Genomic DNA, 144,179 nt, shown 5'->3' on the forward strand with positions numbered 1-144,179 from the left:
AAAACTCATTAATTACGCACTAAGGATTATAAAGACACTAAAAAACTCATATTTCACACATTTCCACCTAAATCTGAGTAAATATTTCCAAATCTCTTATTGAGGCGTTTTATTTTGCCAGTTTACGACATTGTTTATCCTTGCCACCCAATTCATATTCCATTGGTAGGTCATCGGCTGTAGAGCAAAGTTCAAAATTGCAAGTCGTCTATATTAGGGTTATCTTTGATTAAAGTCGTGTTAAATGCAGTACGTATAATAATTAAAGTACAGTATTTCGTTTTCTATAGGATTCAGTTAACAAATTAATTACTGGATTCCAAGTAAAAATAGAAGGAAGGAATATGTAAAATTACATATTCCATTAGTCCAATCAGTTTCTATTTAGTTAAAGTTAAAGCTATTTCGCGTTAATTATATGTTGTGTTAAATCCACTACGTTTCTTTAATACATATTTTTTTTTAATTCGAGTTATTTTTTGTAAGCACCTATTTTAAGAAAATTGTGATTATGTAATTTTTACAATAACACTTTTGAATATGTGTGGAATGATACTCAAATAATTTTATTGCACTTGTTATAAACTGCAAAAAAATAATTTCTCTAGATGCTGAAAATTATTTTTTTAACTACGGCATTAGGCGAATTGACAAAAATTGAATAGCGTCAATTTAATATAGCGTGTTGTTAATTTCACTTAATCGGATCTCAGTAAAAATTAGTTAAATAGTAGTTAAATTTAAATCACATTAGAGAAAACTTAACTCTTTATTGTTCTTATACGCGCATGATAAACTAAAAATTTACTAACTTAGGAGTAACAGAAACTCCGATGTGAGTAAATTCGTTAAATTTTGCTCTAATAGTTTGACTTATAAAATCCAATATCTCATATTAACAGAGTAAAAATTTCACTCAATCCTGTCTGAACAGAAATCGATACATTATTGAATGCAATATGAGTGAAATTTCACTATATTTTTTTACACCGAATTATTTTTGTTTAACCGAAAAAACATTATTTTTTAATGAATTATTAATTTTAAGAACATATTTACTTATGGCATAGATTTAGAGACTTATTTTTGTGTGTGAAATCCTTCAAAACACTACAAACTTTGTTTTTTGTTTGCCAACCCCTAAAAATGCGTGTCTTTGTTGGATTGTGTTTTTAAGAAGCATATTCATTACTTAAATCTTCTATATATATATATATATATANTAAGGGGGGAAAAAAATTGGAAAAGTTGACCGGAAAATTGTAAAGTGTTGGGAAAACTGAAAGTGCTTATTGAAATTTGGACAAGACAAGTCTGTCTGGTCTACTAATTTAATTAAAATAATGAAAGTAAACTAGAATAAGCAGTTTTTTAATGAATTTATATGATATAGTCTTGTTGGCAATACATTTTTAAATTTGAATGTATTAAATGGCGAATGCGCCAATGGTAGATCCTTTTCCAAATTTCTGCAGTACCTATTCCTTAGTCAAAATTAACAAAACAAAAAGTTCAAACTTTACTACGCTTTACAGAAATATAACGGCTTGAGGATTACGTGTTGACGATTTGTTTTTGGCTATGCAGGGTTACAAAATATCTGTCGCGTGAAATCTACTTTTTCATAGTCACCTAAGGTAATATAAAACTAATTTATTAAAAGTATTAAAGTTTTATTCCTAACAGTGTATCTGGTTTTTCATGTTACCATCTCCTTAAATACTAGCAGGCTGGCGGAACTACACGGAACAATTTTTTTAGGGTAGGGCACTGAAATGTCATTATTTGATAATTATTGCTTTTAGCAATGCTACGAACGTCTGATAGGGATGCTTCTTTATAGGGATGCATTTTCCAAAGAAAAACAAGTTACAGTTTTTTTATTGAAAAAATAATATACTTAGTATTATTATTCCACGCTCCTAATAGTAGTTGAATATCAGATTTGAAGAAAAAAAAATTGTAATTATTTTTCTACGCTTGTGGTGTATATCTAGAATGTCGAATAAAATCAAAAACTGTTGGCTAAAGTAACAAGAAAAAGTACTCAAGTCGATGTTTGAAACAGTCAAAAATGAAATACAATAACTATAAATAATGATTAACAATACAAATTTTCCATTGATGACATAACTATTTCAAAAACCAACAGATATTTTTTCTTCAATTTGGTACAAAGCTATTTTAGGGGACGTAGAATCACCTACGATGTTCTGTTTTTGATTTTATGATATTCTAGATGCCAAAAATATTTATATTTAACATTGTTTTAAATTTATCGAAGGAAAATAACTAGTAGATAATTTTTCATCAAATTTAATACACAATAGTCCGGTCAACATAGACATTTCAAATAACGAAAATTCCGACAGAGCTAAATTTTGGTGGAGACCTTGGGTACACCATTAGAAATAAAGTGTCAAAAGTACCCATCGATCACATGTGTGCTAAAAAAGTTATTCGGGGTCAAAGGTCAAAATTTGAGGTTTTTTAGATTTTTTTCGAAAACGGTAAGTTTTATCAAAAAAGTGTCCCTAACAAAAATTATAGATCTTAAAATTATTTACAAAAATGTTCCTTATACTTTTTTTCTAAGAATCACCATTCCTGAAATATCGCGATTCTAATACCTAGTTGAAGGAGTCACGTTCTACATGATATGCACACATTTCCACACCACCTGTGAGGTAGTGTACTTTGGCGCGTTTTTTTAACGTAGTTTCCCCGGTAGGCCTACTCCATGAACTGTTATGACGGAATTTTTAGGGACAATACTCTTTTAACTGCATGATGATTATTGAGATTGGTTATTGACTTTAACTGTAGTTCTGATTTCTTTTGATATTTTAATCTGATTCATACTCTTCAAAGTCGACTTCAACAGTCATGTCTTCCTCCATTACTTCTTCTTTCTCTTCTTCTTGCTGGATGATCATAAATTGTTCAAATGAAGATGTATCAGCTGTCTCTTCATCGAAATCACATGAATCTTCGTCTGTTGTATTCAATGGGACATTTGAGCAAGATTGGCTTTGGCAATTAGTACACGCTGGTGAACACTAGTAACCCTACTTTTCTACAGCCACATTTAGCACTACAACCTTTTTTACAATTGCAAAAAATAATGTTTAGGAGTTTTTCCGGAGCAGATGGCAGTAAAGTTTGAATCGGTTCCAAAGTATTATCTGTTAATATCCAACCCCAGTCTTCTGGGTTCAGTTGATTGCCTAGCCGTGTCTGAACTTGATAGTATACTCGATACAAGTGTTGATTAGCAGAAGCCGATGCTGGGGGAAGATAAGATAGTTGTACTTGTTTCTTGTTTCGTGTATTTTTTACAAAAGTTTTTACAATAGAGTAGCCAGATATTATTCAAGGCCATGCGGGTAGAAGGGAATGGCTAAGGGACTGAGTTTCTATTGAGTGTATATTCTCAGAATAGTATAATTTATACATATAAAAGACACAAATAGGCATTTTTACTTGTATTAAGTGCCTAACTATGTATATACGTGGCATATATGTGCATATCATGTAGAACGTGACTCCTTCAACTTTTAAAATCGCAATATCTCGGGAATGGTTATTCTTGGAAAAAAAGTATAAGGATCAATTTTGTAGATAATTTTAAGATCTATTTTTGACTGAGCTACATTTTTGATAAAACTTACCGTTTTCGAAAAAAATCCAAAAAACCTCAAATTTTGACTTTTGACCCCGAATAACTTTTTTAGCAAACATGGGATCGATGGGAACTTTTGACACTTTATTTCTAATGGTGTACCTAAGATCTCCACCAAAATTTAGCTCTGTCGGAATTTTCGTTATTTGACCACTATTTTTATGACTAATTTGACCGGACTACAACTATTTTAGAGAAATTTGAGGAAAAAATTGGTCTAACATGTTTCTTATTAAAATTAAAAATATTAAAATTCACCCATATAAAAAAAGTCCAGGCCAGACGTTTGTGGCAATGTGGAACAAACAGTTGTCAAACGATGATCTTTCAGGATCCTACTCATAAATAATAGTTCCGTTTGATTCCCTCAGACTACTTTTATTTAAGGATGTGTTAAACACGGAAAACTAAACACATTGCAATTCATTAAAGCAAATATATTTTTTTTAAAAAACCAAACAGCTAATTTGGAAATAATTACATATATGATTATTCACATCTCTTACAAAAAGTTTGTTTCGCTATTGTTTCAATGTGGAAATAACTCACTGAATAAAATCAGTAATATATATTTCCAGTGTGGTGTCGATCAAAGCCTAAATTTAGCGTCCCCGTATGCAAATAAGTTCTCGAAATTCAGTTTAAATTGATTAACCCATATAGGCTTTGGGAAGTAAATTACAACATAAGCAATTTCCAAACCAGTTAGTCTCTCGTCCAATCCCGTCTTAATCTTCACGTTCATAACCAAATCTCTAGATATCGTAGCTCAGGTGAGGTAGATTCATATAAACTAGTTTCATATTCGGATTATACAGAGTGTAGGAAATCTACTTTTGGTTGTATAGGTATTCACTTCTGTTTTTAAAGGCATAAGTAAAATATACTTTCAGAGAATATGGATCAGGACAGCACAAGACATGAGAGTGGCAGTAGTTAAGGAGATGATATAAATAAAAATAATAACAAACATAATTACATAACAATACATATTACATAATTAAAGCAACATAATCTTGAATTGTAACGTTATAAAATGAATACTTTTGGAAGATACCTATATTCAATTAAATAAAGACGCCTCTATTTTCTAGTTCTACATGAAAGAGAAAAACATTGGAGGGATGTTTCAGAATAATAATACCTACCTACGATTTTTCTTAACTGGTCCAATTTTAAATTTGTTTCCAATTGTACAGACATTTTTTTAACAGTATATAAAACTCGTAGCAATAGGTAATTTTATACATAACAGAGACATAAACAATTAAGAATATTTATTATCTTATTCTCTAACTTACAATTAGTTAAAATGTACCTGTCACGGAATGATTAAAGGAGTAACATCTTAAAAACCTATTTCACTCGAAATTAAATTGAGGAAAAATTTTAGAAAACGCCAAAATCTATTCGAAGATAATAATAATATCTCTTCACCTCATTCTATCATTCTTCTCGCAAGGATAAGCCCAGAAGTGGAAAACTTGTGTGGAAGAGGGAACAGCATACTATTATCGAGTAGGCGACATTTGCGCCCAGGCACGAATTACGTTGGTAAGCCTTAACCATCACTTACTGCAAAAATTGGAGAAACCTGGTCAATTACGAACTTTGTTCCATGCTATCCCACTGGCATGGAGCGGGTCTAATTATCCTTCTAATCTACGGTCTTCCAGTCGCGCGGATCGAACTCGCGATAGTGGCAACATCGATTCTAGTACTGACGCCTTAAACCGTTCGGCCAATAATCTTTATGGTACATAAAAGATGAGGTGGATGAAGTAAGGAACACTTTGTATGTCGAAAAGAAGTGTTCTACAACCTATATTTGTTAATATGATTTTTTTTATTTAGAGGTATTATATCCGCAGCTGAAGTTGGTTGTGTACAATTCAGGGTACCCTGTATAGATCCAAACCGTTTTATTTTGATCCTCACCAAAAAAATTTTTCAATTTTAAGAATATTCTGCATGTTTTTAAAATTCTGAAATTTGCTGAATATACAGGCTGTTACAAATTCGCTTCTCACTACAGGGATCTCGGAAACGGTAAGAGGTACGAAGTAGCTTAAATGGGGGCAAAGTTGTGTAATCAGTGAACCAACATTATGCCTCTAAAAAATCACGGCTAACATGATTAGTTTTCGAAATATTTGAATAAAACCAAAATTTTTAAAATCCATTTTTGTTTCATTTCGGCCTTGTTTGAGGTGTTATTGAAAAAAGAAGAACACTTTCTCATGGCCTCTATCGAATGGCATAATCAATTTATATATGTAACGTTTCATCTCTCCAGGACCATCATCAACTTCATTTTTTTAAATACGACCATAGAAATTTTATTACATTTTTTGCAAGTCTTCATGATCCCCAATACTGTACTGCTTCAGCCCAAACCAGATTCAGACGTTTTGTCTCTAAAAATTCATCTTCAGTGTATTCGTTCCAAATCTAAATTTTTTATTTAGATTTCTTTGTTTATTGAATTATCGTACACTGTAAGTGTCGTTAGACCCTGTGAAATCCATCTAGTTATTTAAACTATTACCAACACGCGTTACAATAACATATTTATTTTTATTAACTATTACCATCACTTGGTCATACATAACTCAATAAGTTGTTGCGTCAAAATTAAAACATTATTACAATTTTAATTTTATTATGACAAATTAATTCTTAAAAATGCATATGAACAACCAAAACTCCAACTGAATAGTATTCTTCAAAAAATTTCAATAATTCAATTTGGAACGAATACACTGAAGATGAATTTTTCGAGACAAAACGTCTGAATCTGGTTCAGGCTAAGGCAGTACAGTATTGGAGGTCATGAAGGCTTGCAAAAAATGTAATACAATTTCTAAGATCGTATTTAAAAAAATGAAGTTGATGATGGTCCTGGAGAGACGAAACGTTACATATAAAAATTGATTATGGCATTCGATAGAGTTTAAAAAGTGGCCATGAGAAAGTGTTCTTCTTTTTTCAATATCACCTCAAACAAGGCTGAAACGAAACAAAAACGAATTTCCAAAATTTCAGTTTTTTCAAATATTTCGAAACCTAATCATGTTAGCCTTGATATTTTAGAAGCATAATGTTGGTCCCCTGATTACGCCCCCATTTGAGCTAGTTTGTATCTCTTACCGTTTTCAAGATCCCTGTAGTGAGAAGCGAATTTGTAACAGCCTGTAGAAACCTAAAAAGTTCAATAGTTCAATAATTTCAAATAGTTAAATAATTTCAAATAGTACAATATTTTCAAATAGTTCAATAATTTCAAATAGTCAAATTTCAATAATTCACTAATTCAAATACCTAGTCGAATATTTCAAATTTCAAATAGTCAAATAGTTCAATAATTTTAAAATGTTCAATAATTTTTAAATAAAGAGAGAATGTATAATATAATAAATAATGAAACAAAACTTTTTTGATTTTAAACTTTTATTCAGTTGTTTAATATAACGTATACAGACAAATTAATTCATAATGTCCACTATTTTAAAATAGCGTTGTTCTATAATAATATGGGATACAAAGTATTATAATAATAGCTTTTTACTATACCTCTTCTTTAACAAATCACTGTTACAAAACTATTACTTGTTTTGAGCAACCCTAGATAATACGGAACTGTTAACATTTATAAAAGCTTTACAAAATTATATTTTATTTAATATATCCATTTATTATAATGCAACAATTTTATTGTTATTCTTTATATTTTTAAATTCAAGTACCTGATTGGCCATCATCCGTAATGTATCCGAACTTGTGTAAATCTTCAAAGTATTTTTCCTCCGTCAGCAACTGCATATACCACGATCTGTTATCGAAATGGCCAGCATTCCCTCCATATTCAATAGGTAGAATATCAGGCGATACGAAGGCTTGGAGAGACGTCAGATCACTGCCATGTACAATTATCTAAAAGCAGAATTACGATAAGGAATAACTAAATGACGACAAACGTGGAAATCATCATTAAATTAGTTAATGTATTTTCTCCAAACATACAACCAAGTGACATACTAGTAGATTATACGCAAACTAATGAATACTAAATTCAATTTTGCGACAAGACTAGGCGCAGACTCTAAGATCTTTCCAGACGTTATCAAGTTTTATTTAGTTCATAATGGAATGTTAAATCCAGCGGCAAATATAAATAGGGTGTTAGTGAAGTCTACCGAAAATCCTTAAGGGTGAATTAGAGGGTAAAACTGAACGTAAAATTTGTGGCTATTCGCGCAAGCTTACGTAGGTAGTTTAATAGAAGACACATTGTTCAGAAGGAACAGGAGTAATTACAGTTTTACTTGTAGTGGCAAGCATTAAACTGTAACTTAAAATCCCTTGATAAATAAATGAATGAAGAAGCAATTCAATAGCAATAGAATATTGGGAATGATACTGGTAAACGTCACGAAAATCTGTAACCTAGAAATGCATTAATTCATTTTCGTTATTAAATAATAGTTCATTTTGAAAGAATATAACCCCAGAAAACATTGCAATGGTGACTGTTAATGAAGCTTTGCGACAAAAATGTCTTAGTTTCGATAAAATATATGTTATCGTCGGCAAAAGATGAAAAAATATTTAATCTTAATAAAAAGTCATTAAAGATTACACCGTAGATTTCAATCAATTTTCTTACGGGTATATTCAGAAAAAATAGTTCAATTTTGGTATGGACAATATTTTATCCTTTGTTAACAATAATTTGAAATCAACATTCAAACAAAAAAAACAATTAAAGCCAGTACAAATTTTTACATTTTAAATTTAAGGCAGCTGCAAATTTCAAGACAACTTCAACACATTTTTGGCTGGCATATTGTAAGCGTATTGCATATAGATTGGACTACAGTTTTAAGACTAAATTTGTTGTACCTATGTCAAAAGAAGTTTCTTTTGACATAGGTACAACTATATAAAAGTAGCTATATTAGAAGCGTGTAATCCTAGACAGAGGTCTGGTCATAAAACGCAGAAAGAAGAAATATAATGGAAATAAAACGTATCAAGAACTAAAAAATAAGCTTGTCAGACCCATCCTATTCATATTAACCAGAAGTTGTCTGCTATTGAGAAACGAAAGTGTTTTTTTTTCAAGTTTATTAAAAGTTTGAAAGTGCCGCGGAAAACTATTATTAAAACTTCATTTCAAAATTGCCTTATTAGAAATGTGGTTTTACATGGTACATGTTCTTCAATGGCCTTGAAGGAGCATTTTTCTGACCTGTGCTGCTGATATGATAAAATAAAACTTTGGCAGATAAGCGAAGCAATTTGCGATAGATAAGCGTAACACATATTTTGATCTTAAAATTTTTTGGAAGCTCTTCATCAATGCAAATTCGTCACAGACTTCAAAGGCCACTTCAAATAAATCTATCCAGGACTACTTAGCGAAACGGAAACATCGCTGAGAAAAGTGTGTGAATAGGGGAGGGCAGTACTTTGAAAGAGATAAAGTCCAATAATGTATAAAAGTAATAATAAAGNCATCAATGCAAATTCGTCACAGACTTCAAAGGCCACTTCAAATAAATCTATCCAGGACTACTTAGCGAAACGGAAACATCGCTGAGAAAAGTGTGTGAATAGGGGAGGGCAGTACTTTGAAAGAGATAAAGTCCAATAATGTATAAAAGTAATAATAAAGTTTGAAAAACAAAGTTCGGTTATTTTCTGAACAGATCTCGTATTTCGGCACATTTTTATAAAACCCTATCGATTGGTTTTCCTCAAATTGAGCTTCATTAATCGTAGATTATTTTGTTGTATAATAGGGCTATCATTGTATTGCTATTACTTTGGGGAAACTCCGTTTTCAATTTAGAGGTAATAAAATTAAGATTAAAAACGATTTTTTTAATAACTCCTTAATTTTCTAACATACTGAGATGAAAACGTTTATAAGATGTCAAAATCGAAACGTCAGCGGAAGAGTGGAGGTGATGGTGCACATCAATTTTATCTAAAACAGCACTTCTCAATCATAGGCACGCGTAAGGAATGACTGGGGGTAAGGCGGTATATCCCTCCCCACCATTCCTCCGCTTACACTTCGATTTTTTTTAAATTACTAAAAAAATACGGATAATCTACATATAATCGCGTGCAAAATTAAAGGCTTTAAATTTAACACACTGTAGCACAAAAACAGAGCACCCAGATTAAAAATGACAAAATAGAAGTCCCATTATTTTCACCCAAGTATCTGCCGTTAACAGCTTGACCTACTAATTTGTGACGCCCTGTAAAGTCGGCAGAACACTGTATTAAAAAGAAATTGTTGCCGAAAAGAAGTTTTATTTAAATAGAAATCGACCAGTCCCAGCATTTTTTCAACAAGTTAGTTGTTTAAAAATATTGAATGTATCCACTACTTTCAATATACAGCTTTTAATCCGGCTAAATAAAATTTGCATAAACCCTTACCCTCTTGCGGATTTTTTCCTTCAGGAAAGGCTTGAGAACGGCGACGACCGCGTCAAAATAGAAGGGCTCATTAACGATATGGAAGCCCTTGAACCTCAGCGGGAACGTCTCTTGTACCAGCTCAACCATTCTCTTGGCGTAATAAGGAGTGAAGAACTTCGCGTGCTGTAAACTAAGCCCTGCCATATCCAAGATAACAACGATCCCCGCTATCTGAGTTTCCGCTTCACGTACTATTTGCTCCAGCGCCAAAACGTTGACGCGAAAAACGTCGTCTATTGTTACCTTCGACGAATCGAAGTTATCTGGAAGAACACAATCAATTTTAGCCCACGTCGCATCTTATACGTTATCAGCGTTTCTCGTTCTCCATTATTCAGTCAGAATTTTATGACCGATATAACCACTTGCGTTTTCAGGAAGATACGTACAAAAGGTAAAATGTTTCACACATAAACCAATGTATTCACATTGTTCCGTAATGTATTTTGAATGAAATTCAGATAAGAATACCGAGTTTAAAATAGTAACGAATAAGTTTTGCAGCGCTTAAATAAATCGATTTTTGTTTTTTGAGATCTTTCTTATCAATTCTGATAAATTATATTTGATCTATGACCATTATCTCATCATTAAAATATCATTTTAATTAAAGGTGATATTATTAATAATATTTAAAAACCTTAACTGTTAACAATAATATTATCGGATACAGATATGACCAATGAAGAGCTGTGGTTCCAAGAAAATACGTTAGCATAAGAACAGGCAATTACCAACACATAATTTTGGATACAACACTAGATTTCTAAATTACTTACCACCGAAAATGAAAAAAAAAAACTAATTTTCAAAGATTAAATCGTACGTTAATGATGAAAAGAACAAATTCGTTAAAATTCAGGTAATTATTTTGTGGAAAAACGCTAGGACACGTCGATTAGTATTTTTAGTTGCGGATTTTTTGACATAAGAAAATTGTGAGTGTCTCAAGAAGAACATATGCAGTCATCATTAATTTTTTTTAATGGAACGCCCTGTATCTTATGCCATTTTTGTATTGTACGGTAAATTATGAACATACCATATCTCTAAAATTAACGGTTTTCGTAATAATAACGTTTGAAATGTGATAAATGGAAAAAAAATTGCTTAATGTCTAATCATAAAACATTATTTAAATAACCATTGCTCTATAATAAATGTTCAATGTTTTGTTCGTTTATATTTTTGTAGTCAGCGGATTGTTTCCCGTTGAACATTTTCAGTTACCCCTGCTGGAATAAGTCTTATTTTCGTATACCATGTTTCAGGTCATCAAGATTATTTGGTTTATTCGCGTAAACTTTAGATTTCAAATAACCCCAGAAGAAGAAATCTAAAGAGGTTGAATCCGGTGACCTTGGTGGCCACTCAATAGGACCTCTGCATTCAATCCATGTATTAGGGAAAGTTGAGTAAAGAAATTGTCGAACTGCAATAATTGCAAAATGAGGAGGTGCCCCATCGTGTTGGGACCATATGTCATTATGAGGAATATCTAGATCTTGTAGATTAGGAAACACAACAGTTAAAACGGCGAGTTCAAACTGAAAAAAGTCTAAGTAGCGTTCTTCATTTCAATTTTCTTAAAAAAAAAATAGGGTCCAGGAAATCGGATTTCAACAATACCTTCCCAAACATTTATTTTTTGACGATGCTGTGTGTGACAGACTTGTGTCCAACGAGGATTTTCAGTTGCCCAGTACCTGCAGTTTTGTTTGTTTACGTGTCCATTTAAAACAAAAGTAGCATCATCAGAAAAAATAATCTTTCGGGTGAAATATAAGTTTTGATTATTCATCTCAATTATCTGCCCACAAAACTGCGTTCTTTTATCATCTTCTAATAGTTCATGTAGCAGTTGAACCTTATAAGGATGGTATTTATTTTTTCGTAGTATTTGTGACAGATCCCGATGACAAATTACAATTCCTGGAGATTGTCCTAACGGCTACATGGGAATTATTTACAGTTTCTAGTAAAACGTCTAATTTAGAATCTTCTGATATTTCTGCTGGTCTTCCTTTAGGTAAATCTTTAACGTGGCCGTGCTCAGCAAATTTCAATTCAATTTTGCTGACAGTAGATCTAGTAATTGGAGGTCGATCAGGATGAATTACATTAAATAAATTACACACTTGTTGAGTACGCACTCTGTCTGTAAAACCAATCATCATAAGTACTTCAATACGTTCTTTCTCAGATAAATGCATTTTTAAAACGCAAAACTTACAAAATGACACTAGCAAACTAAACGCCGGTGACAGTTTGGTTATTGTCACAAAGTAGGTATTACATCAAAATGGTTTAGGGGTCAACGAATGAAAAACAATTAATACGAAGAAAACTGTTTTGATTAAGACAAAATTTGGCATACTAGGTTGTTTTTGTTGACTTTTAAAAAAATGTTCAAGGTTGTCCAATTTAAACATTTTATTTAATTGTGTGTATTTCAAAATATCAATTTTCAAACGTCATTATTACAAAAACCGCTGATTTTTAAGATATGGTATGTTATACAAAAAATATTCAGAATTTACCGTACAATTCAAAAATGGCATAAAAAACAGGGCGTTCCATTAAAAAAATCAATGATGACTGCATCTGTTCTTCTTGAGACACCCTGTATACAATTTTCTTATGTCAAAAAATCCGCAACTAAAAATACCAATGGACGTGTCTGAGCGTTTTTCCACAAAATAATTACCTGAATTTTAAACGAATTTGTTCCTTTCATCATGAACGCACTGTCATTAAATTTATTTAAAATAAAATTAAAAACTTATCTGCTACACACAACACGAAATATACCTAATAATATTGAATACTGTATACTGCGCTGCCCATTAGACTTTCTTTTAAGCTGTTAATAAAATATATTCGCAATTTAAAGTGAAAATTTTGCATTTTTGTAGTTTTCGTTAGGCTTGTAGATATCTTTTTATAATTTTATCTTTTAATAAATTTAATAAATGAATTAGGCCATTCCTAACTTTTTTCTGTGTACTCTACTGCTTAGCTGATTGTCACTAAAAAATTTATAAAAATAGGATATTAAATACAATGCATTCATGAAAATGCCGAACAAATGATTGGAGTAGAAATTCTGCAATTTTATTGCAGGTAGAAGGAGGCATAGTTGTGAAAAAATGCAATTTTTCTTGGTCAATATTACTTGTCCCACCTATAACTAAAATATTAATTCTACATTACAAGAAATATTAATTCTTTAATAGCTGTTGGTACTGTATTGCTTCGATATATGAAAAAAATAATATATTAAATTTTAATTTATACTCATGTCATCTAATTCAGTGGTTCATTAATTTACCGGTCGTTAGTTTAGAGTAAATTTCATACAAAGGCTTTGTTATAACTTAGTTAATTTATGATAGTATAACAGAGGTCCAGTACCTACTGTTCTGTTCAACAATGTTAATTAAAATGTGCACTAATTAAGCGGTAAACATAATTATAATCCGTGAACTTAGGAAGCCTAGAGCAACTGATTTTTTGACGTTCTGCATCATATTACATTGGTAAACAGTATCATTTGGGTGATTTGCATGGCAGTATACAGGGTGATTCATTAACAATGGGAAAGTCGAAAGCTGAAGATAGTACACGTGAAATGGTGACCATTGGCGCAAACATGCTTTATCCGAAAGTTGATAGTTTCCGAAATACAGGGTGTTGAAAGTTAAACTTTTAAATCGTTTTTTGCGATTATTCTGAAAATATGTTGGTTAGGAACTTGAAATTTTGCGAAACTATATTTTTTTAGGCGTCGAATAAGATGCGTGTTGCAATTTCAGCATTGCTCATAGAGGGCGACACTTATGACCAATTTTACCGAAAATTTAGTTAATAACTTTTTACCCTGTACATATAACATGAAACTTGATTCAAAACCTGAAAGAGCAATCATTTTTCCATTAATTATGTACTCTTGTTTCATTTCGGTATCTCGATCCGTTTTCGAGAAAAATCGATTTAACGAACACTATGTTTTGATAATACGAGAAATTAAAAGCGAAACAAACCAAGTGTTTCTTCGTGTTATTACAACAATTAACAATAAAACAAATAAAATACGTAATTATGATTTAAAGTAATTGTTCGAAGAATCCACCGTTGACACTGATACACTTTACACGTTTTCTGAGAGATCTTCGAGTTTGAAACAACATATTGGGATTGCGTCTGACTTCGTTGGCAGCGATTTGTATTCTTTGCCACAACTCTTCACACGAGCCAATAGATTCTTTGTAAACTATATCTTTCATTCGAGACCAAATAGAAAAATCAAGAGGATTGAAGTCCGGACTTCTGGATGGCCAAGCAAAAATGCTTACATGGCCAATCCAGCGATTTGGAAAAACTGCATCTAAATATGCACGCACTGGCCAAGAAAAATGCGGTGGAGCTCCGTCGTGCATGAACCACATGTCTCTTCTTAAATAAAGTGGAACTTCTTCAAGCCGTGGAAGCATTTTTACTTGGCCACCCAGAAGTCCGGACTTCAATCCTCTTCATTTTTCTATTTGGAAGAATCTATTGGTTCGTGTGAAGAGTTGTGGCAAAGAATACAAATCGCTGCCAACGAAGTCAAACGCAATCCCAATATGTTGTTTCAAACTCGAAGATCTCTCAGAAAACGTTGTGTAAAGTGTGTAAATGTCAACGGTGGATTCTTCGAACACTGACTTTAAATCATTATTACGAATTTCATTTGTTTTATTGTTAATTGTTGTAATAACACGAAGAAACACTTGGTTTGTTTCGCTTTTAATTTCTCGTATTATCAAAACATAGTGTTCGTTAAATCGATTTTTCTCGAAAACGGATCGAGATACCGAAATGAAACAAGAATACACAATTAATGGAAAAATGATTGCTCTTTCAGGTTTTGAATCAAGTTTCATGTTAGACATACAGGGTAAAAAGTTATTAACTAAATTTTCGGTAAAATTGGTCGTAAGTGGCGCCCTCTATGAGCAATGCTGAAATTACAACACGCATCTTATTCGTCGCCTAAAAAAACATAGTTTCACAAATTTTCAAGTTCCTAACCTACATATTTTCAGAATAATCGCAAAAAAACGATTTAAAATTTTAACTTTCAACACCCTGTGTTTCCGAAACTATAAACTTTCGGATAAGGCATGTTTGCGCCAATGGTCACCATTTCACGTGTAGTATCTTCAGCTTACGATTTTCCCATTGTTAATTAATCACCCTGTATATTTCTTCTATGATTAGTCGTGTATGAGTTTACTTACCTACTTTAATTATGTACACTCGTCTACCAAATTGGTCCCTTTGTAGAAGCATATTCTGAGCTTGAAGATCAAACATCGTAGTACATTCTGAGGGCAAGGGACAGCTGAATAGTTCTGGGCACTTAAGTCTCATCAGGAAATACCTCTGTATCTGGAATTTTTAAGAAATAGTACCCAATTATTCGAGAACATGTTAACATTTTGACGAAAATTTAAAACAAAAACAAGTCGGTGATACCAATACCAACTTTACTAATACCTTTGACAGATTCAACCACGACATCTTGTACATACAAACTGAATAAGTTTGTTGTGCCTGACTCACTATTGTAACGTTTTCAATCACATTTACAAAATATGTATCAATTTGTTTAATGCCGTGATTTTAAGTTTCATAACTTTCATAAAAAATCTAGCGTGCTTCAAGGTTCTACACTTGGACCCTTACTTTATGTTTTGTTTATTAACGACATTATGGCTGACTAACAAGTACACAATTTAATTTATACAGACCACCTTAAATTCTTGTAGGACATAACTACCATTATCGATTATTACAGGTTGCAAAATGTACTTGATGTTATTAGTCTATGGTCTCAAAATAATAATTTAACCTTAAATTCTTCTAAATGTGATATCGTTACAATCACTAGAAGGAAATATTCAGTCGTACTTAATTATAAATTATATAATATAACACTACATTAGTAGCATGGAGCCCAATTTATGTTCAACAAATTGCACCTATGGGAACAGTACCTACAGGTTTGTGAAATCACCGGTATACGAACTACTGCAGTTTTCTGTCAGAATATGCTACTTGACGGTTTCAATATTCATGTCCTTGTGAAAAGGGGATATGTTTCTCGTTATGTTTTTATATAATGTTTTTCATAATATTTGGACTGTCCAGGTGTTTTAAGTAACATTCGAATAAAAGTACCACACCTATCAGCTAGAAGCAATAACGTTTAGTCTATCCACAGCACGCAGTAAGCAGTCATGTATGCTTCATATTGTTTGTTAACTTTTTGCTTTGTTCTTTATATCTGTGTTATTTATGTGTAAGTTCCTCTCCTCAACTTTTTATATTTATTTCTTCTTTTTTTTTGTTATATATTATAATAGACTTAACATATTCTGATACTAGGCATCTCTTGTTGTAACTGTATTTTTTTTAATAAATTGAAATATTAGTCAGATAATAATAGGCAAAAAAATTAATATAAACCTTAGTTTGTTTTGCGATATGTGATATTCGAGGTGAGGAAACATTGTGTCCATTTAGCGAAAATGCAAATAAAAATAGAAATAACAATTTTCCAACGAGGAAAATATAGTTTCTTTAAGAAACGGTTATGTTTGCACTCTGATGATGAAGTTGTTTGTTATTTTTCTTTTTATTTCATTCGTGCTAATAACAATGTTAGCCTATGTTTACATATTTTTTATGTTTAATTTATATTCACTTGTTATTTTGTTTTTTTATCAACCTCGTTCAGATTTAGCTTTTTAACGTGTCAACATATTCAATAAAATTCATTGAAAAACTGTTGTTCTTGTTGTGAAACAAATAGAAAGTTCAATCTTTAATATTTAGTCTAAAAAAGAAAATACGAAAATTTTACGGAAGTTTTTCTCCCATAAATATCAAACATTTACCAAGTATATACAAATATTTTCAAAAGCGTAGAAGTACACATCTCTCTAAAAGGGCTGACCCCTCATGTCTACGTCACTGGCAATTGAAATGCTGAATTAGTAGCTACTATAAAAAAAAGTTTCTATGAACTATATTGATTATTTTTATCTTAAAGTTTGTGCACTTGCGGCTGTGTCTGTGCTGTCAAATAGGTAAATACATTTTTTACAATGATGCTGCCTATAATGTATATGTCATCAAGACTCAATTTTTTTATTGTATATTTCCAGTAACACTGTACGTGCATAAAGTGAATTTCTTACTAGTTCCATAAGCTTTTAATGTTGGTGAATGTGTCTATAATAATATGTAAGGCCTTTTATAAACTATTAAGTCAAGTTTAGTTATTTTACATGCAAACTTCTTAAACTAAAATGTCTTTAAGCACCTACAAAAAGCAACCTCAACTACAACTTTACTTACCATGTGAAAGGCCTTCTTGCTGTCAAACTTCCTGGCCCTGAGGAACCGCAACAAAAACTGATCACTGTCTGGCACAGACAAATTAGGATCATCTGAAATGCAAGAAGACGTTATACAACGAAATAAACCTTATTTATTTCCGTTACTTTTAACCATAAGCCGCAGGGCTTCGAGTTCTCGCTTATAAACCTCTGGAGACTCATTTAACTCTTTCTCGGCTCTCTCTGCTGCCATTCTGTATCCATAAAGAGGGCTCCGTTGGGAGTTTTACTCACAACGCTGGCCAGAGCCTGACGGAATGGCGAGTTTCGTGCCATGTTGTTCTCCATCTTCGCATTTCTGGATTGATAAGTTTTTATTGATTAAATAAATGTACTACGCCGATATTCAAAAACTGTTATACAAACTCTTTAATTATGCATAGAAAATTCAAGAGGTAGTGCCAGACTCTCACTTGAAAAGTTTTTAACATACAGGGTGTTAATTAAGTATGTACAATAAATTCAACAGACGATTATTTGAGTGATTTTTAGACGAAAAGTTCACATAAACATTGGTCGCAGATCCCTCATTTTCGAGATAAGGTGTTAAACTTTTGTAAAAAAATTGCTATTTCGTAAATATCTTAAATACCCAATTTTAGACTTAACAAATCTAATCAAGTTAGGGCTAAACTGGCCCCTTAACACTACAAATAACACTACCAAATTACAACAAAATTGGGTAAAGGGTGTTTAACATATTTACGAAATAGCAATTTTTTTTACAAAAGTTTAACACCTTGTATCTTGAAAATGAAGCATCTGCGGACCAATTTTTATATGAACTTTTTTCTTAAAATCACTCAAATAATCGTCTGTTGAATTTATTGTACATACTTAAGTAACACCCTGTATATTTCAGATCTGCATGATTATTGAATTGAATGTATCATTAATTTGCTCAATAAAACGATATTACAGATTTTTTGAATATATGTATCCACCAAGCTGGAACAGGAGATTTAAAATTTCATTTTAATCAAAACATGTCCACGAAGATAGGTCTCAAAATAGTAAAAAAGTTGATAAAAGGAATTTGAGATTTAGTGAATTGCAAAGGAAAATCAAGACTTGATAATTGTACCTAACAAATATATTTCAAACAAAAAAAAAACCTAAGTGAATGAATGAAATCCCATTAGACTATTCTGGCATTTAAAAAAGAAATTATGAATTTAACAGTCTTAAAATGCCATTTGTATAGGTATACAAAAGAATAAAAAAATACAGATAGAATCCAATCTACAATTTGATATGAAAAACTTTATATCCATATAATGGAGATAACAAACATCACTAGTAAAACTTAGTGGCAATGTGAGATACAGACGTTTTACTTAGGTATGCTACATTTATAGAACATGAAAAATATAGCTATCGATTGTAAGATTATGTAAAAAGAAATCAAGGGATCAATATTAAATATGTACACTGCATAGGTATGAAGAAAGCTTATTAATTTTAAGGTAGCAATTCTGTGCTCAGGTGTACTATATGTATCTAATGATAGACAGAGCGTTTCATTAAAAATGAGAGATAACTTAATGGGACTTTTCCAAGATTAAAATAGGATGAATCTGCAACGTGTCAAAATGAAAACAAAATTCAAGTTCTGGCAAATCCATCAAGCTAAAAATTTGATTAAATATATTTTTTCGTACGAGAATTTCGAAAATAATATTCACTTCTTTGCTCATTGACAGAGGGCGCTAGTTGGACATTACTGGTGGACCAATTATGACCTAAACATTTTCGTTCCTCACTTATCTACAATTTAGGCAAAAAAACAATGAAAAGTATGCCAATTATGAATAAAAATGGTAAATTAGTTAAAAGTAAAAAAAACTAATAATTTTCAAGATAAAAGCAATTTTTCATATTACTGCATGTTAAATAGGTAGACACACTAAATTGAATCACGCAGTCTGTTGCAAACAATTTTATTTAAGTTCTGGTATATGTATTCTAATGCTTAAAAAATATTTACTTATAACTCGACGGCCGAAATTATAGATAGTGATTCATCGCTAGCTCTTGGACTAGTAAGGAGGATGAGGCGTGCGGGGATCGAAAATACATAGGCGTGTATACGTAAAAGGCAACAAGATGTAGAAAATATGGACAAAATATAATAAAACATAACATCTATTATTTTTAGAGGTTTTATCTAGAAAACTTCAAATATTTTAGTAACATTTTGTTTTTAAATTTTAAGTGTTTTCTATAAAACGATGCCCTCTTGGGCATCGATAACCCACCACCACCCGGCTTACGCCGCCGCAAAATATTGTAATGTTTACTAATAATATATTTATTTAAGTAGGTACTTACATATTTTATAATAATTATCTCACGAATATTATCACTGTCACACTTTCACTTCACTGCCACATAATCACTTCACTATTAATATATTTAAATACTTACATATCACATTATTCACATTATATATTTCACATATCACTGTTGCTATCACTATCACTAGAATCATCTTCACCCAAATGAATAATGACTGGTTCTATGAACACTTCTACCGTTGTATCAAGATCCCACATACGTTGTTCCTCTTTCTGTGCATGTCCAATACACTTACACCATGTTTCAGCAGTGACGTGATTAATAGCATCCTGTAATAATAATTTCACGTCGTTTATTTTAAAGGTGGTGTTTTTTCGTGCGATTTCATTCTTTATTTGTGCCCAAACCAACTCAATTGGGTTTAATTCACAGTGGTATGGCGGTAAACGGAGTACACGAATTCCTCGATCTTTGGCCATCTCATCCACTACATACTTAATGTATTGACCTTTTTCTCTTTGGACAATTTTTAATAATTGTACTTTTAGCATGGTTTCTGTATATTCAATATTTTTCGATTGTAACCAGTCCATAATATTTCCTTTTCTCCATGCTGATGTCGGTAACATTTCAACTCTTCTACTATGATAAGGTGCGTTATCCATCACAACAACTGCTCCTGGCTCCAGATATGATAAAACATATTCAAACCATTTTTCAAACACGTCGCTGTTCATATCTTCATGATAATCTCCCGTTTTTCGTGACTCAAATACATGCAAACCATTTTCTAAAAATCCCGTATCGCTTCCAATATGTGTTATAATCAATCTTCGTCCTTTTCCAGAAGGTGCCTTTAATCCAGTAGAAAATCCATCTAAAAATGCTTGTCTCTTACTCTTAACATTACCATCCTGCCAAACTTTTGATACAGTATGACCTTCGTTTACCCATGTTTCATCCATGTAATATATCTTCTTACCAGATGCACGAAGTTCTCTTATTTTTTCTAAGTATTCTCTTCGCCATACCACAATTTCGTCTTTTTCAACGAGCATACTATTCCGATTCCGTTTCAAATATCGAAAATTCATGTCACGCATTATTCTTCTAAGAACCTTATCAGAGAAATTAGGAATATCCTCATCTTCAGCTATTGCAGCTTGAATTTTCTTTATCGTTGGTATTTCATTTCTAAAGAAAAATCCATGAATTTTCCTACGTATGGAGTATTTCACGTCAACGTCGACTTCTATTTTCTTCCTCCCTCGTGTTTCCACTTTTTTCTTCTTTGGATTCACTTCTACACTATTTTTTATGGCACGATAAACAGTAGCAACGGATACTTTTGTCAACGAACTACACATATCAACAGCTTCACTTACACTTGTATTAGAATTTCGCGACCGAATTCCTTTATACACGTTTTTTACCATTATTAATTCCGCATCGCATAGGTTAGGGCGTTTATGAGCAACAGACCGTTTGCTACAACCGGCACTTTGATCCATTTTAATTATTATTCCTACGTTTTAAAACGTCCCGATTGTATTTTTTTAATTTATAAATTTACTATAGTCACGGAATATGCAAACCCTCGCGCGCGCTTATAGTTTGACGTTTCTAACTACGGCTAACTCGAATTCTACGTACGTCCGTTTACACCCACTAAAAAGAGCATTTCCCTATCTGTAATAAGTGCGATAGACAGAGATAGGAAATAAATCGCGTTCAGTGTAACTCAGTCTATGACTGTTATAGATCCTATCGATGTGCAAAGAGAGCGGCACATCATTTAACATAAGCAAATAATATTGAACCGTTATAAAAATCATTTTAAGTATTATACACTTTACGGTAATAGTGTTTCTATATTATGTATGAATCACTATCTATATTTTCGGCCGTCGAGTATAGATATCTTAATTGACGTAACCTGCCACTATAATTTTTTTAACATCACGACAATTGTTAATGGTGCTTTTACTAATACGACAAAAAAAAATAGGATCGGGGCCTTGTATGTTCTGGAAACTAAATAGTATGTAACCTAAACCAAAACCACTGCAAAAGTGATTACCAATAAACCAGATTGAGTGAAATAGTTTAAAGCACGATGTTTTTTTGGGTTGTTCCGTTGTTTCTGGTCCCTGTCAGTTACAGGCTGTTAGAACCCCTAGGTGTGTCCTGACGTTAATTTCAGTTGTTGCTGTTGATTTTAAGGCAGCTGCGGTCGGAATCGTCCTTCAGACAATGATGGCCTCCTGAGACATTCCATAATGGTCTGTCTAACTGCAGTCAGTTATACAGAGTCTTTTTCGATGTTACTTTTATTTTTTGAAAAAACGTCATGACTAACTAGATATTTGGAAAAATCCGAATTCGACCAATTTCTTCAAATGCGTTCAGCTCCGTTGCTATTTATTAAAAAATAAATAAATTACAAAGTTTTAGGTTTTTGCAGTGTTAATAAGACAGCAACCTGAAACTTTGTAATTTAATTTTTTTTGTAAAATAAATAGCAACGGAGTTACACGCATCTCAAATTTTCCAATTATCGAGTCAGCCATGACGTTTTTTAGAAGTAACATTTAATAAGGATCATAAAACTGCACATCTTTCCTCATTTAAACTTTTTTGCATCTCTGCTACTTTCCCAGATCCCTACACTAAACATGGAAATAACTCACCCTGTATATACAATATGTCCACGGATTGAGTTTACATGAGGACAAATGGACCAAAAAGTGAAAGATACGGAAAAAATGCATTGTTGATAAAAGTTTTTGCTTGTTTAGAAAATACGAATCACCATGACGAACTTCAATTTTGTTGTACAGGGTGTGTCAAAAACACAAAAATGTTATTTTACGTAAAACATACCTTATTTTGCAAGATACGAAAAAAGGGATTCTTGATAAATGTTTTTACTTGAAAAATGAATAAGAGTCACGTGATCAAAAATTTAATTAAGTATTCTCTAGCACACCTCTAATCAGAGTACCTACTAATTCCTAAAATAATAATGACACTTAAAGGATATATTATATATTTTTAACTTAATTGTTGTTGTAATTATGTTCGTTTTATTTAAAAATTATACTTGAATAAGATGCATTTCAGTTTTGTACATTGTTCCCTGTATAAAAAATAACATTTTTGATGATGTGACTTTTATTCATGTTTCAAGCAAAAACTTTTATCAAGAATACCTTTTTTCGTATCTTGCAAAATAAGTTATGTTTACCCTTATGCAAAATAACATTTTTCTGTTTTGTATCCACCCTATACAATAGAATTGAAGTTTGTCATTGTGATTCGTATTTTCTAAACAAAAAAAACTAATCAAGAATGCCTTTTTTTTCGTATCTTGCAAAATAAGGTATGTTTACTCTTACATTTTTGTGTTTTTGAGCCACCCTGTACAACAAAGTTGAAGTTCGTTATGGTGATTGGTATTTTCTAAACAAGCAAAAACTTTTCCCAAAGATCCCAAAAAAGATCTTAGATCTCAAAAATATCTTAGATCTCTTTAAATGCTAGACAAATATCCTTATATTAAGTAACTTTTTTTTAAATTTAATACTTCATTGGCATCATCAGCCTCAGTTGAAAGAATGTTCTCGTTTGCTACTTTTATTAATGCCCCCAGGCGAAGTACACTTTCCGATAAAAATTTTGAAAATTTAGTTCTACTTAAGGCAAATTCATTATGTACATAAGAATAATGTGTAAATTTACTGATTGTTAGAAAATATTTTTTGAGTTGAGTTGATAATATTATTTTGTGTATGTATATAGTATACTATAGTAAATGTTAAATATTTGACTATAGTTTCATTTCAGTATCTAATGCAGTGACATTCCAACAATTGGTTAGGTACTTCCATTAAAAATTTATTTGCCAGCATGTGTTCTATTAAAATAAATATTTTGTCTAACATAAATTCCAATAACTAACAATGGCCCAATTTATTGAAACTTAAGATCTTATGTTTTCTAAATGATCTGAGAAGTTACCTACTTTTTTAATCTTAGATCTCCTCCAACGATCTAAGATATTTTTTGATCTTAGATCACATTTAATGAGCTAAAATACGGATCTTTGTAAAAAGATCTTTTATAAAAGTATCTTGTATCTGAGATCTTTCTAATGTCAAATGATCTTTTTTAAAATTATCTATAGATACTTTTCAAAAAAGATCTAATATCTTTGATCTAGATCCTTTTTATAAGGATCTTTTCCAGCTCTGCCCTCTTGTAAACTCAATCCGCGAACATACTGTATAGACCACGGTGTAATAACCAGAGAAACCATCGTATTTTAAACATCAGCACGAGCTGTGAAAATCTTAAAACCACCACATGAAATATATTCATTTCATTATAAATGTGAATGGGATAACTAAAATAATTAAAATAAAGCAGCAAAATTTCGATTTAAGTTGCCAAAACTGGACAGACCTACAAGTCATCTCTTTCAGTAATGAAATAACTTTTTTTGTAGTTTTTGTTTCGACTTGATAAAAAAATTAGTTTTAAATTTTAAATTAATTTGCACCTTATTTAAAATCTTTTAACAAATTAATGTTCCTGTTTAACGTATAATGAAAAAAATAAAATTACGTTTATCTATAAATGTATTCGATTTTCTGAAGCTCAACTAATTTATACCATTTTTACTCAAATTTAAGTAAACCCACTTTTTGTTTTTATAGCCGACTTAACCTACATATGAATAACTAAAAAAAAACTATCATAGGTACCTATTTCACCAGGACGTTGTAGTTAGCGCCCTCTACTGGTGAAGATAAAGATGACATTTTTAAAATTCTCTCCCTAGTTCAAGTTCATCATTTTTCAACTTGATTGAATATTGTTAAAATACGATTTTTTTCATTATAATTTTACAACCTATAAATTGAACGACATTTAATTAAGGCATGTTTAGCCCAGATGCCCTATTTTACCTCAGAATAAAGAACCACTTTAATTATTTTTTTAAACGTCTGTAAGTAAATCTATTAGGTTATATTTTTTAAGCATTACATTACATTTACATATCAATGGATTCTCATCAACTATATTTCTAAATTTTTCTAGTACTTACCTAGTTTTTGATTTATGAATATTGATGATGCTTCTTAAGGGTGTTAATAATAATAACTATGTAACTTTATATTACTTCACGTAGATACCTTACATATTTTTATATTTGTTACTTTTACAGAACTATTAGAGATATAAACAGATTCAGCAGCAATCAGAAAGAAATTGCATGTTGTCAGATGTGCTAAATGAATAAAATATTGAATAATACATTTAGATGAATTAGTAATATGAAGGTAACTGCACAGAATCGATAGAGGAAAAATTAGGATAACTTGATGAACAGAATAAGTATTTTATAAATTCGTCAGCTAAATTTGAACTCATGTTTTAAAAACCTTCTTACGGCTCTTTTACGGCATTTAAATTATCGACGTTAACTTAAATATTAAATAAAATAAACCCCAATCAATCGCATGCAAGTCAATACGGCCTCTAGTGATGCGCGCAAATTTCTACTCACCCAAAACAAGATTCCTCACACAAGATGCACTCTACTCATTTCCAGTAATTGTATATGATTTTTTAAAATAAATTTTTAGCTGGATATAAACACAAAGTTGAAGGTTAACGAAATATCGACTTTATCAGCCCTCGTGTCGATGGTGTAGCACATGCGTAAATGTAACTAGTGCCTAACTGGGTCCTAAACCACAGATTTAATATCAGGATATTTATTTATAAATTTATATGTCGTCTGATTGACCTGAAATGGTTTCCATGTCCCAAAACGATATTGATTGGTCATTGTTTGGAGCAAGTTCCACAGGGGATGAAACATGTAATTGAATTGATTACCAAATCTAAAAATAAAAGGGTTCAGTTTGAAACAAATTACTGAATAATATTATATACCTATTAGAAAAATGTGACATGCTTTGTAAATATTTCAGTTTTTATATTCATCTCTAGCTCTAACTGAAATACCGACAACTTAAAATTACAAAATATCATTTCAAAATTCAATAAAGTATTGTGTTAAATATAAATAAAAGTATTTAGAGCAATACATTTTGAATACTTAGGAAAAGGTAGGGCAAAGTGATAATATTTAGCAGTTTTGTCACTTCAGAAGTACCTGCTAAATTGTGTTTACAACATTTTTTAATACAATATTATTTTTTATATAAAACCGTTTTTCCGTAAATCGTCAGAGTAAATATAAGCAGGTTATCCGGTAATGAATAGGCCACTCTTGAAGGGATCAAGTTACCTTAATATAATTTGCTTCCTAAAAAAATTATGACTCTTAAAAAACATTCTTGTCTCAGTTTTTAAGATCTTTAAGATGCATCACTTTTAAATATATGTATTTCAATAAAATTTTTTATAGGGAGATTTTCGGGATAGTTAAATATGAATATGAGCTTATTGTTTGCCAAAAACATTGAAGTTGCTAAGAAGTCTTGTTTTCTGCCATATTTCTTTTGCTGGTAGAAATTTTAAGACAACGCAGATTTTTTTAAATGACACGTTATTTAGATACTTTAAAAAATATATACTTGCCAGTGTCTAAAATGTATGGCTGCAGAGAAAAAAAAAATTCAATTTTTACTGAACGCATAAATTAAGCTTCAATTTTTTGATAAATTTGCAACTAAATTCTATATTTTTTTTGTGATTTGGACCAATCTGCGTCTATGAAAAAGTCAGTATCTATTGACAATGAGATGTAGGCTTTTGAATGTGATACTGTAACGTTAAATTTACCAGGACCGTATCCCAGTACCTAGAAATTGACTTTTGAGTGGGGAAAATTGGTTTTAATTATATAAAATATTTAATCTAGTTGGTTTAAATCATATAAAATATTTAATTTAGTTTAATAATTATGAATGCAGTAAAAGATTAAAAATAATTTTTCTCTTCTCTTTGTTTTAGGTAAAAAATATGTTATATTCATATTATGCTATCTTAAAAGTGAAGAGTTGTCATAAGAAAGTTAAGCAAACATTTTTTTCTGTAGGCCTACAACATTTTATGGAAACAAAATTGTACTAAGGTGACTTGACCTAAATCGGTTTAGCCAAGAAATCTACCCTTGAGATATGCCCCATTCGTTTCTGGACATCCCTATTCACTTAGTTGGTTTTATTTTCTGCATTACCTACTCTTTTTCTGTCTATAAAATAAGAATACATTTAATTATTTTTTTAATTTAAAAGTAGGTATATCAACAGACTTTTTACCCAAATTTACACTGTGCTCTCTAGTATGTTTCTAAGTCATAATAAGAAAGTTGTAAATAATGTATTAGTGTATGAATCAATCAAGGAACATATTTACCATATAACACCTAGCAAAAAACTAATCCTTTTTATCTTGATACGTTTTTTATTTTATAAACAATAATTGAATCGGAGAGTTCGAAAACCGTACAAGTCCAAAATTGGACATTTTAAATGAAGATAGATAGTCATGTTGTAGGTATAAAATATATTCCCTCGCCGAGTGAGAATGAAAATCATGCAAGATACTTAACCATTAACGGCAAGTATTTAGCAGGTCATAATCATATCAGAAGTGTCATATACATCATTGGATGTATTTAAATAATCAGTAGTGTAAGGTAAGGTATTAGGAAAATATATGACTATGTGTTTAGAGAGGGTATATAAATTTTCAGTCTTTTTGTTATACATTGGTCGCGTTCAGTCGTGGCCGCTGGGCGCAGGGGTGCTTCGATCGTAGTAATTTTGGCGTCGTTTGTATAGACTGGCCCGATAAGTCCACGGGTCAATGGGTAAGAAAATGGTGAACCTCTACATTTTGGCATTTTTATGAGACTGTATCGATGATTAATAAGTTTTTCATGGCACATAGGATAGGGAGAGAGTTTACGTGCAGGGCGCCAAATCAATATATGTACGATTTTCATAGTCAAAAGTAAAGCGAAAATTTTGTAATAATGATTTGGTAGGGTATTGTTGATATGCCGATAAGTGTGTAGTTGAGGCGACTGTGGTCTTTTTGGCGGTTTTCAGAGATTTTTTGTGATTATTGAAGTAGGTGGTGAAAATATGTACAGCTGTATTTAATATTGTTTTATCGTTTTCGCGCTAAAAGGCGATTTTCAATTTTTGGCAGATTTTTTTTTGCACTAGATACCTATCGCAAAATTTAAATATTTATACAGGCATTTTATTAAATATGTACATTAGAGTGGGTAAAAAAAATCGACTATTTTTTTTTACTTTATACTCTGAAAAATAGGTTGCTAGACACCTCTAAAAAATTCTCTCCAAATATGAACTCTTAATTTTAATAGGAAGGTCCTCCGCTTTACAGTTTTCCATTTTTTCCTCAGTATTAGAAAAAAATTCATATCTCTCTATCAACTGTTCGTTAAAAATATCTCTCCCCATATACCTGTAGGAAATTGAACGCTCTACAAAATAGGTCTCTTACAATTTTTTCGTAAACCTCACCGTTTAAAAGATATTAAAGGTTGAAGTTTGATTATTTTAAGACAAATTTCTCGTTTGCTTATGAATTTTATAACTCGTTAACAAAAAATCATTATGAAATGCGCAATTCATAGTTTTCTAGGAAATTAACTGCTCTACAAAAATGGTCTCTTATGATTAGTCAATTAAATAAAGCCTTTAAAAGATATTCATCGTCAAACTTCAATGCACGCCAATTTTAACAGTTTTTGATTAATAATTCGGAAAATTTCAATTTAGTTTATGAGTTTCAGGGAAATTTATACAAATTTCAGTTTCTCTGAACAGAGAAATGTTTAAACTATTTTTCTATATGTTTTTTAGTCGTAAGCATGTTTGGTTACATCGAAAAAAATATTTCTGATGGAGAGTCAATGATTCATTAAATCTTGAAAAAATTTTCGTTTTTGTTAGAAATTTGTTATGAAAAGTATTAATCTTAAAGAAAAAAAATTTTCAATTTGTTATTAAAAAGTTTTTTATTTAATTATCAAGTGTTATAAAATTTCAAACATTTTGGTTTTGTGCTGATTTTTTTTTAAACTTTTTTGTAATTTTAACCATTGAGTATGATAGCGAAGAATTTTTTTGACTGCATTAGGAGCTCCACTAGAAACTCAAATTTGTATAAATTACCCTGAAACTCCTAAATTGAAATTTTCCGAATTATTTAATCAAAAACTGTTAAAATTGGCGTGCATTGAAGTTTGGCGATGATTATCTTTTAAATGTTTTATTTAATCGACTAATCATAAGAGACCATTTTTTGTAGAGCAGTTAATTTTCTACAACACTATGAATTGCGCATTTCATAATGATTTTTTGTTTGGAGATAATTTTCTATAACCTATTTTTCAGAGTATAAAGTAAATAAAAAAATAATCGATTTTTTTTACCCACGCTAATGTACATGCCATAGTAAGTATTTGTATAAATAGATAAATAATTTCACTGTTGAGGTGTTTTACTTTATCCACGACATCACTGTTCATTTCTGATAGGTATGTCAAAAGTTTATTATTAGGTGGTGAATTCTGTACTTTTTATTTATTTTTCACTAAAAAGGAATCTTTTTAGATTTAAAACTTGTATTTGTGACGACAATTAATGGCAGTGTCAATAAAAAAATCCATAGTTTTCTCAAAAAACTGTAGCAAGTCATGAAATGCCAACTGAATCATCGCAATTGGTTTAGAAATTACATCTAATAGGCCAGTGAACACAGAGTGACCCAATAAAAACTCCCATAATCATTTTCTCTGGAACTATTTCCACATTTTATTAAAATTGTTTGTAACCTAAGTACATTAAAATATTTAAGTACCTAGTGAGTTAATTCTAAAAAAAAGTTTATACAGGGTGTTTCAAAAAGGTGTTGCCAAACTTGAGGGGGTTGTAAGTTGACAGCACAGACAGTGGTCATTGAGGCTGAGGTTTGGATCGAACTAAAGAACAACCTACTACAAGTCGTTTTAAACAATTATTATAAATTTATTATTTTTGCGTTACATTTAATAAAAATTACTTAAATATCGAACCCCTTTAGAGTCAACATAATAACATTACGTCTTTGGACAAAAATTGCTACAGGGCCAAAACTGCTCATTTCCGACTAGGGGTTTATATACAACATTTTTCTTCCGCAATGCCTTCTATATCCCCTTAAGTTTGGCAACACCATTTCGAAACGCCCTGTCCGGAAATGCTACGTTTCTGAAATACAGGGTGTTGAAATTAAAATTAAACAAAATCATTATTACAACAGCTGCTGAAAATGGCTACCTCCGACATTAACACAAGCTTTTGCCCTCCTCACCAAAGAATCCCGTACCCATTGGAAAATATACTTTTGAACATAATATTCTCAACAACTTCATTTAACGCCTAAGGGACTCAACAAATTGTATCTTTGCGGAAAGAACCCTGCACAAAACATATGGAAATTGAACAGCGGTCAATTTTTATGAAACTTCATATTTTGATAGCCCTCGTCATGCTGATCAAAAGTCTTAATGAGCACGAAGCCTTCCAACCCCCTAAAACCACCCCCAAAGATCAGGGTAATGAACTTGACAGATTATAGGTCAATTGGCTTACCGTCATATTTCACTACTGTAATCGAACCTACAGACACCTATACCATAACTAGGCTTAAGACTATCAATAGGCACCGAGCCCTACAACCCCCACCAACCCCCCAAGGGTCAGGGGGATGCACTTGACAGATTATCGGTCATTAAAACTACCGAAATATTTTATTATTGCAGTCAAATCTACAGCCAGGGTTTCACATCCCACAATCAGTAAAAAAATCTTATGGCAGGTTTTGGTACTTTTTGTGGGTTAAAGGGTATTAAACAATAAGATGGGTGAAGTATGCAATTCAAGATTGAACGGTTTCATAAGCCGTAAGCAGGGAAAAGTCATGTCAGGCTTCGATAAGAACTGGGGTTGGTCTGACCCCAACCGTAGGATTTGGGTTGGGGGTGGGTGGTTCAATTGTCGGGGGTTGGCATCAGAGAGTATAGAGTAGTGATCGTTAGATGGCTGTGAGATAGAATTCACGATTAAACAGTTATACAACCAGTAAGCAGGAAAAAGTCACATGACAGGCTTTGGTACTTGGTCGGGAGGGAGAAGGATGGGGGGTTAAGTGTTTTGGAGATAGTAGTCATAAGCCTAGTTAGTTACAGTTTGGGTGGCTGTAGGTTCGACTGCAGTAGTAAAATATTTTGGTAGTTTTATTGACCGATAATCTGTCAAGTGCATCCCCTCGATTTTTGGGGGTGGTTTTGGGGAGTTGGTGGAGGTTGTAGAGCTCGGTGCCCATTGATAGTCTTCAACCTAGTTATGGTATATGTATCTGTAGGTTCAACTACAGTAGTGAAATATTACGGCATGCCAATTGACTTGTAATCTGTCAAGTTCATTACCCTGATCTTTGGTGGTGGTATTGGGGAGTTGGAAGGGGCTGTAGCGCTTCATGCTCATTGAGACTTTTGATCAGAGGACTATCAAAATACGAAGTTTCATAGAAGTTGACTAGTGTTCAATTTCCATGTTTTGTACGGTGTTCTTTGCAAATTCCTCGAAAACGGTGGCTACTAGCGTTGTTAAGGAAGTGTATCTTTTTTGTTTAAAAAAGGAATATGGTTTAAAATCGCAGAAGTCTTCCGTCAAAGAAGTTGTGGCAAATTAAATTAATAATGACAGCGTACGTAGGCCCTCTATGTGCTGCACAAAAATTAATACCAAATTATGATTCCTCACCTCAATTACCCGTTACCAAATTTTGTGAGAAAAAGTTATTTAAGAAAATCGAAAATAAAATTTTATTTTCAACACCATGTATCTCAGAAACGAAGTATTTCCGGACGAAGGTTTATATAAACCTTTTTTCTTAGAATTAACTCAGGAATAACTCACTTAAATATTTTAACGTACTTAGGTTACACCCTTCGGAAAACTTTAAAAAAGTGATTTTAAAAGAGAATAGTTTTTTTTACCCGATCAATATTTGCCCTTTTTACTAAATTTATTTAAATAATATACTTTTACAATAAAGTAAAAATATGAAAGATTATAATAAAATACACATTTGTAATAATTATATAATTTTTGGTTGACATTGATTTTTGTATTTATCTACGCAGCTTTCCGATACAGTTTTTTATTGGCAGATCAGGTTATCAAAACACAAAATATAAAAAATCAAATATATTAACTGTAAAACCATGAATCAAAATAAGTACATAATCAATATAAAAATTTATTATTTACAATTCAGGTGTCACTCTTAGAATGCGAGTAATCACTTAAACTACGAAAGGACGTTTTACCCGACTTACTGGAATGTTTCTGAGACTCATCTCTAACAGAAGATAAATCAGAATCCTCTGAAAATGCCACCCTTTTCCCAGACCTCTCTGTACTCTTACTACTGATTATCGGCGTGGAAGTCTTCTGATTACTTTTGTCGGCATTAGAGTTATTGGCTTGGATCGAAGACAGCTCCGAAAAGCTGGCGGGGCTTGCGTCCGACTTCAGAGTACTAGAAGAGATCCTGATTTGCTTCTTCAAATACTGCCTCAAGCTAACCTCGCTTCCACTTGAGCTGTTACTCAATATTTGTTTCTTTGCGCTGAGTTCCAGTGAACTAGAGCTGGACGTTAAAGCTAAGGCTTCCTTTGTTTTATGCAATGTCGGAATAGCCCATTCCATGCCGATACTCTTCAACATTGATTCGATTGTTTCCATGTCATCGCTCGAACTTGAAGATATTTTAATGGACTTCTTAGATGTGGACGAGTTGCTACTTGTTAAGATTATCGACGGATTGCTTCCATCTGATACGGGGGATGGTGGCGTTGTCTTACTTTTCTCAATAAGTTTTTCTTGAGTTGCCACAATTTCTGAACATGGGGCTCTACAACTATCGTCACACTTTTGTTTAGACGTCAAAGAAACTTTAGGCACTTGGACTGGCAAACTCCTGTTGGACTTCGACGAATGCTTACTTGATGTACTATTTCCTGTAATGGCAGACTCAGCGTCGGGCCGCATTACAAGTTCAAAATCTTTTCGAGGAGAAACATCCTGAGAAGTTCTAGAGTTATTTGCACTACCTATCTTGGTGGAAATTTGACTGTCCGCTTCAACGATCGTCGATAATTCATGAGGAACCAGCGAAATATTTCCATTAAATTTCTTTGCCACCGATAGGCCCCTAGAAGGAGGTGGACGTTTATGTGAAGAGGAACTTGAATCGACTTTGGAGGTTTCAGGTTGGACTTCTAATTTAGGAAGTTTAGGAATGTCAGATAGAAATGGGACGAATGATATATTATCTTTGGTGGTTTGATGAGGGACACTTGAAACTTCTGGAACATTTTGTTCCTTCTGTTGCATCAAATGCTGCAGTCTTGACCAAAGTTCTGTATTAGTCTTGTTTCCTTCATCAGTACTAGGTTTAGACGAACCTGCAATTAAAGTATAAAAAAATAGAAAAATTAAAATATCAAAATTCATCTAAAAACGTTTGACTTTTTTAATATTCAAAACAAAATTAATGGCAGTAAATTATAATTCTTGTATAGACGTAATTTTTCCTAAATAAAACAAAAACTTGAAATATTCAAAAAAATCTTGGGATAAGACAAAATTTATTGACATTTTTAACACAACTTTTTAATTTCTATATGCCTGAGAAGTATACAGGGTGATTAATTAATAATTGTACATATACTAATTGGATAATCATGGGCTGAAAATATGAAGAATTGACACATAACGTTTAGATAAAATATGGCTTATTGCGGAGTTATAGGGTGTTTTATTTGTAACAAAAGCCGGGACGTGTGGTAGTTTATTTGTTAATTCTCAGAACTCAGACAGTAAAATATTTCAATCAACACTAATTATTGAAAAGTTAAGGGTTTTTAAGTAGGTTTAGCGTCGCCATAAAGTCGTCGAGAGACTAGTGCCTTGTGTCATCGGGAATAATAAATTTGCAAAGCTGTCCTTCGGAGAAGACCTCATGAAATTTATCAATGACTTTGAACAAGTTCACTTAGACTGTCGGGGCCATGTGTTGAGCATCTGGTATCAACGTTTAGCCGATGGTGAAGGGAAAAAAATCGATATTTCTAATAACGTGCAAAATACATTCGAAAAGATGTAAGAACTCCAAGATACTCAAATAAATTGTTAGAATGTTGTGAGGAAAATAATAATGGATCAAATAGCTGGTTTTTAGGTGGATTTTCCACGCTAGAAGAATAGATTAAATCAGACTGACTAATCCGGTCCCGTGTTGTTATACGGAGTCATGAGAGGAAGGTGTATGGTTACTTGTAAGTTCAGTTTAGTCACAAAATTATTTATACAATTGTAAATTCAGTCAATTAGATAACTATTAACATAGTATAGTTATGCCAAAGCGTCCCGATATTCAAGGATCCCGGCAGTAATATAAGAACCGAAACTTCGATGTCGAGAAAGTATATCTTTTTTATGTAAAAATTGTCCACGGAATCTAAAAATGAATCTCAAATGATTATTAGGTCATTGGCGTAGAAGTTGGGGTAAAAAAATCCCGCTTGACTACCCATTCCTATGCCACTGACCTACAAAAATTAGTAAATTTTACAGAAAAAAATAACACCACACCATTTGAATCGATTTGTTATCAGTTTAGAAAGGATTTCATAAATAATATGATTTTAATAACCGACCAATACGGCCCTGTACAGTGAAAATAATGTGACACTTATGGTACGCACATAACGGGGACCCTCGCCTGGGACTATTGCTCCAATCAAAGCACGGTACCTTCAACCCTCACTACGACCCCCGCGCACGGATATAACGGCGCGCCGACCATCGCTCTGACCCTAGCATGGCCCCGTACGCCCCGATGTATGCATTTTCAAGTCAGTTAATTATGAACGAATAGCGGATTAACATGAATTTTACTTTAAATAATAACACGTCTTCTTCATTCGATGAAGACATTTTATTGGATTCAAGTGCTAAAACACTATGGTCGAGGGTCAGGAAAATACTAAACTAGGTTCTATGGTGCCAGGCCTTGGCTCAGACCTATGCGCGGAGCGAGGGGCGATGCTCCGATATGACCATCTTCGTTTATAACCATGTAGTTATTCTTTTTTCTGAGCGAAGCTAGGGTACCATGCTAGGGTCGGAGCGATGGTTGGCGCTCCGTTATGTTTGCCCACTTAGACCCTTGCCTTGTAAGGCAATTCTGAATTATTTATTGAGTTCTATTTGTGGTTAAAGTTTGATTCACTCGAACTGAAACACCCTGTATAATTCTTTGTCTATCTATAGTTTTTTCTTAAAATGAGGTTTTATAGAAAACTGTTAAAAAAACCTGACTCAAACTGTATATTTGATAATGTGCTACTTTTTACTTTACAGACAATAGAACTTGATTTTATCAAAATCGATATTGATAATCTACCACTGAGAAACTAACGACAAGGCTTAGGGCATACAATAGTATATTGTGCAATATGTGCGGTAAGTTGTCTATGGCCCACGAGAGCGGAATTGAGCACATGAACGAAGTGCTCATCCATTCAAGTGGGCAATAGACAACCACACGAATTGCACATATTATTTTTTATTACGAATGTGGTGAAATCTTAGGGTCCAGGGGTGAAGCCCTGTTGGAGTCTACAGATTTTTATTCAGCTTAGGTTGACATAAATAACTATCAACTGTGATTTAAATGTCACTTTTTAGAAATAATATTTTTATTACTCATGCGGGATAAGTCCTATCTTAGCCCTTTTCTTTTATTCATAATTTCGGAATCATAATGTGTTACGACCCGATGGAAACCAAACAGATTGCTAGATTTCAGATCGTAGCATTATGATTCTAAAATCATGAATAAAAGAAATGAGCTCTTTTCACTTGTTTTTTAGTTTGCTCTCTGCTTCCCTCACCACCACCACCCGTACGAATTTCTTGAATTTTTCACTTGCATAAATAACTTTAAACATGTTTTAAAGTAGGTTGCCAATGAAGAAAAGTATTGCAAACTTAGACCTGATAAGTACTTGGAATACCAAAGGTATTTTTCGAAAAATTAACCCGAATGTCCCAGTACATTTTGTGTAAATGACAGTTAACTTTGATCGGCATAACTACATAATTAATTGACCAATCGATCTGTTTTTTCGTTAAAGACGCGTCTTTCCAAGAACTTTTAAAACCTATTAACTAAACCTGCTTTAAAAAATATTTGACTTGGTTGAATATTCACAAAGTTATTCTAATTGTTTATAAGTACAAAAATTCGATCAATGTTTAAACAAGCGCTAGAGCTCTCCTAATATACAGATTCAAATTTTTCAAAAAGCGTTTGAAAGCTTGAGAGCCCTTCTATATGTCATTAAATTTTTAAGTATCTAAGGGCCTTGGTTTTTGCTGTGCAAAATTTTGAAAATTTGCAATTCTTTTTCAAAATTTGGATTGCAAAATTATTATGCAAAATCTATAGAACCGATTTTAATGAAATTTGGTGTGATGATTCTACATAACATGAAGTTTTCTTGAGCCAAGTATGAAGGTTCTGTACTCAATTTAAAGACCCCAAAAAAATTCCCTAAAAAGTAATATTTTTTAACTCCATTGTTGGCGATTTTTTCGATTTTTACAATAAATCATGATTCATTCGATTTGTAACTAGTGATATTTTGCAAAAAATTTAATTACAAACATTTTTTCCCTCTACCATTTTCGCCTAAAATCATCTTGAAAAGATACATAATTAAATAGGAAGAAAAATATGACATTTTTTGATTTTTTTTAACATATGCCAAAGCCCACGTTTTTTTTTTGTGCATAGAAAAATTTTCATTTCATAAGGACTTTTTGAAAGAGATTACTGTCTGGACTATAACTACATAAAAGAAATTCAATTTTTTTAGTGAGACATCTTCATTACCAAATAAATTTAAATTAAAAGGAAAAAACATACCTTCTCTTTCATTTTCTCCAACGTTCCCATCAGATGCTTTGTCATCTTTAGTCGAGGTGAATTTTCTCAACTTCTCTGCTAAATTGAAATCAATATCCAGTAGTCTCCTTTGCAATTCTTCATCATCCAAACTATTTACCGATGAATATTTACTGCTGCTATCATTAGACCCTGGCAAATCCAAATAAGCTGTCGAGTAATCTTTATCCAGTGTGCCTATTTTATCTGCTGTTTCCGCAGCTGGAGGATTCTGCAACATCTGGATCTTTTCTTCTCTAATCTGCTCAATCATAGATGCCAGCTGTGCTATTCGTCTGCTACACGAATCCGTGATTTCGGCATACTGCGCAAGTACGGAGTCTTTAGATTTAGCAGAAGACGAACTTGCATCTCGGTCTGTTGCCCCCTTCGAACTTTGATCGGCCTTGACACTTTTCGAAGAATGGTCATCACCTAAATTTGCGGTTTTTTCTTGTGTACGTTGGGGCTGTGATCCCTCGGAGGTACTAACGCTAGTATTGTAATGAACTGGACTCAAATCCGGGGAATAACTGAGATCGCGTTCCACGTCTTTCATATTGTAATTTTTTATTAAGTTGTGCAGCTGTGCTAAAGGATTATTCGATTCCATTTCAATCACGCTCTGGCTCGGTGTTTGTACACTGCTCGTTGAGACTGTTAAATTTTCTACGCTTCCTCTAGACATACTCAGTAATTTCTGAATAAAAGTAAGCAGTCGGGGATCTACAGCTCTCTGATCTATAGAAGTCTGAGATGGCGACACACTTAAAACAGAGGAAATATCTCTGAAATTGCCTTGTCGGGGTTTCTTCAGCAAGTTATATAGGGACTGCCTAATTTCATCACTGATGGTGGAGTGTGCTTGGGACGCTCCGACTTTTTGAAAATCTGGCGGACTGAAGTAAGAGGTGCTAGATGTTGAAATTGAATTTTTACTCAACTGTTCCTTCCAAGACTTTGATTTTGATTCGGTAGTCTCCACTTGACGTATTTTGTCTCTTTTTGGTTCAACCCGAGGTTCGACCAGTTTATGATCAGTGTTGTGTCTTTTTGTAACATCTTTTCTTGGTTTATCTTCTGTACTTTTCTGGGTTTCACTCAAAACTTTATTACTGACTGGTTTTTCATGTTTTGGTGAGCCTTTCAATTCGTCTGTACCGATACCAATAGATTTTGTTTCCAGTTTTTTATATTTTGGACTTTCTGCTTTTACTGCATCTTCAGAAACTTTAACATTTCTTTCTTTCGACTTTACAACTACCTCTGGCTCTTCATTGTCATTTATTTTTATTACAATTTGACACAACTCGTCCGTGCTCTCATTTTCTTTGTTGCAGTCACATGGAGTATGAAGTTTTGAGCAAATTGGTTTCTCCTTCGGTTTTTCCTTATCCACGGATAAAACCTGAGGTTTTGGCGCAACAGCATAAGTACCTGTTTTATCTTGATTAGAGTTTGAACTAGGCTTAGGGGTAGTTTGCGTACTCGTATTTTGTAACACCAAAACTTTCGTTATCGACTTTATTTTTTGTTTTTTTCTTGGAGATGGAGTTTTGGTGTCAGAATGATGACGCCCCTTATGCTTATCTTTCACCTTTTTTCCTTTTCCATGCTTCGATGAAGATGTGGAGGAACTTTCTGTGGTACTGTCAGTCGAAGTCTCTTTGTCATGTTCCTCTCTTCTTCTTTTCCTTTCAGACTTTTCGTCTCTTTTTCGAATCCTACCGCTGCTTCTGTCGTCACTGTCGCTAAAGGATTTTAAATCGCTTATCAACTCATTTATGCTGTCATTCGAAGGAAGCGACTTTATTTCATTGATCAGTTGTTCCTTTTGCAGCTTCAAGCTCCTTAAGAGTTGCTTCAATTTTGCTCGGCGGTCCTTTGGGTTTTGCACAGTAAAAGCTTGAACTATTTCTTGGACTTCTTCAATGGTGAACATTTTTGGTTCCTCCTGATCCACATCCCAATTACCTATGTTTAATGATTGTATAGGTTCATCGGTTGCTGGTCTTACGGTTTCCTTTTCATGAATTTTACTGGGCAATGTCACTACGGCCGGTTTTACATTCGGGAACAACTTATTAAAGGCGTTATCTAATTCATTTTGCTTTTTTCTGTCCCTTTCCTTGAGTCTTTCCTCAGACATGTGATATTCTTGTTTATCCTTAGCTATTTCACAGATACGCTCCTTTTTCTGAAGGAGAGGTAATTTTTTTAACATCTCTTCATAGTCTTTCTGAATCCTTTCCTTTTCCAATGCTTTTTGGCCTCTTATCTGTGCATCTCTATCTCGTTGTTTCATTTTTTGCTGCCATTCTTCTTCAGATATCACATCTGGAACTACTTCCAGACTGTCTCCGCTGATTTTCTCTACATGAGTATTGGAAGGAAACTGTTTCTCTTGAAAAAATCTATTTGGATGGTCGTAATACTTCACTTTATGAGAATCATATGTTTCTAAAGTATCTTTAGAGGGTCCTGTAGTTCTTTTGGTTTGACCATATTTTTCTTTCAATTTAACAGCTGGTTTATCGGGAATTTCACCTTCAGAACTTAATTCTTGAGGCAAAGATGTTTGTTTTGATTTTAGATCACCTTTGCTTAGTTTTATTTTACTGTTATCTTCCACATGTTGGTCTTTAAATTTACTACCACAAATTTTCGGACACTTATGCCCACAAATGCAATTAATTTCTACAGGAACGTTATTAATATTACGAGCATCGATTGCATCTCTCAGTTGGGTATTACTTTCTATAAATGGTGTCGGATGAGTTTTAGCAACGGTATCACAGTAATCTGGTTGAGATGCCATTAATTCCCTTCTTTTAATTCTGTCCGAAATTCTGGTGTCTAACGGTGGGCCCATGTTACTTGATTTTTGTCGGAATTCTTCAATTAATTTCCTTCTGTCATGTAGTTGCTTTGCTAGATTTGTAACTCCAGTTATTGTCACTTGTTCTTGATTTTTTGGTGATACCGAACGATGTGATTTCAATACTACAAATAAATTACATTTTAGTATTTCATTATATTGTTATATTAACTCTTTAATTAAAAAAAAAGAGTTTAATGAAACAGTTATTTTACTACTTCCATTATAAAAAATAAAAGCGAATAGGAGTCGTTATCCCAATAAAAGTATTGTAATATTAAAGAATTATGTATAGGGTATTCTATTTAATGCTTACTTACCAACTCAATATCTCGAAAATAAAAATATATTATGTATTTCGGTGACTATAACACAACACTTTTTATAGACTGATAAATTTTTGGTTTTTGAGATATTGGCTTGGAAAGTTTTAAATGGAACATTCTGTATATACCATTACAAATAAAACATGAATAAAATAAAATATGTATGTAATCTTTACCTGAATAATCTGTTTTATCAGATGGTTCCTTAGTACTATCAGTAGTATCGGTACAATCACAGGAATTAGTCGAAGGCTCTTCTTTCTCATTTACATTTGACAATTTCTCCTCTTCTGAATGATTTCCCACTTTAGTTACTGCTAATTCTGAACACTCTGAATCTGAACTTGGTATAGTTATATTTATATCAGCAATTGGTTTTTTTCTCTTTTTAGTTTTAACGTTGCACTCTGCGTCACAAGGTTTGTTCTTTTTAAGCCCAGATACCAATGATGCCCTAGTATTTTCTATGTCTCTAACAAACTTTTTCTGCTGGATTGGTATTGCTTTCTTAAGATTTTCCTTATTTTTCTGTATTTGTAACTCGGTTGCAGCTACTTGACCACGATGAGTAGCAATTTTGTCACTAAGTTTTTTTTGTTCGGTTAAAATTTCATTTTCATCTACAAAATCCATGGCTTCTTTATGTCCTGTTCCAAGTTCTTGTAATGCTTCTTCATATTGAGTTTGTAGTTCCAGAAGTTTTCTGTTTTGCCAGTTCTTTAGTTTCTCCTTACCCTCCTCTTCGATTTCGCGCATTTGTTTTTTCTTTTCCTTTCGTACTTTATTTCGAACATTTTCAGCTATATCTTTCGACTGCTGTCGAACTTGTTCTAATCTCATGAGACGTCTTTTCTCAAATTCTTTTTTAGCTTGGTATGAGTCAGAAGTAACCATTTTTCCTCGTTTTATACTAATTGGATTTCCAGTGACAGTCACATTAATAGACATTTTAAAAAAAAAGACAGTTATGTAAACATAACCTCCATTCTCACGAATCGGACTACAGATTATTAAATAAATAGTCCAGTGAATAATAGGCACCGTTTGTCCCCACAACGTTAAATTATCATAAATAATTTAGTATTATTCGATTCAATACATAAGCCACAAAATCCACAAAACCATTATATTTGACTTTTGACACTGACGACAACGACCATCCTTCAAAACAGGTTCAAATGTTCAAAATTTGAATTTCATAAATAAATCAAATACCTAAGGCTTTAGTCAAGGCCTAAGGTTAGTAAGTTTACTAAAGTTCAGTGATGCGACGACACATTTTGAGATACGAGTTTAAATTACAGAGAAGTAAGAAAACATTATTCGATTTGGTACGGCACACATGTTATACATGATAGGTACATGAATGTATGGCAGCTTTATTAATTTCAAATGTAGTGTCTCTAAATATTTTGGATGTACAGAAGAAAAATATTCACAAAACAGTTTACGTTTACGGGATTAATAACCGATGTAAATGTATATAGTTCGGCCATCTGTTATCAGATAATTCAACCAGATTTTCATTTGATAATGAGATCTACAATTTTTAACGACACATTTTTTATATGTAATAGTCATCGAGTAGTAATACATGTTGTAATACATTTATATTTACTGGATGTCTTTTTGAAAAAATTAAGTGAAGATCGTACTCGTACGCAGTGTCCCCAGTGTACTTTTTACAGTTTTATTTTCTATGATCTATCATGCTGATGTTAGATTATAGTAAATAGTCCTAGAGGGCACTGTAGTGAAAACTTAAAACTGGATATTCAGTTTAGCTTTCAGTTGGTCTGTCTTAAAAAAGAAAATACATCCGATACACATCTAAAATGATTAATGTGTACAATAAAAGGTCTATAGTTATAGTAAACAATGCGAAAACAATACCTACATATTATGCCATATACTAGGTACCTACGTATATTATAGGTAAGTACCTACATAGGTAAGTACTAAGCAAAGGGCAGTTACAGTATCTATATACATCACCAAATGAAATGTGTAACTAATCTGTAGGAGTATGTCAATTTTATTAATACGTAGGTATACTTATTTGAATTCGACATTTCTCCACATAAATGAAGCGGAAACTTGGGAGATAGATCTCATCGCTCCGTGGCTCGTTATCTTTATTTGTACGCTAGTACGTATTTTTGTTAAATTTTATAAATTATTTGCAAGTGTATTGTCCATAAGAAATATTAAAATTTCATGATAATTGTTTCTTTTCTTAAATACAAATTTAAGAATTAAAGTGAAATAATGAAAGATGTGTGTCAAATAAGAAGTAGGCAATCTTCTTATTTTGGCCTGTGATTTTATTTAATTAAAAATATTGGAAAAGAACTAAACTTCAAAATTATACAAGCCGGTTTTTCAATATGTCCTTCAATAAATATGTTGTTATTTATATGAAGTACCTAGGTATAACACGAAATGTTTTGTTATCATATTAATACAGAAAAATGAATGGGAGTTAAAAAAATTAACTGAAAATGGTATTATCAGGGCCGTTCCTGGCGGGGGTGCAGCACGTGCACTCGCACGGGGCGGCAGGAATTAGGGGGCGGCATTTCGTTCGTAAAACAGTATATAAATTTCATATAAAAGACCCCTTACAATACTTATATCGGTTTTAAATGAATACAGTTAAACGTGGCAACCTCGCCCCACAGCGCAGTTTAATTAATCGGAAAAATTCTTTGCGCGACTAATTTTTCTCAGGTAGGATGTTTTGAAATAAAATATACCTGTATTAACTCTGAAACCTTTAAGCGAAACTCCTTGGGAAAGTAGAATAAATTAGACCTTTAATTTTAAATTATAAGAACGTTTACAAAGGCCTTAATGAAATAATCGAAAACGAAAAAAAGTATTTCAAAACTAGAATTACAGCACAAGCATTAGTGGCATTAGTGGAGAAATTTATTTCATTTAAATTTATCTCATTGATAATTTGGAACGATTTTCTATCAGAAATTAACGTTCTTAGTAAAATGTCTCAAAATCCTAAAAATAATATTTTCGAATGTGTAACTGCCCCTAAAAAATTAATTAACTATATTAGTGAAAAAAGAACTGATGAAAGTTTTATTTTCATTTATAAAAGAAGCTGAATCAATAGAGGCAGAAGTTAATATTTTGCCCGAATTTCCTCTTGTACGTCAATTTAAAGTGCCATGACAAAAGACGAGCCCATTGTTGATCAAAAACAAAATTTTAAAGTACATTTTTATTTTAGTATATTAGATACCACGAACAATTCACTACAAGAAAGATTTTCTTTAATAGAAGAATCTAATAATTTATTTAAAAGTTTATACGAGAAAATCATGTTTGGATCTATATTCTTATTTACAACAAGGGAATGGGATGTGACATTGGGAATGGCGACTTCCTTCAACGAGATATCGATGGAAATGAGCTCTATAATGAAATTTTATGTTTTAAAGCCATTGTTACATCGCTTGAAGAATCCAAACCTTACTTTATATTAAATTATATAATCACCAATGAATTTACCTCTTGTTTTCCTAATTTAGCCGTAGCTCTAAGAATATTTCTTACATTACCCGTGACGGTCACCTCTGAGGAAAGGAATTTTAGTAAATTAAAACTCATTAAAAATTTCTTACCGTCTACTATGTCCCAAGAAAGATTGACAAACCTTGCCACTATTTCAATTGAACATAAAATTTGTCAAAACTTAGACATATCAAATATAATAGACGATTTTGCTTCTAAAAAAGCTCGTAGGGTTTTACTTTAATTTTATTTGTATATTTATTATATTATTAGATATTATATTATAGACTTATTTTATTTTTGTGATTTTTCGGTTGTTGTGTATTTATTTTTAAGTTTGTTTTTTATCGCATGTAAATAAATATGAATCTAAATACAATAAGGTTTTTATTTTTTTTTTAATAAATTTGTTTCATGAAAGGTTTCTTGTCAAATATCACAAAATGATGGGGTGTCGATTTTTGACGTGACTTACTCAAACTAGTATTTTTATTTCAAAATTTCATTCATCAGGGCCGCAATTAATTTTTTGCACGGGGCGGCAGAAGATCCAGGAACGGCACTGGGTATTATATGTATATCTTATATTTTGCATTATAGACAGATACTTTACAAATTTAACTACATACCTATGAGAATTAGTATTTATTTTTATATTGATGATGCTTCTGTTAAAGACGTTGCTGTCTACTACCTACACCAACCAAAATATTTTTTTGCATGGCAGCAGAGCCAAGGTTAATGTTAATGAGACTTTGCAGTCTATTTTTGACACCACATTCTGGCGGATGTAATAATGGGAGCATTTACAAACATATTTTCCTCAGTATTTTCTTAACAGTGTCATTGCTTTTGTGATGAGCTAGTTAGTCATTCGCAATATATATATTTTTATTAATAGTATTTATTTAACCAATTTTAACTGAGAGTAACTGAGATACTTACTTTATCTTGCAAAAGTATTTGTTCTTTTTACATAAGAATTTTAGAAACCCCCCTTACCCCAACTAAGCTAGCTTTTTAAAATGCGTACAACTAATCTGAAACAATGGATCTATACAGGGTGTCCCTAAATAAGTGTCGCAACGGAAAACTGTAAATTCCTCTTGAAAAAAGAAACATTTTTTTCCTCTTCCATTTTTCTCTCCGGGCTTTCGTTTTCGAGATACACGGTGTCAAAACTTTAAATTTTTTTAGTTTTTCGCCAATATCTTAGGAATCGTTTGAACTACAGGACTGAGCTTTTGTACACACATTACCACTATTAATAGCTACTTTTTCGCACCCTTCTCGAATTCATTGGACGTGCCAGTGGTGGAGATTTTAAGGTATCGTAAGGGTTTTTCCCCCCCTAAATTTTACGCCACTGGAAAAATTGACTTTTGACAGCAAATTCTAAAGCGCCAATGAATTTTACACAATAAGAGTTCTCTTGGTTCATTGCTCTAAAGTCAACCGTTTTCAAGAAAAATGACTTTTTATGAACAAAAGCAAACATTTTGCTAACGTTTCGATAATCTTTTGTAATTCAAAAAAAGTTAAAATCCTATCTGTTGTTAAATTTCGTTAAAATTGTTAATTATTACTACCTATTTTTTGAATTACAAAAGATTTTCGAAACGTTAGCAAAATGTTTGCTTTTGTTCATAAAAAGTCATTTTTCTTGAAAACGGTTGACTTTAGAGCAATGAACCAAGAGAACTCTTATTGTGTAAAATTCATTGGCGCTTTAGAATTTGCTGTCAAAGGTCAATTTTTCCAGTGGCGTAAAATTTAGGGGGGGAAAAACCATTACGATACCTTAAAATCTCCACCACTGGCACGTCCAATGAATTCGAGAAGGGTGCGAAAAAGTAGCTATTAATAGTGGTAATGTGTGTACAAAAGCTCAGTCCTTTAGTTCAAACGATTCCTAAGATATTGGCGAAAAACTAAATAAAATTTAAAGTTTTGACACCGTGTATCTCGAAAACGAAAGCCCGGAGAGAAAAATGGAAGAGGAAAATAATGTTTCTTTTTTCAAGAGGAATTTACAGTTTTCCGTTGCGACACTTATTTAGGAACACCCTGTATAAGTGTATAAGACCATAAGACCTAAGACTATGGTTATTTAGAAACTTTAATATTTTAAAGAAAATACATCCAATATGCAAAGTATAATGTGAATGTGTAAGGAATGGACAATACCACAGCTTTATTAAGCTGTAACAATCTTTTTAAAGTCTTCTTTACCTCACTTCGTCTTAGCTAACTTAGTCTTATTGTTAGTTAGTCTCAGAAGTAAGAAAATTATTTAGTAAAAAGAATACAATTAATGTTACGTAATCTGAGACTAATGACAAATGACTGTCTTTTAATTATATACTACAACCTTTAAAATGTTTTAACAAAAACTAGATAAAAAATAAATTTGTAATTAAAAAGCATAGGTATTTTGAAAGAAATGAAAAGAATAGCAATCATAACTACAATCTTGCTTTTATAAATATTGAATTTAATTAAATGTAATTTATAATTTTTAACATTGTCTTTTAGTAATGAATCTCGAGTCTCGAGACAATATTACTGATAAACTGATATACATATAAGTATCATTTCTCGATCTATAATTACTGATATGTTAAGATTAAATAAAATTTCACCAGCACCATTATTTTATTCTTTATTAAAAAATAAAATAAAATAAAATTTTGATACTTATCTCTTGAAAACCCGTGATGTTTTTGTAATACCCACAGAAAGAGGATCCAGTTTTCACCCTCCTTATTTGTACGTAGTAGAGGTCAATGACATATTACTAGCTATACGGACTAGGATAAATTCAACGTATACCTAAGTACACATCATGAGCTGTCAACATATTATGTCTATCAGCTAAAGAAGCACCCTTCTCTCCGCACCCTCTCTGTAAAAGCTATTTCCGAGAACGTAAACAAATACTTAATATATCACATTATTAAATGTATTAGGTATAAAGGTTTTTGAAATATGAAGTTAGCTGCTAGAAAATTTTAAATTTGTTCCTTGTGTTATTTTTTATTAGACAGTATCAAATTATTAACAGTACCTATTCAATTTATGGAAATATAGGGTTTTCGAAATTTAAGGTCTTATTAACTCACAAAAACTCAAAAGGTGCATTTAGTGCTTTAATCCATTTTAATTGAAATTTATGGTACTTAACTGTCACAATTTCACAAGAAAAAAAATCATCTAACGTAGGTACAAAACCAAATTATGAGTTGGTTGAGGGAGAAATAGTCACGTTTAAATAAAGCAATATAATTATCCAAGTCTATAAAATAAAAGGTTGTCTACAAATTGCTTGCATCCCTAAGTAATGAGTGACGTCATTACTATTATAAATCGAATAGCGTCAACGTTAGTTAGTCATTGTTCTTGTTTGTTAATAAATTTACTAAATTTCAGTTGTGATTCGAAGTTTTCAAAACATCTTCAGTAAAGAAAGATTAGATTGGAAGGCGCTGCTGAAAATTTGTTTTTAATTCTGCCAAAAAAAGAATTTGTAGTAAGGATTTTTATAACAATATTTCGAAGACATATGACATGCGACTAGCTGCAAACGAATTAAAATCAATGGGAATACATTTTTGTCATGTTCTATGCACTAAGTAAAGCAAATAAATCGTTTTTGAAATTTTCCTGTATCATTCTGAAATTGAACAACAAACCACACGAAATACCTATGTAGTTGTTTGTGGTAATTAGTGTATCTATTTTCTTATTGTGTAAGTATTACTCTAGTTAATAAATAATAATTAAGAGTACTTATTACAAAAATAGTGTTTTTTTTTTGTTTCAATTTAGTGCATCTTTCTTTTCCTTTCCAATTCAACATGTGTACATAATAATGTTAGTGCTCGAGAGTTAGAATGAGAGTTTTTACAATGAGATATGTAACTAATTTTGTAGACATTTTCTTGTTTCACACTCGATAAAAGCAAAATTGGGAGAACCACGCTACAAATATTTGCATCCACTGTTTTAATAATGAGTGTTTTGTCCTTAGAGAACGAACAAATATGATTATTTTAATTATTTGCTTTTTCTTAGGTATACCACATTATTTATACAAGAGATCTATAGGTTGAATTAGGTAATTATTATATTGCCAATTGTGCTTATGCGTGCACTTGATGAATTTCAAATTAAAAATTTATGTGTATTAAATATACCTGAATGTTGCAGGGGCGGATCCAGAGATCTATCACTTTGACAGGGGGGCGATATAGTTGATGTAGGAAAACTGAGAGACATAAAATTTTGAATCTTCATTCATTTATTTTACTAAAAAAAGGTTATGCAGTCAGCACGTTTTTAAATAGAAAATTTTTTATTTTTATTAATTTATTGTGTTTAATCTTTGATTTATTTTTTCGGACCATTTGGGATGCAGGCGATCGCCCCCATGCCCTCCCCCCCCCCCTCCGTATACACGGAATGTAGCTCCTTGTATAAAATGACCGCTTAGAATAGCTTCTTATTCATACTGGAAGTAGGTTATAAAGTTATAATTTAGTCGCATCTAAACCAAAATGTCCACTCATTATTTTGTAGCTGCATCGAAAACACTAGGTTCAGCCAACTATTTAATCACAGGTTGCAGTCCGAGTTCCTTTTTACATATTATAAACAATCTAAACTGTAAAAATGCTGCAACTGTAATGTTTAGAAATATCTACTCACGCAGGAATTATTAAAATCATTAATAATTTTTTAAATAACCAATATTAAGTTATGTGATGGAAATCAAATCAATACACCGATGAAGTATTCCCGTCTAAGAAATGATATAATATTCTCAAGATCAAAGTTTGTAGACAGCCTACTTCTCTAGTGATTTTGAGGATCCTCCAAAACAATTTTAAAGCAGAATGAACAAATTTTATATTCGCGGTATCATTCATCAGATATAATACTTTGATTCTGATTCCTGATTTTGATCTGCTCTTGATGCAGTGTACTTAGATTTCAGAGACACCCCTGTATATTTGATTCATTAAGAAATCTAAAAATTTGAAAGAACTCAAAATCACTTTTTAAAATTGATCACTTATTTTGTTTGACGAAAATTTTCCATCAGGTATAAATAGGAGCAAGCTCGACATTAAAGTCGTTTTCAAAGTTAAAAATATTGATTTTTATCTACCTTTTCCTCAATAATTTAATCGTATGTTTTAATTCGTGGCCTATCTAAAAAAAATCGTTTAGAGTTTATTTCAAGATTTACTCTAATCTCGGTCGTAGGTTGTAACAGTCTTCTAATTTTATACTTCTACGTTTTGTAAATTTTATCAATAACTAAAACCGGGTTTTCTGATGTTGAAAATAAATATTGAAATATCTGTAAAGTTGAGCATACCATACAGAGACAATATTTTTTTTTTTAGATATTACTAAATATTACTCGGAATATAAATTACAAAATTGAACATCACTAAGCGTTGAACTAAAACTTAACGGTCATTGACAACGAATTTGCAGTTGCAAGTTCTGTCACGGTTGAAAGAATGTGAACTTATCGAAATGAATCCGTATTTTTGGTTTTATTGGTCTTCCGCTGTGTACTTGTATAAATATTACGTCTCAGTAGAGATAATTTAAGAACAATCTAAAGAAAGAATGTGAACTTATCGAAATGAATCCGTATTTTTGATTTTATTGGTCTTCCTCTGTGTAGTTGTATAAATATTACATCTCAGTAGAAATAATTAAGAACAATCTAAAAAATAAATAAAATGGTGGAACAAATTTCCAGAAATAGAATTAATAAAAAAATATGGATTGAGATTAATGTGAAAAATTATATTTTAAAGTAAAAGTAACGATGAATAACAATTAATTTTGAACAGAAATTTGATATTTTGGAAATGGGAAACATTTGAAAGATGGAATAGTTTCCTCAAATATTTAATACTTTTCTTGATTTTAGACGACATTTAAACGGATTGAACAATTCTTTAAGTCAGTACGAGCTTGTATAATAAATATCCTATACAATTGATTAAAAGATACGACAGTACTTAAAGTATTCTTATTCTTGAGTCAGTTTAGACCATTGTTTGCTTTTTGCCGTTGGATAGGAAGACTTTTGTACAAAATTCCTAGGTTTAACCATATATTCTGGGTATTTCTGTAACCATAATTTCATCCCCTCTCCACCCCCTAAGAAAATTCCTGACTACACCCATGTTCTTATTTAAAAATGTGTTGTAAATTTTGTAGTATTAATTTGTGAGAAAAACATTAACTAATATTGGTTTGTTGATCTACCTACATAAGTGTAATTATTAATTAGGATAATAAAGGTGTATTTAACAATAATATTTAATCCTAAGCTTAATCCAATTGTTCAAGGATCCTTACAGTTTTCGAATATGATGTATGCATATATATTATTAAGGTTTTAAGTACTCTCTGATCTGACCTAATCTGTTTATTTGTTTTACACAACTATTAAGATTGGATTAAAATTGGTGTATATTGTAGTATAATCCTTTTTAGTAGTTCAAAAAAGACAAATATAATAATTTGTCGGAACTAAGATTGTTTACGAAAATTTAAACTTGAAGTACTTTGTAATAATTGTTTTCTTTGTTTGAACAGTTACTGTAAGATGGGGTGAGTTATTATGTAGGTAATTTTTTTTAATAATGCAGTTGGATATAAGTCTGCTGGAAATACGTTTTGGGTCAAAGTAAGTAAAACTCGCAAGTAATATAATGATAATATGGTTTATTAATCAATTGCATAGAGTTAAATTTCAAATGAAATGGAGATATGGTTCTCTAAAATATGATTTCTCAATATGTAATTTATGTCATCTCTAAAATATGCATCTTATCTACAACTATATGATAAAACTTAATACAACGAAGTCACTTAAATTTAAAATACATGTATATGAATACTCTGAAAAATATAATATGTCCTTAATCTATAATATAATATGTTGACGATAATATTTAAATATATAAACTTAAATGAAAGACTTAGAGGTAATGAAATGAGTAATTTTACACATAATAAATCTGATACGAGTTAAGTGCATGGCTTCTTATAAATGTAAGAAATATTTACAAATCTAACAAGACCGAGAACGATAAAGTACAAGCGATTGCAATGTATGTTTAATTCAGTATATTCGAATATCATATTAGACATCCATTGCACTAACACTCAGCCTATTCTATGGCAGGTATTTTAGATCAATCTCACGAATCTTTTACTATCTTAATTGCCCAGAGAGAACAAGCGCTAGAGCTCAAGAAATTTAGCCATCATTTGGTGGGAAACTCTAATGGTCTTCGTGAGTATACTTTGAAGCAAACTGGTAACTTACGGGAAATGTAAACGTATCTATATAAAAATTTAACTTTTACGGAATTGGTTTCAAAACGAAGGCTAATCTTCTTGCGCCCGCATATCGAAATCTAGTAGTTAAAAAGAATAATACAAAATATGGCTCAAAAATATACAACCAAAACAAATTAGTTGTGCATTTAAGGTAAGGTAGCGCGACGATCTACAGGATTTATGCACTTTGGCTTTGAGATCTTTCGTGTTACGGTCTGAAAACAAAAGTAACTTTTCATAAACTAATCTCATCTTAGGCAACAATTACAACAATACACAATAACGAACAAACACACCATGTATTAATTAACGTTATCCCTAATACTACGGATATATTTATAAATTAAAAAATGATTGCTTATACGGGATTTTACAATCCAAGTCAATTGTACTCAATATACGCGCTAAAAATATTATTTAATGGCTACTGTTTTGATCCGAGGCGAGACGACGACAAAAATTGGAAGTGAACTGCAAATAAGCTCAAGTGTAAAAAATAGAATTGCATTCTATGGAACTTTACAGCTTTCATTGAGAACCTGATCAATCTTTGAGAATGGCGTCGTCTTACTTCGGACAGTCAGTCGTAGCATTTCTTTGTAAACTTAATGTACTTTAATAAAAAAAATAAATATGTAATGCCAGTAGAAAAATATGTATTAAGTTTACAAGTGCCGTCTTTTAACAAAAAAGTAGCTCGTCATGCACGGTGCCCGATATTACGTTAAATGAAATGAAAAGTATACATCGAACTTTATTTGTCAAACACGAATTAATGATTTAATTGACCTTGTTATAGATACTTTATGAAAGTATATTTTTAGTTTTCTTTTTAGGTCTTTCATGTTCAGGTGATCGAATTTTGTAACGAATTTCTGTATTCATAAACATGAGGATCCAGTATAACAAAGAATAATGAAGCAGCGATATCAGCTGTTGTAGGGAAGATACATACCCTCCCCCAATAAATTTATGTAATTCCAACATTCTAGTATAACAGAGACCATTTTTATCAATACTCTATAGAGAACGAACAGAAATCCAGAAAAATCAATATAATTGCCACTAAGACAGGATCTATCGGGAATTTGAATATCAAGGACGGAAACGTCACAGGCTAGTGACTTTAAACAAGCATGGAACGCCATAAACCGCATTGGTTCATGAAATACCGCCCTGAAAATTTAATCTCCAGTTTCATGGTTTCTTTTGAGAAGATAATAGTTATGTTCTTGAAATCTCAAGAAGCCTAAACCTGCGACGTGGCAACCGGCCTGGAAATTATTTAGCCGACGTGGAATTACGCAATCCAAACGATAGGAGCGTAGGTGAGATATAACCTATAAATTTTGTCATTGCTACTCAATGCTCGCTGGCACAAATTATGGCTTTGTACCTACTGGCAGAAGGATAGGAATTAGAAAATTGAAAACTAAGAATGTATGTATATTCGTTGAAGTTTGTATTTTTAGATATCTACATCCATTGATTGGATGTTTTATCATTCCGAAAAAATTATCAAATGGGTACTCAACATGAGTAAAATATTTCCAACATTTGTAAAATGTTACTTATCCTAAATACGACGTTCAAATCAAATTTGAAGATAAATGGAATTATTTTGGCTTTGGTTTCTTCCAAGCTAGTGACTTGGCACCGTGCAAAGATTAAACAAACATTTTAGGCGGAATAGTATATACTGAGTATGTTTATTAGAACACAGATATAGCTCATCGATTTTGATTACATTATTGATCTCCGATCATAAAAAATATCGTATTGTACTTCTCATGTGGTGTGAGATCTGGGTAATTCGTACCCCTTTGTCCATAAAGAACACATATGGATCACTTGTCAGTGTCTATCGGCCGTCACTTAGGAACTACGGATCAGTCTCCGAACCGCGAGCAGGCTTTCTTCCACTTGCACTGGGTGCACCATTGCTCGCGGTGCTCCATCCCGTAGACCTTGCGGCACTTCTTGTTCTCCCCGCGGATCCTGCGGGGCGATACTGGCATCTTGGGGCTGTGGGGACGCGGCGATAGCTTGAGGATTTTGTGGGGGGATTGGGGGACAGTGGTGGGGCCCATCAGCAGGCTCTGGCGCATGTTTCCCACCAGTTGCCTTTGGTAGTCGGGGTCTTCGTGGAATGGTCTGGCCATGTCGCGATGGGACAGGGTTGGGGGAGGGCTGGTATAGCCCAGCTCGATTTCTGTGTAGTAGAACTCCTCTTCTGCATCCTCGCAAATTTGGTCCCTGAAACAGACATCGTTATTTAAATTTTTTGGTTTTTGCTAGTTTTAAATTTAATAGGCCTATCAACCATTTTATTAAACGAGTTTTTACTTATGTTTACTATTGACCGACTAAAATAAATGAGGGTTAAAAGGTTGTCAATATTTAATATGCATACATATACATATACATATACATATGAATGTCATAATTATATGTATACTTGGCCATCACCTCAAATGAACCTTAAAAAAATATACACGTGTAATATTAATTGCCGTATTGCATGATTTCCTTAGCTGAGAGGAGTTTTATAAATAGGGTTGACATTTAGGCCTCACTACCCACTTTGATAATGATAAACAACGACATCCCTAAAAATAATCATTCTATGGCGGTGACCCTTTTTATACGACCTTTTTAGCTATAAAAGAATATCGGTTCCAAATTGTATTCAATTTCATTCATATTATGTTTCACGTCATTGTGTAACCACCGTTAAAATATGATTAATTCCACATTAACTGGAAAATACAACATTGGTATACTTATTTAATTTTTTATACAGGGTGTTGCACCCCTGAGGCGATATACCCTCTTAAAGGAGGGGATTGAAATTCACATTTTAATTTTTTCTTTAACATGAGGAATGCTAGAGACGCGAAACTTGGTATGAGCTTCCTACTAATAAAGAGAGAACTTTTCAATATTTGTTCGATCATTGGCGTATTTTATAAAGGAGTGAGACAGCCAACACCATTGCAATATTTCATTAGAAATTTTTTATAAAGCAAATTATTTATTTAAAAATATTTATTGGGAAGACTGATTTATTGCACAACTTTTTTTACCTCTTGTAATTTTTCGATAAAACCGATAGTTTTCTAGTAAAAAAATTAGATGTGTCATCGTTCACTAAAGGGGTAATTGCGAAAATTTGTAAAAATAAAATAGGCGGATGTCATAATAAATAAATTGTTATTTATCATATTAATAAATTGACACTTTCTGTCAACCAATAATTAGTACCAATTGATTAATTTATTATCAGAATAATTATGGCAAATAATATTTATACCAATGACGAATATGTCGACATGTTCCAAGTGTTTTTCAACCCGTGCAAGAATTGAATGACCCTGATTTACCTAACTGCGTGGATTTTTGTGAATGTGAATTAATATTTCCAGGCATGACTTAAATTTCCTAATGAATATACTTTTCACCGATGAAGCAAATTTTCTTAGAGTGGGTGCAGTAAACCTTCATAATGTTCATTCATGGTCCGAAGAAATATTTGTTTCAAGACGTCAACATAATTTCAGTTTAAACGTTTGGATGGAAATTGTAGGAAACACTGTAGTAGGTCCTATTATTCTTCCACACAGACTTGGAGCGATCGAGTATCTTAGATTTTTGAACGAAAATCTTCCAACATTACTTGAGGATGTACCACTCGCTACACGTCAGGTGATGTTGTATATGCACGATGGGGTGCCTGCACATAGTACACTTGCCGTTGGAGAATGGTTAAATTTAAATTACCCGAATCGTTGGATTGGTCGTGGTCGTGATGCCCGTGTTTGTTGGCCTGCACGTTCACCTGACTTAACGCCTATGGATTTTTTATGGGGACACATAAAAAGTATTGTTTATGCGACTCCTGTTGCCTCCTTAGAAGAACTACGCTTAAGAATATTTCAGGCAGCAATAACCAAGAACTGTTTGTGCGAGTGCGTTATAACTTCAACAGACGTATTAAGGTTATGCTTGCAGCGAAATGGAAATTATTTCGAGAATATTCTTTAAATTTTATTTTGCATTTCGTGTTTTTCGTTTGCATTAAATTTTATTTCAGATATATAACTTTACCTAATACATGTCCCATAGTCATACATTATCAAACATTTTTCATTAATTAGTAACACATTATTCTTAATGTTATTATTAAATTACTAGCGTATTGACAGAAAGTGTCAATTGATTAATATGATAAATAATAATTTATTTGTTACGACATCCGCCTACTTTATTTTTACGAATTTTCGCAATCTAATTTTTTTACTAGATAACTATCGGTTTTACCATAAAATTACAAAAGGTAAAAAGGTTGCGCAATAAATCAGTCTTCCCAATAAATATATTTTAAATAAATAATTTGCTTCATATAAAAAATTTCTAATGAAATATTGCAATGGGGTTGACTGTTTCACTCCTTTATAAAATACGCCAATGNGGGGTGCCTGCACATAGTACACTTGCCGTTGGAGAATGGTTAAATTTAAATTACCCGAATCGTTGGATTGGTCGTGGTCGTGATGCCCGTGTTTGTTGGCCTGCACGTTCACCTGACTTAACGCCTATGGATTTTTTATGGGGACACATAAAAAGTATTGTTTATGCGACTCCTGTTGCCTCCTTAGAAGAACTACGCTTAAGAATATTTCAGGCAGCAATAACCAAGAACTGTTTGTGCTTGCAGCGAAATGGAAATTATTTCGAGAATATTCTTTAAATTTTATTTTGCATTTCTTGTTTTTCGTTTGCATTAAATTTTATTTCAGATATATAACTTTACCTAATACATGTCCCATAGTCATAAATTATCAAACATTTTTCATTAATTAGTAACACATTATTCTTAATGTTATTATTAAATTACTAGCTTATTGACAGAAAGTGTCAATTGATTATTAATATGATAAATAATAATTTATTTGTTATGACATCCGCCTACTTTATTTTTACGAATTTTCGCAATTACCCCTTTAGTAAACGATGGCGCATCTAATTTTTTTACTAGATAACTATCGGTTTTACCGAAAAATTGCAAAAGGTAAAAATGTTGCGCAATAAATCAGTCTTCCCAATAAATATATTTTAAATAAATAATTTGCTTCATATAAAAAATTTCTAATGAAATATTGCAATGGGGTTGACTGTTTCACTCCTTTATAAAATACGCCAATGATTGAACAAATATTGAAAAGTTGTCTGGTTATTAGTAGAATGCTTATACCGAGTTTCTTGTCTCTAGGATTCCTCATGTTAATGAAAAAAATTAAAATGTGAATTTCAATCCCCTCTTTTAAGAGAGTATATCGCCTCAGGGGTGCAACTTTCATATAAAGTATTTTTACTTCAATCCTCTTATTTTTGGCTCTTCATTCACTGGTACCATTTTTGCTACTTTATTTAAAAACACCCTGTATAAAGTAAGTATGTAGATACCAAAATACTGAAATACTTTTCTTTTGATTTAGTCACAGAAAGTAGTTAATGTTATGTAATTTCTATTAATACGTTTTTTTATCAAATACCACAACATACTGTTATGCAGAATAGTACTATCTGCACGCAATCTTTTTTATGAATAGGAGATAATTGCAATTAGCATTAATAATATACCGTATAAAGCGTGAAATTAATATCATAGAAATGAAGACAATGTATTATGCATAAATCAATCTAATGCTATAGGAGCTTACTTATGCCGACATTTTTGTATAAATAACGGTGACATTAGTATTTCTAACAATTGTGGTGGATTAAACTCGAGAAGTCCGCAAATGTATTTACATAACGAGTAACCAGTCGAAAATTTCACGTTGAACTGTGCAAAACCATAAACTAACGGGGTTTTCGTAGCCCCATGGCCAACGCCGAATATCTAGTGTGCGCAAACGGAATCGTTAACGGTCCAAGGCTAGCGAGTCAACCTTGAACAGTTCGCGTTCTCGTCATTAACATTAAACTTGAGATTTTTTGAGCGTTACCTCAATCCCGCGGTTGCAGGAAGTACTCTGCGTCTATTTTACTTTTCGTCACCTTGAATAGTCGAATTAATTTTATAGGTGTTATCGAAACTTACGCGGATTATATTGGCAAGCGAAACTGTTTGTTGTCAGGCCTTTGCAAACGTCACCGATGTGGCATGCAACGTGCAGCCTTGGGTTGTGGTACATTCACGCATTTAAATCAATACATATGAGTTACAACTATAACACAACGCGTGTACTTGGCGCGGCACGTGCTGTTTATGCAATTAAAACTATTTTGTGTTTGTGCGCCTAACTTCGAAACCTTGGAGCTTCATCTATTGTTGTAAGCTGGCGGCCATTCATTAAATTTCGCGAATACACCTCAACAACAACGCAATACCCACATTCGCGTGTTATTATAGCGGCTGACGCAACTAGGCGGGCCGAATTCCCATTTTATGAAAAAGTCGGGACGATATTGTTGATCGAATAAGTTGCTATCTCGAGATAAATACGGGCTCGTGTGGTGACGTAGCCTGTTTTGCAACTGGCACATTAGCTCATACCAAAATAAAATATTCTGGGATACTACGATTCGCTTTCATAGTAATTCAAAATAAACACAAATTCCTAACATATTATTGAGCTAGATTTTAACACGTGCGAATTTTATTTTAGTTCTTTAACTGCGGGAGACTATACAAATAAACGAAATACTCAAACTGAAATAGTAATCATGGTTTGAGACATTCTGATATGACCACGGTGCTGAGATTTTCACTCATGTTTGTTTTTTTTTTGTAAGTGAATTTTGAATTAAACTCGTGTTCTGCTTAACTAAGCGTGCGTTATTGCGAATATCATTCACGGATATAATAAAATCCCGCTGACATTGATATTTTATCAGAACTGTTCTATTTTCAGACAGTTTCCTGCAAAGGTCAGTTTAATTTTGAAAAGCGTCAATCTCATTTTTATTTTTGTAAAAATTTGGAAAAGCAATATTTGTATTCCAGATTATATTTCAGAAAAAGTTGATCAAACTTTGGAATTCGTCAACTCGATTTCATAAAAGAAATATTTCATTTCATGTGACGATAATTGTTATCTGAATTATATGAAGTCATATAATATTTAGAATCATTAATTTTAATGTTTGTTAGTTGTTACGAGTATAATTTTTAAATTCTAATTTGCCTTATATTACTTTCAATCAATAAGTACAGCTGTCAACCATAACAGATTGGCTTATAGGCTTATTGTATTACTGCGTGAAGAGGTTTGTTAGCTTTATCAGGTTTAAAAGCGTTTCTAAATTTCCGTTTTGAAAATTCTCTTGGTTGTTTGTTCCCAGAAGATTATCATTCTAAGGCGTTGGTATTTCACATTAGAAGATTATGTATGAAAATTGTTTCATCCTCTTTCCCTGACGTATTGACGTATATTTGTCAATATTTGTATATTGACGTAGATGTTTCGTCAAATCTCAGGAACCAGTTAGCAATTCCGTAACCTGCTTTGATTTGACTACTGCTTTATTACATTTCATCCAAAAGCAGGCTCAGGACTTTTTTGCTAGGATATTTGTTTCTTTATTATCCACTGTTTGTTCAGGCCCTGGAACCATGACATTGAAGGTATTTCTAGAGCAGTTTTGGGATGATCATGGATATTGCCAATGCCTTTACTACTGCTTTTTTATCGGAATAGATTTTTTTTTACTTTTATATGATGTTTTCCCGCAGATGAACCTTAATGAAAAGTAATTCAACTTGGAACAGTTGAATTGCCTCTAAACGATACAATTTTTTAAAGCCTAAGGTTGTCCCCAATATTCCTGCTAAAGATTAATTGTCAGTTGTGAATCAATTAATGTACCAGACCAGTGTTTTACACTTGTTTTTTTATCTTGTTATCCCAATGATTATACAGCCACACAAAAAAAATCCATAAACCAGAGGGTAGACCTCACTATACTTGGGTTTTTGGGGCCGCTGAAAACGAATATGATCATAAAAAATTATTTCAATTGCCCTTTTTCCCGCTAGCACTCTCTGAAGGGGGTTAAATTTTAAATTTTCGTACAAAATTAAGATGTATGCGTATTTCTATGTTTTTTGGGACGCTGAAACCGAAAATAATTACAAAAAATGAATTTAACCCCTCTCTTACCCGGTAGCATCCCTTTAAACTTTTGTACAAAATTAAGATGTTTATTTCCTTTTTGGGACGCTAAAATCGAATTATGATTTCTGTCCTAATCATAACCGTATTTATACGAGGGTGGTGTGAAAAGTTTCCGACCTGCACATGAAGATGGCAGCACTAAAAGCTAGTGAATTTCGTTGTTCATCTGTTGACAGCTACTCGCCAAAGTTTCAGCCATTTTGGACGCGCAGTTGTTATGTAACAATCGTTTGAGTCAGTTGATGTGAGTGTTTTTATGAAAATGGACAAAATCGAGTATCGAGCTGTCATTAAATATTTGTTTTTGAAAGGCAATACGCCTACGCAAATCAAAGATGAGTTGGATTCTGTGTATGGGGACTCTGCACCATCATTTACCACAGTGAAATTTTGGGCAGCTGAATTTAAACGTGGCCGTAAGAGCTTGGGAGACGATGAACGTTCGGGACGTCCAAAAACTGCAACTACCGACGAAAACATCGCCAAAGTTCACCAAATGGTGCTAGACGACCGCCGAATTAAAGTGAGAGAGATAGCAGAGGTTATGAACATGTCAAAAGAACGTGTTTGTCACATATTAAATCAACATTTAAACATGAGAAAGCTGTCCGCGCGTTGGGTGCCGCGTTTGCTCACGTTAGACCAAAAACGTGTTCGAATGAACATTTCCAACGCTCTGTTGGCGCAGTTTAGGCGCAATAAATCCGAGTTTTGGCGCCGATTAATTACTGTAGATGAAACTTGGATACACCATTATACGCCCGAAACAAAAATACAGTCCAAACAGTGGACTGCAAAGGGGGAACCGGCTCCAAAAAAAGCAAAAACTGTTTTTTCGGCTGGGAAAGTGATGGCGACTGTTTTTTGGGATAGTCATGGAGTTATTTTAATTGATTATCTTCAAAAAGGAAAAACCATTACAGGAGCATACTACGCATCATTACTTGACAAGCTAAAGGCAGAACTTGCGGAAAAACGGCCACATTTGCAGAAAAAGAAAATCCTGTTTCCAGGAATCCACGAATTACGGTTTGAACTGCTTGACCATCCGCCTTACTCACCAGATCTAGCCCCAAGCGACTTCTTTTGGTCCCTCATCTAAAAATTGCACTCGGAGGACAGAGATTTTCATCAAATGAAGAGGCAATCACCTTCGTGAACAATTATTTTGCAGAGAAAAACGCCGAGTACTATTTGCACGGGTTACAGAGATGGGAGCATCGCTGGGAGAAATGTGTAGAGTTACAAGGAAACTATGTTGAAAAATTAAAAAAAAATCTGAAAAAATGTGTTGTATCTTTGTTAGGTCGGAAACTTTTCAGACCACCCTCGTATTTGATATTTTGAACTTGACACCTTATTTTAGACAAGATATTTTAAGCAAGAGAGTTCGGTATCATAGAAAGAGCTAAATGCCGACTCGTGGGAGGCAAGGGGACTTAACTTTAATCAAGCACCCCGAATCATGAGAGGCAAGGGGACTCACGTTAATCAAGCACCCCGAACCGTGAGAGGCAAGGGGACTCACTTTAGTGAAGCACTTCGAACCATGAGAGGCAAGGGGACTCACTTTAATCAAGAACCTCGAACCGTTAGAGGTAAGGGGACTCACGTTAATTAAGCACCCCGAATCGTGAGAGGCAAGGGGACTCGCTTTAATGCAGCACCCCGAACCGTGAGATGCTAGGAGACTCACATTAATCAAGCACCCCGAATTGTTAGAGGCAAGGGGACTCACGTTAATCAAGCACCACAAAGGGAACAGAAACCTACTACGTCCACACCGTTGCTCCTGAGTTGCGCTAAAAGTAGAACCAAATCATAAATACATCTAAGGGCTGATATTTCTGATCAGTGAAGTATTGACCTTTACAACATAGGAGCTGGAGGTACTCTTAAATTTGTCTAATTAACAGGTAATTGCCTTTGGATCGTTGGAATTTTGAGCGTTGAGCCCATGAAAACTTTAGTTCTCCTCTTTTTTCCGAAAATGTTAGCGTAATTTACCGAGAGCCAACTTTCATATGGATCCTGCAAGTTCTTTTAAATGATTGTAAGGGAGTGTAAGGGAGTAATCGAGTAAGTGTATATTATTTTTTGTAGTCATTTTCGGTTTCAGCGTCCCAAAAAAACATAGAAATACGCATACATCTTAATTTTGTACAAAAATTTAAAATTTAACCTCCTTCAGAGGGTGATAAGGGGGTGCTATCGGGAAAACGGGCAATTGAAATAATTTTTTATGGTCATATTCGGTTTCAGCGACCCCCATGGTTCATGATTTTTTTTGTGCCTGTGTTTTTATATTATGCTAATGTGTCTTTGATTGTTGATCCAATTAAGTTTCAGCCTCTGTTGTTTTAAAGAGGTCTAAAGGTGGAAGATTGGGAACAGTTAAATTTAAAAACAAACAAAATATAATAATTATTTCCCATTCAGACCACCGTAATGTCTTTTTGTACCTTTGAAGAGTTCTGAAATACATATGACATTCAGAAATGCAAATAACTGAAATTCAGCACCAATTCTTAATTTAATTTTTTAGCATTTTTGGGGAAATACATGTGGCACATTGTGATATACAAATATTTATAATTGGTTGTATTAATCTTTAATTTTATGTTTAAAGTCCCTAACCCTGCAGACGACCCAGGTAGACAAATGTGGATTTGAACCAAACTGTCAAACCCAGCCGACAGCCACGAGGCGGGGGTGACCCAGGTAAAAGAACTGTCTGTACTTTTTACGGCCGGGTTGTCTGCCTTTGCGGGGGTATTTTAAAGGTCACGCGGGGGTTGAGAGCGGCGTCTGAAAAGCCGATACTCACTTCAGATGCTCGCTGCGAACGTGGGCCTCGATAGATTCACAGGTGTTGGTGATTTTCAGGCAGCTCGGCCATGTGCACTGGAACACTATGCGAGTCACACTCTGCAACAAAAATTATAGTTTTAAATGTGCCAGGTAGTTGGAACGCTGAAAAATTTATTTGGGTAAAATCGTACCTCCATATCTTATAGAGTAAAAAACGGTGTAACAAATTTAGGTGGTCGATAGCAAAAAGTATTTCAAAAACGGTAAATTTGATTTAAGAAAGCGTCGCTTCTGTTCAAGAAAAAAAATGTTAAAGGTGTGGACAAAAATTCTATTCATGTACAGGAACATATTATAATGTGCACAGGTCAATCACATGTGAGTGAGGTCATATTGGGACAAAATAAATAGAAAAGCAACTTATCTCACAAAATTGTGTGTTTTATTCTGAATTAATTGTTATTGCTCATAACCGGCAGCGAAAAGAATACATAATTTTTGATAATTCCCATTTTCTTTTTTATCACAGTACAATTTTTTTCTGAAATAATTAAATTTAAAACGCATTCAATTATTTCTCAATCTTATTCTGAAATAAATTTCCTAATTGACTTGAAGAAATGAAACAAGTGATTCTCCGTTTAAAAATATTTAAAAAGTTCGTATAACCCTATATCCTAAACGGTTCAGTTTTTGAGGTTAAACTTTTGAAAAATGTGACGCTTACGCGATGTCTCTGAAGATGTTCTAAAGTGAAGAACCTTAGGCTGGCGATTTTAACTAAGTAAAGGTAAAAGTTCGGCGAATTTGTGAACAATTATATCAACCAGATGAAGAAATATTTACCGGAAGACACAATAAAAAGGAAAAAAATTTCGACTATGCTGACTACTTTGGAAATTCAGTTGGTGCTTTTCACCTGTAATTATGTTACTTATCTACCTAGATGCTAGCCTAAATTTCATCGTACATAAAACTACTTTTTTACTACATTTTGACATTTTCTGAAATTCAAACTCTCAATCTAGGGACTCAATATAAGCGATTAAAATAAAATTTACGCTTTTAATTAAAAATTACCATTCTGAAATACTATTGGCTCTTACTGAAGCACACATTTAATGTTTACTTAAAGATCATATAGTCATATCAGACAAATTTTTCTATAGACTACCATTTCAACGCATTTTAAGGAAACTAGCATTTACTTTATTACTGCTGTTAACAAAACCTAGTTTTAAATATTTTTTTTGTAATAGACCCTTTTAATGTGACGTCACATATTTAGCCAACCCGCAACAAATTTTCATAGTTGAAATTGTACAGACCGAATCTGACCCTTGTGTACTAAAATGAACATCTTCAAATGAATTTATTTTTACAAAGTATTTAAGAACAACCAAGATGTGTTTGGTAAAATAGATACACTAATGTGCTTAAAACTTACAAAAAACGATATAAAAGGATATTCCTAAATTTAAATAAAGTAAAAATTTAGCATTGGCTGTGTTATCCCTATTGCGCATGCTCGGATAAAATAGCCTCATACGCAGGTAAGATCTTGTTGATATGTCATGGCTGTTACCATTAACGTATTTTCCCTTCTTTTGTTTGATCCTGGCATTTTCAAGTTCTACTAAGTATTTTTATTGTTTTTCTTGGTTTATTATAGACGTGCTCTTAACCAGTACCAAACTTTTCTTGAATGATCTCCTGTTGTGAGGCTACTTCACTTAACCGTAAACATTAATTTTAAACATAATAACTACAAAAGAATTAATAAATATAATGCACTTCTTTTAAGCAAAATACAGATTTACTTATTACTTTATTATAGTATTGGCTTTTGCATTAGAGAGAATTAAGCCTTCAACATTGTTCTTTCACAGAGAAAGTAGCTTACGCTAAATCTCGCAAGCTGTAAAAACAAATGTGTTATCCCTTTGACCCCAGTAATGTCATCATTTAGCAAACTGTTTATTGTTATAGATCATACGTAACTATTGGCTAAAAAACTGTTAGAGTTCATTGTTATTTGAAAAACTATCATTATGAAGGTGTTATAAAATAAAAAAGTGTATGTCATTTGAGGAAGAGGAAAGCTCTAATTCTGTAAGTAGGTATATTTATTAATTTTTTATATTTGGCGTGTTTAAAACAATTTCTACATTAGCATAAGTAACACGAACATTTTTATATTTTTTTATATCAAAATTATAAAAAATGTAATAAATATAAAATTTAAAGGCGACATGTAGTATGTCGCATGAAAGAGGAAAAACAAGCAATTATTTTGTGGCCAGTCTACTTCGATGATAATTATTTTTTGCGCCCGTGTAGGGGGTGCAGCAATTTACATACGATAGTTCCAAAATCTGTTTATATCAGGTGAAAAATATCAATTTTGCCATGAAATTTTATTAAAATAAGTTTTCTCTATCTCTTAAAATAAAAAAGTTAGACGACCCTAAACTTTCGGCACTTTTCCGGTTTTCTTTATAAATTCTCACAAAGTTGGCCATGGATCTCAAATTTCTTTTTAGGAGCATAAAGGCCTCAAAAAATGCAACAAAAAACATAAAGATTTTTGACGTGCGTCGTATATTAAAGCGAGATACATAGAAGGGGCCCTCTTACAGTAGACAGCCTGTATATTTATACTGAAATATCTTGAAAAAGTTTCATGTGAAACAGTATCAACAAAAAAATATCATGTAAGATACCTCTGCGAAAACTATTCCTAAATCATCATCAGATTATCACGTATCAGTTTTATTTTAATATCATTCTATTCTAGATACAATTTTAACACAATAAAATTGCATTAAAACTGCATTTTCGAGAGATGTATTCATTAACTTGTTTTCTTATTTTGAGAGTATTACCTTCAATTTGTATTAGAAAGGAGCAATGTAGAAAGTTGGCTTAAAGTGATCAGTTCTTTTAAAACAACGTCGAATTAACTCATTCGCAGTCTTTTTATCCTCTAATACCTCTTCCACAAACTGCTTTTTTATAATTGAAGTTAACCTTCTTAAATAAACTAAGGAAGGGGTAGTTTAAATTGATTTCCACCAACTTTTACACAATAAGTTTTGTTGTGGAAAACTGAACTGTATTGGGTCGGAAAATCAACATGAATTTCGGCCACACCTGTACGTTGTACGCGTTGTACATATAGCAAATATTCTATATATTTCGGTGAATATGAATATTTATTTTTCCGTTTTCAATTGGTAAATCAACAGAAACGACCTGGATATATCATTTAGCGATCTTTCCAATAAACTGGTTATTATTAGCATTATTTTAAGTAATGTATCCCGTAATTTAAAACCCTTTGTGCCTTCATAATTTAAAGAGCAAACAAATCTTACAACTTCTACTTCCAAACTGAACAGAAAACATACAATCCATCGAATATTTTGAGGTGTAAATAGATCCGCCTTGAACTTTTTAACAGGATTCGGTTGCTCAAATTTCTGGCGGTAAATAATCCGAATAATATCCTAGGAAATCTAATATCCCCGTTTTTAATACTTTTTAAAACGTGCGTGCGCGGTTCCGACGATTGAGGGGGGTAATTAGGGTGCCCATTTTCAAAATTACGACTGGCGTGAGTTGGAAACTCGTAATTAAAAGATTACATATCAGTGATATTTTATACTGTTTTTTTTTACTTCACGAGGCATGCCCTGTAATTATGTACCATTAAATTTTATGTTGACGTAACGAAATTTAGTTGAAAAAAATAAATAAATAAAATATTTAGTGTTCCGTCGTTATTGGGTAATAGTGACTTTCTCTGTCCTGCAGTAAGTTTCGGTAGCTGTTAATATATGACATAAAAAATATCTTATTCCAATTGCATGCAATCGTGATTTTTATTTTATTGCTTTTTACACCAGCACTTAAACAAGTTGTAGCAAGTAACAATTTTTGTTTTGTGATAAAAAGTTGAGATATTGCATTATATTAATAACATAAAATTCTTGTTTATAGTGCAGATAAATAAGAATAAGAACTTATAAACTTAAATTGCATTTCTGTAACACAGAGCTAAACTGTATTAACTCCATTTTTTACGAAAATGGGATTATTTGACAGCCTAACACAGTTTCTTATGCTCTTTCACGTGATAAACAGTAATAACTCCCACTCATTATATTTTCGAAGATAGATAGTGCTAAATAATAATAAGTCCCAACCTGTCTCCAAGCTAGACAATCGTATGTGTATTTAATATTAACCGTGTTTCATTTCCACAATATTAAGTTCCTTGTTACATCAATTTAGTCCGAGCCAAACAGGTGTATATGTGGAGTTAATATTCTATTAGTTTGACTTCAGAGTATTAACTCCACACATATCAAGATCATGTTGGTTTACTTTATTATAGTATTATATCCACATTCATCATGTGTAGACGTGTTTGTGTAGTGTTGTGATAACTGGTAAATTATTAGTTATTGAAAAAGTGACTGATGACATGTAAAGGCGACATTTCTGTTTAAAGAATAATAATTACATTTGTTTTTGTTTTTTCTATGCAGTTTATTAAGAATCAAATGTGTTGTTGGTTTATTTAAACTTTAGTTTTTTTACGAATATTATCTGATGTTTATATTTTTAAACATATTTATTGAATGTAGTTTATTTATTGTTTTGTTGTGTGTACTATTTCAATAAAAAAATTAAACTGGTAGTTTTTATCAGTATTATCCTCAGTATTATCGCACAACTAGTAAATATTATAATATAAAATCCCTAAATCATGTTTGTGCCAAATAGTGTTAACTCCATATTTTCGAAAAAAAAATACGAATAGAAAATTATTCTTTAAATTACAATAAATAATATTAAAATAGACGTATAACTTCACATCATATTAATTTTTTTTATCAAGGAGAAGTAAGAGTTCGAAGTCATGGAATGATAAGCAAAATTTAAATCTTTAAATTTCTCTCCTGTAAAATTTCATTTTTGGCACTTAATACAGTTTAGCTCTGAGGTACAGATTTGTAAATTTGGTCATGGTTGCAATTTAAATATACTAATTGTGAAAAAAAATTCTCACTTTATCATAACATTGCGATTATACCTACATATTCGTTTATCTACAAAATCAAGTCTGTAGTTTATGTGCCATCATTATTAGGTATTAGCATTGCGTAAATAGTAGTCTTTACTGAGTGACAGTATAAAGATTACCTCCATTACTATTAGGTATAATTATAAATTGTAGACGTATAGTATTGCATTGACGTGTTTTAAAAAATTATCCTGGCTGAATGATTACCTCAAACTTGCATTACGTATATGCTCTCTATTTACCTTTTGATTCACGTTTACGATTTCATCATGTAAAATTACCTTTTTTGGTACTTTGTATGTACATGTCGAAATGTTGATTACTGTCAGTAATTACCACACAACTCTAACCCCTTTGTTTGTAAGGATGCAGCGATGCCAAGGGTACGGCGTGGCAAGGACAAAGAAAATGCCCAATTTTGGTCCTTACGACCTAGTCCTTTGAAGCGATGCGAGGCTCTGCACGTGGCAGTGTCTATAAACATATCGATCCGGCCGCCATGTTGTAACGTCACAACCCACTTCGATCTAAACGGGGCACACACAGAGAGAGAGAGACAACACCAACACAAAGTCCTGCCCTTGCTCTCCTTGTCTGCGCCATTCCTTTGTTTTAGTTTAGGAGAAATTGTGACTTTTTCTTGGAATATCGAACTGCAGTACGTTGTTAGATCATGCATGGATTTAGAGTTCAGTGTCGTCGACGTTATTCTCGTACATTATTAACTGTTGCTGGAATAAAAGTTCTCGTTTATCCAATGTCCCTGTTCCTGATCTTCGTGATAATACACTAGTCATAAAAATAGTCGTAGAGAGAACAAAAAAGAAAAGGAAATTGAAGCCACAAGTTCCTAGTTTTCAAATTTGGTGTTTAAATTTTTTTAGCGTTAGCGGTTTTTGGGTACCTAAGCATAAGAAAACCAACGAAAAAAAAATTTCCAAATTTTTGCTTATCTTTAAAAAGGTCTATAGACGTCAATAAATCTTTTTTGGTAATTTCATAGCAAAGCTCTTAGATAATTTAATTTTCTTCAATTTGAGTGGTTCCGGAGCTCTGTATGATGATTTGTCGTTGAGTCGTCGAGGAATATTTGAATAACTTTTGCAAATAATGGAAAAACTGAGGATAAGTATTATGTAACTTTTTAACTTCAAAGTGTCCTAAAGCAACCCTGATAGTTTCAAAGCGCAGATTTTTTTCCAAGTACCCGGAATATTTAAATTTGTAATTTTTTCTGAAATTCAATGTAGTGAGTCATTTTTCACTTTTTATTAATTTTTTTTAAGTTGAAAATGGTTTTTTAGCAGTAATACATATTTGCTTCATCAAAAAAACGTTAACTATTGTAAATAAATTGACCATAGACCTTTTTAAAGACAAGTAAATATTTGGAAATTTTTTTTGGTAGTTTTCTTATGATTACTCAAAAGCGGCAGACGCTAAAAAAAATTTAGACTCCAAACCATCCTTTGTTTTGATTCTTTCTACGACCATTTCGCTCCAAGTTGCAGTTTTTTAAAAATCACCCAAAAATTTGAGATTTTTCCATAATCTCTTAATTTTTGTGACTGTCATCTGTATTTTATTTTCAAATTATACACATGGCACTTGTTAACTTTTCGCGTAAATAATAATCAACTAATTAGATGCATAATCGTAAATGGCACAATATTCTGATAATTACCACGAGACACATTGTATCTGTTCAAATATTGTCGTCATAGGAAGTGATATTTATTTGCAGAGTAATGATTGTGATGCAACTAGAGGTAAAATTTAACATTGACCCAAAAACTACGAAATACACTTTCGCCAGCATGCACGTATGTGTTGTTTATTTCTTTCCTAAAAAGAAAATGAACAGTTAGGAAATATGTTAAAGTGTTTATAAGGAACAAACGGTTTCTAAATAACCGTAAAAATGGTTCATCCAATGAACGCTAATTATAATAGATTGTTTAAAGTGGAACAAGTAGGAATGCGCCTAATATGTTTCTAATTTGTTTTAACAATGGAGTAGGGATTACGACTAGACTTTGCTTACTGATAATAACAATGAATAGATAATTAATGTTAAGTGATAGTCACGGAAAATATGATAATGATTTTGTAAACTTCGATATTGAAATGCAATGTAATTTACATAATTTATTATTTAAAAGTTGCCCTCCATGGACAATAAGGAATATAAAAACAGATAATAATAGTGTATAAGCTAATTACAGCCCAAAACCAAGATTAAACGCCAACGAGGTATTCGGGGGGCAGGTGTGCGATTAGACGAAATTAAACCTTACCCAAAAAGCGCTGTGGAGACGTCATATAAGTTCCCTGCAGCGTCAGCGAGTACAATGAACCTCAACAGGTAGAATACCAAACATGTGCCTTCATCGAGGGGTTGCAGCGAAGCATCCCTAATACTTATTCAAGCAGAGGGTCCCCCCGAGGTAAAAAAAGAACTATTTTAGTTTTCAGATTTGGTTTGTTTGGATTGGAATAATGCGAGAGACAGACGTCTACGAATACAGTTACAGTTGGGAGACGAACTTTGTAAGAATGCGTCTCTACCCTTGTTTAAACGATATAGGTACATACGTTTTAGCTTCTTAAATTTTTTTTTTGTTGTGTTGCTACATGCGTGTTAAATAGAACAGAAAAGATTGTTAGTTGTATCAAACGGACTGATAATATCAGTCACTTCCTGTTTGTAGAAGATATTTCCAATATTTTACCTCACGATTTCCAAAGCAGCATGCAAATAATCTTGTACGCACGCAAATATCTTTGTGGTACCTTTACGAAAACATGTTTTCGGTAAATAATGGTTATTAATTACATTTTTCACTTTATGTACTGATACAGACCACAATAACTCACATGACATACAAATATGTTTGTGTAGCGCATCATACATTAAGGTTTTCAAAAATATTGTGCCTACACTAATGGAAATCGTGAGAATTTATGTAAACTATTGTAGGTACATTACCTATTTGTAATGGTTTTATACAAAAAATATAATTGGAATAAACATACATAATACATTGTGTAGTATTACACGTTTGAGTGAATATATTTTTCATTAATTGTTACTTTTTTACGTTGTATTGTTCCATTTTAAAATGTTTTACTTCTATTTTTTATGTGTTTTTACCATATTTAATGTAAATATAAGAATAAAAGTGTGACATTGACTTGTTTTGGCTCAACCAATCAGATTAATTATATGATAATGCGGTGTGGTGTTACCATGTTCATGTGTGTAGAAAACTCAGCTAGCAGTCTAGCAGACCACACGATTAGATTAATTTGGGCGTAATAATGTGTGTAACATACCTAAATATGTTATTATAAATATATACCGTTGTAAGTCGTCGAAATTATGTAAATCTTCATTTAGTATGATTGAAGAGTGTGCGAAATATCAATATTAACCATGTTGAACTTTCACACTTTTCCACATAGACATCAGGATTGTAGCTTCCTATTTAATACCTATTATACTTATAGTTACATTATATTTTGTTTTAGTTTATTGCTTTCACAAGAAGTGGCCGCTATCCTGGAAATGGTTCAAGGATTGCATATCAAAATATGCCCTATTAGGAACTGGGAGAAAATCCAAATCAAAACAAAAAATCTTCACATCAATGAATAATCTAGATAAGATTTTTTTGCTCAGAAAATAAATGAAGAATGTTTTTGTGAAATTAGAAACCCATTTTATACAAGAAAATTATTCCTTATAGTTAGAGAGACTTAAGACTAATTCAAGCATCATCTAGTTTTCTTGAATATGAAAGTATGAAGTATGGAGTGTAAAATTACGTGCTAATGTAGCGTCATAATAACCAAAGATCTAGTCTGTAATTTTACAATTTTTATGAGTGTATATCTGTATTTGTTTGACTATGTTGTTATGGATTAGTGATAAATTCTACGTATTTCATTGCAGCTGCACCAAAACCGTCATTTTCTATTGGCGATTAATTATTATCTTTTGCTTTTAACCTTGACTAAAAAAATGAGGTAAATGCACTTTATAATTGCTGCAGGTAAAAAGTACAAAACGCTGCAGTCACTGGAAAAATAGAATTACACGTAGGCAAAAAAACTACATCCTGGAACTGGTTAGTCAGAGAGTTCAACGAAAAGACCATCCCCTCCCCCTCCGACAGGAGAACAATAAATCCAAGAGCTGATATACGAAAATAATTACTACCTACCGAGAACAACAACAGTACCGTCAATTAGAGAATTCACATGGAATTACCTGCGGAAAAACATCGCTACTGTAACCTCAGTTGGCAATCAAGTGACCGCGACGCACGTGGGGAGTTCGGTGTTCATTGCTTCCAGAGCGGCCCTATTGCGATGTAAACATTGTGGGGGCAATGCCCCGATGCACCCGGCACCCCACTCTAGCCCCTCGGAGAGATACACAACACTTCTTTGTGACTATGCGAGTGACGTCACGTCTTCACCACCGCCCGCTCGGTGCCGGTCGCTATATATATATGCGTATGCACTCTAATCAGATGCACCGCGACGTGGTCTGGAAGATTAAAGCTTATCCGATCACCTACCCGATAAGATCTCTGCTAAATGCGACATCGTAAGGTAAATATACGCGTATTTATTGAACCATTATTGCATAATACCCAGCTATTTATATCAAAGCATTTATCTTTACTGCAGGCGTCAAGTGTGACGCACGCCTTTGTACGTACCTACCCATCGGGCAGGTATTTTTAAAATTTAATGAACTGGTGTAGGAATTCTTAAAACGGATAACAGTCAGACGCAGAAGGAAGACTTACAAATATTGGTTTTACCGCTATTCCAGATTTAACCGACTGTTTTATTAGTGCTGCGTAGTTTATTCGGGGAAATTATGTATTTTAAACGCAGAAAATGTTACCGAGATACTGTCTGCCAAGTCGGATCATGTTCCATTTCAAAAAGGTATAATTAGAGTGGCCAGTGTTGTTTGTTAAGTCGATTTTTAAGAACGAAAATATTGACCTTGGCTATGAGTAATTTCCTATCCAAGTTGTGGTAGGTAACTTAAAACTAACCCAAACTCGTCAACATTTGGACTTAAAAGCAAGTAAAACTGTGTACTCATAAGCTAACAGTAAAATCCCTTATTTAAATATATGCTTTCATCGAAAAAGATGTAAAAACTTTAATGAACGTAAAAATATATAAATTTAACAAAAAATGTAAATGTCTGAAGTTACTCATCAGAACTGGATTGATGTAGCACCAAAATATCAACAGTGTTAAATTTATATCATTACAGTAAGTTACCATGTCAGTGGTTTTTCTTAAATGATTCTAACTTCAGGAGTATTTTGGAGTTGGCAGGATCGTGTTCGAGGTTCGAAAAGATAATTTTAGAGTGGAAAAGAGAAACGTTCCTAAAGTTGATCCATGTAAACGTATACGTAATTACTGAATTCATCTGTCTCTTTTTCTCAAATGTAAACATCAATAAAAATATTACGACAAACCCTGGTGTATCTCCAGCCCACATAAAATATTGTGTATAATTCCCGGCCAAATATAGTAACATACGGCGTAGTAAAAGTTAAAATAAATATTTATCAACAAACAGGTCAAGTATATTTAACACTTTATATCAAATTTGATCTGTGAGAAATTATTTAGTCTGCTGATTTCCAAGTACTATCGAGGTTAGTTTGTCCATCCACAAACGCAGTAGTAATACAAAAATAATCTCCTATTTCGTTGAAAAATTGTAGTGTTTCTCATACATTGTCATCGATAAGATTCCCAATAAACATCGAGTCATAATTATGTCATAATTAATGTTTAGCTTAGATATTGGCTAGATAGCTACTTCCTGAATTAAATCGTGGGAAATTTAGTATAGAACTAAGATATTTCTAAAATAGAATTGATCAACTTTTCCTTTATTGGTAACGGTAAACCAGCAATCACATAAAAATGCGAATACGCTTAATTTAGCCATTTTAGTTGGAAACAGTTGAGGTTATGTAAATAATTCCGACCGGCGTTATTCAACAGGTGGTTGCGGTACTGTCAGTTACACCTATACGTTCGCAAATCTAATTTCTATAAGACACCGGAAGGCAGGCATGTGTAACATGTCGATTCGCAGCAGTTATTGCGCAGTATTATTTGAAATTAAGTGATTTCTAAAAACAATCTTCGCTTTCACTGTACTGGATACCCGAAGGTCGCTGACTTTGTGGATTCATCCCAGCAAGCCCGGTGTGGGTTGATGACCTGGAATAGTAGGTTCTGATGGCCAAGGGTAACTCTGTTTTGTTTTGTTGGCGACCGTGTACGCGGAGTTGCGGGACTTATCATTTAGCGAGGCGATCTTCTGATAAAACTGATGATCCGGTTCCAATCCTCGTGTATTGACACGCGTACAGGTAGTGATAAGGTTGCGTTCAAGGATAATTAGCCGCTTTTAAAATTCGCTTGATTACATATTCATGCGATGACATTTTAGAAATACTACCAATATTAGGTTTCACCTTGGCGGATAGATCTTGTTTAAAAATAGATTTTTATTAGGCTTATAGACTGCTGTTGCTTGGTGCATCTGGTGAAGGTAAATTTATAGATGGACAATGAATTTACTAAAATAGGAAAGACGAAAATTCCTAAACTGTTTAAAACAATAAATTTAAATGTTATGTATTTATATTAATTTTGTTGATGAGATAAATGCATGGAGAAGGTTCGATTAATCTCCGTAATTATGGGAACTACAAATTTTATTTTATAACTAAATGGTTAATTCAAAAGTGACAAATTGAGTCATCAGCTGGTGCATTAGAAATTCAAATATGGAAATGGAATGTTCCTAATTAAAAGATCTTCAATAAAAAAACATTCCAAGTTACACAGCTCATTAATTTTGACCTTAGTTCTCTCCACGAGCGGCTGTAATCCAGGTAATTTGCCAAAATTCAGTCTAGCGCCTTATCTAAGACGTATCCGATACACATCCAACCGAATTACAATCGAATTCAGTACACAAACCATACCACTTGCCGTTTCCTCACATCCTCACTGATCCTTAGGCCCAATAAACACTTCTCAGAATTAATCGGGACGGTTGAATTCCCCCACAGCATTTCTAAAATCCCGTAAACAACATTGTTTGAGAACCGATAATCGACGCAGTAATTTTTGTGGACGTCTCGCAGTTTCCTAGGACGCTGGTGGGTAGGCAAGAAAGCTAAATCGCGCTCATGATATCTCATTGTCCTTGACGAGGCGACACGTGCCAATGTGAAACGCAGTTCTCCGTTTGAATGTTGGCGACTACTAGCGCTGTGGAACGCGAGCCGCGCAACTTGAAATTGCAAATTGGCTTGCCAAAAAAAATGCGGTGGCAAGTGCACGATTAATTGTGTTAGATAATAATGGAGGATTAGTCGGAATAATAATGATATTTAGGCAACTTGTATTCGTTGTTAAATGGTGCTATTTATGTTTCAGAAGCACGCACAGGAAGCAGTTGCGTAGGTGGGAAATAAATATACGATATTTTTAAATATAGTACGCTATTGTATCTAATAGCAGATATAAATCTAGTTGATAAATACTGACTGATTTGGGTTTTTCTTAAACTTTCATTCATTTTAAATGCACTTTTTAATATTGGTCAATTGCTATGTGGATCAAAATTGATTAATATAATTAAAATAATTATAAATTCATTTTAGTTTAGCACTGGTTTTGTGTCCATTTACTATTTTTCATATTCACAGAATACAATAACTGGAAGTTGATAGCAAATATATTTTATCTACTAAAGACTAGCAGACAATCGGAGCTCATAAAGAAACGGAAAGTTTGTTTAAAATTAATAAATCGTTTAATCGCTGTATTAATCTGTAAAAAGTGCTATAAAGCTCTGAAGCTGATTTCACAACTTCGCCAGAAACTTGCTGCTAAATAATTAACAGTACATCCCCTGCGTCGATGTTTGAACACCCTTATCGTACACTTGTAAGATTGCTTCTCGGTGCTTTGCTTGGTGGGACTCGAAACTGTCGAGAATCTTTTTATCCTCGAACCCTTCTGCTTGTGTCGTCATGATGGCTTAGATGACCTTCTTTGTAATTTCGAGGCTTCCTGTATACAGCTAGGGCGACTTGTCTTGAAAATTCGAAAGTTAGCAAAATTTTGTATTTTTCCAGTACCCTGAGCGGTCTTTAGGGGCTCAAGATAGGCCTCTGATGGCGATAGAGATGCGTTTATGTGTTGTCAATTTTATTGAAATTCGAAAGTGTAGTAAAAATTAACAGGATCGTTCCATTTGAAAGGTAGGCATCATTCGAGATGCCAAGGTTAGTATATGAAAAAACAAATTGTATTAAAAGTTGAAGTAACTCTATTTTATCTTAAAATTGATATTTCACGGGAATGAAATGATAGAGGAGACATAAAAACTTCAATCGTTCAATCATACCTTCGATACTGTTCAAGAGGCTGAATATACATACACTCACCGTCAAAAAAAACCTGCCACCCTAAAATATTTCATAAAAGCAACTAAATATTAATTAATGTAACTTAGAATTGATATTTGGTTGTAGAACCATTCATTATCGATTCAGGTTGCAACGAATAACTAAGAAATAAAATTATTTAAGACGAAATTAAATTTAGTTAAACCAATAAAAGAAACGAAACAAAAATACACTTTTTTCTTACGTCTAAAAAATTGTGGTAAATTTTTAATGGACCTCCTGGTTATTGTTAATAGCGTGTATAACTTCCTAGAACCTTAATTGCGGCATTCAACCGTCGTGATATTGAGTCAACCAAATTTCTTAAGCGTATTTGGGGAATTGCTTTATATTATTCTTGAAGGGCCAGTCTTAGCTCTTGAATAGTCTGTGGCATGAGTGGGCGACGACGAATAGCCCCATGAAGTTCATTCCAAAGATGTTCAATTGGGTTAAGGTCCGGACTGCATGTGGACCTATCAACTCTACGAATACCTACCTCGTTTAAGTATTCAGTTACGATTCGTGGAGTGTGTGGTTTGGCGTTGTCGTGCATTACAACGAAGCCATTTCCAATAAAATACGAAAATGGAATGTCAGCTTCTTGAAGAATATCTTCCACATATCTGCGGAAGTTTAAAGCTCCATTATCCACAAATATGAGGTCGGTACGTGCCTCCGTAGAAATGCCCACAACATAACAGTACCTCCTTTAAAAGATACTCGTTCAGAGATGGTGCAGTCTGAATATCGTTTATTTTGTCTTCCCCACACCCTTTCCCGACCATCAAGTGATCGCAGACAAGAACTTCACTCCATTGCCGAGGAATCCAGTTGCCACATGTAATCGTGCAAACAGAAGATGTGCCCTTCGATGCCTAAGTAGGAATTGTGGTCCTGTGGCCAGCCTTGGTGAAGATAAACTATTTTCTACAAGCCTTCTCCTAATAATCATCTCATATTACTTGAACCCCCCACGCTGTTAGAAGGCGATGCTGAAGTTGAACTGCTATTGACCTGCGATCCCTCAGTGTGTTGAAAACAACGAAACAATTTTCAAGCACCATTGTTACTCTTTTTCTTCTGGATGCTGGTCGTATCGTAACTCTGCCAGTCTCCAGATACCAATTCCACTCATCCTGAACGATAGTACCTACTAGATATTACCAATGAACGAGACACAACGCTGACTACGTCCATCTTCAGTCAATCCAACAACTTGAATAGCATCAGCAACACAGTTAACGGCATTGTTATCGAGTGAAAACTTTCGTTGAGTGTCGAACTTAATTCCAAAAACAATGTACAAAAGCCTACTTGCCTTTTAGAGAACATTAATTATAAGAAATGATGCATAGTCTGCTGTGTGATTTACGCGAGCATATTAATGTCGTTGAAAAAGGAATTTCGGCTTGTATAATTAAAATTAAGCTTACATAGATGTGGAACAATCATCTTAAAGCATTGATAATGAAAAAGAGCTAGCTTAGGTTACTAACTGGCTTATGAACTAAGAAGATAAGGGGACTTTTGTGAAATATTTTAGGGTGGTCGGTTTTTTTTGCCGGGAGTGTATTTGTAATATTTTCTAAAATTCCAATTTTTTAGCCTAATACCAGCAAGGTGACATACCCATAGTATATTGGACAAGGGACTTTTAAAAACTTCAGGAAAGGATATTCATAATGTCTAAGAAAGAGAAAAATATCGGATAGACTTTGCCCAATAGATCTCGTGTAATGACAGCAAAACTCTTTTTATAGTTCGTGTTTCCTAGGATGTGGATGGAGCTGCTTTGGAACACTCAAAAAAAAGATAAACAAAGAGGAAACGCACTTTTGGTGGAAATGCTTAAGCCAGGCGATACTAATCTGCGATATAGACCAAAGACGTTTTTTCTTTTCATGAAAAATTACGCCTTCTTACTGCTGTTCTTCATACAACATTAATACGTACCTATTATATTAACTTTGGACTCTTGAAAGACAATTTAGGAAAACACAGACTTAAGAATGATTACGAAGTTAAAGAAACTGGTTTCTTACAGAAGCACAACAAAAACATTGTTTTCTAATTTAATAAAAAAATTTACAATCGTGTGAGTTCTGTATTTGTAACTGAATTATTACTTAGCTGATATTTTTTGAAATGCCGCCTTGTAAATAACTCAACCGCTGTCTGTCCGTCCTCTGTCTTAGGCGTTACTTGGCAACAAGGCTTGGTGTGTATGCGACGCCATGCAAACTGTAACACGCTTTGGTCCGGGCCAACGCCTGCCATCGCAAACCTTGATGGAAGCACATAAATAGTTAAGACCTTGCCAGCCGCTTGTTTCGCCGGATCCGAGGCGTCATAGATCCGATGTTCGCCGGCCGGCGAGCTGCACCTAACCCGATCTGCCATGGGATTACGCAATGGCTATTATCAACCCGCGACTAGCAGCTACTGATGCTCACTCTTCGCGGCTATGGTTTCCATTCAAATTCCAACTATTTTCCACGGTCGCTTATATTTAGATGCAACGATGTGCTGCCAGTAGCCATCAATTCCAAAATTTGCCGAGTGGTTGTTTCTCAATTGTCCGCATTATTTTGAACTTCCATTGAAGGCGGGATTTGGGAGTGGTAAGTTGCAATATGTCTTATGAATGAACAACTGTTTCATATTCATCAATACTTTTTTAAAGCAAATGCCGAATTTAGTTCCATTTGGACGTACTGCACCCAATATCTTGAACGAATACATTGGAGAATACATCTTGAAATAATTAACTTGAATTTCATAACAATGACGAGAGTATCTTGTGTCTAGTTTATTTGCATATTTATTTACACGTTAAACTGTATTTTACTTGTCAGGCACTCAGGCAGACGTCAGTTTTAAAATAATGCTAATGAAGAATTACCGAAGCGTTGAACAGGCGCTTAAAACATAACACGACAATGTCTAATAAATATTTAACATTATTTCGGTTGTTATTTCCTATGTGCGTTTAAATTTAGATGCATTTTACTGCCAAACAGCAGCTATTTTCACAGACGAGTCTACCGAATTTATTATTGTTTACCGTCTTGCAATTGTTTTGGTTCCAACATTCATTGATAACCAATTTCAGCCACTATGGTAAATATTGAAATATTTGAATGTCACAATAGGATATTGCCAAGCACCATAAACGATTATTTCAAAATTAGTATTATTACTGGATACAGTGGGTATCATATTGTTTAAATTAATTTGGTGAATAATTTACATACAATAAAATCAGGAGTGACTCAAGGACGTGGCATTGGGACACACCTAAGTTTATCAGATTGCGTTGGAGGAAAATACGCAAGTTGTACCACATGATAACGCAATTTCGTATTAGCAACTGTGTAGTCATTAGTCATAACACAGTTTAAAAATTGAAATATTTTGGTAGATATCCTCATATGTTCGTATCAGACACCTCTGTTTTCTATTTGTGGTACTATCTTTAGTTGCTGATTAGTTTGTAGGTATTCTACAAATTGTCTGAATTTTATTCTTACATTTTATAGCTTCATTTTAAATAGATTGACATACAGTTAGTTACTTATGTACCAAGGGAGATACAGGGATGATTATGCTCGCAGGCGACAGATTGCAAGGGCATAATCATCCTAATATCTCCCGTGGTGCATACAACGTTTTATTTTTTACTTAGACATCTGATTTTATATTTATTTTAAGTTTAATAATTAAATCTAAATGAGAATGAAAACAGTTTTTTAATATATAAATGATGTATCCAAGATATATCTACGACACCCGCAAATTTGTAGATTGTGATACTTTGATGTTTGATTCTGAGGAGACATATTGAAAAGGCAGGATAGATAATATTCCAACGATAGTTGCTGCTAGAGCCAATAAAGCCAATGAAGAATTACTACCTAAGTAATCTAAATTACTTGGTAAAGAATATAAACGTATTGACACTTGGACAAGCAGAAATTAAGTGACAAGGGAAACTATATTAATGGGATATTTCCGTGAACTGGTGTGTATTACCTTTTATCATTTTAAAGTTTAAAGAAATATTTATAATATTTTTGATAATTTGTATTTTTTATAGTCAGAATCACTCAATCTTAACACATTGTGGATAAAGTGTTCAATGTTGGAGACCACATCGAATAGAAGATTATTTGAAACAAATATCGAAAGGATATATCCCAAAAAATCTAAGATATTGACAAGAGAGCATATTATTTATAGGAAATAATTTGCTATATTATTGCATGTGCTTAATAGGTTTTTATTATTGTGGGTTGTTCTAGTAATATGTGTTTTTGGAGGACTAAGGAGAGATGAATGAGTTGGTAAAGCTCTCGATAGATGATATAGATGACGAAGGAATCGTTATTGTAGTAAAAATTAAGGATACAAAAACTGAAGTACCAAAATCTTTTACTATTGAGGAAGAAAATGAAATGCACGCTCTCCAATTGTATGGAAAGTATATATCTTTGGAACCAAAAGAAATTAAAGAACGGCGGTTTTTTTCTGACATATCGAAATGGTCGATGTACTGCGCAACTAATAGGAAAAAATACCATCGGTAGCACACCGTCCAGGATAGTAAAATATATCGGCTACGCAGATGCTAAAATGTACACAGGTCATTGTTTGCGTCGTACATCGGCAACTTTTCTCGTAGATGCAGGTGCAGATTTGATAACATTGAAAAGACATAGAAAATAGAAGAGTGATACTGTAGAATCAGGATATGTAGAAGAGAGCATAATGCCCAAGAAAAAAGTATCTTGTTTAACAGCAGGAGTCGAAAGAACTAGTGATGACAATTTTTCTGAATTGACTGTGAGGGAAAATGAACAACATTTTTTATTTGATGGCAAAGAAAATTTAGGTAGTTTTTCTGGTGTTACTGTTAAAGGTTCCTTGCCAAATTGTACTTTCGTAAAAGACGGTTGTAAAAGATTGTTGTTATTAATTTAAAGCAAATTATTGTTATACATCAAATATTAATGTTAATAAACTTTGTACATTCATTAGTTAGTTCATTTATACAAGGCACATTTACTATTCTACCCTGACGGAAGAGAAAGGTACACAATAGGGTCAAAATGCGGACGATAATATTTAGGTCCGCTTATTTCGCCCTAGTGATATGACGTTATGTTCCTATTCCATTTCCTAGTAATAAACAAGCTACAGTGAAACATAAAGTATAATTCCGCCTAAAAGTTAGTTATCAGAGAGTACCAATAAAATTATTAGCAATGAAAAATACTTTTAACCAGGTCTTAATGAATATTTTCAGCGCATAGCAACAGTTTTGTTTAAGGCAAATGGACCATTTATTGCCAGTGGGAATTAAAAAGTAAAAGGTTCCAACAATAACAGAACGTTACCAAATATTTTCGGACCCGTCTGGCGTAATCAGAGTAAATTGAATTCGAATTATTAATTGCAGATTTTGTAGCCGTTATATAAAAAATTACCGAACCGCGACCGGCAACTTTTACGAAGTAAAATGCTATTTAAAATTCTTTTACTATTGATGCAACATTTACTGACCACTTTCACATTATGAGGAAGACGTGCCCAAGATTTATTGATTGTTGCGGAAAATAGAAATCTGTCATGGATAGTCCTCCATTAATTAAAATTCTAGCGTTAGTATTCCAGTCCTGGAGGCATATTTATTAGCATTTCCTTGACATATTCCAGCTAGGTACCCGAGCTGACTGTGGTCATGCCTAAGTAGCTCTTACATAAAGATTTAGAACCGTTTCAGTCGTGATATAGTAAAAATGTCTAAAAAGAAACGCCACGGACTTGTGAAATTATCCATTTTTTTATTTTCAACTTAACGACTCGCTAATAAACTGGCTTTTAAGCGTGTTGTAATTACATCTTTAAAGTAGGTTACCTTAAGTCTTGCCTTGCGCTTTTCACCGTTATTTAAAGCAAAAATAGATGTGCGTTCCTGTACAGCAAATTATAAACATATGTATGGATATGGTTACTGTTAGATACAAACTTGCAAATATTTCCTTGAACTAACTGATCTTGTAAAAAAAGTGGAGAAAGGTAAGTAATATTGAAAGAGCAACAGAATATACATGTTATTTCTTGTATTATATAAATTCCTACCTTCTTCTTGCGAGGTAAGTCATCCGGATAGTAATCCATCACTATGCCCTCGTCGGAAACCGAACTTGAAGAAAGAGGTGCGGACTGAGGTGAGTATGCTCTGGGTGGTGGTGATGGAGTTGATCTGTAGGAGGCAGAACTACTGCTGCTTCCTGGGGAGGTACTGGTGTATGAGAATGCTGAAAAATATTGAAATTAGTGTCTTAAAACCGATACTTCAATCTTATAATAACAAGATATAGTTTTAAGTAATAAAATGTATCATCGGACTGATATATGTATTCATTACGTAAACCATAACACGAATTTGAAAAGTAATATCGCTTCGATTTTTGAACATAAAAGTCAGAGTAACGGTAAACTAATATATAACTTTTTTATAGCTCTATAACGAAATTCTAAATTATTGGGGACTGAAATTAGTGTTTACAGACTAAGTTAATTTTTATTGGATCATATCGATGTATGCTCTGAATATATATTAGAATGATTATATTATTCGGTTTAAAGCAATAAAATTAAATTTGTTATTCAGATTAAGAAAGAATAATTTTCTTGAGACTTTGAATAACCACATATTATAAAACAAAGTTCTCCGCCGCGTCTGTCTGTCTGTCTGTCCGCGATAAACTCAAAAACTACTGCACCGATTTTCATGCTGTTTTCACCAATGGATAGAGTGGATCTCGAGGAAGGTTTTAGTATATAATTTGTTAAATTTTTGTATACATTAACGATATTTGTTGGAGGTGTCCGAAAAAAATAAGCCGTCTGGGAGCTTTCAACGAAAACGCTGCTTAAACCCTTTGAGATATAACAAAATAATGTATGGTGGAATTGTGTATCTTATATAGGTCTACAGAAAAGTCCGCGAATATCCATTTTAATACTTTAAAAAATGGGCAATTATAAAGCGGTAATTGGAAAGCTATTTACACAAATACCGTATTAATCCTTATCATTTTAAATACGTTAGTTGGCTTGAGCATTTCATGAAGATTATTTTTTCCATTTACACCATGCAAATTAAATGAATACCTTAGGAGATATAGCAAAATCAAAATAATGCCCAACGAAATTAATTTCGTGTCGCCGTGATTCGCCGACCGGGCCGCGCGGACGCCCCGTGACCCCGCGCCTCGCGTCCGAGCCGGGGGAGTCCGAAAGTTTATGTAGTGTATCAATGTATGGTGGAATTGTGTATCTTATATATGCCTACAGAAAAGTCCGCGATGACATGTGTCTATATGTTAAAGATAACATACTACCTATATCCATTTTAATACTTTAAAAAATTGGCAATTATAAAGCGGTAATGCAAAAGCTATTTACACAAATACGGTATTAATAAATAAGTTAGAGGCTTTAAGCATTTCATGCACATTATTTTATTCTTTTACACCATATAATTTAAATGAATATCTTAGGAGTAATCGCAAAAAAATTAAGGACGCGAGAATAAAATTCAAGCGCGTCGCTTTGCTTGATGTGATCGCTGACCCTCCCCCCGCACCGTCTTGCCTACTGTTTAGTTAATAAGCCGAACGATAACGCGCGCGTGATCCTTTAATAAACTGACTTGGAGCGAATGGAGGTGACGACTGACGACTGTGTTTTCTTTCTGGGTGTTGTTGGAAGGTTATAATTGCGTTCAATATTTTAAGGTCACATTTTTGTTTTGTATTTGTTGTCTTTAGGTAGTCGGAACATACATAGATACTTGCAAACATACTTTTATTTCATTGAGTTTTAATAATAATTTGTTTATCTTTTTTTTCTTATTGTGAATCATTTAAATCTTCATAGTCGCATTTTTGTTTTGTGTTTGTTTTCTTTACGTAGTTAGATACCTAACTACTAACTTATTAATTAAAATTGATAGTCCAGAACATAGGTACTTTAATTTAATTCGTTTTTTCACATTGTTGGTAGTTACCTACATTGTTTTAAATTTAAAGGTTTTGCATTTTTAGTTTTGAATTCATTTGTTGTCTTTAGATATATAGATATATCGTGAATTATTTTAAAATTAATATTAGGGTCGCATTAGATGAAAGATGATTGATTTTTTGTTTGTTACGATTTAACTCAAAAACTACTCAACCAATTTTACCGAAAGCTACATCTCCTCGGAGTAACATAGGCTATTTTATATTTGCCCGTGCGAAGCCGGGGCGGGTTGCTAGTTATTATATAAATATGTTCAGCAGTTTGTAAAATGTCGTTGATTTAAAATGTTTGTTGTTTTTTAGGTTAGTAGTGAGTAAATACATATATAGATTAAAGTTAGAGACCACAGAAGAGAAAAAAAAACTGTATCTGTAAGACTAATGATCCTTTTCCGTGCAGTTCTATTCCATTCCTCCATTTATATTGATCAATTAACACATGAAAAACTCTTGTAACAGTTTAACTAAATAAATTTCCTTAACCAACAAAACATGCTACTCATATCAATGTTTTATTTTATTCAGATCTGATCAATAGGAAGTACTACATACCAAGAAACAGGAAATGTACAAGTTATAAATGTATCTATGCAGATACTCGTTAATGAACGTATGCATATTAAATACTGCAGAGAAATAAAGAATATACGAATAATAAACTATTACCCACAACAGTATTATTCAACGTCCGTTTTAGGTCACCGCTATTGAATTTCCCCCCGAAAACGACACGTTTTCAGGACTAATTTACATGTTTCGCATACCCATTAGCGAATTAGACTACAATTAAAAATAAAATTTTCGGTAAACACGTAGGCGTAGCGTCAGTATATTTAACATTGAGAAGCAACCGGTATATTTGACTAGCCGAGCGACAAATTTAACAGTTTTTAACACATGGCAAAATATTTTTACCACATTGACATAAATTAGCACGAGCAAACCGCACAACTATACAGCAGTGGTTTGTTTTTGTTGTTTATTTTCTCCGTATATGTGCTAAAATACTGAGTTTCAGTTTACTGGCCCATTACAAAGCATGTATCTACGTAGGTAGTTAAGTACGACAATAACGTGCTTTTGACAAGCTTATCCGTGACGCAATGTGTTGGGAATAAGGAGTTTAAAGTGTTTGACCTAGATTTTTAAAATTGCCAGCGCTCGTAATAATGCCATTTTTACAACTAACATCTGGTTTAGATTTAATGTACGCGTTGATAAAACAATTAAGTAGGTTAGCGCCGATGTTCCTTGGTTCAAGAAAAATGTCTATGGCGAGTTCAATGGCTTGACCTAATAACTGATTCGCACATTCAATTTAATAGTGATGATTTAAACATTCAGTGACGTGAGGATTGATATATTGCACTATTGGAAAAAATTGAAGAAGCAAAAAATTTTCATGAAATGATTTTCAAAAGGCTGTATCAGTGAAAAACGGTCGTATGGAGATGAAGAAAAAACTTTAAGTCTCTAGTTTCAAGATCTTTACACAAACTATTTTCTTGAGGCACAGTTATCGGACAATGAAAAGAATTACAACTAGAAAAAGAATTCTCCACGGACACACGAACATTTTTTCAAAGTCAATCAATACAGAGGTCAGTTAGCTTATTTGTTCAGCTTCAATTTGATTTTTGGAAGGTCTCCGTGAGTCCATGGACTGTCCTAAAAAAAATTTTGGAATTTTTTTTTCGATGTATTTCTTTTGATTGCTCAATAACTGTAACTCAAAATCACTTTTCACTGAGAACCAGAGTTTCGAAAATCACTAAAAAAGTCATGAAAATTTTTTGTTCCTTAAATTTTTTCCTGTAGTGATATTAAAGCAAAAAAATGCTAAAGAGAGGTATCTAAGAAAAAAACTTTAGTGTGGATATGATAGATATTCTAATTGCATTATATTGGACATCGGACAAAAATTTTTTAACCTATTGGAATAGAATTCACATCAACAGATTTTTTTCCTACAGGATATAAAATTATTATAACCATCAACCAACATAACTGTGCTTTCATAAAAAATTAGATAAGGAAAACAACATAATAAAGACATCGATTCCAGCAGTTCCCATCCCATTCTTTTTATTCAAATGTTACCCATCGAGGATATCATGTAGTAGCAATTAGATTATTTCGATAGGATCGCCGATCCGCAGATGTATCATACGTATAGATTGTGGGAACCTGGAACTGGATGGGCAATAATTTTCTTGTCTCCTATTGTGATTTATGGACACTACATTAAAATATTGCATCTATCGGCTTGGGCAATGCCTATATCTCTCGTATAAAGGTGTTAACCTTCACCTCTTGACGCAATAAATATCTGTTATATTACACGCTATGCACTGCGAGATGTCTAATTAAGAATTGCTAATTACTGCAAAACCCATCCGAGATATTTATATTACAAAAAAAACGGGATTACAGTAGCTGTAACGCAATGGCTCCGCTAAAATACACCTATAAATAAGCAAACACCTAACAGTGTTACATAATAACGGATAATTCGCACGACACGTGTTTGACTTTGTTATAGCGTGCACGCGCCTGGCTGCAATGGTATGCTTTTGTTTTATCAATGTCGCAGCACCCTTTGTTGGTTCGACGTAGAAGCGTTATTTATTGATTCAGGCCAATCCGTTCTACATATACGTTCAGCCATTATGGACACAAAGAGTATGACCACACTGCTACCTAAATTGGGTAACAATGGTTTACTACTGACCACGAGTGACTAACAATGTGTTTCATGGCTCCTTTGTCTACAAGCAAATGACAACATGATGAGGAATCCTCAACTACGTTCCTTTGTTTTAACGAACATTACAGGTAAAAGATATTTGGAGAGATGTTAATTAAAAAACGTGGAGGCAAAATACTAAGGTTTTCTTTGAGGGAGTCTTGGTAAAGGAACATGGTCCTACCCTTTAATGATAATTAACAGTTGTTTATACTTGTTTTCTTCATTTCCTCGAAAATTCTGCTGAGTAAATTCATTCTGCATCTATAACTTCTCTTGGAGAGCTGTTCTGCGACAGTAAATGAAAATATGAAATCCTAATGATAAAACACATACGAGCAGGAACTATACAACAACAGGACGTAAACAGAGGCAACGCACTGACCGTTGAATCCATAAATAGACTGTTTTAATCAGCGTTTAATTTCGTGCTTCGGGCGCGTTTGGTTCTATACATGGCAAAGCAGGCGCCAAGCTGTTCCCACTTTCCGCTTCAGTGAAATGTGTTGACCCATCAACAAGCGCTCCGAAGTGTAAAAAATGGTGTCTCTTACATTTTACTACAACCGTAAAATGTATATGTACACATATACGGTAAGTGGTAATGTTGAAAACAAAAGAGAAGCCATCTTTACAGTGTTTTGTTTTATGTACATTGTGATCCTCCATAAATTTTACGTTTGTATTTAAAAGCCTAATATCTCTTGTGCCTCTCCATATTATCTCATTTTGACTTGCTGTGTCTCTGCAATGAAATCATTTTTTTAACATACAAATCATTTTCTCCGTGATGAAGTTTATCTTCGAAGGATTAAAAAGGAACATTAACAGTAGCTTCAAAGTATTAAGGGACATCAGCGGAAACCCTATTTTTGAAAAGATATCCCGATAACGTTTAACCGAACTGCTTCCTATCAGCTATCTCTCCCACTCTGTGGACGTAAAATAATAATAGCAGTAATGATGAAAACTGGGTCAACCACGCATAACTAATGAAGATACAACGAAAGTGATAAAATAAACACGTAATACACACCCAGATAAATATCCATGTCAGTCGTCAATTTCTTTCATTGGCGCTGGCAGCTATTGTGCAAATTTAGGACAGATAACATCTTGTTGAATGATAGCGTTAAAAAAGTTGTATACCTAGACACAATTTGCGTTTGTACCAGTTACCTTCAAATCCAGTGCCAATTTTAAATGCTTGCGGTGAATGGAGAAACAAACAATACGTCATCCGATAGCTAAACATAAAACTCATCACTCAGCAGCACGATAAAACATTTCTTTAATACACAAAGTAATGTACTGGATAGAATATGTAATACCATAATGAAATGTTTTTGTTTTCATAAGCATGTTTGTATGAGATAAATACATAATTAATTAATTAGACGCAAATTGCTTATCTCGGAAGTTTGATAATATAAAATCAAATAAATCATATATATATCAACTCAATTCTGCAATTAAAATTGGTACCATTAAACTAATTTTCAAGCAACTGATCGTGATCCAATTTTTGTACCGAACAACCAAAGTGAAAAGTGAGTTAAATTACTGTTCAAAGGGTGTTACTTTATTTTTGCCGAATGGACTTTTACCTGTTCTATTTTTTCAAAGTAGAACCTATACAGACTTCTATACAATCTTCTACAGCAGCAGTGACAATATGGATCTGCAATTCGTATACCTAATTCATTTAAAAAGCCTTGGTTTCAGTAGGTATGTTAGATCAAAATTTGTTGGAATTCATAGACGCAGTTAAAAAGAAAAAATTAATTGTCTGGTCCAACTCAAAGATTGTGTCATCGTTTTTTACATTACTATTCCTCCATTAATCAATTCCATACTTCTTGCCAAATGATATTAAGCATGAACCTTGAAATTTTTTGCATCGCAGTTACGCAACTAATTTATGCGAAGTAATCATCATTCGGAGCCTACTAGAAATCACTTAATTGAATCATAAGAAAGAAGGAACACTTACCATTGAGATTTGGAGAATGAGGCGAGCAGGAGAGACTCATTAAAACTAAGGCGGCGCTGCATTCGTCCATTTGACTGTCCTTTGGACTGTCATCTTGGCTGCTGCTAGGTCGCCTTTTTCGAGATCTATAACAAAGAAGTTAGTTTATTATTTTTACTAAAAGTGGCACTACATGGCTTTTAAGAACAACTTGATTACTGATCCATATTTATTTGCATCTACTTCAAATATGTTTATTTGTCGGTATTTGCTCACACTATTAATAATAAATTATAACTTATTATTTATAATTATTAACTAATCATAACAATTAGTTAAACTTTAAATAGTAATAGAAACTACTTTGTTATTTTTTACTTTATTATTATCGAGAGATAGTATATTACTTGAGGACGTAGGTACTTCGGCACGTGTCGCAAGTAAACAATTACAATTAAAATGAAGAAAGTATGTTGTTTACAAACCATAATTACGCCGGGCTATCTTACACGTGGATATGACAATTTATAGTGGCAACAAATTAGGTTTTTATAAACAATTCTCAACTGTTCAGTATGCGCGAAGGACAGCACTACTGCATTAGACGACGAATTTAAAGCACGCGGATTTTAACCTTTCCGAAATGTCTACCTCGATGAGATTTGCTGAGGTCTTACGAATTTCGTTGACCCGCGTTTCTGTTATTCGTGGAACCTAACGTTTGCGTGGCGAGGAATGGGTTTTAATCCTAATTTTAGTTTTTGCTTTGTAACGCAAGAGTGTATTTCAAACAATACACAAAGAGACACACCAGCAGATTAATCGAATTAAGATAAAATATTATTTTCCAATAATGTAATTAACTAATCCTAACAAATTGCTGTTTGCGATCTTGTTTAATACTCGAAAAAAAATAAAAGGTGTGCTTGTAATCCATTTTTCTTCATACAGAAACATAATCTTACTATTCTTACAGTTCAAACAGGTACAATATGTAGCAGCTTACTGGGATTGGGTGGGTGGTGGTCATCATCCTGAGAAACATTTGAGTAGTTCTATGAACTTTAATCTTAGGGGCAACGTATTGTTATAATTGATTAACATAAATAGGTTACGTTCATAGTATTAACTGCGTTTGTTACAATATGTATTTAATCAATTGTGAGATATTGTTTCCGTATGTATATGTTCCAAAGTATGTTATAAATTTATAAGAACTCTTTTATTTTAATTTGAAGGAATGTCTCTATTTATTTAGGTAAATATTATATTTTTAAATATAAGGAGGATAATTTTACTTTACATATTTTCTTTTAGTTCTTTTTTTATATTCCAAAAGCTTCAATTAACACCGAATGTATTTCTCTTGTTTTTCATAATGTTACCCCAAAAAATGTATTTTGAATTAAAAATACGACAGATGTGTTCCCTAACAAGATATAGTGTAAACTACCAATATTTTTTTAATTATGATTCATTTGCAATACTTATAAAATAAATAAAATATAGAAGGTGATCTACAGGGTGTTTTGAAAAAGATAACATAGATTCAGTGATTAATATAATCTCAAAAAATAAGATCTTTCTTTAATCTTCTTTTGTTTTTGATGTACAAGGTGCAAAAACAATTTTTAAATTTAAATTTTGACCGTAACTTCGAAAAAATCGAAAAAAGATGAAAAAAAAAATAAATTATTGTATTGAAATTTGGTATACGTAAGCTCTTAAAGATGTTAACTATGCCGATATTGTTAGTTTCTGACTATCTGCTAACGTTTTTGGGGTTAGGCTTTTTTACAATGTATGTGATAATACCTACTAATGATTATTATACATTATCATGTAAAATTTCATTTTCCATAAAAAAGATGGTACACTTGTTGAAATTGAAAGCACTGTTTTTAAGAAAAATGCCATAGAATGAATAATGTGTCCGGAAACAAATTGACCATAATTCAATTGTTGAAAATCTCAACCGATTTATATCAAGTTACCTTATTACAATTTTTCTTCTTAAACTTCTATGCATTCAATATCATTTCTTGTTGTCCATTAAAATTCATTTTAATATATTATATATGAATATACCTATATTTTATAGAAATATGGGTTCTATGATGGACATAGGCTTCTTTTATACTTAAAATATAGAGCTCTCTACTTTTTTTTAGGTATATGTAGAGTAAGCATTCATCTTCGTCTACCCCAAAAGCGCCATTATCCCAATTTTGTTGAAATATCATCAATCATATTTTTTACGTTCTGTCAGCCCCTGAGTTTATCTTTTTGAAAACATCTTGTATAATTTTCTCTTCGCTAATGACTTGTCGCCAGTGTCCTGTTCGAACTGAAAAATTTCGACTTTGAACTCGAAATTTTGTAAATTTCGAAATATAATGTTGGAACTCAAAATTTCATGTTCAAACTGGAAAGAATAACTGCAAAAAACCCATTTTTTCGCCCGTTTTTGCGTAGTGTGTAGCAAGAACGGGGAAGGTCGTCCAGAGGTCTCCGTGGGCTTAAATTGATCGTCATGAAAAATCTAGGTGAGCATAATTCGATTTTTCCAATATTTGTCCGACTTACCCCTACTTAGGGGGTGGAAACCACCCCTAAAACAAGAAACGTGAGAAAATGGTCGATTAATTCTTGGTGAAAATTGGCGGGAATTTGAATCGCAAGGAAGAGATCAGGGATGTTCTTCCAAATATGCTCAAGGTGAAAAACATCCCTCGCGTGGGTGTAAAGCCACCCCTATTGCCGAAAACCGGCGGCAAATGATGTTCCCTTCATGAATTGCCTTTTTTGTGCCACTCTCTCTTATAAATCCAAATGATATGAAATACATGCCCCCATAATTCGTTCTTCTGTCGGATTCTGATCAGTTACCCCTACTGAAGGGGTGGAAATCACCACTAAAACAAGAAAGCAGAAAAAATGATCACCAAAATCTGGGTAAAAATTGGCGGAATTCCACATGGCAAGGGTAACATCAAGAATGACCTCCTAAAAATGCTCAAGGTGAAAAACACCCCCCGCGTGGGGGTAAAACCACCCCTATTGTCGATAGCAGACGGGGAATGATATCCACTTCATGAAGTACTTTGTTTTCCCCACTACCCGATAAATGATACGAAAGACGAGCCCCATAATTCGATCTTTTGTTTTACCCCCACGCGGGGGGTGGGTTTATCATGAGCATTTTTAGAAGGACATTCCTGATTTTACCCTTGCCATGTGAAATTCCCCCAATTTTACCTAGAATTGATCGACCATTTTCTCACGTTTCTTGTTTTAGGGGTGGTTTCCACCCCTTAAGTAGGGGTAAGTCGAACAAATATTGGAAAAATCGAATTATGCTCACCTAGATTTTTCATGACGATCAATTTAAGCTCACGGAGACCTGTACAACCTTCCCCGTTCAATGCAAAAACGGGCGGATTTTGCGGTCACTCTTTCAAGTTTGAACTTGAAATTTCGTGTTTAAATTCGGAATTTCGTGTTCTAACTTGATATTTTTAGTAAAAAAAAATAAAAGCATATGGGTATTCCTACGCTTACGTAAATACTAGATGCAAAAACATTTTGTATAGATATAGAAATTCATTGTGAAAATACTTCATTGTTACATTCATTGTTCCATAAGGGTTTGATTCTGCACATTTTTGCTCATTTAGTCACATTTTGCCTTTCATAATAAAGTAGATCCCTATAGAGTCCAATTAAAGTGTGTCTTGATATATGTTGACTTAAGGAAAAGCACAGGAATTTAAGACCTATTATGAATTATTAACCAACCATTGTTTCTTGAAATTTGATTTGTTACTGTTCAAAATATTAATATCATTCGCATTTCAATTTAGAACTTTGACACAAATAGGCGTTTCTAGTCGAATATAATCATTCACCCATACCAAGAAGTACAGCTTGTAAAACGTTGGTTATCGTAGTTAATTAATTTCATTGTACGTCATAGAAGTCACTTGGGAGTGCATTCATTCTCACGGCATTGTGTTGGCCACGGTTTTGCAATAGAGTAGGTACGTGCGGGAGAAATTAGTATCGCGTACATTTTTGCTGGTTAAAAGTAAAAGGATCGGCGCGGTGTGAATAGATGAGAATGAAAGTAACGATAATCGAGGTCGCCACCGAAAAGGCGATTGTGGAAATGGTTTCACGTTTCCGGTCGAAAATCTTCCGGTAATTTTTTATGGCAGTTACACCACACGCCGCTGCATGTATGAAATTCCGCGCAATTACATTAGAGAAAACCTAAGTGTTTCACGCGATGGATTGTGTAGTATTCGTCGTCATTTCCTTCGACGAAATTGAAAGTACAATGCGGGGAAATATCGCTATCGGGCGGACAATGGTTTTGCCTTGTCATAACCGATAAAGCAACTCGTTATCATTGCCAATGTTACTACACTATGCACTTTTTGCGTCATGTTCAAACACTTGTAAAAGCAAGAAAATTGGTAAATTACGCTAAAAGGATTAGTCGAGAAATGAGTTTCATACGACATATTTTCACCCAACAAAAAATCTGATATAAGGAAGATAGTCAATGTTTTCAAAATTTAAAATCTACTTTTGCAGTGAGAAATTTAAGTTTCAATTTTGTCCCAGAGTAATAGTACTTAGTGAGTACTATGCAACGTACCTACATTTATTGTCCGAAGTTACTTATTTGTATTTTGTCATATATGAAAAAACTTTATGCGCTAAAAAGATCATTCAAGAATAAATTTTGAGTTTTACCTAACTAAAAATCTTACATTGGAAACAGGCAAACAAATAAAAAATTAAAAATGTACTATACATCACGTACCTACAGGATGACTCACTATATTTTGACCCCCCTTTAATTTTTTTGTTAAAAGAGATACAAAAATGTGAATTATAAACCAAACAAAATGGCCACGGATGACAACTTTGCTAATTTAGATGGACCACCTTGTATATTTTTAAATGTTTGGATAGAAAGTTACATGTCGAGCATAGTCATATAGGGTTTGTTGGGTCCATCTCTAACAATAAGCGAGATACTATTAAAAAACGAAAAGAAGGTTTTTTTATTAGGAAAGTGAGACATCTTGTAATTGTTAGGCCTCTTTCAGGCACTTCTGCGTTTTTTCCAATTACGTAAGGATTTATAGATTTAGTTACAATATATTTTGATATATCGGACATTGATACGGTTCAAAATGCATATATGTAGGTATTTTAACAAAATCTCCCTAATTAGGCCGTGAGAGGTCTAGTCAACAGATAGTAATGTCATGACAACATTGTTATTGATTGACTGTTTAACTTTACTCTATTTTGATTCCTATAATATTTCAATTTTCTACTTCTGTGTAGCCTATTTTAATTAAATAATAATACAAACAGTCAATCAGTAACAATGTTTTCATGATATTACCTGTCAATCTCCGATATATCAAAATATATTACAACTAAATCTGTAAATTCTTACCTACGTAATTGGAAAAAGGCAGCAATGCCTGAAAGAGGTCTAACAATTACAAAATGTCTTATTTTCTTAATAAAGAAAATCTTTTTTTCGTTTTTTAATAGTATCTCAGTTATTGTTAAAGATGGACCCAACAAACCCTATATGACTATGCTCGATAGGGAACGTTATATCGAAATATGTAAAAATATACAGGATGTTCCATTTAAATTAACAAAGTTAACATCCGCGGCCATTTTGTTTGGACTTCATTTGTTTTCTACTATAATTTTCAAAAAATTCATAAAATAATCGTCAATTTCACATTTTTTTATAACTCTAAAAACAAAAAAGTTAATGGGGGCTCAAAATATAGTGAATCACCCTGTACTTCAATAATTTAACGTTAATTGATCTACTTTCTTTGTCAGGACTGAGAATGACGTTTCGTTTTCAAGACTAATTAAAAACGTCATTTTTTAGTTTTGCAAACCAAAGCAGATTGATTTTCGAAACGAAACAATTTTTTGAAGTGCGCAGTGCACAAGGTCGTTCTTTAAAATTGCGAAAAAGTTAACAGCGAGCAGAGATGCATAATGACTACTGCTGACAGGAATGTATTTTTAAGAATGCAGTAAAAAAAGGAACAAAAGAAACAAAAAAGTTTTAAGTGAGCCAAGAATTTAAATAGAATCTTTAGTATTAAAAATTTTCGACTCTATAAAACGATACAATGAAAGTACCGTTATGGGTGCCAATTTTCAATCTTTTTTCGAGGCTCACAGACGATTAAAAATATCGGTGTAGGGAAGCCTTTGAATTACATTCTTCTTTTGTTTCTCCAAGTGTGAGAACAAAATAAAAACTGAAAATTTACCATACCCCTTTAAAGGAGAGTAACCAATACTAGACATTCATGGATATAGGTTTATATAAAAGCCCTTTTACCAAAAAATCGTTCCTTAAAGTTTTTCGTAATATTATAGAAGCACTATAACAGAAGTTTCATAAATGCTTACAAACCACGTGTTTGGAACAGTGACTGTATTTATTTATTTATTTCGGTAAAATTAAAGTTGATAAAAACAAAAGATCAAGATTACATTAAAACAAAACATTGGTTTTCATCGGTTGGTAATTTTTCACAAGATTTTATTTAACCAATCAGCGATCACATTATCTTAAGTGTATATGTAACGGTGTGTCAGTGTTCGTTGTAAACGAACCATTATAATTGGTGACGCTAAGATTTTTAGTTGACAGTACCTGCCGTGCGAGGTTAGTTGCCTAAGCTCGGCGGTAATGTCGCTTGTAATCATTTATGAAGGCTCTCTATAATGTGTATATTTTATTTGTCTGCTTCTTTCAGTAGAGATTTTTGGTTAGAGAAGACTAGCTTCTTAAAAATAACCCTTAACTGATCGTTTCATTATTTTTTTCACGAGGAAAAATAAATCAATAGAGAAAAAAAATAATTCTTCATTTTTTTATCATCAATCGTAGGAAAGTGATCACGTTCCTACAGCTGCAGGACTCAATCAACGAACAAGGACAAAACGTTGTGTCAAGTCCGTCAAGGCAATTACTAGTGATGCTATTTTGTGAGATAATCATACCATGAGACATCAATATAGTCCTCTTTACTAATGGAATTTTGACAACTTGAGAAGTCCCTTTTTCTTAGATAAGTTTTCTTTATAGGAAAATTAAAATGTTTTCTAATGGTATGTAATGAAATATTAAAAGTGAAATCGTGCCTAGCGAAAAAGGAGCATTAAGTAAAATCTATTTTTAATATCTAAGTACGACCTATAGAAAACAATCAACGTAGTTATTTTTTATCAATTCTATGCATTATAAGTCTATAAATGATAAAATTTAGAAAATAGACATTTTAATTATTTGAAATATCAGATATAGAAATACGCTCACTTTAACATAAAATTGGAACGTCACCGATTTATATTTGTGTGTATTTGAATCACGTTTACACAATGAAACGACCTCAGTTGAGAACACGTGTGTTTTCTGTGAAACACCTTAGAAACATCCCAACAATGAAGGACATTGTTGTACAACATAGACATAGAACAACAGAAGAATTTGATACGTATAAAACTACTGATTTGTGTCAAGAAAATTTTGAAGCAACCGCTTGCTGTGCTGATAATTAGTAAACAACTAAATAATGTTGCCTTCATCGCAGAGGTACGTGAGAAGAACGAATTTACCGAAATAGACAGACAGATAGATGGTTATAAAATTAACCACGCACTTTTGGAAATAGAACAAAATAAACAAACCCGTCATAAATATGACTGCCAACGCATAGTTCGTGTACATACGTTTCGGTACCTCATCGTATGACATCACACATATCTGTTTATATTACATAATATATGATCGTTGCTAATAAATCAATTTGTTGTTTTATTGTACGGCAATGTCACAGTCGGGTTGACAAATCAAACAGCTGAAAGTCGACGTAACTACACGCGTGCTCCAAAGGTCACAGGAACAATAAAGCGTGTAATTAGAATAATTAGAGTTTAGAATTCGTGCATTCGCGTGGGAGTGGCTAGATAAATCATATTAACGTTGCTTATTATATGTCGTACCCGTAATGGTATGAGGGAGCTGGCACGTCTATAGTATGAGAGGCAGTTCTTTTTCTGTCGCCAGCCATGTCAGCCAGACGAGCGAAGTCTGTGTCCTGGTCGGCCAATCGGGCAGATTTTCTCGATTCTAGCAAACGCACCTCCTCCAGTCTCTTTTGAACCTCAAATGGAGCCTGTAACAATAACAAAATCGTTAGGTATGCTTTATTACTAGTTATTATACGGGGTGTTTCAAAAAGTTAATACCAAGTATTTGAGACTAGCAAGGAAGGACGATGACATTTCGATTCTGTTTGACGTTATGGAAAAAATAAAATTGCAAATCTACTATTGGAAAGGTCGTGCTCTTTTGTAGGACGTGGATAAACCTATCTGTATTTTAGAACACTATCATAAAAAGGATGAAACAATGAATGTCGTACAAGTTCATTTTTTGAGGGTATGCTGAAGTCCGTTACATGAAATTATTATACACTACGCGCCTAAAGTATGGAATAAATTCAGTAAAAACTAAACAATTTTTTTTAGGAAAAATCCTCGAATAGGTCGATTTTTAATTTAAAAAATACATATTTTAGCATAAAAGGCGATTTTCAATCGTCATTTGTTTTCGAGTAATGACGTCATCGACATATTTTTTTAAATAGCAACCCCCTATTTTTTTTCCTGATTCTGAAAGACCGTTTCATTGTCCATCCGACAGTATTAAAATGTTGTCATCTTATATAGGAAAGTTTTCGAGTAAATGACGATAGAATGTTAGAAAACGTAAATTTTATTCATTAAAAAATAACATTTCCTATGTCAAGCAAATACAATTCATTAAATTTTCTACCTAAATTAAGTGTTCGAATTGCCACCCACCGACTTCTTTACAATACGCAAGTCTGTGTAGAAATTCTCCTTGCACATTATGAATTATTTCTGGGGTAACTCTGTGTATTTCATCTATAATACATTGCTGGAGTTCTTTTAAATTATGTGGTCTATTAATGTACACGTTGGACTTTAAGTAGCCCCATAAGAAATAGTCCAGGGGTGTAAGATCTGGGGATCTCGCGGGCCATTCTATCGGTCCTCGTCTGCCGATACACCTCCTAGGAAAACATTTGTCCAGAAAATCTCGAACAGGGCGCGCATAGTGCGGAGGTGCACCGTCTTGCTGAAACCATATGGTGTCATTAGGAATATCAAGGTCATTATCGTTAGGAAAAATTACTGCAAGCGCTGGACCAAGGTCATTTTGTAAAAACTCGAAATATCTTTCTCCTGTAAGGGTTCCTTCAAAGAAGAAAGGCCCTACTATTTTGTTGTCAACTATTCCAGCCCATACATTTAATTTCTGTGGGTGTTGGGTATGTGTCTCTGCCACCCAATGAGGATTTTCCCGACTCCAATACCTGCAAGTTTGACGGTTCACTGTACCATTGAGACAAAACGTGGCCTCGTCTGAAAAAGGTATTTGCCGGTGTAAATCTCTATTTACTTGACATAAATCCATCATAATTTCACAAAAGTGTAAGCGGCGGTCGGGATCGTCTTCATCGAGTTCCTGCACAAGTTGAATTTTGTAGGGATGATATTTTTCCTGCCTCAGGATACGTAGCACTGTGGTCTGACTAATTTCATTGTTTAATGCAACCAATCGTGAAGTATTATGAGGATTATCTACCATACTTATCAAAATGTTCTGTTTGTGATCTTCACTAACGCTAGGACGTCCAGGTTTTGGAATATCTACAACATTGCCAGTTTCTCTAAATTTAGATTCTATCTTAGAGACTGTTGATTGGCTGATACGGCGATCTGGATGTTTTTCATTAAATAAATCGCAAACTTCCTGCTGCGTTCTAGTCTTATCCGCGCATCCGATAAGAATTAAAATTTCAATTCTCAATACTTTAAATTCAACAATAATTTTTATATATCTTACAATACTTAGAAAGTCGGTATAACAGTGATGCTTTGTAAAGGTTTACACCTACGTGATCCATAAAAAACTTCAGGCATTTCGAAAAACTAAATTTAATAACGTTTTTGCTTTATTTAATTGATTTGGGTAACATTCAATCGTCATTTACTCCAAAACTTTCCTATGTGGCAACATTTTAATACTGTCGGATCAACAATGAAACGATCTTTCAGAATCAAGAAAAAAAATAGGGAGTTCTATTTAAAAAAATGGCGATGACGTCATTACTCGAACAAATGACGGTTGAAAATCGCCTTTTATGCTAAAATATGTATTTTTTAAATAAAAAATCGACCTGTTTGAGGATTTTTCCCAAAAAAAATATGTTTCGTTTTTACTGAATTTATTCCATACTTTAGGAGCGTACTGTATAGGTTGATATAGGTTAATCATAATGTGATTAATTTTAACCGTATTGATGGGAAGGTCTAATAATGACAGAAAATCGAAAAAAAATTATACTCGACGATTCAAAAAATAAGCAAATTACCCCGTAACTTCGCCTTGGAACAAACTTATAATTTGATTAGAGGAATTCCCTGTATATTTTTAAATATTCCCTTAAATCAGAAAGGTCACTTACTCTCACCTTAAACGGTGAGAGTAAGTGACCGAATTAATTTTGCCATACAAAACTAAATAAGTATTATTAAGAACTTGCGTGGCTATTTGGTTATTCTTTATAATACCCTGGTATTTCTATTGACTTGATAACGTACGAGTGACAAGTCATATTCCTTGATTTTGACTTAATTCGAGGATCAAACGTTCCAGATAACAGACGCAAAATTCATGGAAAATTACAAGTTCCTTTGTTTTCATTTGGAAATTAATAGTGTGCATTTATAAATACATTATCATATTTATCTGCATTTATTGTGAAGTGGAAAAAACTACTTTTTTATGTGCGTTTCGCTGTTTCTATATTGGCAAAGGTCAAATATCGTGGTCGCCAAGCAGACTGAGGCAACGCTATCTGTACACCGAACGAAACAACCTTTGAACAATAATAAAATTGCGTCAGATATAATTTTAGTTGGTACGCCAACAGTAATCGTCAAGTTATATACGGTTGCGGTAAATTACAAATGCACGGCGAAACCGGCGTTTCTCTTTCATCATCGGAGTGTTTCTGGGAGCCTTTAATCAACAAGTTGTTAGAAGTGCAGACGGAAAATTCCAAAGGCAAAGGTAATTTCGTATATACGGTTATGAAAAACTTAATGACATAGATCGTTAGAACCGAACGCAGTGAAAAACCACAACTACGAGCTGCATCTGGAGATAACCTCGAAACACAAATACCTTTTTATAAGCAGGTCTTTGCGTTTCATTAAACCGGTACGTTCCAGGATTTTATTTATAATTTAATTGGAACGTCGATGTTTTTATCTTCATTTTGTTTATCTATAAATACATCTAATCTATAGCCGGGCACTCGGCAAAAGCCCGGCCGGCATATCTAAATATGTCGCAAGAAAAGCAGAGGAGGCTTGAGTCAAGCATCGGTACAAACGAGCGTTGACGTCATGCCAAACAAAAGCCTATTATCTGGGCACTGATAGCGCGACTACGCACTTATTATTTCCAGCTGATAGAATTCGAGGTTGGCATGGAGTTCGCTTTCTTCGATATTGAAGGCTAATTTTAGTACAGACGTTTCGAGACAATTCAGAATATTGCCACCGTTGTACGTGACGACAATTTAAGTGCCTCATAAAATCAATTTCAATTATGCGAATGTCTAAATTATCACCTGCATTCTTTCTCCATACTCCAAATGCATTTAATTAAAACAATCAAATATTGAAAGCTAAATCAATTCAACGATTAGTTTAAATTTTTAAAACGGCACTAAACATTTTCTTAACGCCTCTGCTTATTTTTTATTGAGTGCTAAGCGGCAGCAATTCCAAGTGCTACTTGAACCTTTGCTATTAAGGCCAAATCCACTCAGATAAATGTTTTGTCCAACTTGGAACGAGCGTTAGAGGAAGAATGGAATGCGATATTAAAAAAATGTAAATGTAATTACTGGTATGGGTTGTGAAAGCAAGAGGGAAAGCCGCGAAAGTGTAATTGCCGCGTAGCTTCTCTAACAGGTGGATACATCTAATGGTAATTTGATTATTCAGGTGCAAAACACAGGAGGCATAAAAGTTTGTCTTAATCAAATTAATGATACGTTCGAAACGCGCAGTATGTTTTCAGCGTGGCCGGTAAGTGACAAATTTTGCAATGCAAAAATGCTGCTATTCGTGCGGAATTTATATGACACTGTGGTCACGTTTTGCATTTTATTTAATGTAGATCATATGTTAAATATAGAAAACGTAATGCACTATGTATAGAAAGTATTGTTTAAAGACAAAAAGGTCAAACTTTTGAAAAAGCTAGTATGGACACAATGAAATAAAACTATTACAGAAGATGGAAGAGGAGCAACTTATCTAATTTTATATCTGGTGTTTTATATAACCCGTTTAATACAAACTCATTATTTCACAGACAATTTAGAAGATTCAGTAGCTTTCGGTATGCTGATAATAACCGAACATTTTTAATTACGCTCTAATGGAGATATTTAGTGTTCTTCCTCTGTAACCACATGTTCTTGGATTGTTGATATCTCTTTTAGTTTTCGTGATATTGTTCTTTGAATGCAACGTGTTTAAGTGTTAGTGTCGATTTTTGAAATGTACCATTTTCTGGAACAACGATTCAACGTAACCTTTTGCGTGAAACTGAGGAAAACTCTCATGGAAACGTTTCACATTTTGCAACAAGCTTACGGAGATGATTCTCTGGGCCGCACGCAATGTTACGAATAGTTTTCGCGATTTATTTAAGTGGTCTGCAGTCAATTGAAGATGATCTGCGACCAGAAAGGTCTTTAACTTCAACTGATGACTCACGTTCAGAAAGTCAAAGATCTGGTACGTGCAAATCGCTGATTGCCTGTCAGAGAAACTACACAATTGGGTGATGCCATGAAATTTTGACTGAAAAATTGAAGATGCATCGAGTTGTAGCAAAGTTTGTTCCTCGTTTGATGACTGCACAACAGAAAGAAAATCGTTTGGACGTTTGTTGGCAACACCTTGAACAATCTAATAATGATGAAACATTCACTCAAAAGATCAAAACGGGAGACGAAGAAAGCTGGGTTTATGGCTACGAGATTGACACAAAAGTTCAATCATCACAAAGGAACTGCTCGCCCCAAGAACACAAGTCACTCAGTGATTCTCACTGTTTTTCTCGACTTTCATGGAATTAAGCATTCTGAATTCTTCATTAGATCACGCAAATATTAATTTGGTTAAATGTTCCAATTCAATATAAGGCGTTATTTTTTATCTATGCGAAAATCGCTAGGATTTGCTTGACGCTATAATATTTAACAACTTAAAACATCTATCTTCTGTAAAAATTGAAGAATTAGACATATCTAATCAATGCCGTAGGTACCGAATGTCAGATTATTTTTAATCGACCTAAATTTTTACCTACTTACCTACATAACTTATCGCGGTTTTAAATATTTTAATGACATTGGGTTTTATCAACACTTGCAGCGGTTGCCTCTTCATGTTTTATGTGAATAGTTTGACCCAAAAGTAAATAATTATATATATATATATANTGCTTTGTCTTTTAAATAGACCTTTGCTTTACATTTTGATTTGTTCTCTCATATCTGATTTCATTTCAATATATATATATATATATATATATTATATTACCTTTGGAAATAATATGTTAGAGTAGAAAGGCTTCTTAAATCATTAAATATTGTTTCTAATAATAATAATAATAATTTTTGGTGCCTTTTAAATTTATCAAATCTTGGTAGAGGATACTAGTGACATCTCAAACTATTACAATTTATAGTTTTAAATTTAGTTTAGTTCCAATGGAGTCTTATGTATAAAAAATATTCCTCAAATCCTAAAAAATATGCTTGCGTTTTTAGGTTTCAAGAGTAAGACAGTGTCGCGCTAAGCAATACAAAGTTTTTAACTAATGAAACCGGTATATGTCTGATGGTTCTACTCACGAATGATGTTAGCCATTTAGTAGATGTTGTGAGTATAATTCAACGCAGGTTGGGTATTTATTTTCCACAATATCGTTAGTTAAGTTAGTTAAAAATTTTATTTCCCCTAGTACAATAAGACCAACGTCTTATTTGCACAGTATCTGCAAATTAGCATATCTAACAGTTTGGCCGTGTTGAGCAAATTAAAGTTCATTGCGATCAATAATTATGCATTTAATAATAAACACAAAAGAAATATCTTAATCACCATGCTAAAGGACATATTTTTATGACTAAGCACAGTAATGTCAAGTTCAAAGACAGACAGACCTTTTAATAATATTCAGGCAATTGCACTAAGAATGCGGTCACCGTATATCAACCAGCAGGTAGCAAGATAAAAGAAATGTCAGATGTTTATATGATTGCGACTATTGACCAACGCCTAACTGGAACCAGTAGCGGCATTCTAGTACTTCATACTAAAGGAACCGTAACCTTGAATGCGGAATTAGGATAGGTAAAGAAACAAAAAAAAATCGCGAATGCTACGCTTGAATGATGTCACGGTGAAATATATGGCTAAAAACAGTTAAGGCGATGCTGCTAACGAGCCCGTTCAATTGGGTCAAAGCGCTAGCGAAAGAGGATTACCAGCCAACGGTTTCTTCGAGCTTGAGACGTCATTTCGCGATATCGTGTCCGAATTTCAAGCAGCAAGTGCGACCGTACACGTACGCCTTTTCCAGAATGTAATTACAGTAATTGGCATGGATACCATTCTCACTCTTTAATTGATAAGCGTTGTAATGGTTTACTTTTCGATTTTTCGCTCCAATTCAAATGGACAGAGTAAGTTGTATACAGGGTGATTTGAATCATAAGGATCATCATAGCCACTAAATAGGTAAATCAAAAACCAAACAGGAATTTTAAAGTAGTAGAAGACGGTAAGGTAAGTAAGAAGAAAACAAATTGTAGCAAGTACAGCATAGCATTATCATATTATCAAGTTTAATGTTCGTGCCCCTAAAATATTTGTTTTTTGAATTTTCAAAGTTTTTGAATAATGTTTTGGGTTCAATGAAGAAGGTCAAAGTAAATTGCAACAATTGGTGACAATGTTGGAAAGAGATTGGAATTTTTTATTGATAGATGGTGGTAGTTGGTGGCAGTTTTGAAGTATTCTAGAATTATATCGGCACTTATGAAAAAAAATGGAAATACAGAACTGGAAGCAGTTACTGATATTGGTTCCTAATATGTTGTCAAGTGGTAATTACGTAACGTTGCTCTTATTAATAAATCTACCAAGTCTATTTTACTAAGAAGCTTCTAAATTCCACAACTGATTCAGTCGTTAGATCTAAGGTTAAACTTCGTATCCACATAAAGTGAAACAGAAGTTTATCAATTTATGTATATGTTTTTAGAAGAACTTAGGATAGAGGGGCATCCCCATTGTCTCTTATTTCAAAACGTGCCTAAATGTTAAGAAATGAAGACTTATTTACTCATATAATAACTACAGCATTTAGATAATGAATTCGTACCATTTGTACTGATAAGTTTGTACTCAATTTACCAGAATTCCTCGAAAGGAGGAACAGTTTATGTACTGATAGGATAGACATTAGAATAATATTTACTTTTAACAAAAGGTCAGATATAAGTTATAGATGACAAAGAACTTGAACAAAATATTATCTTATTTGTATGCAGCTGAAAATTTAGAGAATATTAAATTTTTTGAGCGTTATCATTTCCTCGTAATGTTCTGCTTATGATTAAAACTAGTATGTATAATGCGATTTTTCCACAAAAGTTTTGTTTGTCGTGTTGAAATTACGTTACATAATATGTGTTTTGTCAACAATGATCCACCAGTTTATGAAAATTATAAGTTTATTCCATGATAATATAGGAGTGAGTTCAAGGCTTTTTTCCAGTTAATTTACATATCATTGCTCTTGTAAACATGTATAAATGAGGTATTACGTCTCTTTTTTTAATCTCCCCCTTTCCCTTTATTGGGGTTGGAAGCTGTGCATCTTGATAATACTCCAGTGAAATTAGAGTTTGAACGTGGAAAATTATTAGTAGGCATTTTATTGCAGTGTATGACGAGGAAGAGTATCCAAAGTGACGCTAAGTTAGCAAACTGCAGTTTTCAGGTATTATGATCTAATTCGACTGGAGTGTAAGTAATGTACGCTGACCGAAGAACTTGAAGAAGAATACTCTAGGCTTGTTATGCCTGCCATCGATCAATTTTACCACCCTGTATGTCCGAGTAAGTAGGTAGGGCAGACGCGTCACTATGTTGACTGCATAACGGTGTGTGTCAAATAGCACGGCGACGGCACACACACCGAATGTCGCACGGTCTGACGAAACCGCGTAGAAAAATGAAGAATTCGTGTCACCATCAACTAACGCAACATATCGAGGGTAAAACCGAACCGAGCGACTCTCGCTGCCTCTCCTACGCACCACATTACTAACCTTCGCCGTTGTGCAACGAACGGATTACATAAGGACATCTCCGACGCCAGCGGTCTCGTTGCAATATTTATAAACAAAATGCGCTCGCCATTGCCAATCGGAACTGTGTCGGAGCGCCGGCAAACAATTCCGGAGAGTTGCAGAGCGAACGCCGACGCCGCGGGGCCACTATGCAGTTTGCAGCACGTGTTGCCCAAATAAGTAGGTCACAGGTCGATACCGAATGGGGTCGTACACGCGTTGCCCCGGGTTTTTGGGACACTGCGCGTTCCATTTTACGGCGGCGGACGGCGGTGACTTGCCATTATTTCGGGATTAAATGGTTTCCAGAGCGCGAACGGGCGCCCGTCGGGCACTTTGGGTATCGGGATAAATATAGCAGATGCCGCGTGTAAAAAAAAATCGGGAGCTGCGAGAGACACATCTGGATTTATATTAAACACTACGTGCACGGCGAAATTGGGCCAAAACGGTTTCATTATTGGAAATATGAGAACTGATCAAGAACAAAAAAAGTAGCATGATTATACATTGTAAGGTCCTCTCTGATCGTTCTTTACGCCCGCCCTCGTAAATGGTTGGAAAAATGAAACAATATTTTCAACTTTGTTCAGAATGACTATAGTAGGATCGTATTCGATGCAAAGTAGAGAAGAAAATTGTCGGTCTTTGTAGGAACAAGGGTGCCAAGCGTGAACTGATCCCTTCGTCCCTTCATAATGTATAAAAAAAATATTCAATTTCTAAACCCCTTAAAAGCGTATTGCACTGGATCCCTTGACAGGCAATGATTTATTACTTTGCATCGAATATGATCCGACTATAGTTTGACTTTATAAAGTCGCAATTCCGATTTTAAAGCCGAAACTCTATTCTGAAGTTACCGAAAAAGGTTTTTTAAAAGTACACATTTATCATTCTGTATTTACAGAAAATGTTTCGCTTAAATGATGTTTCAGTTTGGTGTCATATTTTAGATATAACCTGTATACTTCATATTCTATTACTTATTTTCTCAGTTATAGAAAATGAATAAAAAATATTTATTTCGATGAAATCAGGAAAAAATCAGCTTCTTATCAGTCCAATTCCGTTTTACAAAATAAGTTTGTGTTATTTCTTCAAAATCACATTAGCCATGAAAATTACACTAAAAAAATTTCACTCAAATTTCGCTCAATTTTACTCAATTTCTGTCTACACCCAATTGAGTGAAATTTCACTATATTAGTATGAGTACAACTGAGTGAAACTATTTTCATCAGAAATGAGTGAGTTGTACTCAAATCCGAGTTACTGCCACTACCAATTGAGCAACTTTTGACTCTATTTTGAGTATATAAAACCAATTTAGAGTTGACTTTTTCGCTAACATGATTTAAATTACTATTATGAGTCATCTTTTACTCAGACTTGATTTTTAATTAATTAAATATTGAGTGCAAAAATAAATCATAAATGATTAATTAGGATATAGTGTTGAAATTAATTAACTTCGCGGGGCCTCCTCCTGTCCTGGCTGAGACCCGCCAGCTGAGATCCGTCCCCGTCGCTGGCTAAGGCCTGTTCTCCTGGCAATCACGCTTTTCTGGAGCATTTAATGGGCCCCTATCAACTGTGGTCGAGATTACAGAAGTAATATGTAAGTGGTGCTATCTTCACGGCGCCATTCAAATTACTCGAAATTAATATACATTTAAACTCAGTAATGAGGACATTTACTCTGATTTAGGTACAAGTGCACCAAATACGAGTTTACGTGAAGAATTTATTTAAGGAGTACCTATAGTTGAGTGAAAGTTTTAGTTTAAAAATAATCACAAATGAGTAAAATGATCAAAATGCCCAATATTGAGTGAAAATGTACTCAATAATTTCACTCAGTGGATACACTCCGAACCTTTATTGCTTTCACTCACACCAATTTTTTTGTAGTGTACGATGTTTATTGTCCGTAGAATTATCAATGAATTAATCCATGTTTTTACTAATGATTTTGAAGTTATTAAGGGAAGAAAAGTCGCTTTTAGATTTCTGTTCAGGATAATCGAGTAAACTCGGGAGATAACCGAATTTAAAGTCGTAATTTCGAGCTTGAAGTCGGAATCCTGAATTCAAACTCCCAACATTTGTCTTTATTTTCAATATTTTTGTTTTTTTAAAGAAATTGATCTCTTGCCTAAGGTTCTTTATAGTTGTACTTTCTTCTCTATTTATTGTCTGCCTATTTTTTCAGTGTAACATTTTAGATTTGGCAAAAATAGTCTAAAATAAATAACCCTTGATAGATCCTTTTGACGCTTGGAATTATTTAATTATTTTTTAAATCTCTTTCATATACAAAATACCTAATAAGAGAAAACGACTCTATTTAGAAACTTTTTTATATCTATCTATGAAATTTTAGAATTTACATTAGTTTTTGAGTAACGATAATTGCAATATTTAACAGATATCACAACAGACTAACACTACTAAAAAGAAAACGCCTGATATGGTTTCATTAATGTTATGTTCGTGACAAAATTTATTTTTCGACAGCTGTTTTTTAGGATAGTTTCTACCCCCGTATGCTTTTAACTAACTAACTAACTAACTTTAACTAACTAACTTTAACTAACTAACTTTATAACTAACTAACTAACTTTATAGGAGAAGCTTGGAATGAAATTTGGAATTTTATGTGTAACAACAATTTTACAACACGACTAATATTACCTGTTTTTGATTATGTGCTTACACTTTTTTAAATGTAGCTATATTTTGTTATTTTGTCTAGTAAATAATATAATAAGTCTTCCATATATCGCTAAAGACGACTTGATTTTTGCTTGATTTTTAAGCAAATATTTACGGGATTGATATGTGTAAAATATTCGTAAATAAGCAGAATTGCTTGACAACTTTTCGAAATCGAACCAAAAATAAGTGTCATAGTTTGTGACGTTTTTGACGAGACATCCAGTATAGTAGTTATATTTTATAAGTAATTTTATGCATTTTATTGCATTAACTATTTATCCTATAAAAGGGAATGCCCTGTTAATTCGTTGAATATTTTACTGAGATAAATAAAATATACAAAATTGAAAAAGGTTATAATTTTTTTTTTGTTTTCAGTAATTGCTGACACATCCTGAATATAGTCCATATTCCCTGTTGTGTAAAGATGCAGATTAAGAGAACGAGGTATTCGGCTAGTACAAAATTACAAATCACAGGGAGGTTGCAACAGAACTTTATATTTTTAGTGTACCAAGCAACTCGCCAATATTTATTATTCATAAATACTTGTTTTACAGTTGCTGAATATGTAAAATAAACATGTAAGTTTTCTGTTTAACCCAAATTCTCCAAGACGATAATAATTTTTTTTCAATTTCGAAATAAGCTTAATTGGCAAAGAGGAATTTAATAATTCAACCAACAACCTTCACCAGGCTTTCGCAATTTTATCCAAAGAATAATCATTTGGACCGTGATTCCATTTTGACATAAAATTTAATGATATCGACACACACGCCTTTGACAATCCCACTATGGAGATCCTTTGACCAATTTGAAGGTTATTTAATTTTTAATGTTAATTTTTGCAATTGAATTTAGCTTTGGGATCTAGTTTCATTGATGAAAAATTTGCTTAAAACTCTTGGTATGCAAATGATCGATTCAATTTTCAGTTACATGAAACTTGGTTTTTAGTAACAAGAATCTGATTTTTCAAATTCGATATTAGACTGTTACTCGAAACAAGCAATATCTCGCCCATTTTGGAAATTGCTAAAACTTCATTTGATGAGATTATTTATAAAAACTTGAAATAGAACATCCTATAAATAGAAATGTTGTTTTATATAGTCACCTTAAACTGAGACTAATTTTGGGCTGATAGGACGAATAAAACTGTTTACACAAAATTAATTTCGGGTTAATGTTTGCTATGTACCACGTATTTACTTAGGTTCGGGTCAGGTTTGCCCTTTAAAACATAATAGAGAGGTAATTCAAACTCTCAGACATTACTGCTGGTATCTAAATATGCATACACTGTTATCGATAAAAATTGTACTAGCATTTATTACACTTCAATTATTGTATCTGATAAGTAGCAATAGAACATTAAGAACCGAATATAAAAAACGTAATCGGCGATAATCTCTTTCGTGATTACTTTTTTGACTGTCATGTTGGTAGTGGAGAAATTCAGATAACGCTTACGTGCTTTGGCCTAGTGTCTAGTATCTAGCGTAAGGCAAACGGCGCGGCGCTTGGAAGTCTTGACACGATCAGTTAATGGGTATTCCACTTATTAATCAAAGCGATCGTGTTGTCCGCAATGGTAAACCAACCGTACATTTCAATTTCCGCTCATAAAGTACGTTTGCTGCCCTTCAGTGCCTTGTTTTTGAACTAGCGCTGATGGAAATCTCTTTGGTTTTAAATTTAATAATGTAGTCGCTGATAACGAGAATAAAAGTTTTGCATCACACAAATCTAGACGAGTATCCGAAAAAGGTCAGTACAGTTATCGAAGAAAACTAAATTTTGAAGAAATATTCAGTGGATGAACCTATAAAAACAGTTGACTACTTGTCCATCACACTTTTTCATCACAATTTAAGTTTAAAAAAATTAAAATAGATATTTTTAGCAAAGGCAGCTTAGGTATCAGATAGAGACAATGAATTTTCAGATCTTGTAGGGTTCTTTGCAAGGTCCTAACTTTGTTTCTTCTGATTATCAGATCTTTGAATCATTTTTGACGGATACTTTGAGAAGCTAAAGTGTTAAAATCGAATCACTAAATGTTTCCTAAATTGGATAAGTTTATTTGATTCTCTATTGTATTTAAAAAAAGAAATAGCGTCCTACGTTTTATTGTAACTTGCAAATAAAGAATGGACTAACAATAAGATATATTTGGCCCAATGATCTAATTTTGGTAGCATTTGTGCTCCTTCGTTTGTTGCGATATGATTGTGTTAATACAAAACCAAGATAAGCAATATCAAACACTTCCCAAAGTTTCCCGACCGAAAGAGACTTCCCCATATTTGAGTTCTGCGAATTCCCTCATAATTTCTGTTATGTCCTTCAGACTATCAAAATTTCTGCAGTCCAATTGTTCCCCTTAGTTTGTAAGTAATTGAAATCTAGAATTCCCTAACTAAATATCAAAATCTATCTCTTAAATGTAAAACATAATGGTTAACGACAATGATTAAAAGTTTATCGAATCAATTCCTGTGATATCTTTGGCAGTTCGCAGAGATGTGTTCATCACGCGATTCGCGTTTATTAAATAATAGCAACTGTGCGACATCACACTTCTCATCATAATATTTCTCAAGTAGGCGTGTGAAAATGCAAGTGAGATGAATAGATAGCAAGGCAAATATTTGTTAACCGCAACGAAGTACTTGTGCCACTTTAAAATGGGTTATGTATCCGCAGTGAATGTTGTTAGAGCAGGGTATTTCGCAACAATATATACACACAACCTGTCTTGAGGTCGATTATGTCGATACCTTTCTCTACTTCTGCATCGAATTAGCATTTATTATAATAAGATATATGCATAGGGACTGTATAGATTTTAGATTCAGAACTATAAACCGTAACCTGTTATTTAGGTTTTACCGGTTGCCGGCGAGTTAATGTTGGGAAATCCCAACTGTCTGCAAGATGGACGACAGAAGTTTACCATTTCCCAATTATTTTATGTTATGACCTAGTAGTTTTTTCTTCACGCGGATTACATTCTACTTTTAGGTAGGCAAACCGGAAGAATGATTATTAATTTGTGATTAGTGAGCTCAAATTTAAAAGTCATAAAAAGTGTTTTATAGACAGGAACTTTTGATCATTAGCAGCGACAGTATTATCTCTTTGAGCAGGTTATTTCTGCAATACAGCCTCAAGAAGATGATTAACTCTGAGAATAATAATTATGTACCTGGTAGATTTCCATTGTTCATTAAAGATATGATATATATAAAAAACGTGGTTATATCTTTTATTTATATAAACACATTTTTTGGACTCTTCAATAAAAATTTTAATTAAATTTAATTAACTAGCCATATCTAATAAGTACATAAAATATTAACGATTAATAACCTGCAGACCAATATAGCCTTTATTGTCTACTTTTTAATAGGTATTATTCCATTAGTATTATGGATACCATCCAATTACCTTCAGACTCACAATAATCATCTTGGTTAAAGTACCTAATTTTTGGCGCCAGGAAATAATTATTATTAAAGTGCACTTCTGCAGGTAGACGATTATAGTCAATTTATGGACATTTATTAACTGTATGTTCTAAATGTATGCTTAGTTTCTCTAAGAACAGCGGCAGCAATTCATTTTTGTTAAATCGTTAAATAACGCATAAATTCTACCTTTCTTTCTCAATTGAAGGTAATTTATGCAATATGTTTATGTTTGTAGAAAGCAATATGCCAATTAATAGTTGAAGATTTTCTCATTCTCAATGGAATAATAAAGTTTTACGACCTCTGAAATAAAATGCAATTGAAGGTTAAGGGTAATAAAAACCAACTGATTCTTTGTTATAGACTATTTATAACTCGTTTGTTGACCACTATGTTTCTCATAAATTTTTTGCATATCATATGATTACAAAAACAATATACATACATTTAATTACATCAGTGATCGTTACTTTTCCATTTCTTGAATCGTACTGATAGTGAGGAGCGGACACAGGTCAGTAGATGGTACTTTTCATGAACTTATGCTGGGAGAATAAAACTTCTAATCTAATCACATTTTATGCAAGCCAACAACAAGATAAAATTATAATCCTTTCGTATAATAAATCTTAATCAACATGACTGCTTTTCAATTGTAGCTAACTATCTGATTTATTGAAAATGATACTGGAACGGGGTTTGTTAGATTTATTTGTGATGTCCTTAGAGAATTTTGCATTTATTTTCTAGAGATATTCCACCCGTTTGACTTGCGGACCTCATAGGTGTGGCTGGAATTTCCTTGTCTTAGTGAATCCGTACACGCTGGTCCGTTATGTGGGTCACACTGTTCTGGTCACGGTTCTGTAAATATTCAAAGGTCCAAACGAAACTAAACTAACACCCATTAATTAATTAATGAATTAAATTGGCCATATGGTTTGACAGTCATCTTCAAGATCTTTATATAACTCTTTAAAATACATATTAATTAACACCTAGATCAACACGTAATGTCATTTCAGTCAATGTGAGCCTCAAAGGATATGTTGCTTCCTTATTTCCTTTTAGTACTGGTATTGAAGAAGCTAGGTGAATTGTCATTTTCATGTTTCTTGGAAGGTACCGGTAAATGCCTTTCTATCAATTCAAATAACTACTAATCGTTCGGAAAGTGTGCCGAATTCTAATTGTGTCGACGTAAATGTAACAATAGTACTCGAGTCAAGGTTACAGTACCAGTATTTTGCTGACTGCTTACGTTATCAACCCGATAATAATGGTTAGATTAATGTGTTACCAAGTATCAATTCGATACCGACATAATGTCTATCGGCGGCATTTCTGCGATTCTCAGTTGCCCAATTTGGAGGGTACCCTAAGTTCACAAGTAATAGGACAAGGATAACGCCGACTGACCTTTTTTTACAGCCTCAAATTGCATTTAACACGCGCCTCTACAAAGGTTAATTGTCCCGCTTGCTTTAATTAGATGCGACCTCCAAAACACTGACGCGAATTTAGCTTGCGATCCAGGATACACCCGCGGAAATGTTTTCCGATTGCCTGTTAGAATCGATATTCAAACGGTTTCTCGGCGACCTTTGCACGAGCCGCAGTGATTTCTAATGTTTGCGGTTGTCGTTATCGACAAACTGAAATGACAAACGAATAGAATTACCTACTCGTTTCTTTGTATTCCATACGGTTGCAGTTATATTAAACAAGCCTACCAAGTAACTACAAATAAAAGATAAACCTTACGTAAGATATAATTTGTTTATTCTTATTAACTGCGTCCGTATCTCACATAAAAATGCTAATAAAAACGTATCACACACAACGGCTAACAAAGGAAACAGGAGCTTTGATAACTTCAAATCGCCGTCAGTTTTAGTGCCAGAAAGTATCGCGAAAAAATCGACCGTGAACGGTGAAGCTTGTTTATTCTGGTGACGTCAGAAGGATGCATTTATTAACTTGGAGGGAGAAGTTCCGTACATGCGCGCTGCCGGCACGCTAACAACGAGAGTTCTTCCAGTTGACCAAGCCCAATGTTAGCGCCGAAACGAAGGTTTTCTTGGCACCATTTAAGCCGTTCCAATGCTATATTGTGCGTGTGGCAAAATAGAAATCCGTTGCCACACAAGGTCCTTCCCATTAGAAGATTCGAATCGTATGGTTCACCTCCAAATAGTTCTAAAGGATTTTGGAACCGGATTTCTGCGTATGATGGTCTTTTCAATGATAAAGAATAAGTTTAATAAAACGAGTATAATATAACTTCGCTTCTATTACGTGTGCTGATAATTAATAATAGAGATAAGACTTTTATAGACTAATTGTCTGATAAAGTTTTTACTGTTGTACAAAAATTCAGATTATCTTGAATCTTATAAAGAGAAAACATATGCGGTTATAAGGAATTCTAAATTTTTTCATGCAAACTAATTCTTTCACAGCTAAACGTTTTAGTTCTTGGATAGTGACATTTGAAATTCAATCCGACTTGATGTGGAAAATGATATGAATCTGTGTACTACGATATTATATAAGTACCTCTATTCCTGTGGGATGGATTCTGATGATGACTTCGTCAGTCTCTGCGTGATGTTTACAAACTTCTCCACAAACTTCGCGACCATTGTAAGTAACGAAACACTTTTGTCCAGCAACGAGTTCGACCCCCAACACCGATTGGAAGCCTGGGCCTATGAGATCGGTTTCGAAAAATTCGGCAGTTGTGCGGCCCAGATTCCCTTGTCTGGAGTCAAAACGTACGGTGTACCTCGTGTTCGGTGTGAGGTTGATGCAATTATTGTTTTCCATGTAATTAGCTGGGGTTTTGACCGCCTGGATGACGCCGGAATAAAACTTCCCATCCTCGCCAGGAGCACAAACCCGAGTCCCGATGATTGAACGCTTCGCCAGGCGTTTACCCGTCGACATATTGAAATAAATAAAACCCGAAAAAACTAACTAAAAACAACTACAACAATAGTTCAGGCGAATTCTTCATAAAACAACGTCATCGGTGAAGTATAGCCTCCTAACCAACAATTTCTGCACAGATTCCTGCTGATGATTGAAGCACTCTATAGATACATCAAGAACCAATACTATTATTTTGTTGTCGTAGGAAATGCACATACTCATAATAGATAAGTAGCCTGTGATACGAAGGCTGCGCCACTGTAAACAGTTGAACAACGACTGACTGTGCCGGCCGGCTCTAGAGTAAGAACAGCTGATTCGTACAACCTGACCGGTATCCCCGTCCTTGTCTAGCGGCGCTCCGAGAGAGAGAAACTCGCAAGCTCGTGGATCGGATTCCTCCGGAGCCCAACATAGCGGCCCGGACACAGCTGATGATAACAACAAAACCATGTGACTCCCGGGCAGCCTCCAGATTGGGCGACCGGTCTGACCTACATAGAGCTATTGGCTAACTCGTGGGGAGAGAAAGGTCACGCACAGTTTGCTCCAGGCTTGGGCCTTATTTTCCGGATATAGACTTGATATTTCTACTATCCACCCTGCGTCCGGTTAAAACGGACCAATTTTTTAAACAGGAAAAACCAATATGGAACGTTTCGTGCAAAGTAAATTTCTATGTTTAATTCGTGTTTTGCGCTAATTTATTAATTAATTTATTTATTTAATTATGCCTCATGTTGCATAATCAGGAAAATCAAAGCAATTTAATCGAAAACCAATGAAATACGAAAATTTGAAAGGATTACCACGTTTGTAAACATATTTACAAAAAAAAGTCATAGACGTAGAAGCATATCTGACGACTGAAAACTAAAATGCAGAATTACTAGTTTGACTTTGTAGTTACTATACAGGGTGTACCAGAAATAAGTGCCAAAATGTTAACCATATATTTAACACAACAAAAGCAACAATTTTTGCATAATATTGATTATTCAAAACATGTATGTATGCATGTTTGTCAAGTATTTTTTACTCATTAAAATCAGGGAGTATCTAAACAACGTATGCAAATGTTTTATGCAATGATTCACTATATTAAGGTTTTTCACTAGACGGCGGGTTTTTAACAGTTGTGATTGTGCATCGTATTTATACATTTTAAGTAACATGTTTTAGTAGAAATTCGTCGAAACATAATATTTTCATGACGGTACTCCTTGCAACAGGTGGTTTGCAATGGAGAAATGGTCTAGTTACATTCAAATCTAACCAGCTCAATAGCCAGATTTGAATCGGTGTGACTTGCATTTATAGTGCGGTACAGATAGTTTATTCAATGCCAGTTAATGAGGTTGAGGAACAATGAAAATTAATATATGAAAAATTACATGCAACAAGTTACATGCAAAATAAAAAATACATTTTCTAAATTATATTTCAAAAACTAGTAGGAACGTTTGTGGAAAAATATCGATAGAGGCGCATTTTTTGTAACTTGTAACCTTGCATATTAAACAGTTTACGATATCTCTAATATACCATATTTATGATAGTCATTAAATGGTACTAGCTGAATATTTGTTGGTCGCTAAATTTTTTTTACGGGAATTCGGTTCAGAATTTTAACTGCCCTTTCCCTCTTACAAAATTATGTCTACCTACGCCACTGTCTACAACAGTGTAAATAATTTAGAATGTGAAGTGCACAACTTGTTGTTTTACATTTCGCCTTTGAATCTTTATTTATAATCCTGTAAGCGATAGCAGTTGGGGACACCCCGTATAGGGACCAATGGAGCTGCATTGATGGATTGAATGCTGAGGCATCAGTTTATTTAAAATTATATAGTTTACATTTACGATGTAGAAGTTAGTGTTAGTCAGGCAGTCAGATAGTTCGTTCTCGAGTCTCAAGTGCTCTACTTGTCTATGCATTATTATTTTCTCACAATATACTGTTTTACGTTTCACCTGGGTAGTTTTTATTTTCTTATTTGAAAGAGTTTACAATCCTATTAACAAAATACTCATAAATAATACAGTAATTTTGATTACACAGTTGTTGGATAAACACAAATCAATTTATTAATTAAGATTTCCTAAATTTATTTATTTTCTTTAGTAATGTGGATGTTAAAAAATGATAAATTGTATACCTACTAAATATATTATCAACTAGCAAATTCATATACGAAACCGGCAAGTTAAAAAATGTATGTAAATGATATTACTACTCAGATTTTTACGATTGTTATTTGAGTGTTGCGAATATTATAAATCCTAATTGCATTCTAAAAATAACACTAAAAGTGGCCACTTTGCCAGGTTCGCTCCACGTGTGAGCTATAATATTTTTAACAGGTTAAAAAACACGTTCCAGCGGCTGATATGTGAACTATTTAGATATGGCCAGCTTAAATAATTAGGTTATTGGTAATAAATATCAATTCTATTAATTAAGAGAATGCTAGGCGATATTTTTATGTATCTTGTTAATTTACATAATCTCAACCAGTCAAATACGTTACGTACTTAGCAGTTTTATAGTTCGTCCATTTTTATTTCGAGTTGATGCTAAATTTTATACATCTATTTAAAATATGGAAATCAATCAGATAAAAAATGCAGCAGAAGCTGAGTGTTTTCGATATTTCTTTATGTATATTTTAGAGATATGTTTAAAAAAATTAGTAGTCAATGTAGATATACGTTATTTACAACTGCACTTTTAATTTTGAAGCTCAATTGATGATACAATGAAGCTACTACATACAATAACAGCAAAATTAAATTATTATAATTATTAAATTCTATTCAATTATGTGAGGTAGTCTCCCAGATCGCCAGATCTAACGCCCTTAGACTTTTTTCAGTGGGGACACTTAAAGTAGAAAATTTATGCAACACAACCGAATTCACTTGAGGAGCTCTGTCGGCGAGTTGTTGAAGAATGTCTTCAGATAACGCCCGAAATGTTTCGAAATGTTCGTTCGGAAGTGGACCAAAGATTTTATTAATATATGGAAACAAAGCAAAATTTAAAAACTCGTATGTCGTTTGAGCAGAATTGAAAAAACTTTAAAATGAAGTGTCACTCAACATAGAGTGCCATTTAAAGTTTAAGGGTATTTTACACCCCTACCTAAGAGGTAGCATCCACGACACCAAAACTTACGCCATCACGTATCCCCTTTGGAAAGAAAATCGACGTGTCTCAGGTTTTCTTTTATTCCGATATTTTCCAGATGAGAAGTTTTAATTGGCACACCCAGTATAATCAATGTAATTACATACTAATAGAACTGAAGTTGAAGAAGAATATTAATTAAACATATTATAAAGTTTGTTGTAACATATAATTTTGTAGTAACAAGTATATAATTTAATAAAATTAAAATTAAATAAATAAAATTTGTTTATAGACCAGGGCGCATCTGTCGAAATATCCCACTTCTTGGATATAAGAGGGGGCAAGCTATTTTTTTCTGGATTACCTTCGGTACAACTCGCATAATAAAAGTGTAGATCCCTAGATCTGGGCGAGGTCCGGAACATTTCCAAAATTGCAAAAATACCTATTTTATCTGTTTTAGTTTTAGTTTTTTACTTATATCTGGGAACCTATGCATTTTATAAGAATAATGAATATTGAAGAGGTTATATAGGTAATATTGAAGAATATTTAAAAAGTTGCAAAATAGCAATAATTGATGAAAAAAAAGCAAAATAATCAAGTTTTTTGGATAATCTTTTAAAAATATTTTAATAGCTCCGAGGGCATTCTAATTTTGGTAAAAAAAACTTTAGAGTATAATAAAACAACACTTCAAATTTCATTAAAATCGGTTCTATAGTTTTCACAAAATAATTTTTTGAAAAAAATTTTGAAAAAAAATTTCGAATTTTCAAAATGTTGCACAGCCTCAAATAAAGAATATAGATACTTAATTAGGACGGTAAATTTTTAAAGATAACACTTTTTTTATTTTTAAACAATTAGATTACATTTATCAATTTGCAATTTAGTTTTTTTCAAAAATTATAATTTTAAAGTACTCGGAAAAACGCTTCTTTAATAAAAAAAAAGTTAAACTCCGTTTATTGGTTCTCGAGAGATATGCGGTCAAAGTTTATTGGCATTTACCGTTAATTTATAAACAATTTAGCAATAATATTTGATCCAGTGGCTTCGTTTTCCAGAGTTCTAAGCTGGAAAAAATTTTCATATCCATAAGTTATCGCCAACATAGATAAGTCAGCGGAAAGCTGTCGTGCGCACGCGCGAAATGTGACTCAAAACATGAAAAGTGGGGGAGGGGGCTTTTGTTCCTAGACTGAATTCGGAAGTTCAAAATGCGAAGGTACGAAAAAAATTGCATTATCTCGGCTTCTAATGGATGAATCTTTTTTTTTAATCCGATGTCTCGCGAGCGAATTCGAATATCGTAACTGTCTAATTTGCACATATTTTGTTATAAACAAAGTTTATTATTTATGCATTAAATACACTGTATATTTTACCCTATGCTATTGCATTTTTTCAATGAATAAATTTGTTTACGTATATATTTCAACACTCTGAATATGAATGTATTTAGTTATAATTATTACAATTATTTAAATAATTTTTGTTTAAACAAAAAAAAATTATTTGGATATTAATTTTTTTGTTAAATACAGATAAAATTAAGAAAAAATAGTACCTTAAAATTATAATTTAAAAAAAAACTAAATTGCAAATTGGTAAATGTAATCTAATTGTTTAAAAATTACAAAAAAAAGTGTTAACTTTAAAAATTTACTGTGGCCGTCCTAATCAACCGATTTCAATTTTCCAAAAAACATTTGAAAGGCTCAGCAGTCTTTTCAATGTAAAAAAATTTTCAAGCGTCTAGATGATTTACTTGAGGCTGTGCAACATTCTGAAAATGCGAAAATTTCTTTTCAAAATTTTTTTCAAAAAATTATTTTGCGCAAACTATTGAACCGATTTTAATGAAATTTGATCTGTTGTTTTATCATACTCTAAAGTTTTTTTACCAAAATTAGAATGCCTTCGGAATATTAAAATATTATTCAAAAAACTTATTATTATTTTGCCTTGTTTTCATCAATTATTGCTATTTTGCAACATCGGTAATAAATTTAAACATTTTTAACTTCCAGTATATTGTGCAAAATTCAATTCTAAAACTTTTTTCCTCTTCAATATTCTTTCAAAATGCATAGGTTCCAAGATATAAGTAAAAAACTCAGATAAAATAGGTATTTTTTTTTAAAAAAACATTTTTGCAATTTTGGAAATGTTCCGGACTTCGCCCAGATCTAGGGATCTACACTTTTATTATGTGAGTTGTACTGAAGGTAATCCAGAAAAAAATTGCTTGCCCCCTCTCACATCCATCTCAAAACAGATCCGCCCTGGTCTATTAAGGGTATTTAGATAAACTACCCGGTCATATTTACAGGTAAACAATGGAAACCACGAATCTGATATGAAAAGCTATAAATAAACACCAGCGAAAAATTCTACTGTCGTTTTCCTCCAATAATTCTAACTGTAGTTTTCACTATAAGTACTATTTTTTATATTATTAGTGTGTGATGTGGTTTATTATTCATATTTGATGAATACAAAAATATATTAGGTATACTTTTTTTTTCTATCACCAGCTTCTGGATTATTCAGATAAGGAAAATTGTTTGCTTTTGTTACTTTACTTTTTATTGTTTTTTCATGTTCTAAACCACAGGAAGTGATATATGCATTTTATATCGAATCCAAATCCTTATCAATTATCTTAGTGCGATGTTCTACTTTTTAAATTTGTCAGCAGTTAATAGTCATATAATGCTTTCCAACTTTTTCCTTACCTGTATAAGGAAAATGGACTGTTGTGCAATGAAGATAATAGTAATAATATTTTTGATATGATTTTCTTTCTGATGAGAGTATATTTCAACTTGCAGGTCCTTATCTGTGCTATCTAGGGAGTATACAGTTTTGAAAATTATCTAGGTATTTTTTTTTAACTTATATTTGTAATTTATTATTTGTAACCCAAAATATTTTAATGAGTAAATGAAAGGAAATATTAGCCCACACTTATCTTATCAGTGTACTTACTGTAATTTATAGCTATACCGTCCAGTTTTGTTGCAGATGAATAATTTTTTACATAATTACGAGGTGTTTCAAACTGTTTGCATAATGTCCTAACTTAATATAAGTTATGTTAAGATATGTTTCCACGTTGTCCTGTCTTATTAACATAATTTTGTCAAGTCAGAGATAAATATGCGCGTTTAAAATATGTGAAAACGGAAATGGAACGGTTTCAGAAGGAACAACAACATTTAAATATATAATCGGTTGTTCAATATTTTCGTCCACATCTATTTTTGTCAGAATATCCGTACGAATTTATATACAGGGATGGCCAGAAGTACGGAATAAAATTCATATCTTTTGAAAGAGTTAATTTTTTTTTAAACGCCAAAACACGTTAACTGATTTTGATTTTTTCCCATCTTTCGGTTATATAATAATTAATTTTTCTTCAACCCCCTAACCCCCAGCCACCCCTATTTTTTTTCAAATGGAAACATAAGGCATGAGGGGGCTCGTTGAAAAGCTTATAGAAAACCGAATCCAGCCATACCAAATAAACAAGTTTTATTTTTTCAATAACAAGTTTTTTTTCATTTAGAAATTGAAACAACTAGATAATTTACAAAAATAAACTCAATGTCGCAAATGCTGAAAATGTCCTCCATTCACTATTTGGCATTCTCCAAGACGATAGTAAAAGCTGTCCACAGCATTCTGAATGACTTCAGCTGGTAAATTATGCATCTCCGCCCTAATCTTGTTCTTTAAATTCTCAATATTATCCGGTCTGTCCTGGTAGACTCTTTCTTTCAAATATCCCCAAAGAAAATAATCCAGGGGTGTTAAGTCGGGGGATCTTGGCGGCCATTCAACTGTACCCCGTCTACCAATCCAGCGATTTGGAAACATTTCATCTAAGTATCTTCGAACATCAATACCAAAATGTGGGGGAGCGCCATCTTGTTGGAACCAAATTCTTTCATTCGGTATATCTGGATCAATTTCATGAGGGAAAATCACAGCTAGAGCAGGTATCAGGTCAAATGTTAGGAAATCCAGGTAGCGTGCGGCAGTAAGATTTTCTTCAAAAAAGAATGGGCCCAAGATTCTGTTGTTGATGATACCTGCCCATACATTAACTTTTTGTGGATGCTGCGTATGCGATTCGCATGTCCAGTGTGGATTTTCCTGGGACCAAAAGCGATAGTTGTGCCTGTTAACCACTCCATTTAAATAAAACGTAGCTTCATCCGAAAAAAGTACGTCTCGTTGAAAACCATTATTGTCGTCACACCGTCTCATCATTTCCTCACAAAATTGTAATCGCCTATCATAATCGTCTTCCAAAAGCTCTTGGACAAGACATACCTTATAGGGGTGGTATTTCTCTTGTTTCAGAAACATTCGAATTGCAGTTCGAGAAGCATCGTGATTGCGGGCCAATGAAACAGTTGAAGTATGAGGATTTTCAACAAGTTCTAATGCAATGTCTAATTTCTTTTCTTCATTCAAAGCACGTGCCCGTCCAGTTTTGGGCAAAGTCTGTACTGTACCGTGTTCCTCAAATTTGTGAAATATTTTACTAACTGTCCCTTGCGAGATTTGGTTTTCGGGATATTTCGCATTAAATAAATCGCGCACTTCAGCCTGACTTCTTATTTTGTCTCCACATCCAAGCAATATCAAGATTTCGATGCGTTGCCTTTCCGACGATACCATTGCAATTCAGTAAATAACTTGATTTTGACACAATAGTAACGTTTCGAACTCCAATTTACAACTAAAGCGAAAAATTAACCAGAAAACCTGGCAAGTAAGTGATGCTAAAAAAATGCAACATAAAAAATATATCTTTTTTGCGTTAGCAGTGATAGGTACAGTTTCAAATTCTTTATTTTATTCTGTGCAAATTCATGGAGGATAACACTGACGATAATTAAATTTTATTTCACTTGTTAAGTAGGTGATTTAAACAACCCTAAAAACCTTGCTATTGAAAAAATAAAACTTGTTTATTTGGTATGGCTGGATTCGGTTTTCTATAAGCTTTTCAACGAGTCCCCTCATGCCTTATGTTTCCATTTAAAAAAAGTAGGGGTAGCTGGGGGTTAGGGGTTTGAAGAAAAATTAATTATTATATAACAAAAAGATAGGAAAAAATCAAAATCAGTTAACGTGTTTCGGAGTTTAAAAAAAAATGAACGCATTCAAAAGATATGAATTTTATTCGTACTTCTGGCCATCCCTGTATGATTGTAGCTCACAGAGTTCTAAGGTAAATAATATTGATTAGATAATATTTCTTTATTTAACGGAAATTAGTTTCCCCTTGTGGTTACAAATTCACCACAATGCACATGTAAGTAAGAAAACTCATCTAGGAGAATTACAAACAAGAAAAAAACAGTTAATAACATTTATGCCAGTGCTAAATTGTTCAAACTTACGACTTCAATGAAGTAAAGCATTTTTTTAGAAAGTAAAGAAGTAATTTATTCATAACTATAAGCATCGAACCATAACTACACATGCATATATTCTTTTTTAAATTTAATAATAATTGAAATTATTTCCTGTGTATCTGATTTAATAAAGTTGGTTTCCTCATAATTGCTTATAAGAATAAAGTTGAATTGAAGTTTACATTTTGAAATTAGCATCCCCTCATTGTGTTATTGGTGTTTTTATTGCATGTCTATTTAAGATATGTTTAGTAAATATTTTTTGTACTAATTTTAATGTGTGAGGTACTATAAAGTACCAAAATGTGTATTATTAAGTAACTTTTTCACATCATGATTAGCTGCATTAACTCAAGTTCACATTCAATATGCGTAGCAGAGAATTGAGTAAACCTGTTTTTGTTGACTGCATAAGATTTTGACCCTCAGTGCATACATGTTTATTCCATGCGGACTAAAAATAGCATTCAAACTAATTGTAAATATACCTGAAACTTGGAAAATAGGTATTGGCCAATTTTGTCAACATCATCACATGCTGAAATATGTGCTCCCACATCATCAACTTCCACAAAAAGAACGAATGTTATAATACATCAAACTAGGATATAGACAATTCTGAATACCTACTAGTAGTTATCGTTAACAGTCAAAAACACGAACATAAGATAATTTATTTAAAACAATGGCTACTATTTACTACAGCATGTCCTAAATCCAAATGGTCACCACAGTGTAAATAATTTGTGTTAGTGAGTACCTACACTAAGACTCCTGTGTGAATTGACTGAGTTGAACTATTGAGTATGTTTTCACTTACAATTAGTATTAATCATTGTGATAATTTTACTCATTTGCAACAATTTATGAACTTATGTGACACTCCAATTGTCATAGGAATGAATACGAGCGAACTTCAGATTTCGCCCATATTTCGAATCTGTCAACGAACCACCAAAACCATGGGTCTTTCATACCAAAGCACTAAAGGCAAGTGCCACAGCATGCCCAAGCAGCCCTCCAACCAAAAATTCGCGGATGTTTTGAAAACATGCCTGAAACTCCCCAACCGCGACGAAAGGTCTTCCACAACATGCCAGATGTTCAACACATTGTACGAAGATACCCAGACGTCCACCACACCCGTCAAATGGCCTAATTAAGAAAATCGCTGACCTTCTGAAAATTTTCACTCACCTTTTGAATTTCCTAACGTCGAGCCGCTAAGACGACACCAAGCCGTCCGGCGTAGCCACCCCGGTGACAGCGGACGATAACCGCAGCCTGCGCCGCGCCCCCTTTCAATCGCCGACGAAGGACGGAGGAAATAAAATTTTTGCCTCCCTTTTGAATTCTTGATTTCAGATCCTGAACACGGTTTTCTTCATCCCGTCATAAGGGTTACAAACCCATTGATGATGATCCGGGAGAAGCTGGCATATCTCAACAGCCGGAACCCGTCCAAGAGGCAGAAACTGAAACCAGGCCAAATACACAACCACGACATGGCCCCCAACGTGGAGCTATGTCATCATAAGAAAATGAAACCACGGCTAACTTTCCGCGACATGGCGCCTAACGTGGGGCTCTGTCGCCATATGAAACAAGTGCCAGCGTTCCGCGACACAATATAAGAACGATAAATATTCTAAATCGATGCATGTTTAGTAGATTGCTACCTAAATCTCAATTAATCCATTGATATTGTCGAGACAAGTTCAAAAAGATGGTTATATTAGGGTTATCTGTGGTAAAAGTACCCAGATTTTTTTTACCAGTTCGTCACATTGTTTATCCTACTCCACCCAATTGACATTCTATTGGCAGATCAAGTTCAAAATTGCAAGTTGTCTATAGTTAACTCTGGTGAAAATTATGTTGTGTAATGAATATAGTAAGTCCAGCATTTTGAACCCTAACTAAGATTCGGTTAAATAAATCAATTATTAGTTCACTTTTTTAATTATTGTGTCGTATTTCAACTACGCTGAGGTTTAATTTTTGATCTGCAGAGCCTTTATACAATGCCGAATGGCAATAATTTAAAAAGTAGGTACTACATGTAGACCAGGTTCCATTCCTATTTAATGAAGTCGACGTTCAATCACAGTCTTTGGTGGGTCCGTAGAGGTCCTGTAGCAAAGCCCGGTTTAAGTTTGAACAATTAACCTCTACGGATTGTATTCCTTCTTTAGATCGTCGCCGACTGGAGCTAATCATCGACTTGTAGTCTAACGCGGTATTTTAAATTTGTCTTGCGGTTTTCCAATTCGAATTCCATAAAAATTCGGAAAACTTTTCAGTTTCTGAAATTCGAAATTAAGGTGAATTTTTTATTCAGCACATCATCGGTAACTTCTCTGCCGACAGCTTGGGATCCGGAAATGTTGTCTGCTGCGGCTTTGATATTTGGACGCGGCTGTGAACTTTTTAAGAACTTCCGCGGAAATTTGAAATTCAATTGAAAATTTTAATTTCCGCACCGACCGCACCTTTTACTTCTTGTGAAAGATACGTTGGGTACTCTCAGACATATGTCTCAACTTTGGTCGGTTGGAGATGGCTTCATGGTTCCGATTGGAAAGTTGAGCGAAAATTTGAACATGTGTGAAATTTCTTAACTAATATGTCAAACAAATTGACAAAAACTTAAATAGGTGAGTGAATTTGAACATGTGTGAAATTTCTTAACTAATATGTCAAACAAATTGACAAAAACTTAAATAGGTGAGTTTATGGCGTCTCATTAAATTTACTAAAATCAAATCTGTGTAAAAATTAATTTAAAAAACTTGAATCAGAGAAAATTCTTAAATTGTTTTATATGCTCATAATTAAAGAAATCACTTATTGGGGAGTAATAATAACACCAATACAAGTAATCACAATGATGTGGAACCTGAAGACATTCTTTATTTTGTTCTTGCATTTTTTGACATTAACACGAAATCTTGACATCAAACGTGAATTTGAAAGTTTTCTTACAAAATGTACTTTTCTGTTCCAAAGAATACATATTTAGGTGTCCTGGTTAAGGAAAGTTTATTACATTTTGTATATATCACCACTTACAATAATATTAGTTTATACTATATCAAAATTGTATACCTATATATCCATTGCCCCTCATCTCCCGACCTTCAGTACTCGACCGCGTACGCTTTTATTTTTAAAATCCGGCTGAATAATTAAAATTGAACCACTTCCAACGCTTCCAGAAACTTTGCAAAAAAATGCAACCAAAAAATTTAAATTACAATGGTGCCAAAACTAATGATCCAACTACTCCTGCTTTGTGCATACTTAAAGTACCATATAATTCACAACTTTTGCGCACAGGGTCAGCTCTACTATTTAAAATATTGCCGAGTAATGAATCTGAAAAAAAAACGCAAAATTTTCCGATTTTTCCGGGTTTTCTTCGTTTCTAATTATCCAATCGGATCGATCAACCTTTCAGTTTATTTGTATTTCGATTCTCTACAAATTGTCTATTTATAACATTCAAATTGCTTCGTTAGTTTAGGTTTTACAAGCAAAAAACTTAAAAAGTGCGCTTTTTGTATAAAAAATGTTTATAAAAAATAAATTAATGGTGAATTGGAGTAGGAAACATATAAGCACTGTCTTTTACATGATACCATAGTCCGTTTGCCTAGCATTTTTGTCACAGAATCTATGATTTACTTCGAGGGTAGATTTCTTGAATGAAAATTGATTAAATCAAACTATCGTAGTTAAAAATTTGTTTTCTTAAATCGGGCATCAGGTGACTGATGACTCGAAAAACTGTACTTAAGAGAAACATTTTTTTAATTAAAGTTTTTTATAGTTTTACTCAATGAAAAAGTTAAACGTCACTCTTGTGGTGAAACACGCTGTATATATAATTATTATGTAAATTTTTATCGACTATTACTTTGATTATTGAATTCATTTCTAGGTTTCGATTGAAAGTCGTGATCTGTCGGTGGCGGCGATCAAGATAAATTGTAGGTATTAAAAGATCATTATATTAGAAGAGTTGCTTCAGTTAGTCCGATCAAGTAAATGCATTAAATAGTGAAAGTGTAACACTTGACGTTCCATTATTTCATTGCAAATAATGAAAGTAAAATCTGCCCGATGACTGGTCCATATTTTTTAATAAGGTGGAAGGAAGTATTATTACAACAGTATTAATTTTGTAAAATGTATTCCTGTTTCAAAGTAAGGTTTTTAAAGTTAACATTAACTTTCACTCGTAAAGATTGTGTCGCTGCTAACCAAAAATAAATAAATTGGTGAAATTAGAAATTTCCTGTATCAGTTTTATCGAAATCTTCTCGCTCAGCACAGAAATGAATAATGTGATTCTGATTTTCCTTCTTTACGTACTTTATGTAAATTGTAGAACGGTATATACATATACAAATTTCATAATTTTCGCCATAGGTCTGGTCAATTAAAATAAAAAAGCTAATTTTAAATTGCGTCGCGAAAGTTACTGGTATGAAATAAATACTTAGGTTTTTTTATTCAATATTAAGTGTAAGCAATAATTTGTCTAATTGCTAGAGGTAAACAAACATCGTATTTAAAAAAAATAACATTTACATTACTTTTAGCTAATTAAATTCAAAACAAGAGACAACGTGCGTATCATTTACTACTGCATACTTTAAATTATACGTGCTTATACGCTTCATACAATAAACTTTCCTTTTTTTGTGATTTTCAATGCAGAAGAGATTATCAAATTATCCATACAGGAACAAAAACCGCGTAATTTGAATATATAAATTAAATATTTTTCACGAAGTGACAAATTGGTTTTAAGATTAGGTTTAAGAGAATGCATTTCTTTGGAGCAAATGGGAAAAACCTATCCTTTCAAGAGTGCAAGAAAAAGCAGTAATGCGTAATTTCATAGGATAAATTGGTAGTTTAAGATATAAATCAGTGTCGTAGTATAATTGAATTACTTTTTTTAAGTTGATTTGTTTGTCGTTTACAAAAACTTTGAAAATCTTAATTTGGGGATTTTTCAGATTGTTTTCGATACTGATTAACTGCAGAAATATATATTCTCCACTGGTTCTATGGCGACTTTGGTTATTAATTATTATCAAAGTAGATCATGCTCCCCATATCATTTCTTCAAAATCAGGTTTAGAATACGCTTCTCATAACATACTTTTTTCATCTGTGGATTTTTACTTTAAGGTATGAGAAATTAAGACAAATTTATTTAAAAATGTGCTATTTAATATCTTCATATTGTTCAAATGACAAATCTTCCAAGCAAATTATATAGCAGTGTACAGGGTGTAAGAAGTTTGGCTTCAGCATGAGATAGAGTAATGATAAATGAACAAAAAAGTTGTATATAACAGGGGAGTAAGGTTAACAGTTTTCAAAATACAGCGAATATTAATATTGGGGAATTTCATCACAATGTGACAACAGCGCTTAACCTAACACTGGTGTATATCATGTGTGCACGCGACAGACTTGCCCTACGGAAAAAATGTAAACAACTATTATTGTGAAACGTTTAATAAATTTCAAGACAATTGTTTTCCAGTTTTTAAATAAATAAAATAAAATGTATCGATTTTGTAGTACGAAGATAGTGGTGTGCTTAAATTTTACCTCGAATTTTAGTAATTATGAGTCTCTTAAAACAGGAACTTAACTTTTAATCGAATTATGAATTCGAAAAATATATAATTAAAGTACCCAAAGATTCACGCCATCCAAATAATCATAGGTATTAAAAATACTTTAGATACGTACCAAAAAGCAAAATTCAGTAATTTTTAAATGCACAAGTACAAATCAAACTACAACATTGGGCCCTTTATTATTTTCAGTCTACACTGCGGACTTTTCTACATACCTATCTAGTTGCAAAATTCACCAGTATGCTGATGATACACAAGTATATTATTCATTTCCATATAGTAATATTAATATAGCCATTGATGAAATAAATTTAGATTTGCTTAAATTTTCACGACTATATACTGCTCATAAACTTATTTTGAACGAAGCGAAAACGGAATTGCTAATATTCGGAAAAAATAGGGAACTAGTAATACTGCATTCTGACTTTCGAATTTCTGTTAATGGTGAAGTAATTAAGCCCAAAGAAGAATGCAAAAACCTTGGGGTATATTTGGACGTTAATTTAAGATTTCAAGATATTTTTATCATTCTCGCCTCACTCGTTCGTCGCATTATTTTTTCCTACAATTGTTATAGTCGACCTTCAAATGACCTTGACAAAGTGGAGGTCAAGGACGAATCGAAGATCGTAATTGAATACCTTGATGTAAATCCCATCGATTCTGGAGGTCAACGTCTTATTCCGAGGCTGCTTCAAGGGTGACGAATCAATTAAACCCGTTGTGACCTTAATATTGACCTCAAGGTCAAAGTTGTGAACACATCCCGATGCAAAATTTTCTGCTGAATCCATTTTCAAGGTTAAAAATAGGGGGTCCCATTTAATATTCCGAAGTTGACCTTCAATTGACCTCCAAGGTGAGGTCAAGGTCAAATCCTAGGTAAGCATCTGGTTTCCCCCAGTGAACTGAACAACTTTTACCCTAGTCCATTTTTCGATTAGTGGCTTCTCTGACGAGATATTTACGTGTATCAATTAAAATGGGACACCCATATAGTTTGTAGGATATTGAGTTTCTGTAATTATTTAGAAATATGGCAATATTTAATTAAAAAGTATTTACACATTTCAACACTATACGTAATACCCTGTAATATCGATAAGACTGTTACCTGTGCAATGACAATTGCCTAGTTTAAACTAATAACACGTATATTGTGATACAGGTATATTGACTGGTTTGATAATCTTGCAAGATTTCGAAACTTGTATCTATCAGTTGTTGATCCTTAAATATAGGAAGTATTTTCAAACTAAAGGAAAATATTTATAATTTTTAAACGTCCTTGATTGAGCTGACTGGACGCCTGTTGCTAGTTGCTTCGAGTCTATGCACGTAGTCCTCTACAGCTTAAGAGTTGCGGAACAAGGAGTAGAGGTGTTGAAATGTGTACTCGTACATTATATACCTAATCGTGTGTCGGTGGCCCAGGGGCATGAAAAAATGTAACAGATAAATGCTGTAAATTTATTCCAATATCACGCTTTAGCGTCTCGAGTTCGGGTTGTGACATTTACAATTAGTTCAGCACCTAAGACGTAGCAATACTGCTATTCCGAAATTATTTTAATTTGGTAGACTGTCGCTCAGTCAGGTGTAGTCAGTGTTTTGAATGATCTTGCATAGTTTCAACATCTTCAATCCTTCTTACTGGAAGTAAAACAGTTTTTTTCCGTTTTTCTTTCGGTAGAGTTAGATAAGCAACATTACTGTACGTCACAGATAATAAAAATACTAAACATTTATATCTACTTCTATTTTAATATAGAATGTATGATTGTAGAGCCTAGAATATGAGACTAACTCATTTTTGATCATGACAATTCTATTTTGTAACAGTGTGCACTGAAATGGATTTGGCGCTCGACGTGGGGTATTAATATATATAATGTGGCATAATAAGGAAATATTGCTTATCCCGCAATGATTCGATAAACACAGTGTTTCACTTTTCTTTGCGCCGCTCTTGTATCTTGGTTATTTTAAATTGAAACTAAATTAACATTTTTTAATCTAAAATTTAGTAATATATACTAATTCATTGCCAGAATCGCTAGAAAACCTCTGCCAAATTTGAACCAAATATTTTTAAACTTGTTCTAGGTATGGGTATTCACACATTTAGTTTTTTACGTTTATTTTTTGTGCATTTATGCTCCTAATATTTTCACATTTATTGAAAACATTGAAAGCAATTAATGCATAACAAAAGAAGAAAAAATTAAACATTAAATAACTAAGTAATTATCTCCATAAACGTACTAAAATTATAACTGAAATGGAGAGAATTATTTAGTTATTTAATGACGTCAGTAATGAGAAGACCTACGCTAAACTTTTATTACCAACAAAAATTGCTCAAAAATTGAATACTGAAAAAACAAAAAGCTTATCTAACTTTAAAATTTTGAAGTAAACAATTACATAAATTTAAAAAATTAAATATTTATGCAAACATATCTTGAGTACGTTTAAAGAAATTTCATTATAATTTGGTAGAGAGAGAGAGACTTCTGGAGACCCCCAAATAAGAATATAGTATTTACTTTTAGACAAAAAAATCTCTAATATAGGGACTTGTTTTAATTTTTGAATCGGTGGCCTATGACTAAATAAATCAAATCTGCTTATATTAGAATAATCGCTTTGCAGGTAATTATTTCGTGTTAAAAATGTGAAAAATGAAAAGTGAAACTACAGTTATACATGTGACAAATAACTTAAAAGAACTGACTTTTACTATTCTTACAATTAGATTTTATCAATCACGACATTTGTTTTGCAACTTTCATTATAAAAAGATAATAATAAAAGTTTAGCTTAAGTAAATTCCTGTATTTTGGACTGTTGAAAAATGAAAGGATATTTAATAGTAGCCAAAAATAAATGGTTTTTATTTATTAATTTTTAAGTGTACGATAAAGTACCCAAATATCGTTTACTTTAGTACAATTTAACTAAAAAGTCAAAAAATAGATCTATAAAATAGTCATCAAAAAATGTAACCACGTCAGAATTGCAAGTTAATAAAGTTTACACGAAGTTAAATTTTTTTTTAACTGACATACAGAAAAATATTTGTAACTATCTAATTGTTAGTAGAAGCGTCATTTAAATGACCAAGATTCTATATCCTACACAACTTGAAAATCTTGGAATAAAGTTTATTTTGACTACAATAATATTCCGTTTACAGGAAATATTGAGATCCTCTACAATCGATGTCCATTGAAATTTTTACCGCAATACCCTAGATAAGATAATGAAGCGAAAACAATGTCATTGTTCTGTATTGGTTAATTATAACAGAAATCACAAAGTTTCAGATTATCGTCACAAAACAACTTTACACCATATTGCACTGTGGTCTAATGCAATGTAGAAACTCTGAATCATATTTACCCACTTGTCAAGAAGGCAATGTCAGTTAATGATGTGTCTAATCTGCTAACGAAAAGTTTAAATTGGCCATTCTACGTAGATACTGACTTTAATTAGGTTAAAAATCAAAAGCTGTTATTGCTTGTCATTTTGAATCGAACTACACTAAAAGGGTTTTGATTTTAAATTTTATTTGCTTATTATACTATACTATAATATTTACCTAAGTTGTTAAAATATGTTTTTAAGTATAAATAATAAAATTTCTATTAATGTCTAAATTAAACAATAATGTTTATTTTTCACTTAGACGATATAGCTTCTTTATTACTACGAAACGAAATAGGAAAACAACGTCATAGCACTCTAGGACGAAATAAGCGGACCTAAATATTATCGCCCGCATTTTGACCCTATTTTGTACCCTTCTTTTCCGCAAGGGTAGAATAGTAAATGTGCCTTGTATAAATGAAGCAGACAAATACAAGTATAAAGTTTATTAACGTTAATAATGAGAATCATTTACAACCGTCTTCAAAAAAGAAAGTACAATTTGAAAAGGAACCTTTAACAGTAACACCAGAAAAACTACTTACATTTTCTTTGCCGTCGAATAAATGTTGTTCGTTTTCCCTCACAATCAATTCAGACAAATTGTCATCACTAGTTCATTCGACGCCTGCGAGATATTTTGTTCTTAGACGTTATGCTATCTTCTACATAACGTGATGCTACAGTAACACTCTTCTATTTTCCACGTCTTTTCAATGTTATCTATCATATCTACCTGCATCTACGAGAAGAGTTGCCAATGCACGACGCAAACAATGACCTGTACATTTTAGCTTCTGTGAAGCCGAAATATTTTGCAATTCTGGACGGTATGCTACCGAAGGTATTTTTGCCTACTGGTTGCGCAGTACATCTACCATTCCGATATGTCAGAAAAAAATGCCGTTCTTTAATTTCTTTTGTGACAAAGATACATATATACTGTCGATACAATTGCATAGCGTGCATTTCATTTTCTTCCACAATAGTAACAGATTTTAGTACTCCAGTTTTTGTATCGTTAATTTTTACTAGATACAACAACGGTTTCTTTGTCATCTATATCATGTATCGAGAGTTTTACCAACTCATCTCTTCTTAATCCTCCAAAAACACACATCACTAGAACAACTTAACAAAAACAAAACCCTATTAAGCACATGTTATAATATAGCCAATTATTTCCTATATTACCTTTTCCAAAAGATATGTATGACTTGATGTTTCTCTAATAAATTTCAAAAAATCCTCTCTGGTCAATATCTTAGATTTTTTTGGAATATATCCTTTCTATACTCGCTTCATATAAGCCTTCAATCGATGATATTTACTTTTCTGCGCACTAATAAATAAATATCAAGACTAAATATAAAAAAAATTAACTAATATAATAAATTTGCCTAATATCTTGGATACATCGTTTATACATATAATGAAAAACTGTTTTCATTTTCATTTAGATTTAATTATTAAACTTAAAATAAATATAAAATAAGATGTCTAAGTAAAAAATAAAACGATTAATGCCTTTGTCTATTCATACTGAATAATTATAATTACTACTTTTTATGGCGAAGATTTTTCGTAAATGCAACCATGAACAAAAACAATTAAAACCGAATTAACTTGATTTACTTATCTATGCTTTTTGGCATAGATAATTGCAAATTGAGTATAATTTAGACATCAAACGTTTTTATGTTTTAACAACACATTGAAATTTCAAATTATTTTTTTCCTTAAATCATCTAATGTTACAATTCCTTTTATAGTCTTGCACTAAAAATCTTTTTAAACGATGCGTTTTCTTGAGTATTTATTAACGGTTTTATTACTGCTAGAATCAATGAGTAAATTTGCTGAAATATTAAGAAAATATATTTGCTGTGAAGTCGTTTTTAATAAAATTGGAACAAGAACAACTACTATAAGAGTTGTCTATACTATAGACAACTACTATAAGAAATAAAATTAGCAATAAGAAACTCCAAATGAGTTTGTTTGCAATTTGTCTTTTCTTTTTCTAACATTCATATAAGGGGAAAGTGGGCGATAGTTTTTGTATGCCTAAATGAATTTAGAAAGCAAGACCATATTTCGCAGGTTGTACCCTTTTACTATTGCCATGAAATCGAATCTGTTTTTCGCGGACTAGAACATAAGCGCGGAATATTTTTATATTTTTGACAAATAATTAATACTTGTTTTACGTCTGATCTATTTTAAAATAAATAACATGGCTGCCTGTGTCAATTTATTTATTGAAACTTCATTACACTTAAATACCGATTTAATCTCTTAAAGATAATTGAAGACATGAAGTACCTGTACTTTGTCTTAAATTCCTTCACAAATAAAGTATTAATGATATTACCAACAATTTCAAGTTATAAATTTGTGTAAACAGTATTTTGTATTTCATTTTAAATAGCTGGTCGATATAATAATAACAACGTAAAATAAAGATATCGCTTACAGCAATTCGTCTTGTCAGTAATAAATACTTAGTTTTTATCAATCAAATTTATCATCTGTGAGGTATTAATCTATTAAAAAATAATTGTTTATCATATCTCATGCATGAGTATTTATTAAATTGACACACTGGCATTGTTTATTAGAATTATTTTATTTCCAATTTGTTTACAATTTGAGATTGTAGTACTATCATTTTCGCTATGTAAATAAAGAGTCTTGTTTTTAGTACAGGTATTATTTAATACCTCCCTTATTAATAATAAAAATGTGTTAATTAAGAATTTAGGTTATATTAATAAACTGCATTTCCTCTATCTTTGTAATAACTTATTTGTGTCAATGTAGGTGCATATTTCTGCTTCATTATAAAACAAAGAGAACAAAGGACAAGACGTCCTTCCCCGATAACTGCAATAGACTGATTGCCAACTTATAATTTTAAAATAAATGGTTCATTATTACGCTCCAGATGAATAGCTTTCAGCTGAAAATTATTCATTGCGCGAATAATGACAAATGGTGAAATATTGTATAATAATAAATCAAATACCAGCCTGAACTGAGCGACTAACGGAGTTTAAAACCACGAGAATTTCCTAACGTCGTAAGGCATTTGATTGAAATAGATGTCATTAACGAATTCTCCGATGATTGCATTTATTGCGCTATGGAAAAGATTTTTACCAAATCCTGGAATAATTTTAAGAATTTGTTAGATACGGACACAATGATAAGTTTTCTGCAGCTTTGTAAATTCACATGTCACTTTATGTCGCTCCTCATGGTAGAATTTACTGAAATTTTATATATAAAATTGTCGGTCTTTCTAGAGAACAATTTTACTTTAATCTTCAATGCAGAATAAGAAGGATGAGAAAGCAACATTAACACAATGTTGTACCCAAATTCGCTAAAATGAAAATAAAAAATTATGTGTCAATATATTATTAACGCAAGACAACATACCTGACATACTGAAATTGTTAATTCCAAAAAATTTCTTGTATTTTTGTTTTTCTAATATCAGGCTTAACAAACGCCAAAACGTAAAAATAGCTGCTATTTCCACATTTAGATTTGTAACTCTTTTTTGTAGCCTCCTTGTAAACAAAATTAAATATAAAAAATACAAAACTTTCAAAAAAAATTACATTTTGAAACAACGGTGTCAATAGTATTAAAGGACTAGATTAATGTAAACTGTATTTTAAAGCTAATAGTATAGTAGTTGAAAAATCAATTGAAAATGTCTCTTTGAGGTTAATTATCTTTTGCATATCTAGATTTTCGAGATTAAAGAATAGGAAAAATCTTTATATTGGAGGAGTATTTCCGTTGGTTTACATAGATATTTTTGCAGAATACTAGAAAAATAAGCGGATATTATGGCTTAATCAAAGCTCTTTAGAAATCGCATCTTAACAACGTTTGTTTGAACAAACAAATATTCTTATGTCATCTATACACGATTTGCTTTGATGTCATCAATAGTTACAAAGCGGCAGTGATTTTAATTTCGGAAATAAGAAAAAATCGCAAGGAGCAAGGTTTGGACAGTAAGGAGGGTGATCGAGAACAGTAATCTGATTTTTCGCCCAAAACTGACGAATTGACAACGCTAGTGTTTGCAAGCGCATTGTCGCGGTGCAAGAACCATCTTACCATGTCTTGCCACAACTCTGATCTTTTTTTGGGGATTTTTTCACGCTATACCGTTGTAAAATGCCTTGATAGTGCACGGTTCACTGTTTCACCTTGAGGCAAGAATTCAAAATACACAATTCCATTTTGTCAAAAAAAACAGTGAGCATCACTTTGATACTGGATCGAGACTGATGTGCTTTCTTGGGAGTCGATATTTCTTGCCAAATTTTGCTGCAACTGGATGCATGTTCAATTTCTCAGTCGAAATTTCATGGCATGACACAACTGAGATGCTAACTTCTTCTGCAATTTCCCTGACACGCAATCGGCAATTTGGATGCACCAGATCTTCTACATTCTAAACGAAGGCCTTTCTGGTCGAGGATCATTTTTAATTGACTGACGACCACTTTTAAATCGCGAAAATCATTATAGTCTGTTTAGGAATGAAAGAGAGTAATAAAAGCTTTTATGTATGCAAATCGTAAATAAATGTAGTACTGGTGCTTATATTCAATATTTTTATATTATGTATTATCGGTATAGATGAGGTGTACTTTTAAAAAAACTTTGTGTGACCGGGTAGTACTAAATTGTAGCAGGTAGCTAAAATTTAATCCCCAACAATCCGTCTTTGTCTATGCCGCTTCAATTTCTCGGTCCATTTCTCTTATAAGTAAACAATATAAAAACAGCATTTCAAAACATGAGGCTACTTTAAGCATCATAACCGGGTTAAGAGGGTTTTTAGTAATTCAAATAAAATTATTCAATATTATTATCAAAATATTTATTTAAATTTAATGAATAGACTTTTATTCCACACAAAAATATATGTATTTTGAAAATTCAAATTATGGTGAGTAAATGTAGTGTTGTATAAATGTACAATAAAGAAAATAAAAAAGTAGGTATATTAAAATTCATCCTCTGAATATTCTGATGAATTATCTTCGTCTCCTAGATTGATAACGATAGGTTCCACAGTAACGTCAATTAAATTATCGAGTTCCCACATTTTCTCCTCTTCTTTTTGTACATGATGTATACATCTTTGCCAGTTATCTGCAGTTACTCGTTCCAAGGAATTTTTTAACAAAATTTTCACGTCACTTAATTTAAACGTCGTATTATTTCGCGCTACATCTCCTTTTACCTGCGCCCAGACTAATTCGATTGGGTTAAGTTCACAGTGATAAGGTGGTAACCGTAGTACCGTTATTTGGCGATTTGTTGCCATTTCATCGATAACATATTTTTTCTGATCTTTATTAAGATTGACAAGTGTCAAAAGTTCCTTTTTCACCATATTTGTTTCAAAAGAAATGTTTTTTCCGGATAACCATTGAATTATATCGGCTTTCCTCCAAGCAGTCGTAGGCGTCCGCTCGGTCTGCCGTGAATGGTAACTGGCATTATCCATGACAATTACAGACCCCGGAGGAATAAGATCCAACATCTGTGTAAAATACTCTTCGAAAACATCTGCGTTCATGTCTTCGTGATAGTCACCTGTATTTTTAGATTCAAATAAAAGTAAACCGCCATCTACAAAACCACTGGCACTACCTATATGTGTCACTATTAATCTTCGCCCTTTACCTGAAGGTGCCTTGAACCCTGTTGAAAGTCCATCCAAAAATGCTTGTCGAAAACTTTTTACATTTTTATCTTGCCATACTTTTGTTACAGTATATCCCTCGTTGACCCAAGTTTCGTCTAGATAATAAATATTCCTCCCTTCGTCACGGAATTTTCTAATTGATCTTAAGTAGGATCTTCGCCAACAAATAATTTCATCTTTATCGATAAGAACTGACTTCCTGTTCTGCTTTTCCCAGCAAAAATTCAACTCTCGTAAGACGGCCCATAATTTGCTTCTACTGATTTTTGGCAAATCGTTGTCCTCTGAAAGTTCACTTAAAATTTTGTTTAGCGTTGGTATTTCTTTTTTAAAATAAAATGAGTGTACTTTTCTGCGAATGACATTTTTGAAGAAATCATCTATAACGACTTTTGACCTCCCTGTAGATGATTTTGGGGGATTTACAGTATCTTGTTCATTTTTTGTTTCCTTTAAAAGTCTGTAGATAGTCGATTTTCCAATCCCTGTCATTTTTGTTAGCATTAGTGTTACCCGATAATTACCTGAAACGAAATATTACCACGCCCATGGCCGGTTCTTATCTCGGGGTTTTATTACTCTCTTTCATTTCCAAACAGACTATAGTAATATTCAGTACCATCCAGAGCAACATCTCCATTAGGAAAAAAGTTGATCAACTTTTGTTGAACGACGAAAGGTTGCCTGGCTGTCAACTTCTGCTTTCAAGTCGGCGCAATTCTACGAATGAATTATTCTTGTTTGTATAGCTGGGCAAAATGACTTCGTTTAAAAAGGGTTTTAAATGAAGTGATACATTAACCTTCAAGTTTCTAGATATTTATCAGCAGCATGAGTGCCTCTGGAATCAGACTCTTAATATTTACAAGAACAAAGATGCCAGAGAAACTGCGATTGAAGCAACAATTGTCGACATGGAATGCGAAGGCCTGAGTATTGACGATATAAAAAACAAAATAAAAACTGTACGAAATATGTACAAAAAGGAACTCAACTTAGTTTTGAAGTCTATGAAATCCAATGTAATATTCAAATAAAATACTCAAATCAAATCAATCATTGAAACAAAATATTTTTAATTTCCCATACACAAGTTTGCACTACTTTACTTGGAGCCATTTTGAAGCAACTGCCAATTTGGTCCGATTATGGTTTCAATCGCGTGAACGCAAATCGCATGCGATTTTTCTTGATCAACTAAAATCGCCTCGTGAGAACCTGTCATAAAAGTTTGTTTCAAAAGTTGAAACGTTTCCGTGATAGTTTTCTTCAGTTCAACGCAAAATTTTCTGTTGCATCTTTGTTCCCGAAAATCGTACATTTCAAAAATCGTCACTAACCCTTAAACAAATTGCACTCAAATAGCAATAACACGCCCAGTAAATGAGATATTGACCTAGTATTTCAAATTTACATTAAAGGTTCTTTTTTTGAAAGGGAAAGTGCATCTGTCTAAATAAATCTTTAGATCTTTTATCACATCAAATCATAAAACAATTAAAATTTTGTAATAGGGAGCATTAAAACTACACCTACTTATTAATTACTGAGAAATAATAAGGATTAATCAGTCTTAATTATATTAAAAATGGTGAGACTAAATTGAGACTGTATATCGCTTTTCTACATAAGTAGTATATTATACACTAGTATATGTATGTATGTATGTATGTCGGAGGGTGGTGGAATTGTCTTTCCACCGCGGCACTTAGGCCTTATTAGGCTCCTTGTACACCGTCCTTCATTACTCGAGTACTTTTCTTCAAACCATCCTATTTACTACACGGGTGGCCTGGTGGCAAAGTCTCGTACAGTTTATGTATGATAGCATGGTCTTGAGTTACAGATATTTTCTTTGCTCTGTTCTCATTACCATTTATCGGGGACCACACACATGCGGCAAATATTGGGAGACCCAGGTCTGGTAGGCTGCCACAGCCACGTCCCCGAGACTGCCTTAGGTCACCCATCCAAATTCCAGCCTGCGTCCATGATGCTTGCCTCGGCAGATCGAAATCCGCCGGCCAAGACACCCGGCTAGGCAGTCCCCTATACACTAGTATAATGTAATTCATTTCTATAAAAAAAAGATTTATATTCGCCCATTTGCGTACGCCTCCAAATTAAGGTTACACAAAAAAAGCGGATTTATTATTGCTTGGACAAAATCATTTTCAGGACATTAAAACAGTAGAATCAACAAATTGGCAAGGTGAGCCAGTCTTACTTTAATGTATTGTCAACTGGTGAAAAAAAAAACAATATTAAATAAGAGGATATACATAATGTTTGTTTCTGATTTGCATTGTCGACATATGAGATGGAATTCGATTTTGCTTACTGGATTTTTAAAATAAAGTAGGTAGGTATACCAAAATATTAAAAAAAATTTTTTGTATCATGTGGAACGTGCAAAATTTTTCGTTGCAACTTCAAATATTCTATTTATTTACGAGTATAAGTATCTACTTTTAGATAACAAAAAATGTATAATTAACTCTGAACAGGGTATCTATTGCGCTATGTCTGCCGTCACAAAGGAAACTATAGAGAGTAGGTACTTAAATATTTCTAATAGACAGTAATGTTGACAGTAACCAAGAATCACTAAAATTATGTATTTATCTAATGAAATATGATTCATGGATTATAAAAAACGTATTTATTTTTATATTCTGAGCGAGATTTATAATATTTTAGATAAAATAAAACTACAAAATACAGCAAACCGCCATGATATGTTGAACACCAATCAGAACGAATTACGTCACATCTATATAAATGTCATTTTGTGTCATTTGTACTTCAACAATATCCGCAGTATTTATCTTCGTTCAAATATTTTGTATTTCCCAACTATCAGTTGCTTAGTTTTGTGTTACCAAAACCATAATCAGGAAGCGTTTGGTACTTGAAAAGTTTCTAAATGAAGGAAAGAAAATAAAGCTCAACAACTGCGACTTAATAAAATATTAAAAAGATGTTTGTGATTTAAAGTTTATATATGCATAAATTGGTGCTGAAATACAAAGAACAGTCCTGCAACACATTTTTGAAAAAACTCGTATTGACTGATGAAGATGACATGAAAGTTAAAGAAAAGACTAGACCAACATCAAAGCTGTTTTTGACATGAGTTAAAATATGACAGAGTGACAGCCTCAGGAACGTTTGAATTTAGTCAGTGCAAAACCAATGATGCAACTCTGATCTCGTTAATAATGGGAGGAAAAATCTCAGACGCATCGGCCATGAAACGCGATAGAATGTTGGAGGATGAAGTGAGGAAAACTGTAAGTACCATTTTGGGGAAAAAATTTAAAAAATGTGGTACTTATAATGCTTTGCAAAAACTATCCCACGATAGCAGGATCGCCTGATGGTATCTGTGAAAACAGTATTATTGAAACTAAATGTATCAAGAATATGAAAACTTTTAAAAATTATGTGGAAAAAGGAAAACCGACCCAGAAGTTTTATGTGCAGATGGCTGCTACAAATGTATTTTAACAGAACTTCAAAAGGGCTATTTTGGTGTAGCTTATACAAATAAAATAGTAGAAATAATTAATGTTACACTTGATGACAACTGTGTATCAGATTTTCTTAATGTTTTATCTATTCATGGAAAGATTATGTGTATCCATTATTATACCAAAGTTCAATTTGAGGGTAAATAAAATGCATATATCTACTATTATGGTAACTTTGTATTTTTATTTAACTAATGAATCTTGCAACACAAAATATTAACATCTTATGTTCACAAATATAGATGTGACGTCACGTAGACGCCATGACACCGGCGACCGTCGTTTTTGTGTTAGTTTAGACTTAAAATTAAAATGTCAATATTTTTCTACTAAACCTTTTATTTTCTACAGAAATAAGATATTATTTGGAAATAGTAACTACTTCCGATTATCATAGAACAGTTTTTCAAAATCTGTCATCATGCCTATTCAGGATTACATACGTAGATATGCATTTATAAGAGAATTTTTTTATAAAATATGAATCATAAACTACGGAATGTCGGATATATAAAAAAGAAAATATTAAAATCAAATGTCGGAAAGAATGTGGTGTTTACAGTGAATGTGATAGGTGTCGAATAATTAACACAAAAACACAAGGTAGCAATTTTTATGTTTCATTTAATAACATCTCTTATTTCATATTTCATAAATGTATAAAATTAATTACATTGTAGATATCTGTTTTATACATAAAAACTGTTCGAGTCCGTAATTAATTTGCATTATTAACAGAATCCTGTAATTAAGAAACTTCTAACGCCAAAGTGTTTTATAATAACTACACTGCATAATTTAGAAACTAAATTTCTACTGACACACTTGTGAAATTCCAAGCATTATTGACAAGGTCCCGCGAGTTGTGTCTGCGGCGCATTCTCTTTGCCGCTGACGAAGGCAATACTTTCATCTACATAAGAATCGGTAACTGAAATTGCATTACGGTCCGTTTCGTAAACAATTACACAACCACTGACCTATTTATGTTGCTAAATAATTTTGCTTAATTAGCAAGGTATTATTATGTATCTGGTGTATTTGATTGGTACATCCCCGTAAAAATTGTCGCGATTTTGTGGAATACGACTTCCGGTGGTGTACCCGGTACTCGTCATTGCTTTTATAGACCTGGTGACCTTATTCCATGCTCAACCATTGTTATTTTAATCTATTTGTAGTAGGTACACGTTGAAAGCGTCATTTGTGCTTTGTCACTTTTGAACTATTTTACTGTTTAAAAATGGATTGTTGGAAATATAACGAGCGTTCAAATAAAAACGTGGTCGAAGTTGGCTCTGACACATTGGACGTAGGGAGTAGCTTATAGCGACCAACTTAACCTCATTTCTNCAAAATATTAAAAAAAATTTTTTGTATCATGTGGAACGTGCAAAATTTTTCGTTGCAACTTCAAATATTCTATTTATTTACGAGTATAAGTATCTACTTTTAGATAACAAAAAATGTATAATTAACTCTGAACAGGGTATCTATTGCGCTATGTCTGCCGTCACAAAGGAAACTATAGAGAGTAGGTACTTAAATATTTCTAATAGACAGTAATGATGACAGTAACCAAGAATCACTAAAATTATGTATTTATCTAATGAAATATGATTCATGGATTATAAAAAACGTATTTATTTTTATATTCTGAGCGAGATTTACAATATTTTTGATAAAATAAAACTACAAAATACAGCAAACCGCCATGATATGTTGAACACCAATCAGAGCGAATTACGTCACATCTATGTAAATGTCATTTTGTGTCATTTGTACTTCAACAATATCCGCAGTATTTATCTTCGTTTAAATATTTTGTGTTTCCCAACTATCAGTTGCTTAGTTTTGTGTTACCAAAACCGTAATCAGGAAACGTTTGGTACTTGAAAAGTTTCTAAAAGAAGGAAAGAAAATAAAGCTCAACAACTGCGACTTAATAAAATATTAAAAAGATGTTTGTGATTTAAAGTTTAGTTGGTGCTGAAATACAAAGAACAGTCCTGCACACATTTTTGAAAAAACTCGTATTAACTGATGAAGATAACATGCAAGTTAAAGAAAAGACTAGACCAACATCAAAGCTGTTTTTGACATGAGTTAAAATATGGCAGAGTGACACCTCAAGAGCATTTGAATTTAGTCGGTGCAAAACCAATGATGCAACTCTGATCTCGTTAATAATGGGAGGAAAAATCTCAGACGCATCGGCCATGAAACGCGATAGAATGTGAAGTGAGGAAAACTGTAAGTACCATTTTGGGGAAAAAAATTAAAAAATGTGGTATAATGCTTTGCAAAAACTATCCCACGATAGCAGTATCGCCTGATGGTATCTGTCAAAACAGTATTATTGAAATTAAATGTATCAAGAATATGAAGACTTTTAAAAATTATGTGCAAAAAAGGAAAACCGACCCAGAAGTTCTATGTGCAGATGGCTGCTACAAATGTATTTTAACAGAACTTCAAAAGGGCTATTTTGGTGTAGCTCATTGCAACTACAGTACAAGTAAAATAGTAGAAATAATTAATGTTACATTTGATGACAACTGTGTATCAGATTTTCTAAATGTTTTATATATTTATGGAAAGATTATGTGTATCCATTATTATACCAAAGTTCAATTTGAGGGCAAATAAAATGCATATATCTACTATTGTGGTAACTTTCTATTTTTATTTAACTAATGAATCTTGCAACACAAAATATTAGCATCTTATGTTCACAAATATAGATGTGACGTCACGTAGACGCCATGACGCCGGCGACCGTCGTTTTTGCGTAAGTTTAGACTTAAAATTAAAATGTCATTATTTTTCTACTAAACCTTTTATTTTCTACAAAAATAAGATATTATTTAGAAATAGTAACTACTTCCGAATATCATAGAACAGTTTTTCAAAATCTGTCATCATGCCTA

General features: G+C 33.0%; 3 protein-coding genes across 3 annotated transcripts; all 3 read right to left on the minus strand.

Moving 5' to 3' along the window:
• Positions 1-7,250: 7,250 nt before the first annotated feature.
• Positions 7,251-25,588, minus strand: LOC108904976 (alpha-tocopherol transfer protein-like). Its single transcript, XM_018707716.2, has 6 exons — positions 25,499-25,588; positions 17,734-17,926; positions 17,588-17,679; positions 15,463-15,613; positions 10,139-10,443; positions 7,251-7,615 (listed from the first exon to the last, which is right to left on the minus strand). The coding sequence occupies exons 2-6, from the start codon at positions 17,819-17,821 to the stop codon at positions 7,421-7,423; spliced, it is 831 nt and encodes a 276-aa protein (XP_018563232.2). The 5' UTR covers positions 17,822-17,926; positions 25,499-25,588; the 3' UTR covers positions 7,251-7,420.
• A 6,595-nt stretch (positions 25,589-32,183) lies between these two features.
• Positions 32,184-41,364, minus strand: LOC108904987 (serine-rich adhesin for platelets-like). Its single transcript, XM_018707736.1, has 3 exons — positions 40,389-41,364; positions 36,991-40,011; positions 32,184-33,460 (listed from the first exon to the last, which is right to left on the minus strand). The coding sequence occupies exons 1-3, from the start codon at positions 41,158-41,160 to the stop codon at positions 32,265-32,267; spliced, it is 4,989 nt and encodes a 1,662-aa protein (XP_018563252.1). The 5' UTR covers positions 41,161-41,364; the 3' UTR covers positions 32,184-32,264.
• A 9,120-nt stretch (positions 41,365-50,484) lies between these two features.
• LOC108904982 (zinc finger protein 395) lies at positions 50,485-114,569 on the minus strand. The gene is made up of 6 exons (XM_018707724.1): positions 113,912-114,569; positions 96,613-96,785; positions 88,561-88,685; positions 81,873-82,051; positions 62,131-62,231; positions 50,485-53,376 (listed from the first exon to the last, which is right to left on the minus strand). The coding sequence occupies exons 1-6, from the start codon at positions 114,299-114,301 to the stop codon at positions 53,010-53,012; spliced, it is 1,335 nt and encodes a 444-aa protein (XP_018563240.1). The 5' UTR covers positions 114,302-114,569; the 3' UTR covers positions 50,485-53,009.
• Between the last annotated feature and the right edge of the window lie 29,610 nt (positions 114,570-144,179).

The sequence above is a fragment of the Anoplophora glabripennis genome, unplaced genomic scaffold (genome assembly GCF_000390285.2).
Source record: "Anoplophora glabripennis isolate ALB-LARVAE unplaced genomic scaffold, Agla_2.0 scaffold48, whole genome shotgun sequence".
In the NCBI taxonomy this organism is placed as follows: Eukaryota; Metazoa; Arthropoda; class Insecta; order Coleoptera; family Cerambycidae; genus Anoplophora; species Anoplophora glabripennis.

What these genes read in the sequence shown, in the direction of transcription:
- LOC108904987 (XM_018707736.1), bottom strand. Translation starts at nt 41,160, where the DNA reads ATGTCTATTAATGTGACTGTCACTGGAAATCCAATTAGTATAAAACGA. An exon ending in TGATAAAACAGATTATTCAG is followed by an intron (nt 40,012 to 40,388) that starts GTAAAGATTACA and finishes ATTTATTTGTAG; the next exon opens with TATTGAAATCACATCGTTCG. An exon ending in TGGAGAAAATGAAAGAGAAG is followed by an intron (nt 33,461 to 36,990) that starts GTATGTTTTTTC and finishes CTTTAATTGCAG; the next exon opens with GTTCGTCTAAACCTAGTACT.
- LOC108904982 (XM_018707724.1), bottom strand. Translation starts at nt 114,301, where the DNA reads ATGTCGACGGGTAAACGCCTGGCGAAGCGTTCAATCATCGGGACTCGG. An exon ending in GCTCCCTCATACCATTACGG is followed by an intron (nt 88,686 to 96,612) that starts GTACGACATATA and finishes TCTTTGTTATAG; the next exon opens with ATCTCGAAAAAGGCGACCTA. An exon ending in TCATTCTCCAAATCTCAATG is followed by an intron (nt 82,052 to 88,560) that starts GTAAGTGTTCCT and finishes AATATTTTTCAG; the next exon opens with CATTCTCATACACCAGTACC.
- LOC108904976 (XM_018707716.2), bottom strand. Translation starts at nt 17,821, where the DNA reads ATGGCAGCAGAGAGAGCCGAGAAAGAGTTAAATGAGTCTCCAGAGGTT. An exon ending in AGTGTACATAATTAAAGTAG is followed by an intron (nt 10,444 to 15,462) that starts GTAAGTAAACTC and finishes GTGTTCTTCCAG; the next exon opens with ATAACTTCGATTCGTCGAAG. An exon ending in AGGAAAAAATCCGCAAGAGG is followed by an intron (nt 7,616 to 10,138) that starts GTAAGGGTTTAT and finishes TTCTGCTTTTAG; the next exon opens with ATAATTGTACATGGCAGTGA.